At 43.5% G+C, this 144,179-nt stretch overlaps 1 protein-coding gene across 5 annotated transcripts; it reads left to right on the plus strand.

Moving 5' to 3' along the window:
• The first annotated feature begins 6,006 nt into the window (after nucleotides 1–6,006).
• GLCE (glucuronic acid epimerase) lies at nucleotides 6,007–105,498 on the plus strand. 5 transcript variants are annotated; one of them, XM_050967569.1, is made up of 8 exons: nucleotides 6,007–6,092; nucleotides 38,713–38,831; nucleotides 39,766–39,904; nucleotides 41,170–41,270; nucleotides 84,456–84,633; nucleotides 86,824–87,419; nucleotides 93,669–93,914; nucleotides 101,096–105,498. In XM_050967569.1, exons 6-8 carry the CDS (start codon nucleotides 86,837–86,839, stop codon nucleotides 102,118–102,120), a joined length of 1,854 nt encoding a protein of 617 aa, XP_050823526.1. In that variant the 5' UTR covers nucleotides 6,007–6,092; nucleotides 38,713–38,831; nucleotides 39,766–39,904; nucleotides 41,170–41,270; nucleotides 84,456–84,633; nucleotides 86,824–86,836; the 3' UTR covers nucleotides 102,121–105,498. The 5 variants fall into 5 exon arrangements, with proteins under 5 accessions (XP_050823526.1, XP_050823525.1, XP_050823522.1 ...); XM_050967566.1 differs by lacking the exons at nucleotides 6,007–6,092; nucleotides 84,456–84,633 and adding exons at nucleotides 38,432–38,553; nucleotides 64,032–64,100; XM_050967568.1 differs by lacking the exon at nucleotides 84,456–84,633.
• The last annotated feature ends 38,681 nt before the right edge of the window (nucleotides 105,499–144,179 follow it).

Consider the following 144,179-nt stretch of genomic DNA (forward strand, 5'->3'; position numbering starts at 1 on the left):
TGGCATTAAGTACTCCAATGTGCCAAAAGGTAAAAGAATGGGGCCTTTACATCTGAAGTTTTCTTTTTTATTGTTGTATTTTAATGTGGGGAAACTGACAATTTATATTGAACTATATTCTCTGTACACCACTTTGAGAAGGTCTAATACAAAAGGTGCTAAATATAAAAAATGTATTGTATATGACCTATTACTTCTGGCATAAGAATGTAAAAGCATCCTTAGGGTTTTGAATTCATTTGCAATTGTGAATTTCTGAAAGTGACTTGCTGTGATGACTAAGGTTATAAGTACCTATTGTGTTCTTTAAAAAAAAAAAAGTAAAGAAAAAGCAATAACCTTTCAGAATCCTCACATCTCTTTGCATTTTACTTTACAATTCTGTCTTTCCAATGTAACTTAAAAAATGAATAATTTAGACGAGGGAGTGTTGTGTGTATGCGATGATGGAAGCAATCTTTGGGAGCAACTTTAAAAATAATTCCATTCACATTTTGAAAAGTAATCCGAATCACAATTTAATTTTAAGATTCTTCAGTTGCATGTGACCTTCGACATCATTTTAAGTTACATAACACTGAAGCACCATAAGATACTTTCCCCTCTTCTACAATTTGTCCAATGGTGATTAATTAAGATAATGCTTTAATTAAGGCCCTTACTGAGTGCTTTTTCACTTGGTTAATTTAAAATCAGTGAAAGGTCAATTTACCATTAGTCTCCTGAGTTCATGAAGTGCTAGACACACAAAGGGATTTAGGTGCCTCAATCCAAAATTTAGATCCTCAAATCCCACTCCTTATCTGCTGCCTAACCCTGAGGGCACCTTCATTTCTGTTGCTAAAGTCTCTCAGGTGCTTTCACTTCTGCTGCTGTATATGCACACAGCCACCTAAGAGTATGTCTGCAACACAGCTGAAAGGAGTAACTTCCAGCTTGGGTAGACATACGGCACTAGCTTTGATTGTGCTAGACAGTTAAAAATAGCAGCACAGTTGTTTGCTGAACAGACAGCAGGATGGGATGGGGCCCTGAGTACGATCCTGTCCAAGACTCTCAGTGTATATGGGTGGAAGTGGATATGCTTCTGTCTTTAGTGCACTAGCATGATCAGCACAAGCATGGGTATGTCTACTTGAGCTAGGAATCGTATTGTCCAGCTGCAGTGTAGACATATCCTATGTCCCAGGTCCCTAATCCCTCCTGGAATCCTTACACTAGCTGTTGCCCACCTGTCTTGCCTATGGGACTGTATCCAACAAGTGTGCTTAGATCACAGGCAATGAGTAGAAAGCACTGCATCACCTTTGTAACCATTAGCCCAGGTGTTAGAGCACTTGTCACCACTCTACCAGCTATGCAATAGGAATTTGAACCCAGCTCTCTCTTCTCCCATGTAATTGGGTAGGGCTGTTGTGGGGTAAGTCTCCCCCTGTTGAAGATGTTCCACTGTGTCTGAAATACCTACGTAGCCAGCGAGAGTACAAGAATGGCTTTCTAGGCAGTGGTTAGGGCGCGCACTGTGAATTAGGGAGAGTCAAGTCTCTGTTCCAATTACTATTTAATTATTTATACAAAGTGGAACAGCTTCAGTGGGAGACACTGAGAGACCCAGGCCAGAATCCCCCTCACCCAGTGGTTAGGGTGCTCACATAGGCTAGCGCCACCTCGGGGGATGTCTACACTGCAGTCCTAAGTCAATCTAGGTTAGGTCAACTTAAAGCCAGCACAATAATTACTGGGATGGCTGATGTCCACCCTGCCCCTCTTCTGTCGATGGTGTGCATCCCCACCAGGAGCGCTTCCACAGACTGAAAAGGGGCTGAAAGCCAGGGCAGGAGCAGGGGGCAGCTGCCTGGGCTTCTTGGCTCCTTAAGTGGAGAATGGGGAGCCTCTGGGCAGCAGCCCAGCTGGAAGTGGAGAGCCAGGGGCAGCTGGGCTCTAGCTGACCAGCTTTCTTGCCAATGTCACAGCTCCAGTATGACAAGACAGCCCACAGCCAATGGAAGTAACGCAATGTCTAAGAGGACACTCCGTCACCCTAACTACACTGACGTAAGCCCTCTACCTCCTGTGGAGTTCTGATGTCAGTGTAGCAGGGCATTTACATTGGCGGGACAAGGCTTCAATGTAGGTACTGACATAATTAAGTCAATGTAAACTACCTTACATTGACTTAACTGTAGTGTAGACCAGGCCTCAGCTTGCTGGCTTTTCCAGTTCCCCTTCTTAGGTGCCGAACTCTTCCCTTGGTGTAGGGAGCTTGGGCAGGTGCATTGGTGCTGTGGATTCCAGTAGGTGGTAGGATGCCTAAAGTTAGGCATCGCAAAGCTGAGCCTAAGTCCCCATTGTGGATCTAGCCCTAAGTGACTCAGACAACACTTGTAATTTTGAAGTGGACGTTTATACGAAAACTGAAAGAATCCTGGACCTGAAATATCTAAGTAAGGCTGGATTAAAGGTTGAGGGCATAATTTTCCCCTTATCCCATCAGTGTAAATCCTGAGTTACCACTGGTGTAACTCTAGCAGAAAAATGGTATGAGAAGAAAATCAAGCCCAGGGTTTGGTTTTGGAACTGACTGGCAGAGAAGGCCTGACCAAACAATAAGGCAGTGAGAATGTAAAGGCCATGTGGTCAGATTTCCTCCCTTCTGACTACTTTGCACTGGTCAGAAAGCTGTCCTAATTGGGCAGGTGGGTGTTCCCCTTGCATAGGGAGATCCCCAGATAGTGTAAAGCTGGCTCTCCTCTACCTTCTCCCAGCACCCAGTAGCATGGAAGAACATACCAGGGCATGGCTGGAGCCTGCTGCACTCTATCCTGGGCAGTGGATTGGCCTCTATTAGGACATTGTCCTTGGCCAGAGCCAGTGGTCTGACCCTAAGAATTTATCCATGGATTGGGACAAAGAAACCAATCCTGCAAATGCCTTACTATCTAACAGATGAACTGCTTGCTGCTACAGATAACCCTATTCCTTTATGTAGGACCTTTCTCAGTAGTGAGCACTGTTAGCCAGGTAGTAAAGATTTGCAGAAGGGCAGCTGTAGAAGTGTGGTGGAACTGTGCATGTTTCAATGCAACAAGTGTGTGAAAACCTAAAGTTGTGAGCCATGAAGCAGCAGAACTAAATTGAGATTTGTGCTGAGAAAATTTGCCAAGATTTTTTTGCAGTTTTCACACAGCACTAGCCAAGAATATCTCTATACTAATCAAATTGAGAGGAACATGAATTAAACTTATTGAAAGTATCTCCAATTTTGTTTCAATTTATTTTTCTTCTCTCTTTTTTTGTAAGGCTATTAAGAGAGGGAAGAAAAATGTGGCTGTTAAATCCCAGCATATGTAGTTATGAATCTCTTTATTTTTCCTATAATTCCTCTTGACAAAATAATTAGCACATGTACAAAGTAAATGGAAGCATAGAGTGCTGATGTTTCAGTAGACTGAAGGTTCCTATGGCTGTGAGCAGAAGCCCTGCTGCAGCTCTAATGAATTGAAAAGATACCTGCTTTCTGAAAGCGGTGTTAGGCTTTACTTCAAAACAGCAATACTGCTGAAGATTACATGGGGCCAGATCCTTACAGGGTGTTGACTGGGTGGATAACTTCAATACAGCTACACAGAATATACCAATTAAGGAGCTGGCCCACAGTGTTTTCAAAGCACTACATTGTAGGAGAATCATATAGTATCTTTAACTCTTAGCATTTTAAATTTGTGGAGTGGACTGAGTAGGTTTTCCAAAAAAATCTGTATTCTTCCTAAAACCATGGGGCAGAGAAATCGGGAGTACCAAGAATATAGCTATACAAATATTTCTTTAAAAAGATAAATTGGTTTAATTTTTGTACTTACAAAATTTGAGATTCAGTGTGAAATATTCATTCATTAACTGTTAGATGAGACAAATTTAGCACAGTGCCTACTCACTCAGCTGAGGGTGGCTCTCTGAGAGTCCTGTTGGCAGGAGTATTTAGGCAAAATGCATGACTCAAGACATGAAGATAGGAAACTACATCAATTTGTTGTTGGCTGTAGTGGTTACCCACCAATGCCTAGCTACCTGAGTCCCAAATTCATTGGCGGATGCAGCGGGGAGAAATATCAGCTACATGTTTTGAACTCCCATGCCTCGTGTCGCTGCTAAAAGAAGCATTCAAGCCAGCCTGTAATGGTGGAGTCACCACAGGAGTGTGTGGTCCCCAAGCAGTTACTTGGTGTTTACACAAGCACATCCACAATATTAGTCTTTATGCTGATTTTAAAAGAGAAAAGGCAAGTGTTCAATGGAGATCACACTCAACCTGTTTGTGTTAATGGCGCAGAGGTTCAGATTTTCCCTTCCATGATATCTGAATTTTAAAACAGACACATTCTGAATGTGCCCATATACTGTGGTTTAGAAAGGGGATCAGTGACTCTCTAAGGCTGTATTATGAATGCAGGAGTAGATGCTCTTAGGATAGTTTTCATCCCTTATGTATTAGCCACCCTAAGGGCCCTTACCCTAACAATTTTCATGAAGCTGCACCAGGATGTGGTCATCCCATCATGACTAGGTTCTATGGGGCAGTTAGATTGGCGTATAGTGAGGCTGCAACCGAGGCTGGAGGATTCTGTAACCTCTTCGATGTCCTCGCTGATGAACAGAGGCTAAAGCCCAGGCTTCATGCTGTTGGGGGGCTTGGCTGGGGACTCCATAACATGGGTAGCCCTTCCCCACTTCTAGTGACGTGGGTGCAGGGGCTGGGTGGGAGCAGCAACACAGGGTCTTGGAAATAGGAGGTGGATACCAGTATCTGAGTCCTCCGCTAAGAGACTCTTGGGTACAGCAGGTGTTCAAGGGTTGCTGGTAGAAAGCAGAACACAAGGGCCATGGAGGACACCAGGTCTATGGCAGCTCAAAGGGGACTTCCTTAAAGACAGGAGCCCCAGAGCTCCCTCCTCTGAAGCTCATTTCCCCCTTCTCACTCCCTGCGGCATCTCCAGGCTGTGAATACAGTACAGACTGGGCGGCTGTACGGTCTCCTATGTAGCTGCTTTATGTATAATTAACCCACTCCCCTAGAGCGGGGTAGCTATGTCAGTGGGCACGTGTCTCTGGCAGACATGGCTCCGTCCACACCAGCACTTTCGTCTGTCAAACCTATGTCGGTCGGGGCACGTGTGTGTTTTTTCACACCCCTGAGCGAGCAGCGTTTTACTGACAAAAGGGCTGGTGCCGCCACAGCCCCGCCGAGCCCTTGGGGGCCAGTCCCAAGCCCTGTGGCGGGAGGCTGATGAACGCTGAGGCTGCCACAGCTGCCAGCGCAGGGCGGAGCAAGGGCCTGTCTGCGGACCGGGGGCCGTGCCGGGCGCCCCGGGGAATGAACAGAGCAGGGGACCCCGCGTGGCGGGTGAACCCCCGTGGCTGTCCCTTCCCCCGCGTGCACGGACCCCGGGCAGGCGGGGGTTGGGTCCCCGTGAGCTCCAGCGAGGGGGCGGCCAGGCTGCCCCGGAGACACCCGGGCTGGGGGCTGCAGGACCGCTCCGCCCTGCAGGGGGCTCCGGCCCCGGCCGAGCGCGGCCCCTCCCCCGCCGGGCGCGGCGGCGCGCTGCGATTGGACGCCGGGTCCCAACCTGGCCCGCCCCCATCGCGGGCGGAGCGCGGTGTCCCCGCCCCCGCCGGGTTCTCGCGGGAAGTGGGGGCGGGTCCCCCCGGCGCTGTGGTTCCGCCGCCCCCGCCCAGGTAGGCGCTTCCGGGGGGACGGGGGGCCGCGCTGCTAGGCGGGGGCAGCCGGCTCCGGGGTTACCCCGCCCGCGGGCCTGAGGCGAAGGGGCTGCGGGCGGCCGTTGCCGGCTCCTGCCTCAGCGCGGCTTTCTAGCCCCGCGCCGCGGAGCCCGGCGGCGCGCGGTGATTGGACGGCGGTGCGGGGCGGAGCGCTGGGATTGGGCCGCGCGTGTCCCCGCCCCGCTGGAGCGGGGGCCGCGTGGGCGGGGTTCGGCGCGGCCCCACGTCGCCGCCTCCCGGAGCCCCGCGCACTGTGGTTCCGCCCGGGCCGGGGACAGGCAGGAGCCGCCGCGCCGAGGGAGGCCCGCCCTGCACAGGTGGGAGCTGCCGGGGCCGCCTGACAGCCAGGACCCGGCTCCGGGGCCATCTCCCGCCTGCGCTGCGCTCTCCGGCGTGCGGGGTGGCCGGGGCCGGCTGCGGGGCTCGGCTGCCCCCTCTCGGGGCTGCGGGCCCGGCTGCCGCCTGACAGGTGGGGCGGGGCGGGGTGCCTGTGGCGTCCATAGGTGCGGGGGGAGCGGCTGCAGCCCCCCCGCAGGCTCGAAGCGATTCCCTCACACACCCGGGTTACAGTTGGGTCTATGGCGGTTAACCCCCCACCCCCCGGTGGCGGGATCACGCTTCCCTGGCGGGGGGCTCTGGCTTGACCCCTGCCTTGCCTTGGGGCCACGTGGGTTCCTGGCAGATCGCTGCTGGGTGGGGGGCAGCGCCAGGTCTGTGCAGCCTCCTGGTCTCTTTCCTCCGCCCTGTTCCTCTGGCTCCGTCTAGCAATTGTCAGGCTGCCCCGCTAGTACCGAGACCGGTGGGTTCGGGTCTGGCAGCAGCAAGCGCTTGCCCTGCTACACGGAGTAAACACTGAGGGTGATGGTACCTGGGAGCGGTGGGTTATAGGCAGGACCGTGTCCAAACTCTCTTGAGAGACAACGGAAGAAACAGCCAACTGGGAAGTCAGACACTCCGGGACTGGTTAGAAAGGAGACATATTTGCTTTACGCTGACAGCCGTGGTTGTAGCTGTTTCAATCAAACCCTGCCTCCACTTCTTCAGCTCCATGCTCTTCTGTGTCTGCAGCAGAGACAGTTTTACACTCTTGCTTTCATGTTCACTTTGGCTTCTGTGCAAAGCAAATAAAACTGCTTCTTTCCATTCTCCTTCTCAAGTTGCTTAGTAGAAGGGACTTCACATTTCAGGATGGAGATTTTGAAATTTCGGGTCCAGGAGGAGAAGGAGGAGCAATGCATTTCTTTCTGGAGGAAGGGCTAAAGGCACTGATGGCAGGTTGATATTTGTTTTATTCATCAGAGTGGGTAAAGTACTGGGTTTTGCTGCCAGAGCATTCTATGAGTAATCCAATCTTGAACAAACTCTGATAAAAAGTTGCCACCCTTAGGATGATCCTGTAAAGTAACGGATAATTTTGATGGATGAGTAAATTTACTTTGGGAATTTTTATGCTAGCTGTTTTTCACATACTTGGTCAAGAGCAGCCTTTTCTTTGTATGCTTCATTACTGCAGGTGCAGTCTGGCATAGATGAGAGCTTGTGAATAGCTCTTTGTATTATGCCAGCACCTGTTCATGTGGAACTGAGGTTGTTTTACTACCTCCTTAAAGGTGTGATGTGAACTGATTACAGCACAAATATTTAAAGCTCAGGCTATGCTTCTGACCCTGGTTTAGCCCCTGTTACCTGGCTATTGTCAGTGTCTTGTTATCAGCTACTCATGCTGTCAAAAGACAACATGAATTAAACATAGAGACACAAAGTTGAATATTCTAACCCTTTTGTTAAGGAGCATATCTTCCTCTGTTCTGTAACAGTGGATCTTGACTCATTATTCTGGCCTCCCAAAAGGCATGGATTTCCCTCTTGACAGTGGTGTTGGTTCCATAGAAATGGGGCAGAGTATTACCTGCTTATGTGGGACAGAAATAATTTTGATTTGTTAGACTTACAGTATGTTAGGAAATATAAAATTTAGGAGTACTTCATCTTTGATATTATAGCTGTTACAATATTAGTTGCATCAGTTCTGTGATTCTAACAACCATTTCAGTGGGGAGTGCCGTTTCCTTAAATGTACCTGTATCCTCTGGCTTCATCCAGGGAACCACTCCAATTTGATCTGATGGATGTAGAAACTTCCAGTCTCCTCCCAGTGAATTTCATTGTGGATTATGTCCTGCATCCAGGAGTGCTACACCTTGGCAGGGGGTACCTGTCCCTCTGCTCACAGTATACTCCACCAAGGCACAGGGTCCAACCCAGGAACATGCAGAGCAGCGCCCTGGTCCTCCATACATACTTTCACGGCACATTATGCAATTACCCAGTGGGTCAGAGTTAATGCAGCCTTTGGCAGAGCAGAGCTCCAGTCAGTGGACATCTGAACTCTGACCCCACCTCCAAAATTTAGGCTTGGGAGTCACCTGATTGGAATCGACATGAACAAGCACTGAAAGAATAAAAAACAGTTACTCAGTTTTTCGTAACTGTTGTTTTTCGTGAAGTGTAGTTCATGTCTATTACCCACCCACCTACCCCTTTGTCGGAGTAGCTGGCAAGAAGGAACTGAGGGGTTGGTGGGTCGACAGGGCTCTGTATTCAGCACCATGAAGGTGCGGCTCCAGGGGGCGACCAGGCCAACCCAATGAATGCTGCTAGGGGGAAAATCTTCTGGCTGCCATGCACGTGCACACACCTGATTGGAATGGACATGAACATCACATCTCAAAAAACAGCAGTCACAAGAAGGTGAGTGACTGTTTTTTTAGTCAAACTATTTTCAAAGGTCATTTAAAAAAAAAAAGTAAAATAAATTAATCTGTGTTCTACTAGCAATAAGCCAGGCCTGACTTTCTGTTGACATATGTCTTGTGCAACTGAAGACCAAAGCAGGGTACTCAAGATGTGCATCAGCAAGCTATTAATGCACACCCCTTTTTTGTTGTGCTAGTATATCTTAAGAATGTAAACTTGTCATCTAACAGATGCTGGAGTTGTAACACTGTCCTTGTCTTTAATCTATACCCAGTTTTGAGGTTGAGGCAATAACGAGGGCTGTGGAGTATTTAAGTCGCATTTAGAATTCTCATGTCTTCTCACATTGCTCAATTATGGATATTCCCTATTTGTCAGTGGTGAAAATAGGGTCTTAGGGTGTCTGGAAACAAAGATTGAGAATGGAAGCCTCTATCTTTGAGTTAGGTGTGTCTTCCTTTTGATACTGTTGCTCAGCAGTACAGTATTTAGATCATCCTTTATTTTGTTTGATAATCTCCCTCAATATTTTTTGCCTGATATTACTGGTTTTGTATTTGATTTTCACATGCAGAGAGGCAGCCAAGGTTGCTTTTCTACTCTGATTGTTAGCAATTCATCTGACTAGATGTTGATTCCATGATCAGTTTCTTGAAAGTCTTTGTTCATCAGTTATCACTGATCTCCCCCCCTTCCCCTATTAATGTCAATAATGTAATTTCAGTATTGTAGATACTTATTTACTCTGTACTTTATCATATAAGAACTAATTGAGAATTGAGTGCTCAGCACCTTGTTGAATCAGCCCCTGAGGCCATATGAAAAAAAAGACTTCATCGCCTACATATGTGAAAGTACATTAAGCTATTGAACAGGTCTACTTCTATCTGATGTTTATGTAAAGTATTGTCAGTACCCTATTAGCATGTAGTAGATCTCATAAACTGAAGCTTTGGGATGTTATGGATGCATTAATAATCAGTAGCTAAGCATTTTTGTGCTAGAGATGTTACTGCTAGAATATCTAGCCTCTTTAAGTTTGAATTTCTTTCAATTGGTCGAAGTCTGCATTGGCACTTTATTGTGCATTCAGATAGTGACTGTTGAACAGTGTGGAAAGGATATAGCAAAAAGTAATGAATATATGATCAAAACATAGTTTTCTGTGGGAGGGCAAATTAAAACAATTCAAGCCTCTGGTTCAGCACCCTAGCAATTGGAAGGTCTTGTTTAGGCAAATTTAAGGTTAGATAATCAGAACAACAATGCCTTCCTGTGTAATATGAATGGACCTCAGTCATGCGGGACTGAACCTGGGACCTTCTGGAACTAGATGTATGCGTCTCTACTGCATGAGCCAAAAGCTGTTTGGCTCTTAGCCACGGCTGTAGTAGACTCATCAAGCTCTAGATGGGTCTAGGTGCCACTAGAGAGAGACAACACCACACCAAGCAGGCATGGGGGTTACACATACATTTTTTTTTTCTGCATAGCATGTACCCCTTCAAAAATGCAATATGAAAATAACCCTTTGCATGAGGATTTTGCATGAAATTTATTTATGGAAAAATGCATTTGTGTATACAATTACCAGTAAGAATCTAGTAAGGGGAAGGTCTGTTAATAACAGTTGTGTGTGTATATATATATATACAAATAAGATTGTTTTTTCCCTTGGTAGCATCATGCATGAATATAAATAATACTGCAAAATCTTAATGTTGGCTCAGGCAAACACTCCATGCCCTGCAAATAGCTTGAAGAATTATGTATAGGTGAACCCAATCTTGCAGCCCTCTTAAACAACACTTGTTGACTTGATGGAAGTTTTGCAAACCAAGGCCAGCAGAATCAGATTTGGGAGTAACCTTTTTAAAGATAGTATGAACTTAAACAATACAGCCGATAGATGTAGGGATTGCCAGTTATATTAATAAATCTTCAGTCAGCGCTAGCTAAACAGGAAAGACTGTAAGGACGCTATGCACTTCTAAATTTGGCAAGTCATAACAAGTGAAATGACACTATCAAAGCACTTTCTGTGAAAGTATCTTGCCCTGCAAATATATTCTTTGGCACTATTAACAAACTTTTTCTGGGTCAGATATTTCAGTTGATGTCTGTCTAGCGTCCTTGTTTTCACTTCAGTGAATTTTGTAAAGTTATCAGATGCCACAGTGATGGTAATACATAAATGTCCGTATTAAGTTGAAGTGTAATTCTACAACAATTGCTCCTTATGTAGGTAACTGAATCCTGTTTAGTTGTGGGGATGCGGGAAGGAGCAACTTGACAAGTTGCAACTTAAACTGTTTCAAATATGCAAACAGTATTGTTAAAACTTGCACACTGTACTGTGGTTCTGAAGATGCTTCTGAAGACATGTATTGGCTGTTAAACTTGTTGGCTCAAGACAACGATTCTAATGACATGCCAGACTAGTTCAGTGAATTTAACCAGCATGATACTTACTAACATTTTTTAAATGCCATTTTTTGTACCCAGGATGTGATGGTTTCTGCCATCATGTTCTCAGATATGAGAAGCAACTTAAAAGTAAAGTGAAAACATTCATATTGGGAAAGGAAATATGGGCATTCACTTTTGAAGTGATGCTCTTGTGAACCCCCATATCTCCTTTCTCCTAGTAGTAGTATTACCTTCAGTATGGAAACAATAGTAAAATGTTAAAGCATGAGATAAAGTTCAGTAAAGCATCCTCAAATAGTCGTGGGAAGGCTGTGTTGGTGGTATTATGCAATATATTATACTGCTAAAAATTAGCAGGTGTCTAAAATATTAGTGTCTGGCCAGTGGGCCAGACAGAAGAAAAGCTGGATCTGGCAGCATTTGGCAGTAATTTTCTGCAAAGCAAGTGTCCTGAGCTCTTTTTATTGTCTGACAGATTCTTTGACGATATAATGCTGGTTTTTTTTTACAGTGCTACCTCAACTGGAAAAGGAATTATTTTGGAGATCTAGTCACTGGCATTTCCTGTTTTTTTAATAGAATTACACTAACTAGTTTGCGGTACTGATTTTAGACTTGAAAAATAAAATAAGGGACATTATTCCAAATTTATACAGCCCTCCACATAATGGGGCACTTATCTTGACTGACGTGTCAGGGTACTGCTGTAATATAAATAGGTGGTGGTAATAATCAGAGCACTGTCTTTATCCTACATACATATAATTATTTTGTGGCTTTCTTTGCCTAATAGCATCTCGCTGTTTTGGGAGACTTTGTTCCCTCACTGGTAACAGTGACATGAAAAGCTGAGCTTCAGTAAGGTTAATTTAAGTGGGTCTTTCTCCAAACGATTGAGCCATAAGATTAAAAGGTAGATTTCTTATGCAACTACTATGGGATTTCTCAAAATGGTTACTTTACCATTTGGGTCTTTTTTGTTTTCTTTTTAAAGCTTGATGAATGACATAAAATAATGTAAAAAGAATGAGGAGTACTTGTAGCACCACAAGTACGCCTCATTCTTTTTGTTGATACGGCCTAACACGGCTACCACTCTGAAACATGAAATAATGTGGTATTCAAGTCTTAATGGCATTCTAAAGCATTTAATATTTTTACTGCCAAAGGCCTTCAGAACAGATTGACCATTTCAGCAGACTCTCAAGTGAGGGAAATCTGATATTTTGCTTGGGCTGCAGAGTGAATGTGTACAGAGATGTTCTGTACTGTTTTGACTTATATTTCACTATAACAAATCAGCAAAATTATTACACTAAAGATTTTATGCACCTAAACAAAGTTTAGAGGATAAATACAGGGATGGCAGGGTGGTTTTTACTGCTATGGGGAAAGCTAGCTAGGCCCAGTTTAAGGCATTTTCTATTTGAAAAACTGTTTCATAGAACCATAGGGCTAGAAGGGTCAGCAAGTGTCCTCTAATCTAACCCCTGCCAAAATGCAGGATTTAGAACACCAGGATTGGAAGGGACCTTAGGAGGTCATCTAGTCCAACCCCCTGCTCAAAGCAGGACCAATCCCCAGACAGATTTTTTTGCCCTAGATCCTTAAATGGCCCCCTCAAGGATTGAACTCACCCAACCTCTTTCTGAAAACCTCCAATGAAGGCGCTTCTGTGTCTTCCTTAGGCAGTCTGTTCCACTGTCCTGCTGTTCTTACAGTTAGGAAGTTTTTCCTGAGATTTAATTTAAATCTGCTGTGCTGTAGTTTGAACCCATTGCCTCTTGTCCTGCCCACTGTAGCAAAAGAGAACAACTTTTCTCCATCTCTTTATGGCAGCCTTTCAAGTATTTGAAGATCTCTATCATGTCCCCCCCCCATCTCCTATTTTCCAAACTAAACATACCCATTCTTTCAGTCTTTGCTCATGAAGCTTGCATTTCATCCCTTTGATAGTCTTTGTTGCTTGCCTCTGGATCCTTTCCAGTTTCTCTACATCCTTTCTATAAACTAGTGACCAAAATTGAACACACTACTCCAGCTGATGACTAACCAACATAGAGTAAAGCGGTAGTATTACTTCCCATGACCGGCATGCTATGCCTCTGTTAATGCATCCCAAAATTGCATTTGCTTTTTGCGTGAGCATCATGTTGTTGACTCGTGTTGAGGTTGTGATCTACCACATTTCCCAGATACTTCTCAGCAGTGATGCTGTCAAGCCAGTTCTCCCATTCTGTATTTGTAAATTTGGTTTTTCTTCCCTAAGTGTAGCACCTTACATCTTTGAATTTCATTTTGTTTTCTATAGCCCAGTTCTCCAATTTATCAAGATACCTCTGAATTTTAGCTCTATCCTCTAAGTGTTAACAACTCCCCCTGGCTTTGTCATCTCCACATTTGATCAGTATGCTCTCTATTCCTACATCCAGGTAATTAATAAAGATGTTTAATAAGACTGGACTCATAATAGATTCCTGTGGAACCTCACTTGAGACCTTCTTCCAACCTGACATCATTCCATTAATAGTTACTCTTTGTTTATGGCTGTTTAACCAATTATGTAGCCACTTAACAGTAGTTCCACTAAGCTTGCATTTCTCCACCTTACTTATGAGAATGTCATATGGGACTGTGTCAAGAGCCTTGCTAAAGTTCAGGTATGTTATGTCCACTGCATTCCCCCATCTACCAAACTAGTTACCTTGTCAAGGAGTCAGAGGGGTAGCTGTGTTAGTCTGTATCCACAAAAACAGCAAGGAGTCTGGTGGCACCTTAAAGACTAACAGATTTATTTGGGCAAATCTGAAGAAGTGGGTTTTTTACCCATGAAAGCTTATCCCCAATAAATCTGTTAATCTTTAAGGTGCTACCGGACTCCTCGTTCTTGTCAAAGAAGGAAATCAAGTTGATTTGGCATGATTTGTTCTTAGTAAATCCATGCTGGCTGCTAGCAATAACTCCTTCATCTTCCAGGTAGTCACAGTTTGAATGTTTTATACGTTGCTCTAGTAGTGTCCCAGGTATCGAGGTCAGGCTGACTGGTCTATAGTTCCCCAGCTCCTCCTTTTCCCCCTTTTTAAAGATGGGCACTACCTTAGCCCATCTCCAGTCATCCATGAGTTTGTAAATATTATTGTCGGGGCTCTGAGATTTCTTCAGCTAATTCCGTCAGCACCCTGGGTGAATAGCATCAGGCCCTGCTGACTTGAATTCATTCAGATTAGTCAGAAGATTTTACTTATACTGATGTCTCACTTCTCCTTTATTGTCTATGATAACTTTGCTAGTCATCTGGTCATATGTTTTTTGTGGGAAGACTGAAGCGAAGTTGACATTGAGCAGCTCTGCCTTCTTAGCATCTTCTGTTACTTAGCTCACCTTCTCCACTGAGCAGTGGACCCACCATCCTCGATCTCTCTTTTTAGTCTGACATATTTGTAGAACCCCTTCTTGTTGTCTCTAACATTTTTTGCCAGCTGTAACTCAAACCTTAACTTTCCTGATTTTTGTCCCTGCATACTTGCGCTATTCCATTGTATACATCCTTAGTGACATGCCCCACCTTCCATTTCCTATATGTATCCTTTTTGGTATTTAGATAGCTAAAAAGCTCTGTGTGTGACCACATTGGCCTCCTATGACTCTCTTACTTTTCTTCTGCATCGGAATAACTTGATGTTGAGCATCAGGTATTACATCATTTTAGGAACGGCCAGCCCCTTCCACTCCTTTTCTTCCTAATTGGTCTTTCCATGGGAATTTACCTACTATTTCTGGGTTGGTTGAAATCTGCCTTTCTGAAGTCCGGTGTCCTTGTTTTGCTGTTCTCATGTCTTCCTTTCCTAGGATCTTGAATTCATCCATCTCATGATCACTTCCTCCCAAGTTCCTGACCACCTTTGCATTTATAATTAATTCCATTCCTGTTGGTCAACACCAGATCCAAAATGGATGGATCCCCAATTGTTTCCTCAGTTTTCTAAATCAGAAAGTTGTCCACTATACATGCTAAGAACTTGAAGGACATATTATATTTTGCTGTATTAGTCTTTCAGCAGATATCAGAGAAGTTAAAATGCCCCATTAATACCAGCTCACATCACATTACTTAGTTTTAGTTGCATATTCAAAGTGTGGTTACATAAGACAGTGGATCTGTAGATTAGTTAAAGTTTGTGCAAATAAAGTAAAACTGCAGTTGGCATAATACTAATATGTGATAAAACTGAATATTGGAATGTCTGTATACATTTTGGTTCAGTATTTTCTCAAGGAAGTTATACATGTTATGACAACTTCAGTTTTTAATAGTGTAAACAAGATGAAATGAAAACATTCAGTTATATGAAAACACCAGTAATGCAGGGTTGTTGGCTTGCAGCATTAAGCAGCCAGAAGCATGCAGAGCTGGGGTCTGATGCAGATGGGATAAGAGGGCCAAGGCTAGGGCAGGAGCCACAGCTGGGCTGTGGTGGGGGCCAGCCATTGGGCCCGGGGCCAGGTTCGGCTCCACTCTCAGTCTTTCCCCCAGTTGTGGCCCCGGGCCAGGAACAGAGCCATGGCCAGCAGCCGAGGCTGGGGGCTGGTGTGGGGCCGTGCTGAGGCTGGGGACAGGGCCACACATGGGGCCAGGAGCTGGGGATGCGGCTGGGGGAGGTGGGACCTGAGCAGAGATGAGGTTAGGGAGGGCTGGCCTGGGTCCTACCCCTGCCGTACCCACCCCAGAATGTTCCTCCATGCCCCCCTAGAGGGGTATGCCCCACACTTTGGGGACCTCTGGTTAAAGCAAATATTTACCAGTGCCCTGTCCTAAACTGTTTTTTTCTGGGAAATTGACAGCACTTAATAGATACAGTTGTGTAAACAACAACAAGTCTAGAGTAACTCCATTTACTTCTGTGAAGTCACACAATAGATCTAGTTTCTGAATCCAGCAGAATTTGGCTTCATCTTAATGTCATCCCCCTTTTTCAACTCACTTGATTGGTTCCTGGTCTCTTTCCACCAACAGTTCAAATGTCCCATGCTCATTTTAGACATTGCGTAACTTCTGCTTACATGGAATCTCATTCCATGCTCCATCTCTCTCTCTTGCACGCTACTCACTCTCACTTTGTGGCTCCATTACTTTTCTCCTCTTGTCTTTGCCTATTTGCAAACTGCTTTCTGTACTTGGAATGATGTCTGTTTTCCCATCCACCGAGCGTCGTCCTTTCTCCAAAATCTGCTTTCTTTAGTCTTTGTTTTCACTCCGATGTCCCCTCCTGTACTGTTTACTTCTCTCACCTTGCACTCTTTGTCTAAAAATATTAAAATATATAACTGGTACTTTACATAATGGCTCACTCTTTACTTTAAGCCTTGTCCTTTTTTTCCCGATCACATTGACTTCTCTGTTTTCATGTTCTATATTTAAATGTGATTTTTGGGAGGAGGAGGGTGTTGGGTATATGTTAATCTGTGTAAAATGCTATGCAAAGTTATAGCGTGATATATCTTTTGTAATAGATCATTCGTTCACTATAAAATATTTCTTCAGAATTAACTTTGCATAATTTTTAGGCTAGATTTTTAATACCTGTTGAATGCCAGTTGAAATATTGGAAGTGTCATGGAGACGAAAACCATGGTAACTAGATTCTCGAAAAGAATGCTTATTGTTAATTTCAGAAGAAATGAAAAAATGAGTTTTTAATTACTGTCCTTATCTTGAGTACACCACCTTATGCACAGATCTTCTGAATTGTGCCGGCACTGCTAGCGCCATTAGAGTTAAAAATGAGCTGGTATTTCTTGATTTGCGAGTTTACAACTTGGCTGGTGTCACTGGTGATTAAAATCTGACTTATAGGCTGCCTGATTAAATATAATTTGTTGGTTACAAATTTAATTTACTCAGCTATATTTTTTGGGGGGTTAGAATTTAGTGTAATCTAAAATCAGGCAGTCTAGTCATAATTAAGATTTATAGTGGAGGCCATATGGGGAGTACTTGGATTGTCACTACACTTCTGTGTACCTGTTCTGGCACCTTTTAAGAGCAGTATAGTCACTCAATTAAAAAAAGCTTCAGCCCATAAACTACTATATTAAAATAAAAATTGAACGTAAATACCAATAAATTGAGTGCTATAGTAGATAGCTATTCTCTCTCTCAACACACTTGATAAAATAAATGGAATACCTTGGTTCTATACCTCACTAGGAATAATGTAGGACACTTCGTGTTAGTTGCCATTCAAATGAAGCTTCCATAACCATTTTCTACTACATACAATTCTCAGATTTAATTTTTGAGAATTAGCCATGAAATCTGAAATTGTATGCAGATTTGGTTTAATTAGACCTTGGTACAGATGTACACACATGCCTTCTTGTATTAGAAACAGAGAAAAGTAGCACAGAATCCTGCAGACTTAGTTGCTTAGTGCTGAAAACTTGTCTGTACCTCACAGGTTTGTCTAAAGATAGTTTTTCATAATCTAATAAACCCCCAACCTCGGAAGGAAATAACTTTTTCTGTAAGAACCTATTGAGGGAGAGAATTTGTCAGGTCATTTTCACGGCATTATGAAAGCTGGCAGTTTCTGTGACATCTTGAAATTCATTTGTGTTATGGGTAAATTTGGCTTAGAAGTGAAATATTAGCACAACAATTGTTAAAATGTCAAGTCACATACCCTGAAGAGAATCTTTCTTTTGTATTACTAACATGCATTCCATAACGAGGCATAACGTAAGGCTAACTGCAACGGATGCTCTTTGAACCCAAGTGGACAATGAAATCCCAGGGAAATGACAGCTGTAAGTGGCTGCGGTGGGGGTAGGGGTGAGTGGTGGGGACAAGCAGCCCAGATGTGCCTACCTTTAAGATGCAATACAGGTGCTGTACAGTATTTGCTTTTTTGGTCTCTGCTGCTGCCTAATTGGTTACTTCTGGTTGTACTAGGTGTCTGGTTGACCAGTTAGTCCATAACTCTGTTGTTTGTATCTTTGAGGTTCCATCGTACCGTCAGTCAGGTGTTTCTTCTGGCTTTTCTGGATCAAATGTTACCTTTTCCCCGCTAGTTTCATAAAATTAAGAGTTCTTTTGTTTTGAGACAGAAGTGTTTAGGTTAATGTATGATTGCCCAAAGGCTAAAGACTATTTCCACTGAGCGTGGACTACTACTTTATGAGAAAATACTTAAAAATAAACTAGCAATGTATACCAGCAATCCCACCCTTATTGTCACAATAGAAAAGTTTACATACCAATCCTATCACTTATTTTAGTTGATTCAATTCAAAACTTTCTAGACTAATCCTCATTCCATTGAGGTCAATGCCGAAACTCTCATTAAGTTCAGTGGAAGTGCAAATTGGCTTGCAGTGGGGAAACTGCAAAATGCAGATAGATAGGTAGGTTGAGTCCTGTCTGCACAGTAGGGAAAGGGCGTATCCCCTGCAGTCAGGAGATGAGACCCTGCAGACATCACTGCTATTTTTAGCGAGTTGGCTCAAGTGAACTACACATGCTGCAGTCAGACCTCCTGAGAGATACCCTGGGGCTTTTGGCAAACTTTCTTCTAATACCTGATTGGCATTGTGACCTTGTCACCAGTGGCCTCTCCTAAAAAAGTTGCCATTCACTGCTTCACCTTCTTGTATCTTGTTAATGCGGTTTGAAAACTGGTGAAATGGGAAGGCTTGAGAAAGTTCTGGAATTGACTGTGGATTATAGGGGTGCATTCCATGTAGGGAGTGGAAAGGTACAAACCTGAGACCTGCACACTGGCATTTACTAAACTGTAGTACATTTATATACTTTGACATTTCTGAATATGTAAAACCTAATTTCCCCATTGCCCTGCACTGCCCAAGGTGAAGTGAGTGCAAAGATATGGAGAACAATATTAATCAAAATATAGTGCTGATGAATTGAGTGCACAGCCTCTGTTCAGCTCCCTGAAGCTCAAATAAACTTGATTTGCTCATGTATAAGAACAGTAAGTATTGTATGAGGGAGTGTGTAAGCATCTTAATTTACATGTTATAAAACTGCAGGGAGAGTCAGTCTGAAGGTCTGTTTAATTTCTATGTTGGCTTTAAAAACTTAATTTTATATCTGACTTTAAAACTCAGGTGTCACATTTAGCCTGCCTTTTGCTCATAAAATTAACATACAGTACAGGCTATTGAATCTTTCCCTAAGACCCCATTTTATATTCTCGTAAGGTGCTGTTAGGTTTAAGTAGTAGAATGTGTTGGGTATTTGAGTTTAGACAATGTTCTTTCAGTGAATTTTGTAGGAAAGTCATTAGTCTTATTTCTTTATCCAATTTTCTGTTAAACTATGGTGATTTAGAGAATATGCTTTTTACTGAGTTAGAGGTTTCTCTGCACGTCTTAAATGGCTGCGTACGCTGAAATGCAGAACCATCTTGTCAGAAAATATCAAGGTTCCTCTCATGAGAATCTACTGCTGCATGGAGCATGCTTTTTAAAGGCTTGGAGGCAAGCAAAAGGTACTTTCCCACCTTTCACGTGGTCTCCTATAGGTACCCTCTACAGGCACAGCTGGTGAACATGCAGAGACCCCACTTCCCAGGCTTCTGTCTCTGGGCTCAACGCCAGGTGCTTTCTCAGCAGCTTTCTAGAAGTCTGTTTCCTCCCCTCTCTCTCTCTCTCTCTCTCTCTCTCTCTCTCTCTCTCTCTCTCCTTCTGGCAAGGATGGGGTCTTTATGGGCAGGGCTTTGGGGCAGAGCGTGGAGCAGCTCCAGAGCAGTGGAGCTGCAGGATTTTGTGTGGAGCGTAGCTGGAGCACAGCTCCAAAAAGCCCTGTATTATGGGAACATTTCAAAGGAGTCCCCAGCATTGTTTGACTTAACAGTAGACCCTCAGCCTAACCCAATGCTTCAGCAGTTGAGCAAGGCCAGTTCAGGGATCCTGTCTACTCTCTGATAGCTTCTCTGAGTATTAAAGAAATCTCTCAACTCAAGGCCAGAAGCACAGGCTTAAAAAAAGCTACTATCCAAGTGACGGTTGCTTTTTTTTGTTTGATAGGCTTTATTTGCAAGTTCTTTTCTCAGCTGAATGGCAGTGCCAGTATAACATCAACTGGTACAATTTCTGTGCTAGAATATCCAAAGGGGGATGTGTGAGTGGAAGTAAAGTGCAACGGAGGAATCACTTGCTGTTCAGGTTCCAGCGTCTTTTGTCAATCTAAAAGAACCTTTATAAGACACTATAATGTAACAGTTATATTTGAAAACTGAATTTCATGTTAAGAATCTGTAGGCAGATTAGAAGTTCAGTTGTTGAGTACAGCAAAGGGTTTTGCCAGGACAATGAATTTTAGATTGAGCTTTGCAAAAGCTTGTAAAGAAGTGAATAAAGTAAAGGAAAATATATCAATCTAAACATAGATTCATGTAAAATGAACTTTACGCACCCTCAGAATGGTGAGAACTAATTTCTGTAACATTGTGGCTGCTTTAAAAGATAATTGGGACAAAGTGGTGATTTTAAAAATCAGGTAAGTTATAACACCAGTTCTTGCAGGTCATTTAAGTGATATACTTCTAAAATTTAACTAAGAGTTGTGACCAGAAAACTCGGGAATTGGAATTGCGTGTGCTTTATACCAATTCTACAAGTTAAATTAAATTCCAGGCAGAATTTGGGACAGCTTTAATCTTTCTCTTTATTTCACCTCTGAAATTGTGAAAAGTACAAGAATAGGATAATGGTCTGCTTTAGAATTCGTATGCAGCATAGGTACTGTACACGCTGGCGTGAAGTCAGGCACTTACTCTAAAAGACTTCAGTCAGATCTATACTAAATCTTTTTTGCTGGCCTAACAGTGTGTGTTAGAGGTGTGTGGTTTTGGACTTTCTATGCTGGCAAAAGCACTAGTGTAGATGCAGTATACTGGCTTAAAAGTACTTTTGTCTGTAAAGCTTATTTTGCTTGGGAACCAGTATAAGCTGTTCCAGCAAAAACACTTCCTTGTCTGAATAGCTATAGCAGCGAATTTTAAGTGTAGACTAGGCAAAATAGTCTGTGGATACAGGGGATGGGATATAGCAAAATCAAATTAAGGGGGTCTCTATAGTAAACATTACTTTGAGGGGAGAACAAGGCTTGAAGGCCTCTGATGCCAGGGTGGGTAGAAGTGTGTTTTTTGTCTTGTTAGGAGACAGTATGGTGTTGTGCAGCTCCCCCACACTTTGGGTCAGACTTTTCAAAAAGCTCTGTTTCATTTGGGTGCCTAAATGGGAGCAGTCAGATTGTCATGTGCTCAGCACAAAGCAGTTCCCATTGAGAAGCAGGGTGCCGGTCACTTCTTTTGAGTGCCAAAATGGCAGCTGAGCTCTCTTGAAAAATTGGGCTTTAGGCACTGAACTACCATTAACGAAAAGATTTCCTTTGACTTCAGTGCATCTTGGATTAGACCGTTGGTCATGGTTTTACAGGTGCTCTAATTGGTTGTATAAATAGGTATGCATTCCAGTGTTACAAATATATATTAAACCAATTCAACATGGGCTTGAAGCAGCCGTTCTGCAGATAATTTAAATGTAGCTTTCAGACTTTTCTCACAAACACCAAATGCTCCTGTTCCAAAATGTTAGTGTTTCTACCTTGTTTTCATTGTGTGTTCTTACTTTGCCACAAAGGGTGCATTAATTTTGAGGTGGAGGTTCAGATACACTAGATGCATTGAAATTTCAATGCTGCAAACCCAGGAAAAAAACTGAATTGGAGAATTTTGATCAGAGTTTATAAATTTAAATGGAACTTGTATCACATCATCTTGCTATTTCTGCAAATATTCTAGCCTCTGCTTACTCAAAGCATCATGAGATTTATTAGAAAATGTGGACAGTTGTGTAATTGTCTGCAGAAGTTGAAAAGATATTATTAATAGATGTGGAAAAGAGCTTCCCCGAAAGCTAAAGAATTTCATGGTGCATCTGTTCTTGTATTGTGTATGTAGCAAATGAATACATTTATTTTTAAAAAGCATGTCTAACCTAGTGTAGTCAAAAGAAAAATGTAGCTAACATTTGAGTTACTAACTTATTACAGGTTTCAGAGTAGCAGCTGTGTTAGTCTGTATCTGCAAAAAGAACAGGAGTACTTGTGGCTCCTTAGAGACTAACACATTTATTTCAGCATAAACTTTTGTGGGCTACAGCCCACTTCTTCAGATGCATAGAATGTGAGCTGTAGCCCATGAAAGCTTATGCTGAAATAACTTATTACAGTCTAACTCTCATTCTGTACTTGGTAAATAAATATTTGAGGACAGTTTGTTAGCAGTGCTGAAGGTCACTCAATACATCATCTTAGCTTAATTATTTCAGAACTTTGTGTTTCACTGTAATGTCTCAATCTGTAGGACTAATCCATTCTTGCCATCCCTGCTGGTTAATGTAGGCTTTTCTAAATCCTAAGAAGCTTTATTCCTTTGTAAGGCTTTCAGAAGTCTCTCTCCTTAATGATAAATGTCAACAAATTACATCAGGGTATCTTTGACGAGCAAGGGAAAAGTATAGTTTTCAGTCTTTCGTAAGTTCTGCTTTACAGATAGCAACAAAGTAAACTGCGTCGCACAACTTTTACAGTAATGAAGGTAATGGTTTCTGTGAGATCCCTTAGTCTGCTGTAAGGGGCAGAACAAGGCTGCAGTTTAAAAAAATATAAAGAGTGTATTTCTCTGTTTGCATACAGTGCTAACTAAGTTTGGAGATATGTTCTTCACAGTCTCCCCACGTACTTTTCTACTGGGATTTGCCATGGTGCCAGTGGCTGCTAGCAAGTACCGAAAGTTACATGGTATACAGTCTGGCACTTTTCTGTTCCTTGCATTTCTTCTAGTTCTGTTGTTCCTTTCTTTCATGGGTCTTGGAGACTTACAAACCTCTAAACCTTTTGAGGTAGGTTAATAGTGTAACACTTGTTTTAACAATGGTGGACATGGAGAACCAGGAAGTTAGTGGAAGAGCAGGGAATAAGCCTTGTCTACACGGGGGGTTTTGCCCGGCTTCCAACCTCTGATGTACTGCACTCACCCAAATGGCCAATGACGGTGAGTACTACTTGCTTGTAACTGTGGAGCTTAGTGGCTTTGCCTGTTTGTGTTGATGTTGCTATCTCATGGATAGATGGCTTTGGGGTAAGCTTCCAGTATAGACCAAACCTAGACTGTAGGAGTCATAAACTTCAATCTTGTGCCGTTTAACATTTTTTTCATGTGAATCTTATTGTGTGCATGAAAGGATTGAAAAATCCACTAGCCCCTGGTGAGTGCAAGCCTTAATATAAGGTTCTGTGGATTGAAGCCTTAATTTAAAAGAAAAATTGCTGGCCCTCTGAATGTGAGCGGAAAGTAAACTGACGGTGTTCCTTTTGACTCCATAGCCCTCTCCAGTGCTACTGCTCACAGCCTTATTAAGCATCAAACTGAAAACTGTCAAGGCTCTGGTGAGTCTCATTGCGGCAGTTCAGAACTCATTTGCCAGCTTTGCCACAGCCCTAGATGTCAGTTTTACTCTGTTTGGAAAATCTCAGATTTTCTAGGAAGTGAGATTGGACCCCAAAAATGGAGGTTTGGGGAAAACTACAGGAGCAGAGGTCAGCCCACCAGTCAAGAGGGGATCTCTTTCAGCAACTTGCCAAAGGAGCTTCTAACTTATCAAATGCTTATTAGCCACAAGCTGATTCCAGAAATATTCTCAGGATTAGGTCTGGAAACAGCACTCTGGTGAGAATTCAGTCATCTTCTACAGCAGCTGGAGGTCTCGGTGAGAGGCTGGACTACTTTCATTACCACTTCACTTTCCTGGTCAAACCCACCTCTTGATTGCCCTCTGATAGATGTAGGTTGCTGGTTAGTAGGTGTCTAATACACCTGTAAACATGGATTTTGTGTTAGATGGAGCCGTATCTCAGGTGGTCATGTTTTTAGTGTGTCTCATCTAACTTGTGGGAAAGCTTTAAAACCTATTAAGGTTTAAATTTAGAAAATTCTTCACAGGTCTGGGAAATTAATTTATATTTCAGTACTCTGTAAAGGTGTGAGAACATATATTGTGTAAACACTTAGTTCTTGTTTCTAGGTTAATTTAAATGTAGTGCTTGTTCTTGAGAATTTGAACATCTGGTTTTTGAAATGTGAGCTCCAATTACTGCATAACTGAACACTATGCTTAATGGATTAAGTAGTGTACGTGTCCATAGTGGATTGCCAGGATGGCTCCTAGCTTTTGTTGGAGTTTTGGTGCTGCTTTTATAACTAGCAGCGAAATTCCAGCTTGACATGGAGCACTTCCTGTTGGCATAATGATTAATACACAATCTAATGCCTCCACGTACCTGAATCCTACATGGTCATGTAAAGTAGGTCACATTTTTATAACCGAAAATTGGTGCATCAAAATGAAAAAAAACCTGCTAACCACATTGCACTTTTGTGAGGAAGATCTAGAATAAGTAGAAAGGACTTACTATCCAAAAGCTTAGAGATTTAAGTACCTAAATATTTTTCTTTAATGTGTTCTAGAGCAGAAAATCTTTCCTGCTGTGTAATGCTTCCAAAACCTTTGGCAGCTGCAGAATTTTATATCTGAATATGGAATGCTTTAGCTGTTTCATGGCATAGAATTTTTAAAGTATTTACATCATTTTCAGTGTGTTCATAGCATGTCTGCTCCAGAACTAGATTTTTTTTAAGAAAAAGGATTTCCACAGATCAATAACTAAAGGGAATTCATTTTGTAATACTCCTGAAGAACTTCAGTTATTGCTCCCCTTGTTATAGGAATGGGGCCAGTTTAGAATGGCCCTCATCAGGAAATGAACAAATTTGATAGTCTCAGTGTAGGATTAAGCTTGGATTTGTAAATCACTTTTTAAACACTTGTGTTTACAAACCTTTCTGCTTTTTTAAATCAATTATTTGCCTCTTATTGGACTACAAGTTCTTGAATCCAAATTGCAGGAACTGGTACCTTTTTTTTTAAAGGTTACTTTTAGTTCTGGAACACTGACATTTAAGTGCTATACTCAACAAATCTGACATGGGATTTAACAGGTGTTTATATGGAACTTCATGGTGGCTGCAAGAGTAGAATAAGACTTTTCTGTTCCAACACCCCATCCCTTACATGAGTGAACATTATAGGGCCTCTGACACAGATGAGCTATTATATTTTTAAACAACAGAGGAGTGAAATATAGCTAAGAGTGTGGGGAAAATTGTTTCTTCCCAGGCTGGTACCAGCGCTCACAAGTGGTTTTAATTCCTCCCATTAGCAGGCTGAGAAAAGGGAAAAAAATGTGAAGAGCTTTGTTATACTAGCTCACACTGAGGTTCCCCTGTCTCTGGCAGGTGGGGGGAGGGGGGCTTAAGTCTTGTTGTCTAACATCTTTGTTTTTTCTGTGGAGGTTACTTAGGTAAGACAACAGACTTTTTCTCGCATGGCTTTTGAGATGGTTCTCTGAGAATACTGTGGTTCAATTCATGAGAATTCATTTCAGGAATTTCTTGCAGCATATTTGGGAATTGCAGTACACTTTTATCCCGATATGACGTGACCCGATATAACACGAATTCAGATATAACGTGGTAAAGCAGCACTCCAGGGTGTGTGTGTGGGGGTGGGGGGGACTGCGCACTCCGGCAGATCAAAGCAAGTTTGATATGATGCAGTTTCACCTATAATGTGGTAAGATTTTTGGCTCCCGAGGACAGCGTTATATCGGGGTAGAGGTGTAGTTCACTGACTTGTTTGGGTGTTTCTTTTTATTAGGTGGCCTGTCTATTCACTGAAAGTGAGGAAGGCACCCTTTGAACTCTGAGTGAATTGTGCTTGTTCATGAGTCGTGAGAGACTCTTTACAACAGTGAACAGCCTCCTTCCCTAGTTCTATCTTCAATCTTCAAATGTGTTTTGGAACAGTCTGCTGTGCAAGTGGTCCATATTGTTATGTCTGTTGTAGAGAGCAATTGTAGATCAGTAATTAACTTCAGGTGGCTGTAGTCTTAAGCATCAATTATGGTGCTTTTAAAAGCAGGAGGGTGAAATTGATTTCCTCCATTCTAGCCATGTGGATTTTCGTACATAGCTGCAGTATGTATCCAGTATGAATATACCGCACCATTAAACTGTCCTTCTCCATTTCTCAGATAGAAGGCAGTGGAAGGCAATTATACTAACAGGCTAACTTAGCGCTTGCTTGCTGTCTCTTCACATGCTTTCTAAAGGACATACACTTTTCCGGAAAAGTGTAAATATTCAAGTCTCAAACTAACTTCAATTAAAGTCTGAAATTTAATGGATGTTGACTTGAGCCCCTAAGAAGTGTGTGGCTGTTCAATAGTAACATGTATTAACTATATTTCTCAGGTGACTTCCCTACATGTTAAAAAATGCAGTAATTTGCAGCACTGTGGAAACTAAGACTAACTTATTTTAGTACAGTCACTTCAGCTGACTCAACTACAAACTAACATTTTAAATGCATTATTAGTCTTCGTGATGAATAAAACAATTCAGCAGTAGCTCATCCATTCTTTAAAGACAACTGAATTTGTACTGTGTGAGCCAATAGACAGAGTTCATAAGGTATAATGCATTTTTTACCACAAAAAACTGCAAAAGACATTTCTAGGTGCTGAAATGCTAATTTAATAAGTGCCATCTTGCTCAGATGTGAGGTCATTTGACTCTGTGGGAATGCAGTCCACTAAACAACAGTTAACTAGTTTTCCCACATGCTTGACTCGCTAATAGAAGCCTTATCTGACATTTAAAATTGTCTGTTAAACCAAACTTCAAATTTCAATCTGTTCTTGAAGGCTTGAGCTTTCAGTTCTGCTCTCACAAAACCTTGTTGGGTGGAGTGCCTCCAGCATGGGCCTTAAACTGATATTTATAAGGACATATCTGCGCTACAGGGACTATACTGTTGTAGCTGTGTTGGTGTACCTATGCCGGCATAGCCCTGTAGATGTGGCCTACACTGACAGAAGGCTGTCTTCTGTTGGTGTAGGAACACCAACTCCCTGAATGATGGAAGCCCTCTTTGGAGAGCACCTGAAGGTGTGAATACCCTATTCATTTCAGTGGGTGATATCATGAACGCCAGTAATGCTTTAAATGTCAAAGTTGATGTGCAGCAGTAGATTGGACAAGGTATGTAAGAGCATATTTGAAGTTCAGTGCAGGCTTTTCCTGAAGTGAGTGTGGTTGGGGGGCAGGGGAAGGTTGGGCATGGGTTATTTTGAGTGGGCATGAAGGATATGCTTGAGGAAAGGAAGCATGGTGGAGGCCTATACCTATTAATGGATACATTTTCCAATATGTGTGTGCAGTTGGTTTTGTTTCCCTAAAAGGGGCTTCGCTTTGAACAGTTTAAGAAACACTGCTTTGAGGTCAGTAACTTCTTAGATGTCAGTCCTGTCCTGTCCAAATGCAACACCTGGTTGAGGAATTGTAAAGTTGGATACCAGAGTTCCATGTCACTAGGGTTTTAAACGTATTGAAACGTTTTTTACACTACTCATTCATGCTACAGCACTTCATGCCAGTGTTGTCCCTGTAATATACAAAACTCTTTCTGCTGTGTATAGACCATGTAAAGATGCTAACTTATTGCTAAACGCTAGATTAAAAGAATGTCTTTAAGTTTTTTCCTCAGTAGCCTGCATTTAGCTTCTTAAAACTGTCTTTTAGACCATTTACTAGTCAAGTTGGCTCTTAACACACTTGAGTGTATTTTTTGTCTTTCTCCAACACAAGGTGTGATGATTTTTTTCTTCAGTTAAAGCAAAATTTATGTAATCTACTCTGTCCTCTCATTATGTACTAGTGCCCTCTACTGGAATGAATGTCAAAGCTGCTCAAGTGTGATCATTTCCCTTTCTAGTGACTGCAGCCAGCGGATAAAACATAAACTATCGCAGTGAAACAATTGACATTGCTTTTACATTGTCTTCATGTATCATGAAGGAATATCCAAGCATATATGAGTGCAGTTTGATCTGTCTCTCTACTCTTAATCATGTATTCTCAATTTTATTTTAAAATGATGCATTCCAGTTCTAATATTTTTAACATCTTTATTTGCGTGCAAATTAAAAACACACTCCAAATAGCATCTCCTGACAGCCCATAGAGGCAAAATGGGTGGTCATTCTGCCTTTTTCATAAATTTTGATCTGTACACCGTAAAAGCCCTTCTGAATTCGAAGAGAACCTGATAACTAGATGCCAATAAAAACTAGCCCAGTTGCAAAGTCCAGAAACTGTACAGTGCTGCCCTTGTTGGAAGAAAGCCCTATCTCCGCCTCTAAAGCCGAAGGAGCCTGACTAATGATGTTATGGAACGCTTGGGTTAGAGTCAACCAGTTTCAGGTTGGTTTTGTCTGGAAACTGACTGAAACAGTCTCTGGAATATTCTTCCTTGTGATCTTGTTCCTCATAGGATATGAATATGCAGCTTGAAGGAAAGGAGGCTTGGCATATGACAGGCATTTCTGCTTTCTAATCTAATATTTAAAGCCATGCAGTACACTCCAGTTTAAGAGTAAACACACAAAGATTAATGTTAATTCACTGCATGAAGCTCAAATCCCCAAAAGCAAGGAAGACTGGAAAGTATAACTCAATATCTCTAATATGTTTGGGTATCACAGAGTCCCATAACGCTTATTTCCTCTTCAAGTGCTGGTCGCTATGAGTGTTCCACACATCGGTGTGCATGTGCCATACTCCCAAGTCTGGAAATTCTAACAGTGTCCATTGGACTGCATATGTGTAGTGAATCTCTTCGTGCTCCAGATGCAATGCAAGGGAGAAGTGGTGGATGTGATATACCTAGACTTTAGTAAGGCATTTGATACAGTCTCGCATGATATTCTTATAGATAAACTAGGAAAGTACAATTTAGATGGGGCTACTATAAGGTGGGTGCATAACTGGCTGGATAACCGTACTCAGAGAGTAGTTATTAATGGCTCCCAATCCTGCTGGAAAGGTATAACAAGTGGGGTTCCGCAGGGGTCTGTTTTGGGGCCGGCTCTGTTCAATATCTTCATCAACGATTTAGATGTTGGCATAGAAAGTACGCTTATTAAGTTTGCGGATGATACCAAACTGGGAGGGATTGCAACTGCTTTGGAGGACAGGGTCAAAATTCAAAACGATCTGAACAAATTGGAGAAATGGTCTGAGGTAAACAGGATGAAGTTCAATAAAGATAAATGCAAAGTGCTCCACTTAGGAAGGAACAATCAGTTTCACACATACAGAATGGGAAGAGACTGTCTAGGAAGGAGTATGGCAGAAAGAGATCTAGGGGTCATAGTGGACCACAAGCTTAATATGAGTCAACAGTGTGATACTGTTGCAAAAAAAGCAAACGTGATTCTGGGATGCATTAACAGATGTGTTGTAAACAAGACACGAGAAGTCATTCTTCCGCTTTACTCTGCGCTGGTTAGGCCTCAACTGGAGTATTGTGTCCAGTTCTGGGCACCGCATTTCAAGAAAGATGTGGAGAAATTGGAGAGGGTCCAGAGAAGAGCAGCAAGAATGATTAAAGGTCTTGAGAACATGACCTATGAAGGAAGGCTGAAGGAATTGGGTTTGTTTAGTTTGGAAAAGAGAAGACTGAGAGGGGACATGATAGCAGTTTTCAGGTATCTAAAAGGGTATCATCAGGAGGAGGGAGAAAACTTGTTCACCTTAGCCTCCAATGATAGAACAAGAAGCAATGGGCTTAAACTGCAGCAAGGGAGATTTAGGTTGGACATTAGGAAAAAGTTCCTAACTGTCAGGGTAGTTAAACGCTGGAATAGATTGCCTAGGGAAGTTGTGGAATCTCCATCTCTGGAGATATTTAAGAGTAGGTTAGATAAATGTCTATTTGGGATGGTCTAGACAGTATTTGGTCCTGCCATGAGGGCTGGGGACTGGACTCAATGACCTCTCGAGGTCCCTTCCAGTCCTAGAGTCTGAGTCTCTCCTGTTCCTTCTTACTACCACGTGATCTGAGTTGGAATCCTGTGTTCTCAGTTTTCTCCAGCTTTTTTGATAAAACCTATAAATAGTTTTGCAAATGGCTTTTATGCTACTTAGCTTGTTAGTATAGCAGAGTTTTATAGCATAGTTAATGTAGCTTGTTGTCACCAGCTGGGGACTCCCTCCTCCAGGGGTCCTCAAACAATTTTTACATTGACCCATTGAACCAAATTGTAAGCCATGTATATAATGGAGTCCACTTCAAGCCAGGGGGTGTGGTAGCACCCCTAGTTCCAGAACCTGTGCTGTCCCCAGGGTCTGGGACTATGCCCAGTGTCCAGGGGTTCAAGAACTGCATCTCTTGCCCTTTCTTCTTCTCCATCAGCACCAGTCAACAGTGGTGTCTCTACTTCTTGGGTGAGAGACATATTTCTGCAAGGCATAATGTCTGTCATTCATTTCCACCAAGAAATCGTGAAACTCATGAGCTTCACCTAAGGAAATACCTGATGGAGAAGGCTCTGAGGCTGCTCTGATCCAGGCAGGGGAGACTTGCCCTCTCAGTTCATAAGCCTCAACAGACATGCCGCACCCCTCCAAGCATGTACTTAAAAGAGAAGTCGTCAATACCTAAACCCAAGGACTTTTCCTCCAGGGCTTCCCATGAGAATGAGGGCACTCTCATGGTTGCAAGGACAGATCCCTGTCAAGGACTGTCCGCAGGAGATGTAATCCGTCCTCAAGCCTGTCAAGGTGGGTGAGCTTTTGCACATGGACCCTAAGGGACTGGCACCACTGAAAACCCCCAGACTGGAGGGTAAAGTGTGTAGGAAGAAGCATCTATTGGTGACTCCAGCACTGAAGCATAAGGACAGTCATCCATCGGTTTAATCCATGAGCATGGATCGGGATTTGCAGTCAGTGCTGACTTCACCTCACTTGCAGGGCTTTCCTCCCGCTTATACAGTCATTCCATATCCAAGTGATGTCAGTGTCACTATGGTCTTTTACATAAACAGGGTGGAACAAGATCTCTTCCCCTTTGCCTAGAAACAGTCAGGCTTTGGAACTGGTGCATCAGAAACTGCATCGTACCTCCCAGGTATTCAGAACTCCTGAGCAGGCATTTCTCTGCAGACCACGAGTGGGAGATTCACCACTCTCTCCTGAGTGGAATAGTCACACAGTGGGGAACACCTCAGTGCGACCTCTTTGCATCCAAAACAAACAGAAATTCCGTAGTAGTACTCCAGAGGAGCCATGGGCCAGAACCTCCCAGGGCGATGCACTCCTGTTGTCATGGAAAACTATCTCAGATATGCCTTTTCTCTCATTCTCCAGCTTTCACATGTGCTACAAAAGATACACCAGGACAGGGACAACATCATTCTTCTCTCATCCAGTTGGCCCAGGCAGTGTTGATTCCCAGAGCTCCTGACAATGTCAGCCTGCCTCTAATCAAGATTCACCCCTTTCCAGATCTCTGAACTCTAGAAGGGGGTGGGGGACAGAATCAGACACCCCAATCTGAGTTCACTCCACCTCAATGTCTGGTGTTGAGATGGGTGTCTGAAATAGAATGCTCCTGCTCAGCACCTGTTAAAGGCTATCCTTTCTCAAAGTTGGAAAGATTCACTTAGGACCTGCTATCTAGCTAAATAGAAACATTTCTCTGCCTGGGGTGCAGCACTGTCAACATTCTCCAGTAACTGCAGATACTCCAGTCATTTTAGATTATCTCTTATCTCTAAAAAAAAATAAAATAAAATAAAAAACAAAACAAAACTCAGGACTTTCTACTAGTTCATTATGAGATCCCCTTACAGTGATTAGTGCCTTCCTCCCACCAGTAGATGAACATTCTGTTTTCACCAACTCAGTTACAGTATTATTCCTGGGGGGCCTGATCAGGACCTTCCAGCCAGTGATCAGATCTACACCTCAGTGGTCCCTCAGTCTTGACACCAAGGGTTCAGGTGATGATCTTGTGTTAACAAGATTTGTGCCATGCCCCCACCTGAAAATTCCTCTTTCTTTTTTTTGTAAAAAGTGACTGCTATTTTGGCCGGGATGGTCAGCGAGTTGGGAGCCATTATGGCAGACCCTCCTTATGGTTTTTCACAAGGAAAAGGAATTCCTTTGCCTTCATCTTAAATTCCCCCCCCCAAGGTGTCTTCTGAATTCAACATCAACCAAAGCACTTTTGCTGAAGAGGAGAGACTTCACTCCATCATCATCATCATCTGATATGCCGTGGCATTCTACCTGTAAAGAACCAGCGTTGCCATAGCAGAAAGATTGTGAGGTGAAGCTGTAGCCTTTCAGAGCATCTAAGTGAGCTTCTGGGTGCGTTGTTGAGTGCTACAGATTAGCAAACATCCCTCACCCTGACAGTGGCACAGTTCACTCCATGAGAGTACAGGCCACCTCTACAGCATCTCTGCAGGAAGTCGTTATACAGGACTGGCTCCTGGAACTCCATTCACATGTTCACTAGACATTACCTGCTAGTTCAGGCCTCTACAGATGCAGTAGTGGGATCTGCAGTACACAAAGCATCTTTGCAGCTGGGTTCTGTGCGCCCCCCTCCAGAAGGGAAGAGTGCGACTCAGCTCAAATCACTGAGCATTTAAAATGACTGACTGAAAGTCAGAATGGAAACTAAGTCGGCTAAAACAGATGCTTAATTTCTTTTTGGATGGGATGCCATTACTTCAGCTTTGCTACATGTGGCTTCAGACAATTAAGAAATCCCTTTCTTCTTTGATATTTTTCATTAATATTAATGTAATCTTGATACTGAGCAGTGAATTGGGTGTCATCCCTACTTTAAATACCATATTTAAACTGAAAAGTGCTTTTAATAAATGACAAATGTCAATATAAAATTCCATGTGTTCTCAATGTAACTCTAAAGGCATTAGCCTTCCAGCTTCATCCGCCCCACTATTCATTACCTGATAAGTACTCTTTAACCTTTAAGTCTTTTGTGCTATTTGGATAGCCTTTTGGATGAAATGTTTTTCATTACAACATTGCTGCCTTCACACTGATAACGCAGGGGACCAAAATACCATCTTGTTAATCTGGGAACCAGTAGAGTTTTGAAGTTATTAAGAAGTAATGTGTGTGCTCTGTTTCAGTGGTTGGGCAAAAATGGAGCTGGAGGAGGAGAGAATAATACAGAAATTGGGGGATAACAGGGAGAAATTTGGGAGGAATAAACGTAAGTGTTGGTTTTGATTGTTATATAACTGAAAAGAGAGTCACTATTTCGATACGACACTAGAAGCGGGCCATTCTTTAGCACTGAAAATGGATAGACCATAAAATCCATATGATGGAGCAATGAATGCTGAACCTTGCTTATGCTAGCACTATAGAGATGTTGGGAGGAAAAAAAGGAATACTGATTTTCCTAATTCTAGGCAAGGCCCAGTGCTGTCAGTCAGATGCTGTTGGAATATTGCTAAAATCAACAAGAAGGCACCACAGGAAGCCACATTAACTTTTGCTCCATTTAAAAACAGGTGATAAAGTTTCAAGTATGAGGATGAATACAGCCAAGGAAAAGCTTGGTTTGCAGACTTGAATGAGGGTGCAGCAAACAATTGCAGGTGTGTGGGTGTTTTGTTTTTTTTGTTGTTTTTTTTTTGGTTAAAGTATGTGTTGGTGTCCCTTTAAACTGAACCTTTCTGCCCTTTTTTTCTCTTGAGCTTATGAAGGACTATTCCAGATTTTTTTGTTTTATATATAAATCAGATGTCTGTAGGTTGTGTCAGTTCTAGGGAGCAGCATAAAAATTCTTCCTTGACTTAGTTAACCCTTTGACATAAGGTATTAGAGCTGGGCAAATTGCTGACACCTTACTGGCCACATTGAATTGCTCTGACTCTTATGTAGTTCTTCAGTCTAGGAGAGAGAGGTAGAACATGATCCAGTGGCTGGAAGTTGAAGCTAGACGAATTCAGGCTGAACATGAGGCGTTCATTTTTAAGTGAGTAATTCACCATTGGATCAATTTACCAAGGATCATGATGGATTCTCCATCACTGACCACTTTTTAAATCAAGATTTGATGTTTTTCTAAAAGATCTGCTCTAGGAATTATTTTGGGGAAGTTCTGTGATCTGTGTTATGTAGGAGGTCAGTGTAGACTATCACAATGGTCCCTTTTGACCTTGGAATCTGTGAATCCGTATGTTGTTTTTCAGTGTTTTTTTATTATTAAAAAGAGAAGCTTCATGAGTAATCAGACAGCTTGTCTTTCCCTTACTAAACTCTGCCTAGTGTCCAAAATCGTGTCTTTATCCTGGTATAAGTCTGTACGAGGAAAAAATTGTCTCTTGAGTGAGCATCTTCAACTTCTTTCTGTAAGAATGTGGAGCTGATTGGATGAGATACAGTCTTACTCTGGGTAAAGCTGCATGTCATGGGGCAGACTGTCTGGAATTTGGGATGTGCCAGAATTGGGTGTTTAGTTGCAGTGAGCATAAATGCTGGCAGTGTTGAGGGGGAAAAATCATATCCAATATTCTGTTTCCATAGTATTCTAGCAAGGCTTATTCTGTGCTAAAATTCTGGTTTTTTCATGTTTAACACAGACTTCAGTACAAAGACATTGAGGCTGACTGTCTAAAACTTTCATATTTGGATATTCAGTTATAATTCGGAAACTAGCATAATGTTCTGTTGTTGCAATAACTATATAAGATACAGTAGAAATAGAGTATAACTTGGTAATCTGTTAATACTGCTTTGGAAATACTGAAATGTAAGGCTGCAAGTCCTCTAACCACGGAAGGCATGTAGTAATGGCTTACTAATACATGCCCCTTAGTGTCCTAATACTATAGTGCAATAACTGTATAAGCTAGCTTCAGAACTGTAGACAAATACCAAAGTTTAACTTCACAGCTGTGCATTGCCTTTTTCTGTAGAATGCTTTGAAATGAGAAATGCAGAAGGCTGTCTCCAATTTTAGCTCCCATATCTTGTCTAAATTTGTCTTTGAATACGAGTGGAGCTCTTGTCCATCTTGACACGAGTTCAGTTGGCTATAGTATCATTTCAACTATACTTTTGTTGAATGAAGTAATACTATCATTAGACGCACTTTTCTCCCTCTCACAGCTGTCAGTGACACACAAGGCAGTTAGTGAACAGGATTATCTGATCAAGTACGTTAGAGGAACTTGTATATGCAGTGATGTCAGTTATTTCTGAGTAGCCAGGTTAGTCCCAGTTATAAAACATTTTATCTCGTGCCATACCTCTGCATATTGTTGAGATTAGCCATGGTTCATGGCCTGAAGAGTTCACAATCTAAATTAGAAAAATGAAGGGGTGGGGGAAAGGGGCGAGGACGGACACACACACACACACACACACTTCACACTAGATAGCAGAAGAATCATAATTTTTTTTTTAATTCTTGACAGTAAGAGCTTGTTCACATGTAGGTATTGAGATGCTTTACAAATGGGTTAAGAATAAAAATGCTACAGCTATCTTTACATTTGTCCTCCCAACCTACTTGTTAAACTTAACAGTCTTCTTACTGAGAAGGCAGATATGTTGGGCTGCTGCACCTAAAATGGATTCAGGAATTGTGTGGGCCAGGAAATCCCCTACTTCCCCACATTCAGAAATAGATAAAAACCATTCTCAGATACCAAATGACTGGATTTTTGAAGTGCCTATAAATTCTTTTTGTAACTGTTGTCCCTTTGTCTGCCAGCTTTGTTACCAGAGCCCTTGTGGAATTGTCTGAATTTGATTTTTTGTTGCATAAAGGCCCAATCTCTCCTCTTAAGTTATTCGTAATACCTCTATCTAGCTCCAGGTCAGAGCCATTCGCATAGCTATTTCTACCTCTTGCCTAACTTCCAGTATCATCTTCCTGCTACTAATGAAGTAGCAAGGACATTTCCAGCACTTACAAGGTGAGAGTTCAGCCTGCAGGAGCCATGAAGTGCAGACTCCACAGAGAATTATTCATCCTTAATCTTCCATCACTCTTATTTCTTAGCAACAGGGAGCTGCCTTCTAGACAGCCTCATTGCCTTAGGATGCTGGGTCAGATCCACTGTTATGGTGGATTCCCACCGTCCAGCCCCACCATGCAGATTGTCCTCTTCTGTCATGCAGAGAAGAGGGTAGAGTTCATCCATCATCTCACTGATATAAAAGCAGTGGGTGAAGTTACCCCCATGTGAGCCATCCTTTGTGTCCTATTTGCTCTAAAACTTAAACAAAGCATTCTGGAGATCAGTTGTCCACACACACCTGTTTAAATATTTAATCGCCTTAGATGGTCTGGTCAGTTTTATTTCATTTACTGCCATAGATGTCTGCACCAACAATACCTGTGAATCTGCATGGTCAAATGCACTTCCCAGGACAGTTCCTCACCTTTGGTCTCTCGTTGGCTCCCAGCCACGTGGTGGTGGTACTAGCAGCTCACCTCAGAAAGTAGGGAGTTACAGTAAATTCCTTCCAGGAAATGCAGTTGGCAGTGTGCTGAATTTCTGGTCCTCTTTTGTCATCCGTGTCTCATTAATTGATGCAAAAGCTCCATAGCCCCCTCCTGGATCTCATCCGCCTCGGGATCCACTTCAACATGAAGACTTCCCTGCCTGCAGTAAGGATAATGAGAAAAGTCAGGGAATGCCTGTGCATGCTTTCCTGTATCCAGCCTTGAGGCAGTCCCCTGGGCTTAGTTTCAAGTCCTGTAGCTGTTTTCTACAAGTCAGGACAAGATAGAAACAGAAGTTGATCATTCTTATTGCTAGACCTCCCCACATAAATCTTGCTCACGTATGGACCCCAGATTGCTACACAGGTCCTCCTGTCCAGTCTCCACTGGTCCCTTGTAATGAATAGACACAACTCTGCCTAAGTGGAGTCAGGATGGCACATGGGAAATATCCTTTATTATCAATGGTCCTGTTTTAATGTAGAGCTTGTGACCGGTTTTTAAATCAATATTCTGAAGGAATTCGACTTACTGAATCATTGGTCAGCTTCACTTCATTACTTTCTGTTGTCTTATTGGGGCAGGGGGAAAAGCAGTGAGCATTTTAAATAAAAGGTACTTTTGTTAATGGGTCTTACATGTTCTAGGTAAAAATTATTACCAAATTCTCAAACAAATTGATGATAGTATTAGAGTTCTGTACTAAAGAACTGAAATGAGCTACATGTTGAGATTGCTTTTATGGTATGCTATAGGAAATTTTAAGTAAAAGTAGGCTGAGGTTTTTTTGTGTGTGGTAGAATGGTGACTTTCTTAAGCTTTTGTCTTTTTTAAAACTCAAAGCTATTTTCTAAGTGAAATATAAAAACAGTTCCCTTTTTGTATTTGATTTTTTTCTTCATATTTTGTAGATAGCAAGTTACATAACAGTCACTTGCTAAGTCCTTCGATTAGTGTTTTAATGCCACACACTGCTGACTGAGGGCAGAACCATGTCATGAAGTTTCTTGAAAAGAAATAAATGATACCTTTTGAAATCATGCCAGAGCATGGTCCTGTTCAAGAAAGAGCATGGTACCTCTCATGGGTGAAACTTTAGTTCCGGAATCTGAAATCCAGTCCTTGCCCCTCTCCCTCATTTTTGTTCACTGATTGAAGTATTATTTTATCCCCTTGAAGAGGGAAATAGCGTCCCCACACAACTCCACTGAATGCTCCTTGTTAGTTCAGTCCTCATTTGTACACTTCTGAAGCGCAAAGTCTGTAATGCAGGGACTTACTGCCATTTTAACTGAGTTCTTGTAAAAATCCATATACTTCCATGAGTGTTTATGTTAAGAATAAAGAGAAGATCTAAAATCATCATGTTTAAGTGCCTGACCTATTGGTATTACTAGGGAAAGGTCTGGTACCCCAAATGTTAGGCTTCAGTGGGGCATATCTTGACAGGCAAAAGGGTTGTTTTTTAAGTTGAGTCAGCAAGAAGTGGCCTTGGTGGCAACTTTCTACTGCTGGACAAATATTTCCTCTAGTTTGCTGTCCCTGCAGAAGGTTACAGGGATATCTGGGATTCACTGGCTTTGTCTGCACTATAGGGGAAGTTCAGTCTAATCTACACAATTTGTGTTACATGAATAGTGTAACTCAAATTGACGTAGCTTAGATCTACTTACTACGGAGTCCACACTGGCAGTTGTTGCCTGGAGATGCTCTCCTGTCGACTCCCCCTACTCTTCTCTATCCGATGGAGTACAGGAGTTGACAGAAGAGCAATCTGCGGTCGATTCAGCGGGTCTTCACTAGACCTGCTAAATCGATTGCCTATGCATCGATTGCCACTTGTCGATCTCCTGGTAAGGGAAGACACGCCCACTGACTGTTGCTATAAGGAACTACTGTATAAAGCTCACTTATTAAAGTGGTTGCTGTTGCCATCTTGAAGCTGAACAGTACTAATAGTAATTCCTCCATTCTGATAGGGAATTGGTGTGGCATCATTGGCAGTTCTCTCTTGGCTTGTGTTTTTTGTCAGTGGAATTATCAGTGTGGTGAGCGTGCAAATTGCAGTAGCAACCAGTTGTCAGGAATATGAAGAAGGTAGTGAGTAGCCCACTTGTGCATTTCAGATTGCCCATCTGAAGACAGTGACAGAATTAGATTAATGGAATTGTGATAGTGCGGCTGTTAAAATAGCTGATTACTTGTTAGTCTCGTTCACAATGAACAGTGATCAGTTGCTTTTGTTTCCATTCACAGCATGAGATGTGGTGGTACCCAGTTCAGCCTCTTGATACTGGGTTTTATACCTTCTGAGTGTGTTCCCAAAGAACCCGTTCTCCATATTTGCTAAGTTCTTCAAGATCCTAAAGATCCATGTAAGCATAATGCTCCACAATACTGTGTTTTAGTTTGGATGCTTGCTTGTTGGATTTGAGTGTTTTATGTGTCTCCGGGGAGATGTAAGTTAGTGTTCTGAAACAATTTTATATTATTTGGTTGTGAGACCTAATACAGTGCACAGGTCTCAAAATGCTTTACAAAGGAGATCAGGTTCATTTTTCCCCATTTTACTGATGAGGAAACTGAGGCACAGGGGTATGTATGTGACTCTTTCGAAGTCACCCAGCAAAGCAGTGGTAGAGCTGAGAATTGAACCTAGGTCTCCTGAATCCCAATCTAGCAGACGACTGCCTGGTTTAAGCTATTGCTATAAAGTATCTCCAGTTTCACATAACTTTTAGACAAACATTAAAGACCAGACCATTTCTGCTATAAAACTGGTTTCTAGTTTTAGTAGTCAGTCTCCTGAATGGTCACTCAAAGCCTTTGCTGAACCTGGGAACTTTGGCCATTGAAACTTGAAGGTGGTAGTGGAAGGCAGTAAAAATTATTCCTGGAAAGTAAAGCAAGGCTGTTATTAAAAACTAAATACAGATGCTTTTTAGACTCTGTGGGGCTTGTGAGGAGATGTTACCCTAGTGTGCTATAATCTTTAAAAGTCCACATTCCACTATATAAGTAACTAACTAGAGTTTGATTATTTTTTTTAAACTGTTCTTCCCAGCCTTTAACTTTTGATGGTTGTAAGAAAACATGAAGTGCTTTGTAAGCTGGTTTTTGGTTTTGTTGCTTCAATTTATAAATAAGAAATGCTGGAAAATGAGCATTTTGTTGTAAAGATTGTTTTGAAGGCTACATTTAAAAAAAAAAAAAAAGAAAAAAAAAGACTCCTAGAAGAAAAACTGACAATTTAATGGTGCATGATGCAGTAGTAAAAATGCCTGTGTGGTTATGTTTAATCCTTTAAAGGAGAGAAAAGAAACACTGTAGTTATCAGCATTCAAAAGGCATGACACAGGCTTAAATATATGCAAAGCCTTGGAGAGACTGAAGAAATTTACAGACTATATTGCGGAAAGCTTCTGACAGGCACATCGCATCTTTGAAAGTAAGATTTGAATTATTAAAGCTGTCTTTGTTTATTAAATTGGGCCTCCAGTGAGAGGATTGTATGAAGAAATGTCATGCAGACTTGAGTTGAATTGGACATAATTTCTAACGGGTATTAAAAGTAAATTTACCTTGTTGGACTAAAACAGTGAGTACATTCAAGTGCTTTAGAAAATGAAAATTATAGTTTCAGGTGTAAAGTAGACTGTGTCTTTTAAGTCTGTTCCTGGAGCAGATAAACACACCTCTGTTTAAGGAGACCAGTTTGTTAGTGAAGGATAATCCTTTTAAAACCAAGCAGTTCAACAGAGGAGTCTTTGTTAATTTTAAATCAGGAATGCAAGAGAAAGAGATGAGAGCCAGGGTGTGTTTGGGGACCGGATGATTAAAATGCTACTTTTTGGAAAAATTAACTACACGGGGTTTAAAGTGAATAAAAAAATTAAATTAGATCATTTTAAATATTTTAGTTGTGGAAAAATGTTTTTACACCTATTTGATTCAAGTATAGCATATATTTGTAACTTTATGCACATAGCAATTTATCTTCGGTTTTCAGGAAAGTGGGACCACTGCATTGTGAAATACTTTTTCTTATTCCTGTTCTCAGTTAGACTGTGTAAGAAATATGCAAAACTAACAAAGTAGATGGAAAATCATCACAAATATTGTGGGATCAGCACAGACACTGTAAACAAAGCACTTCATAAGAATGTTTAATTTAGGATTTTTTTTCTAAAACTTACTTTGTAATTTCAGAGGTTTGATTACCTCTGCAGTCCAAGTGCAGACAGCATTATTTGGTCAAGGTTGCAAACTGGGCTTCAGTTTTTGTTAGCTTTTTCATTTTTTATCTATTCCTTTTATGCAGTTTCTCAGGTGGAACACCATGATGGCTTATTTAAAAATGGAATTCTTTAAATGTGGGATTTAAATCTGAATTCTTCAGAAATGTTTAATGAAAGCCATGCATTTTATGACAACACGAGGCAGATGTCAGGATTTACTCTTCAATTAGGTAGGATTGTGGTGGGAATAGCAGATTAGCCTCCTTTGGAGCTGATGCACTGTCTAGAGGAAGTGACATTTATGCTCTTGATCCTTCAGTGATTCTGCATGTTGAGAACTGAGCCTTGAAATTCGTCAGCAGTGCTGTTTTAACAGCAGACAGAGCTGAGTAAGAAGATTTTTACAGACAGAAAATTTAAGTACAAACGGCAAAACAGCAGGTGCTTAAATACATTTTTTTTCTTTTTTTCCTAGGAGATTGGAAAGAAAATTGTAGGTGATTAGTTGAAACGAATGTATTTTAGACATTTGAAATCTGAGATGCACTAGAGTTTAGAGACCTTCGTTTGATTAAGGTAAGAATATTTTAAGAAAAGTGTACCTTCTTCTTTCATCTTTCTGGTTACTGTGTGTTCTTTTTCTTTAACTTTTCTGTCTAATCTGAGATTCTGTAGTGTAATGCATTCAAAATATACATTGCACCCTTGGCATTTAAATGGTTAATGTTCATTCAGTTTAATAACTTTCAGCTGCAAAGGGCATGTGGGTCTCTATTTACAGAAGGTGTTGTGTTGATAACTGAGTTCTGTTTGGCCAGAGGGATTAAAGCAGGCTATTTATCATGAGGGATAAAACAGTGTAATTATAGTGCATTTACTCAGAGGAGGAGCTGGTTGGTTGGTTTTTATTTTATAGTAGATCTGTCATTGCAAATTAGGCTTCATGAAATTTTTTTCATTAGTTTTGTAAGCAAACTCAGTAACTACGAGGAGGTTACAGGGCATGGGAAGTGTTTAAAATTTTTTACCTTAGAGATGTTGTAGTTCTATACAATAAGCCAATGAAAGCAGAGATCAGGTAAGCAGCTGTTATGGGTATCATGGCAACATAAAATTACTCAAGTGCTAAGTGCATATTTATCTCTAACCATTTAAATTTTTTTTGCCAAACAGCCTTTTTTTATATAAATGTATGTAAATTACTATTGTCATGTTAGATAAAAATGAGTAGTGATATACTACCTTTTTTCTTAAGAATGAGAATGGAACATTGCATATTTGTACTAACAACTTAGTTTTGAAAAAATGCTCTCTCTATATATATATCTATATCTATATATCTATTTAAAAAAAAAAAAAAGCCTCCTGGTGTTCTTTTTGGTTGAGTTGTATTTAAGCTGTTTCCTTACTTGTGTGTGGTATAGTTAGCCACACATAATTTTAGAAAACCAAATTACAAAGGAGGAAAACCAAAATTAGAGACCAGCAAAACGTGTCTTGAACTTCTGGTGTTCTTCTGACATGCTCTGGCTTACAGGTGAAAGCAGAGATTGAACTGCTATACCAAAAACATTTCAGTGTTTTTTATATTAAAGGAATACTTTAATTCTGTGTCTTAAAAACTAATATACAGAACCGTTTTTATGTCTAAGAAAATAGCAGATTATTTGTTAGTGTGTTTTTCTTTAAAAATTTAACTCCGTGTGATGAGTTTATTCAGCTTATGTAAGGTACTTCTTGTGAATCTCAAACTAACCTGACCATAATTTCCCATGTTTGTAACCTATATTGGTGTTCGTGATCTGTTATGAGATGTAGGACTATCAGATGAGAGGGGGTTTAAAATGTCTTATTTCTTAAATTTGTAAATGGTAGCAGGAAGTAGGAGTTGAACTGCTAACATGGATCCTCGGTTCAGGTGGTAGCAGAATGTTACATAACCAGAGAAACAAATTTCTTCCAGAGTTACACTAGTGCTGTGTGTACAAAGCATCCATTTTGTGTTATGAGTATTGTGAATTGATCCTTCTGTGCAGTTACTAAATGTAAAAGAATGCAGCAGATCCATTTGAGTTTTGTATCAATCACTTCAAATGGACAACATCCCATCACTTTAGTGTATTCTCTACTAAGTCAGTCTCTGACTTTGAGAAAAATTAATTTGATTTGTCAAAGTAATCATTCTCCTCAAACCTTACCATACTTAACTGACTGTAGAATATGCTTTTTTTTTTTTAAATTAACTTGTAGGCAATAGAATTTGACTATTTTGGGAGTAAATAAAGTTTTGCTGTTGGGTTTTAAATATATATCCTCTTAAACATGCTTTGCAATCTGCTTATGCAGGCATCATGAGTTTTATATTTAAATTGGAATGATTTTTTTTAGGATGAAAGTGCTTGCAGATCTGAATTGTGAGGGATAGAAGAAATGAAGCTGTGGAAGTACTGATGGCAATCTACAAAGCTTTAATGTGTTAATGTAGTCTAGGCATTTATCCATATTTAGAAGCATTTTAGATTGAATCCTGGAGAAATTCAGACTCCTGTCTTAAGCATGTTTCTGAAGTGATGGATGGTGTAGAACAGTAATATGAAGGAGCTCCTAATGATTATTTTGTTGTTGCTATAACTATGTCAGCATTGCTAATTCCCTCAAGTTCTGTTTAAAAAAAAAAAAAAAAAAAAAAAAAAAAACTTAGAGGGGATGGGGGAGCGACTGGTGTTTGTAAATGTCTGTTTTGTGTAGAGACCTCTTTTTCTCTTCATGAATTATTCAGTTTTTTGAGTCTGCTATATTGCAGTATTTAATATACTTTAAATGACACTGAATCAGTTAATATGATAAAGGGAAAAGATCTAGGTTTATTGAGAAATTCTCTGTCAGTTGTGCAGCAACAGTGAAGAATGGCTTGCTGACTTGAAGTGAAAAGTATATTTTATGACCAAAACATACCAATATACCTTTGCACTTGGTGTTATCCTATCTTTAAGACGAGTGGGCAGATCAGAACTGGGAGATTACAGTTAAGCTCTTTGGGACAAGGGACCACTATGCTTTTAGTACAGTGCCCAGCAGAATGGTTCTCTAACCCTGATTGGAGGTTTTGGGTTCATTCCACTCTAAGAGGAGACTGGACATTAATTAGTAATCTAATTTCTTATTATCTGGCATTAAAGTGGTTTTAAAATTATTTGAATAACTGACCTGCTGCCCAAAAGGATCAGTCAAAAGAGTTAAAAAGGGGATGCTGTCCTTTGCAGGGAAGTAAGTCTGTCCTTGTCTTGTACAACATTTAAAAAACAGTTTACAAATATACATGATGGAGTGGAGGGGCTCCACTTCCATGACATGGTGGACCCATGTCATTCCGTCTGGTCCTATGTCAGAATTTTAAAGCACGACTATGTGGTGTGCTCTGATAGATCAGTGCACGCAGCATAGAGATGTCGGTCTTAAAACGTAATTTGTGTGTGTACAAGCAAATGCTTTAAAGTAGCTTTATTTTTTTCAGAGTGATATTGGAGCCTGATTCTGACAGCTTGATCCTCTTTATATTGCTAACTTGGCTAGAAATGAGAGTATGCCAGTAATACCTACAGCGTAGCACACAGCTTGGGAAAGGCGACTGTAGTGTGAACCCTCATAACTGTGTCACTTCCGCCAGGCTGGAGCAGAGGTTCTTAGTTGGGCCATATCACATCTCAGGTTCTGTGGATTGGTCCTTTTATTGTTTTCTGAGGCCCCAGTCCACTCCTAGTGGAATATCCTTATCACCAACTACCCAAATGTGCTTGAGGGCAACTCATGTTCCTCAATATGTATAAACAATGAGCCCTCTCTCCCTTTGATAACCTCTATGGGAACTTTCAGAACTAGCTAAGAGCACTTCCATAAACATTTTGGGCTGTTCTACTTAATGATGCCTGATACATCTCTGTTGTAGCAGTCTGTGTTAACCAGGCCACAATCTAAGCAGTTTTACCCAGTCTCGCGCCCCCCCCCCCATAGTACATATCGGAACTTGTATGTATCACACACAATCAAACTAGGGGCCTGAAATATGTGTTGGACACTCATTGTATTGCAAATGGGTAGCCATTAGACAACATCCAATAGTCTTTAGAATTGTGGGTTTCTTTCTATTTTTGTCCCTTTAGTTCCTATGATGGAGTCACAAGTCCGATGCTCTGGAACTGCTCTGTATGAAGCCAGACAGGACTCTGGGCACACTATCCAGGGAAAAAAGCCTCTTCGGCTATGGCGTTCCTGGTCTGACCTCAGAGCATTCAGCACTGCTGTTCACACCCTACACTTCTCCTTGGTGGGTCCACCTGGATGGGACTTCTGGAGAAGCCAGAGTGTCCTGCTCCCCAACTCCACAGTCAGCCGTGACTCTCAGCCAATGTTGTAAAACAGTACAGCATAGAACAGAGCTTGTTAGCACAGAAATCCAGTGACTTTCAGCAAAGTCAGTTTTGAGGGGGACCTTGGGCTGATGCCCTAGATTCCCCTCTCTGAGTCCCAAACTGGAGACTGCCCAGCTTCCAGCAGCCTGACCCCTGATACGCCTGTTACTCCTTCTCCTGGTCTTTGTCTTGCTTCCTGCGTGAAGTGTCACGTGGTCGCATCCCCCTCCTGGGTCTCAGATTACGAAGGGCATTGGCTATCACTTACATGCAGGCAGCTGGAGCCTCTGCATCTGGCTGCAAGAGTCTCGGCAGAAGTCTCACACCCTTATTCCCACCACCTAGGCATTGGTGCAGTACACAGGGAAACTGAGGCACACAGTGTTCATGCAAAACAGTAAGACTCACAAAGGCTCACATACAACATAACAAGAGAAAACACCCACTTTGTTAGAGCTCCCAAGTCTCACTTTAATTGGCAACCTGTGAAACTTAAGTTTTCAGGAAAGTCTTGCCCACTTAAATGGGGAAATGCGCCTCACCACTCTTGTGAATGGCATGATACTGGGCCCTTTGTGCAGCCCAGTTGCCAACTCTTGATTATGTGAAGTCCACTATCGCTCAGCTGGGCAGGATGAGAACAGATCAGGAAATCCAGTATTTGGTTCCCATGTGGCCTGGTTCTTCATCTGAGACAGACAGATACTGAGGTTCAAACTCACTTGACTCCACGCTACCATTTTTGAGCTGAGACTTCCGCCCACAAACCAGTGGTAACTGCTACTATCTTCCTTTCTTATCCTTCATGAAATCTCACTGGTCTCCTTCACCCTGTAAGTTAGGATTTTGTTGGGACATCCCAAGTAGGCTTTTCTTCACCCTTCCTCCCCTTATGTTGTAGTTGTGTCCATGAGCAGTCTTGAATAAACCAATCAAAGTTGCTTTAACTGAGCAGGACTACAGCAGGGTGTATTCAGAAGGGGCAACTTCTGTTTGGAAATTTCCACAAAAACAAATTCATTTTATTTTGTGTATTATTCTACTGTTCACTTGTGGAGATGAGCCCGGCTGAATTCCAGGGGCAGTGTCCGAGTATGTGTTCTTACAGTTATGGTGAAAGTGCCACATCACCATGTTCAGTACTTTAATGTGGTAGTGAGATGTTCTCAAAATAGGCAGCGCACAAGCAATTTTAAAGAATGTGGTATGGCTAATGTGTACTTACTTTACTTCAAGTAGCTAAATGTTTTATACTCGCACATATATATATAAAAAAAATCTGGGCCTAATAAACTCAAGTATTTGTGACAGTAGGACATTATTGTTGGGATTTAAACCTACGACAGCACAGGCACTAGTAGGATATCTGGAATTGAAACCAAAAGGAGTAATGTGTAAACTTTCCTTGGGCTTTTACAGCAGTCAAAGGATATTGGCAGGTTTTTGAATGTTAAAGATAGAAGGTAAAAAATAAAGTAAAATAAACATGTAGATCCAAGGAAGAGATCACTACTTACCTTGTAATAAAGTTGGTTTGTGAGGCAGTAGCTTTATCTAGTAAACATTAACATTTCTTCTTTAAAATCCCCTGATAAGACAGAGTAGGGACCATATGTGCAAAAGGTGTATGAATTTTTAGTGTCTTTCTGGTGTGTTAACCTAAGGTGCGTGCTCAGATTGGGGTGTATGAATACATTGCAGGTGTGCATGCACATGCCCTGATGTGTGCCTTACAGAATTTGTATGCCTGCCATCAGATTTGTGGGATTATCTGCACCCTCCACTCGCTTTTGTATGCACAAGTTAGAAAATTTGGTCTTCAAATTCTTTCAGCTCTTCTGCGTAAAGAAACGCACCTGTCTGTTTGGCCTTGTGTACACTGGCAGCAGTGTGTAGGGGATATGTATGTACATGCCACAGTGAAAAGCAGGCTGCATCCACACTGCAATATGGCAGTGAAAGCCAATGCCAGGCAGAGGCAATGGGGCAAGGCTCCTGCATGACACAACACTGCTAAAAATACCGTGTGGGAGTAAATGTGGGAGACGTTGCTTGGGCATGTAGGGTACTTACCCTAAGGTTCTATCATGTCTTTACTCACCTGAGTCGTGCCTCACTGTCTACACAATTTTTACCTGTGCTGGGTGATGTGCAGTGTATGTACTGTACATGCCATAAGTGTAGTACATAGCCTGAGAAGGGGGTAAAAGCAGTAACGGCTACTTCAGCTTCCCAGCTGATAATTACATGGAAATATATACCAAATAAAGGTCAGTCTGCACAGCAGCTCAAGTTTCTGAAAATTGCTAAAGCACAAACATTGCCTTGTTTATTTCAAGCTAGTTGCTCCTCTAATGTTAAGAACAAACAGAGGCATGGTATATGTATCGTTAAAGCTGGAGCTCCAGTAAGACGGTACTTGCTATCAATTGCAGATCTTCCAATAAATCTTTCCAATAAATCCTCAGTTCTGCAGACTTTCTGGGGAAGTATCAGAGCTGTCCAAATCAATGAGTAAAAACACAAGTCAAATGAAGGCAGAATAACAAAGCAGTTTGTCCTCTCTTGCCTTCAGCTGTAGGCTCTACTAACAGCTTTTTCAATGTCAAGTCTTATGAATATCTTATGAAACAAAACAAAAGAACACCTGAGATGAAAATAGTGTAGTGGAGACATAAAGAAGGAAAAATTACTTCCTATTTTTGGTTAATGATGTGTATATGTAAAGGTGTAGAAGGCTATTTTTTCGTGATTGTATCAAGTGTTCTTTTCTCTGTTTTAACTCAGGAACTGGAATGGGAGTTTTCTCTGATACCAGTTGATGGAATGGCATGTATGAGTCTTTAACAAAGTTTTTTTTTTCTCCTAAGTGTTCATCAAGAGATTGTGACTCAGGTATCAACAAAAGTGGACAATTTTAAACACTGATAAAAAGTCTTTCCTCTTGTGCACTTATCTTATAGCTTAGATCCTTTCAGGCAAGGGCAGTCTCTTCTGTACCCTACATGAAGTGCCTAGCATGTTGGTTTTTAATAGCACCCAAAAATTTCCTGTGATGTTAGTAACTTACTGTAGTTGTGTACCCTGTTGTTGCTGGACGACACTGTTGACAAGACCTGATATTTTTAATATAAGAACAGGCTTGGGAAAAATTCTTTTTTTTTTTTTTTTTTTTTTAAAGGAGATATCCTATCTCCTAGAACTGGAAGGGACCGTGAAAGGTCATCAAGTCCTGCCCCCTGCCTTCACTAGCAGGACCAACTACTGATTTTGCCCCAGATCCCAAAGTGGTCCCCTCAGGGATTGAACTCACAAGCCTGGGTTTAGCAGGCCAATGCTCAAACCACTGAGCTATCCCTCCCCAAAGAACCAAACAAAAAAGCAAAAAATTTTCTTGCTGCTTTAGAAGTATTAGGCCTATATTCAACTCAAAACACTGTTGCAATGTTGAGATACAGTACAAAGTCAGAGCTAACATTGCTGCAGCATCTGTGTTTTTATTGCTACTAGTTCTATCCCCATTTATCCCATGAGTTAATATTCTGTTACACCTTGTAAGAAAACTATTGTCTGGAAGGGTGTACAGTTTATAAATACACTCCAGCTGAGGAAGGAGGCAAGATTCAGTGGAAATTTATAATGGAGCAATCTGGTTCCCGCTGCATGCTTTCATATGACATTATGGGATCAGAGTCTGCCTCTGAAGCAGCCTGTGGATGAAGCTTCCTTTTAAACTACAGCTCAGCCCTAGAGCAATAATTTTTCCTCCTCTTTTGCCTATTTGTTAAGTTCAGAGTGATGTATTGGATATGTCCCTTCACTGCTTCTAGTATCAGAGGGGTAGCCGTGTTAGTCTGGATCTGTAAAAACAGCAAAGAATCCTGTGGCACCTTATAGACTAACAGACATTTTGGAGCATGAGCTTTCGTGGGTGAATACCCACTTCGTCGGATGCATATCATAAGTATTCACCCACGAAAGTTCATGCTCCAAAAAGTCTGTTAGTCTGTAAGGTGCCACAGGATTCTTTGCTGCTTTCACTGCTTCTAGAGGTTTGTCTGAGATTTTTAAACTAGTGTTGTGCCCAGCAGTACACAAATATTTTGAGATTTCTTGTAACCTGCAGTGTGTCTAATCCTTTCAGTCTTTCACATAAAATTAGTGCTTAGTTTTAATGCTCTAATGTCTGAGTGGATTTTGTTTACATCAACATCTAGGTCTTTGGAGCACAGTGGGTTTAAGTCTTAGTTTTATCTGAAGATACGTAACAATCATCTTGAGAACGTAATAAATAATAAATTAAATAAATAATGGAGATATACCAGTCTCCTAGAACTGGAAGGGACCTTGAAAAGGTCATCGAGTCCAGCCCCCTGCCTTCACTAGCAGGACCAATTTTTGCCCCAGATCCTTAAGTGGCCCCCTCAAGCACTGAACTCACAACCCTGGGTTTAGCAGGCCAGTGCTCAAACCACTGAGGGTATGTCCAGACTACCCGCCGTATCGGCGGGTTAAAATCGATTGCTTGGGGATCGATATATCGCGTCTAATCTAGACGGAGTTCTGGAATCGACACGGAGAGCCGCGAACATCGATCCCGCGCCGTCTGGACGGGTGAGTAATCCGATCTTAGATATTCGACTTCAGCTACGTTATTCACGTAGCTGAAGTTGCGTATCTAAGATCGATTTTCCCCCCCCCCCCCTAGTGTGGACCAGCCCTGAGCTATCCGTCCCCCCAGGTAGTACTCTTGGAAGCAGTCTTGTCTGAATACATCCAGAATATATTCCCTTCCGTGATCTGTTATCAGGGAGGAGTAGCCTTCCTGAGATGGAAGGCTAGAGATTTTTTAAAAATGGACTCAATTCAAAACAAAATCCAGCATTTCTTATTAAACAAGCATTTTGATTCTGATGTATTTTTCTTGTTGAATATATTTCTTCAGTGAGTTGCTTTAATTATAATGTGAAATCCTTATCACTTGCTCTTGCAGATCAAGCTAGTGCTGAAAAACAAAACATAATTTAGACGAAACCAGTGGTTCTTAAACTTTTTTACTGGTGACCCCTTTCACATAGCAAGCCTCTGAGTGCAATTCCCGTAATAAATTAAAAACACTTTTAATATATTTAACACCATTATAAATGCTGGAGACAAGGCAGGGTTTGTGGTGGAGGGTGACAGCTCATGACTTCCCCAGTTAATAACCTCGTGACCCCCTGAGGGGTCCCAGCCCCCAGTTTGAGAACCCCTGGACTAAACTGAATTTTTGTATAAGCTTAGTAACTAATAGTGGAGTCAGTAATATAACTACTTAGATCTTATTGCTTGAATTTCCTTTATTTTTTTAAAAAGATCTTTTTATTTGGTTTTTCTTTCCTGCTAAAGAGCCCTGTGAAGTCACATACCACAATGTATGTATTTCTTGCACAGGATTGCTAGTCTGTTTATTTAGAGATGAAAAATACCTAAATTAAGTCATACGTGAATTTGAAACCTTGTGTTCATGTTAGGAAAACAAAGTTGATCCATTTTCTTTTTGGCCAAATGTATCCTTAAATGAATCAAGAGAATAACTGTACTCAAGTATTGTGAGAAAGTATTTGATGCAATTTATTTGTTGCACTTTAAATATCTTCATACTCCCTAATTGTATGGATAGCTTTTGGTTTGGAATGCAATTATTTTGTGTGATAAAATGTACCAAGTCTAGTACAATATGTCACATCTAGAGGAGACTTAATTGCTGAGAGGTGTCTGAAAATGTTGTGGTTCTTTATAATTGGTTTTCCCCTTCTATAAATGAAAATCTGTGAAGTTAAATGTTAGTGTAAATAGGAAGATGCAGCCCCTGACATCTTCCTTAGAAGATGAATATGGTATATGCATCCTTTCTGGCAGGTTTGCTAATTGCATTTTTTTTGTATAGACCAATACTTGACATTGTCTAACAATATTAAATGGATGCTGAACCTTTAAAACACATTTCTTATTTGCTAACTTCAGCTAAAATTGAAATTGAAATTCTTTCAGATCAAATTAATCTGTCTGCTTGGTTTTTTATATATAAACTTTTATGCTAACGAAGACACTTGACCTACCCATCCTGATAGTTGTGGTTAATGGTCCTGATGATCAGCTGGGCCTTTACCTAGCATCTAGATTTGTGGGCGCTACTATGCTTGCCATAATCATGGCCCCCAGAAATGGAGGCTGTTACCAGAAATTAAGCCCCTCACCTCACGTACTAATATGATACTGCTAATTCAAGTGATTGCTGCACTTATACTCTCGTTGACACAGGGAGTAGCCAGTGTCTATTCAGAGGTTTCAGTAAATACTTAGATCTTGTTGAGAAGGTGGTGGAGTGGTGGGATAGGTGCGTTCTAAACCATTCTGAAGAAATGAGTAAACAGCAGTGGCATCAGCAGAGTCTGCCTACTTCATACTTTTGTATTCTTATAAATTATTTACACCCAGCCCAATTGCTTGGTGGTTTCTACTGCTGCACTCTCTAAGTCTCCACTCCCATCAAGCTTGGGGATCCTTTCAGCCCCTGATACCAGCCCTCCCACTGACTTGGGAGGGTTTGCCTGCTGGTCCTGGGGCCATGTGCTTGAGTGTGCTGAGATGGGATGGGCAAAATTATTGGAATTGGGTTCTACTAGTGAATAAACTCCCAGGGACCTAAGGACCATCACAAACCTCTCCACCTTCTGCTCTAAATACAAGGTGTATTTCTTCTTTGAATATGCATCAGTGTGATTCCCCACTGTGGGTATATATATGCGTTGTGCACATAAAAGTGGAATGTTTTGAATAGCTGTGTCCAGTGGGGCTGACCTTGTACCCTGTGCTCCTGTGTGAAGCGTAAAGGGTGGAGTGGCCCTGACTCTCGCTTAGTTTCCTTTTAGCATCCATGGCGGCAGGATGGAACCCTCACTGCCCAACCCACTTCGGCATTTGTTCTTAATTATTCTGTGAGCAATTATTCACTCTTTTTCTGGTTAGTTTACCCATTTATTTTTATTTGGACATTAGTGCACCTAAGGAGAAAGGGTGGTTTTTGGTGTCTGTTGTTACCTAGAGATTTGGCTGAGCGGGGATAGCTCTTGAAAAGAAACCATGGCAAGTCTAGACTCTGTACTAGCCCTTTTCACCCACATGAAGAACAGTGGAGAAACAATGGCATTGTCTTTTATGCTGCGCTACGAGGGAACTGCACGAAGAGTCTTGAGTGTAAAGCAGGACCAGGGAGCAGTCTGTATAGATCCAGCAAAGAGATTCACTTGCAGATTTTTTTAAAGTAACTCTCTTATTGTTGAATCTGAAGTTCCTGAAAATGGTAGTGGGCATAGTACATGCTAAATAAACGGTTATAAAATTTCACAGAATGCTGTAAACTGTTTTGCCAATAAACTAATTTTATAGTAGATCAATAGGTTCCATTTGTAGAGTGGTTTAACAGTCTTTAGCTTAATAGCTCTTTTGCCTGAAGTAATGTTATATGGTCAAGATTAATGTGTAGGTATAGTATCCTTGTCAGTTTCAACACATTTTTCTTTATATACTCTCATTAGATTAATGATGCTATTGTAGGATGGACGTAAATTTGTCTATGGAGCAATCATTATGAATTTGTTTCCAATGTATTTATATTCTGTTAGAAGCTTGCAAATCAGTAAATATTGATACAAAAAGTACACTTCACTTACAATGAAAACTGAGATTCAAGTGATCAGGTTTTTTAATTCAATTAAACTGTAAGAGACCCAAATTTCAGCCTTTTGTCTGAATGAAATCTCATTATCCTGACAGAGGCCCTACTCTCTACCATGTATGTTTAGAAGTAAGTTATCCATAGACACAGAGACAGCCATTTTAATGGTCTGCAGCCATTGGTGCTAACTTCCTAATGTGCAGAGGATTGTTCTATCCCAGGCCCCACCCCCACTCCACACCTTCCCCCAAGGCCACACCTCCATCCTGCCTTTTCCTGCCCCCATTTCACCACCTCCCCTGAGCATGCCCTGCCCTCACTCTTCTGCCCTCTTCCCACTGCCTCCTGCATGCCACGGAGCAGCTGATCCATGGCGGTCGGGAGACGCTGCGAGCAAGGGGGAGGCACTGATTGGTGGGGTTGCCAGTGGATGGGAAGCGTGGATGGGAGGGAGAGGCACTGATTGGGGGACTGCTGGTGGGTGCTCAGCACCCACCTTTCCTCCCCCCCCGCTGTGGGTGATCCAGCTGTTTTTTGTTTTGTGGTTGAAATTTGGATTTCTGCTACAATAAGGACACCTCTCCAGAGCTCTAGATTCTTCTGAAGCACTTTTTTTTTAAGCAACTCTATCAACAACTATAATGACTGTACCTCATCTAATCTACCTGTAGCGACAACCCAATATACTTCCCTGTATTATGCTTACAGATATGAGAACCATCCTGTTTACGCCATCTTCCGGTTCACAGTGAACATCTAATATATTATCTATAGGCAGTACAGAAATTGCACGGGATTGAGTATATTCATCCCTAGAGAAACCAATGTACTTCATCCACTCTGTCACATATCGGCTAGAAGACACACATTGTAGCTACGTAATAATCCATCTTCCCCATAAAAAGTGGCAAAGAGTTCCGTGGCACCTTATAGACTAAAAAACTTATTGGAACATGAGCTTTCCTGGGTGAATACCCACTTCATCGGATGCACATCTTCCCCATGTGGCTAAAAGACTCCTTCAGAAACGGGTATCATAAGTACCCTTTGGGCTGTCCATTTCCCAGGCCATTAAAGTATATCACAGATAGCAGTGACCACAGTAGCTGATAAACACCTTAGGCATGTAGCTAGAATGTAATTATTTTCATGTTGTTGGTGATGCCGTATAAGCCCTTTTATACATTTGGGGAGGGAGGTGTGTGTTTGTCAGAGTTGATCTCATTTCAGGAAACTTAAATCTAAACTTCCGAACTTAACTATGCTGCACAAATAAAGCTGTTGACAAATAAGTGTATTCAACCCTAACTTAAATAGTCCGGGCACAGTTGTTTTTCCTGGAGAATAACATAATAAAAACAAAACTGCACCATAACTTATGTATCCAGTAGTGAACTTTGGTTGGAATGTGTTTAGTATGTCTTCAGAACTTAAACAATCCCATTGAGAGAGAGAGAGTAAGTACAGTTTACAGATGTGCAACAACTGCAACTCTATCTGATCTTCAGCGTATGTTTGCTCCCTTAAAAAATGGGCTGTTTTTCAGTTTTTTGACATAGTATAGTGCAAGGTTTGTCTTTACTCAGCTCAGTGAAAATCTTGATGCTGAATATATTTTAGCTGAGGATAATGCATTTTCTCTTGCAATAGTTTCTTGGTAAAAACTCATCTGTTGTGGTAAACGTCTCTTTGGATGAAGAAAAACAATCAAACTCTAAGACATTTAAACTAATGTACTATTTTTAAAGTTCTGCAGAATATCTCCTGGAAGAGAGATCTGGGATCTCAGCCGTGCTAGTCGAGGCATGTTTAATCACTGTACTGTGAATATTGTAACCTTTTATTAAAACGAAGCTTCCAGTCATGAAAAAGTAAGCATTCTGTTGTCGGTTTATAATTGGGAATGCTTTTAATTATTCCCGAAACCTACACAATTACTGCAAAAGCAAATCTTTATCCTAATGTAAAATCAATTAAAAAAAATGCAATTTGTATCTAGTCAAGTGCTTTAGGAATTGTTAATACAAAAACTGTTCTTTCTTGATTTAGCAGCAACAGGTTTTCTAATGAATCCAAATCAAAGACTTCAGATTAAAAAGAAGTAATTTTAATTGATTCATTTTTCCAAAGAGACTATCGCCAGGATGACTCTACTTAGGAATGCAAATTGTGTAGAGGAGAAATGATACTGAAACAATTGTAAATAAGGCTAAAAAAATTACATAAAGTTTACTAAAGCTATTTTTTCCTGTATCCCGATAAAGAGAGATTAATTTTTTCTTAAAAGCGGAGAGGAAAAATAGGAAACAAGCCCTTTTTTTCTCTTTCCTTATTTTTTTGGTATGATGTAGTGGAATGATACAGCATATTAAAAAGCACTGGAAGCTTCAAAATTGGGTAAAGCTGAGTTCTGCAGTTCTTTGAGCACCAGATGTTAGGGTTGTGATAAGCCTAAGCAAAATCCTGGTGGGCTTTAGGTGCAAGTTTGTCAAAAAATTCATGAGTTTAGCTGATCTTGTCTGTTCAGAAACCTTTTGGTAGGGGAGTAAATTCAGAGACTTTATTGATAGCAGCAGCTTGAGTAGCAAAATAGTGTAAAGATTCCATTGTTGTATTCAGACTACAGCATCCTCTGAGCTGTGCAGACCTGTGTTTGTTGACTGTAGCTGAGGAATGTTTATCTAGACTGTTACTAGGACTGAAGAAAGCTACTAAAATCCCGGATTCTAACTGAACACAAGCTCACAAAACCCAATCCTGCAGTCCCTCAGACAAAAATCCCGTTGTGAGTCTTGTTGGAATTTGCACCTTAAAGACTGCAGGATGGGAGCTAATCATTTCATGCAGGAAATAGAAACAGTGTTGCAAACCCAGACAAATCAGACTGCTCATGCCAGTACAAAGATTGTTCTGTTGCAATTTCTTCCTCATGAAACTGAGTAAAAGGTTGCTGCTGTTCCTTTGCTCTAGTTAATTTATTGATGGACAAACAAGATTTCTCTATCTGACTTTTTATCAGAGATTGATGCCATGCAGAAAAGCAGAGCGGGAGCTATTCCCTGAATGATACTAAAAAGACCTGGGTCAGAGTTTTCTTCTTTGTGGGCTATATGACATATAGGGGATGAAGCTTAATTATCACTTTGGAGGGAGGGGGGAGGATGCCACATATAATTCTTTATAGTGGGCTTTAAAATATTTCCTTGTATAATTCAGCAATAAGAACAATTAATCTAGTTTCGAGAAGCTAAACCAAAAATTTTTAGAGGGAGCCTCTGGATTAAGGTAGATGGTGAACCTTGTCTGCTAATTCTTATCCGTCTCTTGTATACAAGAGATCTGTATCTTCCTGACTTCCCTAAATATTTGGAGCCTTTAGTCATAGAGGCTTCTGGATAGAAAGAAAAAATAACAGGAACATCATAAGACCTTTTATGTATCTATTTAGATAGATTTGAGAGAGAGATTCTGGAAGGTGTCCCTGTAACCCTTTTAATCCCAAAAAATAAAAATATTTTTGCTAATCACGAGTACTGAACTAATAGTGAAGCATTTCCTTCCTTCACGTTTTGTTCCTTCCATTACTTCTGCTGTTCTATAACTTTAGCTCAGTCCTTTTTCTTGGAGCAGAGTGTAAAATAATTTGCAACATGCTTAGAATGGCTATGTTGTCTTCCCCTGTTTAAAAGATACGCGATCACAACAGATTTCTCTCTAGTCTGCTTTTGTCTATCTATTTTTAGTCTCCAGATTTATAAATATTGTCCTGGTTTTCTCAAAACACCAAATGGCTACAGGATCCTGGAGTTGGAGGCAACTCTATGGCTCAGACCCTGAGCTTCATGTGAGGATTAGAGGATACTAACGTACACATACTAATGGTGCATTGAGCTAGGTTTGTGCTCCCCTAGTCTGAGGCTGGCTGTGAGCTAGTCAGATCTCCTGAGTTAAGCTGGAGCAGGCTAAAGGCACTAAGATGCTATTATGTCATCCGGGCCAATGCTGAGGCACAAGCAATGCCCCCTATGCTGCTGACCAGGAGTGGAGAGGCATACGGCTGCGCTGCCCAAGGATTCCCCTACACAGGGATGATTCTCCAGGAGCCGACTAAACTAGATTTTAGGACCTGTTTGCATTGGGAGAATAGCAAAGAGTGTTTTGAACAGAGCCATGGTTTAGGCTTTGCATGTTTTCCTTGAGGATCCAAAGAGATTGAGGCAGTTTCACCGTGCATTTTAATTTGATTGTGTGAGACTCAAGTTAGTACAGCTGTCCGCCACGCTCACCACGGAGAGATCTAAATCCTGTGTTGGCATGGAGGATGTGGTTCCTATTCTCTGCACTTAAGAAGTTCCCCTGTAGGAGGATCCTGTTGGTCTGCTGCTTCTCTCTTTAGTGTTTCCCTCTCAACCGAGTAAAATGGACGTGATCCTGATCAAGGCAGTTATGTGCAGCAAAAGCCCTATTTTACTTCCACGTTAGCAGAAGATCATGTCTGCTATACTAAAGCACTTTACTAATATGGCCCCACTGAAGCGGATAATAAGGACCTTGCATCTAATGGAGGATTGAAACAAAGGAGGGGAATACAGAAACCTACAGGAAAAATCAGGGCAAGAGATGAGCAAAAACAAAGGGGGGTGGGGAAAAATGAGAGATGGACCTCAAAAGGGTTTGGGGAGCAAACTAAGGCTATCCTTCTCTTGAGTGAGTGTGTGCCTTTTTGCAAAGGAAGCTGTTTAATCTGAGTATATTGAGAAAGAAAGTCAGTTCCTCCCCCTCTTTTTTGAGTGAGTGGGGTGTCACATGTAAGGGATCAAGACCCCATCACCATTTTAAAGACAGAACTACTCTGTTAAAGGTGATCTGGAGAAGAGAATGTAGAATTTTCATGGAAGTGACTACTTTACAGCCATGCTTTATTTTATTGTCTGCTCTGTGTGGCAACAACGTTTGAGACTGGGTAATTAACACTTGCCCCTGTAAAGTTTCACAATCTGGAGCTGACTGCAGTAGGATGAGGTCTGTGTAAGAGAAACAGTTGCATTAAGAATTCAGTGCAACATAATAGCTTTCGGAATTCACTCCCTGATCTGTCCTCCTTACCCTTCTGGTTGTAACAGTCTCTACAGTGTTTATACTTTGAACTGGGCCATTCGTGGATGGGAGCGTTTCAGCCATTGCTAGAGAGAGTCTGGCTATTGGTTATAATTTAATAGAGGATAATGCAGGGTACAGGATGGCTTTTTATTGCACTGCCAGTCCTAAATAACCAGTGATTGCAGCTAGGTTTTCTCATATGACATTACAGCTGTGTCAGATCCCTCTAGTGCACTTCCCTTCTGTAAAGGCCGAAAATAATTCAGCTGTGCAACAGTGCTGGCTATGAAAATCTTACTTAGTCTAATTTCCTCAAATCATCTCTGCTCCTGAGTAGATTCCACCTAGAAAACATCTCCCCTTTAACTATGGTCTAATCACTATTTCCTAATCACAGGAACACTTTGTAATAATTTGAAAAGTCTAAAGCAGATAAGCTTAGCTCCACCAGTGAGGCAGCTCACTTTTAAGTCTTTATTTTTTTCTTTAGTGCATCATTATGAAGCGCACAGATATAATCCATCATTCATACCTTTTTCCTGAGTCAAGAAATAGGCAATCCTAAACCTTAACAGTGCAGGCTATGAAAAGACATGGCTATATGTCTGTGTGTAAAATACCTTCTGTTTGAGAGTCATAAGAGCAGAGCCTTCCAGGCTACTGCATTATAGCTATTAGTCCAACACCTTATAGGTCTCTCCTCCCACACACTCCATAATTCCATCCATAGAAGGACCCATAAGGCAGAGATAATGGAGAGCATCCAATAAAATAGCCTTCTGGTCTTTCTGGTGGATGACACATTAGACTGGAATGTCAGTCTTGTACTAGGGTGTGCCTTACCATGCAGTCCGTAATGCCATTATTTTAGGTTTCCTAAGGACAAACGGTTTAAACATGCTAATCTCCTAATAGCTGACCAAGGAATGACATTGGGCATTTAAGTAATTGCTAAGGCCGCAGGGATATGAGACTAATAAAACTTTGTCTGAGGGAGTATTTGGTGATAGCAGTTAATCTTGGATATTAAGCTCTGCATGGCTGGGATTGTCTGCCTGCCTGCCTGTCTGTCCGTACAGACCTTTGCTGGAAGGGTCCCTAATCCTGTCTGGGGGCTGCTGGGCATTACCACAATGCAAATATTAATAATTAGCAACCTGACAGACTAGGTACTTGCCTGTAGTTCCCTTTAGAATATCATATTTGAATATGTGTTCTCGAGAATCAACATAGCTGGTGTTTGTTGAGCCCAGTGTTCTGTGGGGAAGGACTGGATGGGCATGAGGCTGTACAATTTTTTTTTTTTAAGTTCTTCCACTTGCCTGTGCTCTCATTCCAAATTCCTTGGCGTGTTTGTTGCTGGTACAATTCAAGACCACTCTTCCTGAATGAATGACTTGTATACAACTAATGCAAGTACGGGCTTAGATCTAGATTTGGTGGGAGGTTGTCCATTTTTCCATAAATTATGGGTTGTGTTCGGTAGAAAGTGTATACAGTAAAGCAGTGGTTCTCAGCCAGGGGTACATGTATCCACCCCAGGGGTACATAGAGGTCTTCCGGGGTACATCAACTCCTCTAGACATTTGCCTAGTTTTACAACAGGCTACATAAAAAGCACTAGTGAAGTCAGTACAAACTAAAATGTCATACAGACAAAATGAGAATGTAAGCAGTTTTTCGGTACTAGTGTGCTGTGACACTTTTGTATTTTTGTCTGATTTTGTAAGCAATCAGTTTTTAAGTGAGGTGAAACTTGGGGTACACAAGACAAATCCGACTCCTGAAAGCGGGTTCAGTAGTCTGGAAAGGTTGAGAACCACTGCAGTAAAGCATAGGTGAAAACAGTGCAGCCCACAAATATTTGCTTAACTAAGACAATTTTAGTCCTCTCATAGGGTCATAATATAAGGTTTGCAAAATATGAAATATTTGGCTGTGCCTGACAGAGCTGCAAATGGATATGGCAAAGACTCAAATTAGAAAAATGTAAAACTACTGTACAAAGAGTTTAATAGCAAAACCAGTGTAGCAGAAAGTCTCGAAGGTCAGGGAAGACTACTGGTTGGTCTAATTAGCAAATTATTAAAGCCTGAATCTGGACACGAAAGAAAATGTCCTTCCAGACAGAGAGCTCATGGGTGATGTGTAACCCAATGTATATCCTACATAGGACCTGCCTCTTATTTTGAGCTAACATCCTTGACCCTCAAGCAGACAGCCTTCTCAGAATGGTTTGGCATAATGTAAAAGTTTTATGTTAGCCAATCAACTCAAATTCCTAGCAGCCAAAATGAATTTAAAAACTAGCGTCCTTGTAATATGTTCCACATTCAAATGCCTGTTACATCCCAACCCAACAATTCTAAACTCAGATCAACTGGCTGAAAGTAATCTTGCAAATAACAAGAATGTAACATTAACAGTGGTCAGAATACTTACCTCACAAAATTCCTTTCATTGTTAATTTTGCTCCTCCTCCCGAAATCAAAAAGCTTTACTGCAAAAGTCTTAAGACTTAGGATACAATGAGCTCAAAGCACATATAATGGGGGAATTGTCTTTATTCCACAGCTCCTATTGTCATAAAGAACGGAGGTTGAAATCCTTTTGATCTTTCTTTGGACCTCTTCTTAAAGTCATAATTTTCTTCTCTGTCTATTGGACATTAAGTAGCTGCTTCCTTTATAACCAATTCATTGTAAGGAAGCTAGTTTTGTCCCTCTGTGTCTGAAACTGTTTTGCCATCAACTGACTTTCAGCAGATTTTTATATAATCTATAATTTGTTCTCTCTTCTAGCTTTTCATTAGTTTTTTCTGAAGAACAAAAGCAGTAATTCTAAGAGGATACTGTGCAATCTTGTACCTTATTACATACGCACTTTCATGGGGCATATTGTGAAATATGGTGTATAAACTGTTTCTGTTCTGTTTTTGTGTAAAAGATAGATCTGCCTTTGTGGTGAGTTTTCAATAGAAAAGAGGATTTGAATATTATCTTAGGCCATGTCTACATCTAAAGTTTTGCAGCGCTGGTTGTTACAGCTGTATTAGTACAGCTGTATAGGGCCAGCGCTGCAGAGTGGCCACACTTACAGCAACCAGCGCTGCAAGTGGTGTTAGATGTGGCCACACTGCAGCGCTGTTGGGCGGCTTCAAGGGGGGTTCCGGGAACGCGAGAGCAAACCGGGAAAGGAGACCCGCTTCGCCGCGGTTTGCTCTCTCGTTCCCGGAGCCACCCAGCAAACCGCAGGGAAGGAGACCTGCTTGCTCGGGGCTCCGGGAACGAGAGAGCAAACCGGGAAAGGAGACCCGCTTCGCCGCGGTTTGCTCTCTCGTTCCCGGAGCCACCCAGCAAACCGCAGGGAAGGAGACCTGCTTGCTCGGGGCTCCGGGAACGAGAGAGCAAACCGGGAAAGGAGACCCGCTTCGCCGCGGTTTGCTCTCTCGTTCCCGGAGCCACCCAGCAAACCGCAGGGAAGGAGACCTGCTTGCTCGGGGCTCCGGGAACGCGAGAGCAAACCGGGAAAGGAGACCCGCTTCGCTGCGGTTTGCTCTCCCGTTCCCGGAGCCACCCAGCAAACCGCAGGGAAGGAGACCTGCTTGCTCTGGGCTCCGGGAACGAGAGAGCAAACCGGGAAAGGAGACCCGCTTCGCCGCGGTTTGCTCTCTCGTTCCCGGAGCCACCCAGCAAACCGCAGGGAAGGAGATCTGCTTGCTCTGGGCTCCGGGAACGAGAGAGCAAACCGGGAAAGGAGACCCGCTTCGCCGCGGTTTGCTCTCTCGTTCCCGGAGCCACCCAGCAAACCGCAGGGAAGGAGACCTGCTTGCTCGGGGCTCCGGGAACGAGAGAGCAAACCGGGAAAGGAGACCCGCTTCGCCGCGGTTTGCTCTCTCGTTCCCGGAGCCACCCAGCAAACCGCAGGGAAGGAGACCTGCTTGCTCTGGGCTCCGGGAACGAGAGAGCAAACCGGGAAAGGAGACCAGCTTGATTACCAGAGGCTTCCTCCTTCCACGGAGGTCAAGAAAAGCGCTGGTAAGTGTCTACATTGGATTACCAGCGCTGGATCACCAGCGCTGGATCCTCTACACCCGAGACAAAACGGGAGTACGGCCAGCGCTGCAAACAGGGAGTTGCAGCGCTGGTGGTGCCCTGCAGATGTGTACACCTTCAAAGTTGCAGCGCTGTAACTCCCTCACCAGCGCTGCAACTTTCTGATGTAGACAAGCCCTTAGTCTGTTTCCTACCCAATGCTTGGTGCTCCTCTGGCTTGCAGGATATGAAAAACTCTAAAAAGAGAATGTGTCCTAAACGCATCTGTCAGTGAAGTTAAACCGAGTATGGAGTAACAGACAGAGTTTGTTTTCAGGAATTAGAGGGAGAAAATGCAGCATCCCTTCCAAAAATAGACCGATACAACATAGGTGGGAGATTCCATTGTTAAATGCTTATCATTCGAGCTCTTGGACTTTGTTTCTGTTCAACTATCTAGACCTTGGCCACTGTTTACTGGTGTGTAAACTTTTTTACATACCAGTCTAGGCTTTAGTAAGCAAGATTTCACAAAGTGACGCACACCTTTCACTTTGAGCTGACTGTTAACTCAGTAAAATACTTGTGTCCCTGTAGGACGCTGAAAAATTGTAGTTACATGTGTTCAGTGTGAATATTAAAGCCAAGAAAAAGGAATCTGTACCCTTTGCTGAGCATGCCACCAAGTCAAAGTGGGAGGTGAATAAAGTCTGCTGCTGAGCTCAAATTAATTTGGTTTTGTAACCTTCCTGTTTGCTTTTGAAAATAGTCCTACTGGGAAATCATAGGTTCATGCTTAATTCACATTTATCAATGATAAGGTTCACAGTCACTGCCCACATCTTGTATTATGTACTCTGAGAAGAGAAGGATTATTTACAATTATTGATTTATCTCATAATTGAGAGCTATGGGGAAAAATACATACATTGGGGTAAGTAGCAGCAATCAAAGCAGCAAATCCTTCAGTGGAAAATAGTTTTTATAAACTTTTCCTATTTTATATTTTTCAGTGTTCTGCAGACCATTCTCTTTTGAAGATATGTAATTGGAAGCAGCAAAAATTCACTGAAATGTTTAATAATTCTGCTGCTGATTAAGTGTCAGCCGTAGGTCTTTCATGCAGCACCATCTGTACAGAACTCCCAAAATTTGCTAAGCAATAAAAAGCATAGTCAATCAGTTATTTTAGATATTTTAAATTGACTTAAGACAAACTTTCCAGTATTTCTTTGACTTATTTTATGTATTGTATGAGAGAATAAAAGAAAGAAAACTATATTTTCAAATTATACAAGTATATGGTCTCAAATTACTTAGGCTGCAAATAAGGTAACTTTCAGTGGAAGTTTAACACAGCCATGTGCAATGTTGCACTCTGTGTGTATACTGCAAGATCTGTATTCATCAACACACATCTTGGCATTTTTTGTATTATCTTGGGGAAATGAGAAGCCTGAGCCCAGAGATAAATGGATACAGAATAAGGAAAATGGAAACTTCTTTTCCACCATGAATTCTGATTGATAAAAATCTGGTGTGTGTGTGTGGGTGGTGTGGTCGTTTTTTTTGGGGGGGGGGAGGGGTTGGTTTATTTTTTTGTGATATTGTAGCCCATGGTATCTCTGTATCCTGGATTTACTGCAAGAAATAGCAAGCTAAATTAATAATCCAGAAATGGTGAAAGTGAAATTGAGGATTACCTCCAACAAATAGACTAAACTGACAATACATTGAAGCATGTGTATAAAAACTGCCCCTGTGTTTCAAAGATATCATGTATCTCATATTTTTACTGTGTGAGACCCTTGTGTCTAATGGGCGTTGGCCAAAGCAATTTCCCTTTTGTACCAGCATTGTCCCGTTTATGCCTTCTTCAGTAGAGTGATCAAAATTAAGTTTATCCCTGGTGTATTGGACACACTTCTTGCATCAGATGAATTTAGCCCCCTGATGCTGGTGAAGTGGCAGCAGGACTTGTTGGATCAGTGCTTGGGGGGTACCCACATTGCAAAACTTTTGATCTCCAGCAAAAAGTTCAGGCTAAGATAGCAAGTTTCCATTCTATCAATAGCTTTGCTAAAAGAACCTGGACATTGCCAAGACAAAGTTGAATGCTCCAGTCTACTCTGGTCACATCTGCGTGTGTATTATGACATCAGTGTGCTGTTTAACTACATGACTGCGTATTATTTCTCCAGTATACCAGAATGTATATAATCTTGCCCATAATTTGATAGCATGATATCTTATAACATTTTTCCATTTTTATATGCGTGCACTATATACTTGTCCTAATTGTCCAGTATATCTTTGACTTTGGCTTAACCAGTATCTTCTCTCTAAGCTGTGTATATTTTAGTAATTTAAGGGGCAGCCACATATGATACACTTGCTTTTCAGTCACCAGCACAGCCTTTTAGATCCAAATCTGTGGCTGAGTCATTCAGCTGCAAAGGTAACATAGCTGAAAATGTTGGTGGCCTATGTATGCCAACACCTTGTCACCATTACTGTATTATGTTTAATACACAGTATGTTGTGTAAGGATGTTTTATGATATACTTGTCACATAAATATTTGAGCTCAGTGTGCAGAGCTCTGGGCAGCACTAGATGTTACATGTCTATGGTTGTAGAATAAATAGTATTGTATGAGAAATGGCAGGTGACTTGGTTATTACTGTATTATAGAGCTCCCAAATGGATGATTGCTCAAACTTAAAAAAAATAAAATAAAATAAAATGTGGACATAGATCACTCTTGAAACATTGAGCTCAAAAAGCTAAAATTAGGGGATGTTATGGGCAACCAGAAATGAAAGTAGAATGGAAACCATAGTGCCCTGCTGAACTGTCAATTACTAGCACTCTTACCATAGTATACATGTAGGAATTAATTCAGGAATGACTCCATCCTTCCTCTACAAGGGGGAAGATAGGGAGTTGTGCCAATTTCAGATTTCTCTAGCCTCTACCCACACTGTTAAAGGGAGTTCACAAATAGGGCTTGACATAATCTGTAACAGTTGCCAGCATGCATGATTAAATGTGACCTGTGCAAAGACTGTATAATAAGTGGCAGAATCATAGGGTACAGCGTAGACACAATGAAGACCCAGCGTTTGCAAGGATAAAAGGTGAGACCACTCAAACTAACAAATATTGTGAGCCATTTTTACCGAAGTAAAAGCTTTTTGCTTCCTAAAGTAATTAACCATTCATGTGATTTTGATTCTTTCTGAAGTTTAATTTCAAGCTAATCAGCAGTATTCTCAGCAGACCATTAAAATCCTTTGGAATGGCTGAAGGAGGTGGTTTAGACGCTTGATCTTCGTATCTAATGATAATTCAAACATCTGAAATCTCCTGGTAACTAGCCTTGAAAGACTTTGCTGTTTTCAGTGTGGTTGTAATCATGTTTGTTCCATGATATTAGAGAGACAAGATGGGTGAGGTAATACCTGCTATCAAACCAACTTCTGTTGTTGAGACAAGCTTTCAAGCTTATTCAGTGCTTTTCTTCAGTTGCTGTTGTTAATTTCCTGTAGAATTACTTGGGATGTGAGCTGACAACCAATTTGACCACCGGTACGCAACTGTTGTGCTGTCTTAATGTAAAGAATGCATCTGCCAGTTCATTTGATTTCCATGGATTTTCATCTGAAAGGAGCAAGAATGAATAACTACAGGGCTTGGGCCAGGGTACATGTCACTGGAGGAGGATATGCTTACTGGATTTGACCTAAGGCAAGACCCCTGACTCTCCTGCACGTACTTATGAGTCCATGGATCAGGTGCTCATCTATCTTTAGTAACTTCCTAACATAACGAGAGACGATTGAGAGACTGGTCATTGTTTACAATCAGCTTCCTGTCTTGTTTTGAGGAATGCAGAGTGGCTGCTACCTGTAGATGTACAAATAAGCTATTTCTCCTTTCTTGCATCTCTGAAACTTCCAGTAGTCTTATGTGGTTGTGTATCTTGTCTTGTCTTAGCTACCAAAGGAGATGGTGCAATTTGTTTCACCCAGGGTGGATTGATTTAAATCAAGGCAATTTTAAATAAACTATTTTAATCTTTTCCATTTGTACATTCATATTTTTTTTTAAAGAAAGATGCATTCTCATTGGTTGGTATAACCATTAAAGCATTTTGGTTTAAAATTAAATAGAGCCTTTACACCAAATGTAGTGATCTCTTTGCTACCTAAGAGGGTACATTGTAACTATAAACATTTATTTAAGCAATTACATAGCTTAATATTTTCAGATTCTTATTAATTGTACATGTTTAGTATGTTAACAAGTGGTGAATGATATAGTGTTTATTTACTAGATAAACTTTTTTTGCTCATGATTTGTATCAAGCTGCGTTAGGATGGTAGCTGGAATTTAGACAAAGCAGCATATACAATTTATTTTTATTAAACAAAACCTTAAATGTTTTGGATACATAAAATTATCAAGACATAAACACATTTGCAAATGATTTATTAGAGGAACAAAGGGATTAACTGTAGTCAGTGAATTAAACTGATGTCAGGTCAGCCTGGAAAAATTTTCAATATGCCTTAGGGAAAGTGACTGGAGTTTAAGTTCCTGCCTGCCTACATCTCTTGAAAATGACAGTCTCCTCAGTTACTAAAGCTGTCCTTCAAACTTTTAAAACTATTCGATCTTATCCTCTCCTCCTTATTTGTATTCATTATTGCCTGTTTTTTTCAACTCCCAATCAATTCTTTTACTTTGAATGAATTAGTCCAAATAAAGGAAATATTCTTTATTGTGCCTGCAGAAGAGGTTACTGCTGTCAAAAGGTGGGTTAGCTCTTCAACAAACTTTAGTTCCAGGTGCTTCACTAGTGTGGCATTGAGTTCTCACAGGTTGACTGTGTGTTGTACAAAGTATTTTGTTATGTTTGAAACCTGCTGCCTATTGATTTCAATGGGTGATCCCTGGGTCACAACAGCAAATTTAACATTTAGCTTAAATTCTTTTTTTTTTTTTTTTTTTTTTTTTTTTTTTTTTTTTTTTTTTTTTTTTTTTTTAAATTCGTTCTCATCCATGCTTGTCTCACCTTGGGGAAGCTAGGAAGCCATATGTTCTTATGAAACAGTAGCACAGAGGAGACAGTGCAAATATGGGGCTCCTGTCTTAACTTTTCTTGAAATGGAAAATATATCAATCTCGAACTTGCTATGCTGTTGAAAAGCAGAAAGCAGCAAACCCACTCCTCTGCCTTGAGTTAGTGGGCTGGGTGCTGGGGAATGGTGTCTGTTGGAAGAAGTTGCTCTGGAGAGGCTACTGCATTCTCATGTCTCCTGTAGACTCAGGGCTGTTCTCCTTCTCCTGGAATGGGACAGGATGATCCAGTGTGATGGATCCCTTGATATCTATACCTCCCTCTTCTCTGTGCTGTCCTGCAAGAGGCTCATGCAAAGCAGGTCCCTGTGCCATGCTGGGGTCCATACTCTGCATGGACCCCCACATCACACCCTGCCTTCTTGCTTAATGGCATTGCACCAGTTCTGCTACAAAGCAGATTTTAAATTAACAAGTAATTGATGAAGTAGTAAACTAGAAAAGAATTTTAAATCCTTCCTAGATCCTGAAAACTAGTCAGTAATTCAGTTGCTAGTAGAGAGAGAATGTTAGAACGTACCATTTGATTTCCTTAACATATTGTAGGAATGCTTGGACATAGTACTGTAAAACCTGCTTTTTCCAAGTTTGCATCTGGAAGTTTTGGCACTATACATCTAGTCAGTCTGTTTTGAGAACTGTCTTCTGGGTCCCCATCGACCGGCATTTCCTCATGGGGCTAGAATAAGTGTCCAGAGGGGTGCTGCTGAGAAGGTAGAAGTATCTGCTTGAGTTATTTAAAAAGTGACTTCTGAGCTGAATGCACAAGCAGATGAGTGTAGCAGAGCTGTGTAGTAGCCAGAGAAGTCCAGAGCAGGTAGCTACTGTACAGTGACAAAGATGACGTGCTAGCCAACACCAAAAGAAATTAAAACCCTTCTTAAAAACAAGAATGTGAATTTGTTTGCAATTTTACCTGTCTAATGAAAGGACCCTGACACCTGAAATAGTACCTTACAAGATATGGTGGACGATTTTGTTTCCCTGAGAGGCTAGTTACAGTGATTAGACATTGCTAGCTTAAGACTTTTGGCATTTAGTGTGTTACAGTTTTAAAGCATAAAAATGAGAGGGTGATGAAACTGTTTCATCTTTGCTTAGGCTTCTGCTTTGTCTATTTGTGTGGTAACAAAGGTACGTTGACTAGAGTGAAATCCCTGCAAGCTGCCTGGACGCTTTTCAAAGACACCAGAATAGAGGCCCAACTTAAATGTATATCCCCAAATTAAAAAAAACACAGTAAAAGAACTAAAAAATAGTCACCGTGGCTTGGCTTAACCATGTAAAAGAAGCAGTGTGAGATAAAGACAACTTTTAAAAAGTGGAAGTCAAATCCTGGTGAGGTAAATAGAAAGGAGCATGAACACTGCCAAATTAAGTGTAAAAATGTAATAAGAAAAGCCAAAAAGGAGTTTGAAGAACAGCTAGCCAAAAACGCCGGAGGTGGTAGTAAAATGTTTTTTTCAGTGCATCAGAAGCAGGAAGCCTGCTAAACAACCAGTGGGGCCCCTGGATGATCAAGATACAAAAGGAGTGCTTAAAGGTGATAGTCATTGTGGAGAAGCTAAATTAATTCTTTGCTTCAGTCTTCACGGCTGAGGATATTGGGGAGATTCCCAAACCTGAGCTGTCCTTTGTAGGTGACACATCTGAGGAATTGTCACAGATTGAAGTGTCACTAGAGGAGGTTTTGGAATTAATTGATAAACGTAACAGCAGCAAGTCACTGGGACCAGATGGCATTCACCCAAGAGTTCTGAAAGAACTCAAATGTGAAATTGCGGAACTATTAACTATGGTTTGTAACCTGTCCTTTAAATCAGCTTCTGCCTGGAAGATAGCTAATGTAATGCCAATATTTAAAAAGGGCTCTAGAGATTATCCTGGCAATTACGGACCAGTAAGTCTAACGTCAGTACTGGGCAAATTAGTTGAAACAATAGTAAAGAATAAAATTGTCAGACACATAGAAGAACATAACTTGGTGGGCAAAAGTCAACATGGTTTCTGTAAAGGGAAATCATGTTTTACTAATCTAATAGAGTTCTTTGAAGGGGTCAACAAACATGTGGACAAGGTGGATCCAGTGGACATGGTGGTGTTAGATTTCCAGAAAGCCTTTGACAAGGTCCCTCACCAAAGGCTCTTCTGTAAATTAAGTTGTCATGGGATAAGAGGGGAGATCCTTTTATGGATTGAGAACTGGTTAAAAGACAGGGAACAAAGGGTAGGAATAAATGGTAAATTTTCAGAATGGAGAGGGGTAACTGGTAGTGTTCCCCAAGGATCAGTCCTGGGACCAATCCTATTCAACATATTCATAAATGATCTGGAGAATGGGGTAAACAATCAGATAGCAAAGTTTTCGGATGATACTAAGCTGCACAAGATAGTTAAGACCAAAGCAGACTGTGAAGAACTTTAAAAAGATCTCCCAAAACCAGGTGATTGGGCAACAAAATGACAAATGAAGTTTAATGTGGATAAATGTAAAGTAATGCACTTTGGAAAAATTAATCCCCACTATACATACAATATGATGGGGGCTAATTTAGCTACAACTAATCAGGAAAGAGATCTTGGAGTCATCGTGGATCGTTCTCTGGAGATGTCCATGCAGTGTGCAGTGGCAGTCAAAAAAGCAAACAAGGTGCTAGGAATCATTAAAAAAGGGATAGAGAATAAGACAGGGAATATTTTATTGCCCTTATATAAATCCATGGTACGCCCACATTTTGAATACTGCATACAGATGGGGTCTCATCTCAAAAGAGAGATACTGGCATTAGAAAAAGTTTGGAGAAGGGCAACTAATGATTAGGGGTTTGGAATGGGTCCCATATGCGGAGAGATTAAAGTGGCTAGGACTTTTCAGCTTGGAAAAGAGGAGAATAAGGGGGGGATATGATAGAGGTATATAAAATCATGAGTGATGTGGAGAAAGTGGATAAGGATAAGTTATTTACTTGTTCCCATAATATAAGAACTACGGGCCACCAAATGAAATAAAATGGGCAGCAGGTTTAAAACAAAAGGAAGTTGTTCTTCACACAGTGCACGGTCAACCTGTAGATTGCCTTGCCTGAGGAGGTTTTGAAGGCTAGTACTATAACAGAGTTTAAAAGAGAACTAGATAAATTCATGGAGGTTAAGTCCATTAATGGCTATTAGCCAGGATGGGTAAGGAATGGTGTCCCTAGCTTCTGTTTGTCAGAGGGTGGAGATGGATGGCAGGAGAGAGATCACTTGATCATTACCTGTTAGTTTCACTCCCTCTGGGGCACCTGCCATTGGCCACTGTCAGAAGACAGGATACTGGGCTGGATGGACCTTTGGTTTGACCCAGTATGGCCATTCTTACGTTAACAATGAATACTTAGTAGCTTAAAAAGCATAGTAATACGTTTGTAAGAAGTTGCTAGATTTTGAAGTGTGTGCCGTTAACAAGTGTTTTAATAGCCTAATCCATCTGGAGAGCAAGTAGATTTATTACTGTATGCTAAATGAGCTCATAATCATGACAGCAATTTTTACTAACTTTGTTTCCCAGTATGGCATATAAATATGGTACAAAATTTTTAAAAAATTTAAATGAGATGTGACAAAGCTTTGTTAAATTCTAATTCAGTAGAGTGACTAAGGCATTGGAGAGACGGGGTGGGTGAGGTAATATCTTTTATTGGATCAAATACTGTTGGTGAGAGACAATCTTTCGATCTTACGCAGAACTCTTTTCCAGGTCTGGGAAACAGTGTGTCGCTGCTATATACAAGTTGGAACTGGTTATTTAGCATAAGTAGCTAACAACAAGGTGGGTAAGCTTTCTAGACATGAGGAAGAGCACTGTGTAGCTCAGAAGCTTGTCGCTCACCGACAGAAGTTGGTCCAATAAAAGAGATCACCTCACCCATCTTGTTTGTCTAATATCCTGGGACCATCACAGCTACTTTGCTGCAAACAACAAAGACATCTTATGCATTCTTACTTTGATAACTGAAGGCCTGACTTTTAAAAATAGGCATGTAACTGGGTGTCTGATTTGCACATCCATTTAGCACAAATGCACCCACAAGTGGGGTAATTGTGCACATAAGCTGAATTCTGGCTGTTGGCCGTGGAATTCCTGTAGGTGTCTCAGGCTCTGTCATCTAACCTAAAATGTTTCAGTGGCAATGTAGATTTAGGAGGACACCACTGAACTTTGACCTAGAGCAGTTTTTTTAAAGGACTATAATCTGAGGAATGCTTTCAAGAGTCTGTACAACGTGAGTGGGGTTGAGAAAGGAGAGAGGGAGGCAAACGCCCTACAACTTTTAAAACCCTTCCTGAGGTTGTGTATCTTGCTGATGAAATTACTGCTGCACAGATAAATTGGCTTCTGCTGCATGAGAAACCCAGTAATATTATCATTTGTCAAGTAAAAACAGTCTAGCAAAGACTATGGTTTAGATGTCTAAAATTCTATTACAAAAGGGTTTAAAATAATATACAGAATTACCTGTGATATTAAATCTGGATAGGTTTTATGAAATTCTATAATGTAAAACTAATACTTTCTTGCAGTTATAAAGGCAGGTTATCTACCATGAAACTTCAGTGATTTGAATAATAATCTGATGTGAAAGGAAAAATGCAAAAAATCCAAACAAAAGGACACCCCTACCCTCATTTGACAAAATTGTTACTTTGTCCATTCCCCTGCATCAAGGCAGAATCAACTTTATTATTGATAAACCATTCCTGATTACCTTTACAGACTAAGGATAGACAGATATCTGTAGTGTGTGCTGCTCTTTATTTGTAGTATATATGTATATGCATAGTGCACAAATGTTGCAATTTGACTTGGAAGGTAGTTTGCATATATTGCCTTTTTGATAGCCCAGCCTGTGTTAGCTGTCTGTGCTTATGTGCACACAGATGTGCTTTTTGTCAAAACTGAAAAAAACACAAGGGAGCTTGGCCCTGAAGGGGGACAGGGTCACAAGGGAATGAGTGAATGTTTTCTCTAAGGTGATCTAACCTTCAGTTCTCACCAAATCTGTGTCTAGCCAGGAGCTAAGTGTAGATGAAAATGGTATCAATTGTGCAGTTTTACACCAAAGGAATGGTGCTCTAAATCTTATAAAAATATGAATATACTGAGTGTGGCTGGCATTGAAACTAAATAAGGAAGCCGCTGTTTTAATTAGGGTAATGATTACAAATACAGTGATATAAAATTAGAGTATGCTTTTTTAAAACAACTCCTCATCGTAACAATGTAATATAAATAGACTTCTGTTCTAAATCTAAGCAGTAGATGGAATTTGTTGAACAATAAAGGAAATTTATATTAGGCTGTAGTCACGTTAGAGAATGATAGGGTATATTACTGGACGCTGTCATTTTATTTTACAATTTAGATCTTCCTTTCACATAGTATACAGATGGAATATTGCTAACTGCCATAATTAAATAGTAAATCTATCTTGGAGTCAGCCAGTGTAGAATAGTGATCTAGATTCAATTATGTTAGGCCTATTCATTTGTATTTGTACAATATTATAATTTCTCAGTAGAAAAGGAAACCATGTATATTGTTCAAATTCTCTTCTGATTTTATATAGTCAAAACATATTAAAATGCTAACTGCTTATAGATTAAATGCAGATTAATTATAATTAATGTATTAAAGTAGGCGCTTGTACTCTAACTAGTTTTTACAGATTAACGTTCAACTAATACCTACTTCCTACTAGATATTTTAATGCCCCTGCCAATGTGTATACTTACTAAAATGCAGTCATAGTCTCATCTACTTCTCAGTTCTGCCTATTTCAGAATTGTAGTTCTAGTTTTGTTGCATCATCTGCTGCTGTGGGAATAAATATGTTGTGAAGCAGAATTTGGCAAACACTCATGAAGCCAATTCTAGTAACAAATTATCTTTATTTAGCTTACGAAGGGCAGACTTAGTGTTTGAGAGCATTGCAGAATTTCTGTCAGTGAGGCTTTGTAAATACTGAAAAAAATCTGGCTTTCAAGGCTTAAGTAAACATCAGTGATACAGAAGTACAATGGAGTTTTTATTAAATTATTTTCCTATGAAGGAAAATGACCACAATTGAGACAAACTGATCTGTTTCTATAGAATTGAGAATGACAGCTTAAATATACACTTTCGGCTTCAAACTTTTTTCTTCACTCTTATGTACCTATAGCAATATTTATTTTTTCCATTATTGTGATCAGGATATCTATTGGAATTCTAGTCTGTCAGATTTATTTGGTTGCTAAATTGTTGTTGGAATGTGGCTTTTATTTTTCTTTGTATCATATTTAACATATCTAAGATTGGCTGTTACTATTCAGTTTTTTTTTTTCCCTCCCCTTAACTAAATAGTTTAGCCTGGTATAGAAGCTTCAAAGTAAATAGGTAGCTTATCACTACTCAGCAGAAATCCCCGGTCTTAAGTTAAAATAGTCTTTCTTCATACATAGTAAAACAGAAGGTCAGTGTACTGAACTATTCTGAGAAATTTAAAATCTCGGTGGGCAACTTATTTATGACTGTTTTAAACACATTACTATTTAAACTGAATACTGTAATGCATTACCAACTGAGACAGCCTGTTTGGAAAATGTAGTTTGTGCTTCATGCTTGCTAATGTTTCTCTGCTTTCTATACAGAAAGACCGCTAGAATTTAATAATTTGAAAAAGCTTTGTCAGGGGTGGCCAACCCACACCTGAGAAGGAGCCAGAATTTACCGTTGTCCATTGCCAAAGAGCTACAGTATTATGTCAGCAGCTCCCGCGCCCCACCAGCCAGCCGCCCCACCAATCAGCACGTCCCCTCCGTCCCTGTGCCTCACGCAGAATGCAGGAGGCTCGTGGGGGGTGAAGAGAAGAGCAAGGGTGTGGTAGGCTCGGGGAAGGGGATGGGAAGGGACAGAGCCTTGGGGGAAGGGACGAAGTGGGGGCAGAGCCTGTGGCAGAGGCAGGGATTGAACAGTGAGCGTTGGAAAGTTGGCACCTGTAGCTCCAGCCCCCGAGTCGGTGCCGTACAAGGAGCCGCATATTAACTGCTGAAAAGCCGCATGCGGCTCCAGAGCCACAGTTTGGCCATCCCTGCTGTATGTAATCGTGGAATTTAGTCCATTCAAGACTGATCTATACAATGTTAGGAAGAAGAACTGTAGCACTACAAAGCCCATTGACTGGAGTTAGCAGATTGCCTGGGAGTGCAATACATGTCCATGCTAAACAGGGGCAAATGAAGTGATTGTAAAATGCTGGAAGCTGCCATCACCTTATCTACACTATGGCTCCTGCTCTTGCAGGTGAATTTGTGGCAGCACTGGTGGGATTTTTTCCGATAAACTTCTTAGCCTGGATATAGCCAAAAAAACCTTTGAGGGATGAGGCAGGAGGTGATTTTTAAATCAAGCAGGCAATGCAATCATTGCAGATGTGATGGACGCCAGATCTGGGAGAAGGTTTCATATTTGTTCAGACTACAGTGGTACAAAATAGTGCCTCTTGGTGACATCTGCCATAACAAGGCTACACGTCTTCTAAGAGCTATTTCTTGGCATACAAACAAGTTTTTATTCTTGGTGGAAATGCTTATGTAATCATTAGTTTGGTTATGCAAGGATCCTTTGAGAGAAGATACGGTGAGTGGGGGAGCTTGTGCTCTTCCTCGGTCTTAGTGCAGAGTTGCTTCCTGAGAAACCAGGCTTTGTTGTGTGGGCAGAGATTTCTGGAAGAAGGGTTTGCCTGGACACTGTTGTGACTGCCTCTGTTCCCGAACTATTGTGTACTTGTAAGAGTGTGCGTGCTTTATTTACTGTATACCCAGACTCCCTGTCACTGGTCTTTCCTCCACTGGAAAGCTGACCTCCATAGCCCCAGACATCTGTTGCCTCTTAGCAGAGATGAGACACATTGGGTTCAGAATGGGACACTAGTATTGGAAGAAGGGGCAACAGTATTAATATTTCCATTTATTTAGAACATTAGGAGAAAATCCTAGCTTCTGAAATGAGATGGTGGGGAATTGGGATCAAAAAGCCAAATGAAGGGATTACTGGAAATCAAATCTCCTACTCAGCATGCTATCATGAGTTTCTTCTTCCACAAATCTTCTGGCTATGACTGAGCAAGCAAGAATGAGCCTGTATTTGGATGCTCGTGGCATTCGGCTCTTGGAAAATAGGCGATTTATAGCTGGGATCCTGTGTGCATTGCTTTTCTGTGGCTGGGGAGTTGGGTGCTCCAGAGCCTGAGTTTTCATTTAAAAAAAGAAAATCTAGCCTGTATCATTGAAGAAAACTTTCAAAAATGCTCTCTGCATGCCAAGGAATGACATATTGTCTGTAGTAATGATAGCTATAAGAGAGATGTAAACTGCCATGTTCATCTCAGTGGGGTGCTGACTGGGAAACCACCGGTGATGATTTAAAGATTAACATTGTTGACCATTTCATTGCTGAGTGTTTCTCTTAAAACATTCAGTTAATGTGCTTTACCCCACAATGGCACACTGCCTCCCATCCTTTCCCAGGCATTCAAAGCCACAGCTGTCTTCTCCCCAGCTCCCGGCTTACCCCTGCTTTCTATAGTGCCACTGTGCATTTTCAGCTGACAGGTCTGCATCTCATTAAAAACGTAAGGTCAGTATACAATTAAATAAATTATTGTGTTCAGTAGCACATGGAACTATGTACTGACTGTATTCATTTTCATATTTTGTTTTGTTTTTTAATGGAGGTATTTTATCTGAAAGCTGCCCTGGAATCTCCAGTATGCTGCACTGGAATGCTGTGAAATCTGCCCCCCCATTGCTGCCTAATTTAGACCATGCTTGCCCAGGAGTGACCTACAGAAAGTCAATGAACAGTTATGTAGCTGTGTAAACATTATGGTGATGGCTTCCTCAGGGTAACTATACACAGACCTGCTACAGTAGCTCCGTGTAGGAGTGACACATGTTTGGATGAAGAGAGAATCCCCCAGTACAAAATCTTGCAAAGCAGCTATCTAGAAAATGAAAAAGGTATTTGCTAAATAAAAAATAGATATAACTCCTTTGGCCGATTCATTTTCTTGTAGGGTTTAATAAACTTAGTCTCTCTGATTTCCCTTTTCTTATACAATATACCTACTTTCTTAACTGCAGACTGTTCGCTATCGCTACAATCTGTGAAGGAGAGTAGTGCAAGTTCTGACACTGCTCTTTATCCACCCATGAAGCCTTCCCCCTCAATTCTACATCTCTGCATCCTTCTCACAAGTGAGAATTCTTCAGATTGAATAATGAGGAACCCTGCATCTTTAATGGCAAATATGACTGGGAACGGCGTGTAAGGTGAAGTTGTCAGAATTACATTAGCACTTCAAACTAGCTAGTACAGTAGCTTGAGGGGGGAAAAACAACTTGCCCTTCTTAGCATATATCAAGGCACACTGAATTTACAAAATAACCAAGTTCTGTGTTTTGAAGGCATGTCAGAACTGCAAACTAAGGGTTTTGGCCAGCAAATTGCAGGACCTATTTTGCTGCATTTACTGGATAGTGAAGTCTTGTAAGGAGGGAGAAGAAAATTGTCTCTGCGTAGCATTGCAAGGTTTTTCTGTAGACCTGAACTGTGTTTGGTCCTTCTTTTTACCAAATCAATTTGTAAGTTTTATTGTTCTATTTCTCTTTCTAAGACTTATCAGTTTTGTGTGAACTAATGAAACAGAAGTGTGCTGCCCTGCCTGCAAACTGTTTGATAGTGTGTAGGTAGCATAGTGAAGGTTGATAATGGACAGCTTCAATTTTATTTTATTTTTTAGTGCTGAGGGGACCTGGATTCATCATCTTACTCCCCTACCCCCCAGAACTTCTGAAAGGGCCCAAGCAGCCTTTTTGTTCTATTCAACAGTCAAAAGCAACTCATCATCCAGCTTGTTGATATCATGGGTTTAAAACACCTTCTGGAGAAAAGTCATGGCAATAAGTAGTCTAGGTCTAACATGGTAACACAGCCCTTTTCTGGGACGTTTTTCCTGCCATCTAACATTACTTTACGAGAGCTTCTTATGGTTGCATTATAATTTGTCTTTAGTGAATGGGCAATAACTATAGCCCTGACCTTTATCATAAATAGACTGATTTTTTTACCTGAAAGTTCTTTTTCTTCTGCACAATGGGTTAGTCTGTTCTGACTTACTGATCCTCAGGCACATCCTGCTAACACTGTTCATGCAAGTAGCCTGATTTGGAATCAGCTGAGCTGCTTGCTTGCATAAGGTGAGCATGGTTAGGCACTTCTGTGGAATTCCTTGGGACTAACACCTCTCCTCCATCTGAAGGCTCCAGTTTAAGGCCCTGTCTACACTAGGGGGCACTTTACTGGTATAGTGTACCACAAAGAACTCCTTAGACTAGCCTACGCTATAAAATCTTTGCGAGTATAGCTCTGCTGGCAAAACCTCCTTGTGGAGGCACCGCTTACTCTGGCAGAAAGAGGTCTTTGGCCTGTATATGTAAGCCACCTATACTAGCAAACAAACTCTTGCCAGTATAAGCTGTATCTACTTTGGGTTTTTTGCAGGCGTAGCTATGTTGCTTAAGGGTGAGATTTGATTTTTTCACATGCCTGGTGGATATGCCAGTACAATTTTGTAGTGTAGACCTGGCCCTAGTGTGGACACAAATGTATACCAGCAAACTAATACTTTTACTGGTAGAGTTTTTTTTCCTCTCTCTCCTCTGCTTCTCCCCCCCTTCCCCCCCCCCGAAAAAAGCTCTACCTGTAGAAGCACAGTTTTTCAGGTATAACTGTGTCTATATTAGGGACTTTGCCAGCATATCATGTGGGTTAGGGCTTACTCCTGTTCACATCCTGACCGACATAGGTGTGCTATCAGAAGTCTGTCATGTAGACATGGCCTAATTCCTCCATATCAAGCTTTTTCCCAGTTACATCCTATCAGGCCTTGAAACAAAGACACCCTTTGACATAGACTCCTGCTGTCAGGAGCCTGTCTTTAGTCCAGGAGACAGAATGATGAGTAGACAGTCTAATAGGAGGTGAGGGGTTTACATGATGTGTTTAAAAATCCTTGCCAATAATTGGCTTGGGCCTGGCTCCCTGAAAATGGAACCGAAGGTTAGTTTGCAGTTTTCAACTAAATCCATCATTCTGATGACGTTTATACCTTAATTAGTTATCCTGACACCTTTTTTCCCCATCCTAATGCTTCATGAGTATTGAAATTGCCCTTGTAAACTGGAGCTTAAAATATTCACTGTTTTAATTCAGAGCAACAGTAGTTCCCTAAAAAGTCCATCCACAATCTGTTTTTAAATGCTAACAATTTGGGTCAGCCTATTCAAGAGCTGGGTCAGTGTTTTTGTGCACTGCTCATTCTTACATGGGATTGTTAGTTGTGTGCCAAATCAGAACTTGGCTTGCCAAAGCTGTGACAATACCTACCCTCAGGTCATTCCAGACTTCTGAAATTTACAAGCTGCAGTAACCACTTGAAGTCTGAATAGTTTTTCCTCATTACTTCTATCTTGGTGATCCATCATAAATCCCCAAATCACTTGGGTCACTCTTTTGAGTGCCTGTGTTTCCTCCCTGAATCCTGTCTTTAATTCTTTCACCAGTAGTCTGTTTTGTAAAAGATCTCTCCCCTGCTCCCAGAACATAGGATTTCTGTGCCCTTGAAGTCCTGAGAAATACATGCAGATCCACAATTATTTTCCACCTGTCTTCAAGGCCTTTGCTTGGATATACTATATGCCCATCCAAGTTGAGGACTCCTTTCTGAGTCTATCTGCTGCTCCTGCTTATTCATATGGAGGTCTTACCATTTAGCTATAAAAGGTACCCCTCCTTTTCTTTGCAGCTTTGCACATTCCCGCACTCCCAGCCTCTACTGACCTTCAGAGCAAGAGAGGGGGGTGAAATCCTGGCTCTATTGAAATTGATGGGCATTTTGATGCTGACTTCAGCAGAGCCAGGATTTCACTCCAGCATTCAAATATGGGTCACCTGAGAAGCCGTGCTGACAAATAGACCATTGTGGCGGCCCATCCTCTATGGGAAGGTTTGTGATAGCCATACACAGACATCCATTTTCCTTTAGGCCGTTGTCACTGCAAACTAGCACTATTGGCTTTTGTTCTTCCCTAATGTCATTCCTCAGGGAGACCAGCTAGGGCACGTCTTTAAATTGTTCAGAAAAAACTTGCCAAGTACCAAAACGCCCTGGAGGATAGTTATCAGAGGGGTAGCCGTGTTTATCTGGATCTGTAGAAAATGACAGTGTGTCCTGTGGCACCTTATAGACTAACAGAAGTATTGGAGCATGAGATTTTGTGGGTGAATACCCACTTTGTCAGACTGCTCATGCTCCAATACTTCTGTTAGTCTATAAGGTGCCACAGGACTCATTGTTGCTTTTTCCTGGAGGATTGGTAACTTTTTTTATTCTATGCTTGTAGCTACGTGCAAAGGGACTTCCTCACAGATGTCCACTTATTGCTGGACCATTTTCATATTCCCAGGGCTGGTCAGCAAAACATCTTGTGCTTTTTCGCTTGCTAGGATCAATACATTTGGAATACAAATCTCCCTTGTTTGGCTGAGACACGGCTGTACACACGCAAGTAGAGTTGTATAATGCAGGCACCTGCCCTTCCCTACACACATTCTGCAGCAAAATGTTCCCTTTTGGGGTCCTGTCCTAGGTGCCGCTAATCCAGAAGACCATTGTCCGTAGCTTGTGGAGTTGGTTTTGAGCTTTCCCTTTTTGTGTGGATCCTTTCTCCAGGGAACATCTATTCCTGCTTACTCTGCTCTTGCTTGTTTGCTTTCCCTTCCTTTGGATAATGTTTAGTTATTGCTACTCCAATCCAATCCATCTGTACTAGTGCTGCCCACTTCGGAAAAGATCTTCTGCTTCCTTCTGCTACTGTTCCCTAGTTAAGATGCAAACCTGTCCATTTGATTGATCGCTACTCAATAAATTGCTCTGCGAAGGTTGATCTAGAAATATGTTTAGTCCTGCAGTTTCTCAGCTGATTTGAAGAGCAGATAGCTAGACTTACTGGAGGCTCACATGTTTAGCTGCTTCTGATTGTTGCCTGTTTGCTGTTCTGGGGTGTGCCGGTCTGGCCAGGGGTAACCTAGTCAAGAAAAGATTTAGCCAGTAAACATGTCTGTCAGTTCCTGTATGTTAATCTGCAGGTAATGAGATGAAGAGGCTTGAACAAAGGAGCATCTGAAAAACAAACTGTTATAAATATGTGTAGGATTCCTGCTGGAGCCCTTCTCATCCACCAAACTTGCTTTGGATTTGGTTACTGCTGTAGATAAAGTCAGAGGAGTTGATGGTTAGAGTCTGTGAAACAGTTTACATCCTCCTTTGCCATGATCTCTTTATAAATAGGTCTTTTGTGTCCAGTGTGCAGGGAGACCGGACAGCAGCCTGGACCCATGAGCTGCTTCTCTTTAGGGGATTCCAGGGCAAGGTGTCCTTGCATATTAGTTGTTTGCTGTGTTGTAGCCATGCTCATCCCAGGATATTAGAGACAAGGTGGATGAGGTAATGTCTCTTATTGGACCAACTTCTGTTGGGGAAAGACAAGCTTTCAAGCTTACACAGAGCTCTTAAAGAATAAGATATTACCTCACCCACCTTGTCTCTCTAGTTCCAGGGACCAACACGGTTACAATAACACTGCATTAAATTCTAGCCTTCTCAGCTGAAGGTATAAAGTGACTCATTTGTAATTCATAGCACAGAGTACCAAGACTACTTCGCTTGCAGACTTAATTAATATAACAGTAGTAGCAGGAATAGTTGAAGTTTTTAGTTTTTCTTTAGCCTAGTTTTTTATTCTTTGTATTCAAAACAAAGAAAGTTGACACTTCATTTGTGTGGTCAAAATACATTGTTCTGAGTTATATCCATTAACATGTTTGAAATTGACTAGTTATTTTCTCAATAAAATATTGTGTATTTCCTTGCATATTAATTAGGATTCTGTGAAGTCATTTTTACTTCAACAAGAAATATACTGAACTTGCAGAGGTAATTTGGATTCACTATATTTTTAGAAATTTATTCTTTAGAGGTAACTTTGTTCCTCTTGTGATAACACCTAAGGACCTCAAGATGGGGATCAGAGTCCCCATTGTACTGGTTAATCCGAAGACACATGAGGGGGAATTGGTCACAATAACATCAGATGTGTGCATAGATTAGTTGTAGGTCTCAATAGTCACAGATGGTAATGCTTTTAAAAGCTGAGCAGTTGAGTGTTTGTCAGGCTGTTTAGAAATACTTGCATTTTGCTAATACCTAGAACTCTAATACTAATGAAAACTTCGGAGAAAGAGATGCTGAAACTTTATGAAAGAGACCATCTAATCTGTACCTTCAGTTATGGTGTGAGAACTCTCAATACACATCCAGAGATTCTCCTAATATACTCCAGCAAAATCCAGGAAGACCAGACATTATATCCCTGATATTTCCCTGATATACAGAGAGAGCAGACCCTCCCATATCTGCTGTCTTATTTTTAAAAAAAATCCTGAAATAAAATGCATTCCTTTTATATAACATAATGAAGAACAGAAGGCACAATGTCAACTTAAAACAATCCTTTGTGGGTGTGCTTTACATTGAGACTTGTTCAGTTATTGGTCCATCCATTTACATCTTGTGTGTACAATTGCTTTAAAGATTAAGGAATGTCTCAAAGTGTAGCTATCTATTCAAGTTCAGAGAATGTTTGTATTCTTGTGCTTGGTAACTATGGCCGTTTGTCTGACAACTCCATTTCTCCGCCTTTTGCTTGTTCTGTACCCAAAATCCTATCTCTGGTTTCACAGGTGGTTGCTGTGAAGTTGTCATAAACCAGAATTGTGACTTTGGAGGAGGAGCTGATGAGTAGTTCAAAAACTGTTATCTTTACTTGTTAAATATTTTTCATAATAGAGAAAAAGGGTGACATACAGAAAATATACTGACTGCTAGAAAAATGTGTAGACCTATCCATAAGAATTTGCTGGTAGCTCTTTTAAAAACCTGGCCATTTTAAACTTGACTTAGTGAGCAGACCTTACTCTGCTGCACAAGCTGCTGGATAGATTGCACCAAGTGAGAGCTAGCAATATGTGTCAGGATTGAGCATTCAGAAACGCGAAAAGCAAGGGAGGAGAGGGACTTGTTGGTTGCAGATATTTGATCCGTTTCTTAACATGAGTGCTGGATGCCTCTGGTTTTGCAGTGTCTTCAGCTAATGTTCATAAAGATTGCATGTGCTTTTTAAATGCTGTTTTGGCGTCCTATTTAACATGGTGTTTGGGGGGCTAATTACAAATATTTTTGTAGTATTAAACTTAGGCTACAGCAAAACAAAATATGCTTAATTCAACATTAATATTCCATCATTTTCCCATCTTTCTTGAGTGCGTCAGGAATGCTTTTCTCCTTAGTAGGTGTTGCAAAGCCCACTGATATTAATGGAAAGACTTCCATTTTTTTCATTGGGCTTTGGATCAGGCCCTCTTCATTGCACAATGAAATCGAATATGATGGTTCTTCCAAAATGTTTCACTTTTTTTTCTGAATCATTCTGGTTAAAATACATTGCTTATTGTGAAAGTAAAATATACTGGCACCAGGCATCCTTTCCCACAAAGCTTCATGTGCTTTTTAACCCCACATTGCAGCAATGCCTAATCCTCCACTTACAGGCTTTTGTAAGGAGGTGAACAGTTGTCACTGTCATCAAATTATGCTTACAATCCTGGACTGCAAACACCATTCTCTTCCACGTGTGAGCCAAATGCAACTTGGATCTCATCTCCAAGTGGTACGTAGAAGATGTTTATCCATGCCATTGTTGCCAATCTGAGCTGCCAATTAGAAGAAAGGTAGGCATCAATCTGTGTGACCCAAGTCAAGGGAGGCCATATTGCATAGGCAACAACTCAAAGTATTAATGGTATAGGATGACAGGTCTTGCTCATGACACTAATTCTGTCATACACAGAGAATTCTAACCAGAAAGCAGGCTGAAGATGATTTCCTTCTTAATGATAGGTATTTTGAAGTTTGGAGGTTGGCTTTTGTCTGCTCTCATCCCAGAGTTTACTTGCAGCTTGCTGTTCGTCGTCTTACAAAAATGTTGGGTTTAATTAAATGCTTCCCGCTTCTGTTTTTCACTGGAGGATCTCAGTGCTGTCACAATAGTAAGAATCTTCTCCATTAAGCAGAGTGAGGATCCAAGGATCTCAGAGCTTGCCCAGGATTGCACCTCAAGTTGGTGGAAAAAGTTGAGCAGAAATTTGTTGTGCTTAGTCCAAGTCCTCTGCTCCAACCAGCAGACATGCTGCCTCCCAATGCACTGACACACACAGATTAAAACAAATATATTCTGTAACTAGGGGATAGCTGGGCTCTGTTCACTGCCGTAAAATGACATGTAATAGTCTGTTTAAAATCTGCAGTAATAAGCACGTAAAAATGTATTGAGCTGTTCCCCCCTCTCCTCCTCTCCCCAATACAAATGGCTTAACTAAATGTAAAGTGTGCTTTACGGCTAGGGGTGAAGTATAGGAAATACTGTTCTCCATTTAAAAGTGAATTATCTCTCTGTATAAAAGAAGCAAAGCGTACTTGTTGAGGTCATCCTGAAAGCATCATCACTGAAAATTATCTGCTGATGCAGATAATTAGATTTATTCTTATGTTAGCATTTCCATAAAAATACAATTATATACAAATTTATATTCTCTGAAAGCTTGTAGTAAACTAGGCTTTCAGGAAAATAGGACATTTATCTTTTAAAGTCCAGTTTCAAATGGCCAGATGGTGCTTACAATATGGAAGTATAAAATTAGTGAGGTGATTCAAAAGGCAACCTGAGGTAGGAACCTTCCGTGTTGTTCAGTATCTTTCATGCGTATTTGTCTGCCTGCAGAAGCTACAGCCATTGCTGCAACATTTCATGTAGTCATCTGAGGTCGATTCAGAGAGTTGTGTGAATAGTCCTTAGCGGAGTATGTGTGAGGCCATTATTTTAAATGTGAAATTTAACCACTAACTCTGCCTATTCAGTTGTGCCTCAAAGAATATTAAGAGCTAACATACTTGTTTCGCTGGATATTCCTTTTGGTTCTTTCTGTAGTTGCCCAAAGGCAGTACATATAGTGCTGCAACTTTGTACAGTTACAGCATTTGTTAAAATGTTTTGGGCCAAACATTTTCTGAATTCAGAAATAAACTTAAGAACCCACAAGCCATTTTTCATATTCCTCAATTGCAATTAAACCATTAATTTGTTTGTGCCACTAGATACAAGAACTCTTAACGTTGTCATCCTGATGCCTTCTGAAGGCTGATCTCTGGGAGGGAGTGGATACTTCTTTAGAACACCAATCAGCTAAGGGGGAAAAGTCTGTTGCGGATGGTTGCATACAATGAGATGCTTGCAGTGATAACTGTTCTTGGCCTGACTTCTTCATCTTAATCTGTAATACTTCAACCTGTATTATAATAATTTATTACCTTGGGTGGTTTGTGTAAATGCACAGATCAGATCTGCTGTCTTTTTCAGTCCTCACCTCTGCCCTATCACTTCTGACTGCTTCTCAGTTATGGAGTAATGTGTCACTTCCATATTGAATTCTGTGTGCAAGTAGCCCTAAGATTTTTACAAAAGCATTTCTTCCAGGCATCTTGGCAAGATAAGAGCCGCTCCTGAAGCACAGTGCTAAATAAAAGCTCAGCTCTGTGCTTTACAAATCAGATCAGGTAGTTGCATGTTTAACCTTTGGGCACTCTTTCCATCAACTCAGGAGATGTTTCAAAGGGAAAAGATGTTGACCTGAAAGATATATGTGAATTAAGGTATTGATTAAGCTTCTTGGTCAAGAGAAATCCAAGTATCAAAAATTAAAAACATAGTAGTCTGCAACACATTGTGTAATTCAGTGGTTGTTTTTTTTTTTAAATGCTCCTATGTTTTCAGGTTTTTTGCTTCATCCTTGAGTAAAACTCGCTTTTCATGCCAGTATGCTTTATAATTTAAATTTATTATCATTATTCCTATATTTCCCAGTCTAAGTCTTTTGTGTTCTTTCAACATGATCTTTCACCTACTGTAATGTAGGGTGAGGGAGGGGAGGCAGAGGGGATTTTTGGCAAGAAAACTGGTAAGGGGGAGTGGGACCTTTGCTGTGAGAGAAGCCTCTCTAACTTATTTTTTATGTTCTTATTAACCCTGTGGAAACTTTGTGCAAGAAATCTAGCCCCAAAACACTTCTATTTGGAGTTCATAGTCTCCTGGGATGTTTTCGCATTTTCCCAGTTCTGTTCCCACTTTAGGGAGGCCTCTAACTCCCTGGCATCTTTCCCAGCCTGAGATCTGCTTTGAACAGGGCAGTAGTTAGCACTACATAGTCCAGTTGCCTGCGTGCTCCAGTAATAAACTGTAACTTTAAAAAGTGAATTTGAAGAGTTGAAACTTAAAGAATTGATCTAGGTTTGAATGTCAAGGTCCACCACGGACCTATATTTCCAGTTCTTTTAGATCAGCTCACTTTTTTTATCAGTGTCTGAGCACTTAAAGTGCTTTTTTTAAGCATCAGCTGCTAACATCTCAAAAGTGTCGCTGTTTGAAGAGAGTAATGATTGAGATTTCATCTTTGAAATGAGGCAGTTTAAAATGATCAGCAATGACTTTAGATAAATATTTTACTCACTCTTCTCCAAATACAGGTGTGCCAGCCTGTCACAGAACTCCAAAACGCAGAGAGTTCTTTAAAAACACCAATTTTAAAAAAACTCTTTCGGTGGCACCTCAGTTCAACAACAGCAAAGCACATCCAAGTTTAGAGCTCAGTCTTTTCATTTGTCAGAAATTTATGGTTTATAGACAGAGTTTAACCAATTACTGTTTCTGTTGCCCGTCTGAGCTTTCCATCCCGACTCCCTCTTCTTTCTGGAGTTGGAGCAGAAATGATTCATCATGTCACACTGGGTATTGGCTGTACTTGGTTTGACTTGTCTGTGTGTGCTGCGGAGTGGATTACTGTGGTTAGTGCACTTTTGCAGCTCTGGTCCCCTGCTCCTGAGCATTTCATTGCTAGATTTATGACTTTTTACTTGGAAAAAATATACTGTGGCTCTAAAGCTTACTGCCAGTTGTGGTATGTCCTGCTCATGCTGCACAACAAAATTGTGTTGATAAATGCCTTTCTGTTTATAGTCCAAAGTTGGTGATGTGAGCTACTAGTTGGTTTGTTGGGATGGAGGTGACCTAGAGGGATTCTGGGGGATACCCCACTGTATGGTGCTCCTAATTCAGTCATGTCTGCGCACAACCCCGCTGCAGGAAAGCCTTTGGTCACGCTTCCCTTTGTTTGAGCGCTTCTTGCATCTCCCTCCGGATACTGTTGTTAAAGAATCCATGTGTCGGACAGAGAGCTTGCTAGCGAATCACAGAAGGTGTTACTGCCCACCTCCTTGCACCCCTCTCACCAGAGTCAGGGTGAGGTTGAATCCAAACTGACACTCTTCCCCCCTCTCCCCTCCACATGGTGGTGCACTCCCCTGTCACCAGCCCTATCACTGTCGAATGAAGTAAAAGCAAAAGCCATCCGTTCCCCTGTTTTAATCTATTCCACGTTTATACCTCAGAACATATCCTTTTATTTTGTAGGTATGGTGTGAATATGCGTTGCTTGGCAGCTCGGGTCAACTATAAGACTTTGATCATCATCTGCGCTCTCTTCACGCTGGTCACAGTCCTGCTGTGGAATAGATGCTCCAGTGATAAAACGACTCAGTTTCCCCGAAACCTGAACAATGGCTTCCGAGTAGACGGTTTGGAAAAACGAACAGCTGCATCTGAAAGTAACAACTATGTAAACAACCTAGCCAAACAGCAGAGCGAGGAGGCGTCCCCCCAAGAACAACAGAAAGCACCCCCTGTGGTTGGAGGGTTCAATAGCAATGGAAACAAAGTTTTGGGACTTAAATATGAAGAAATTGACTGTTTGATCAATGATGAGCATACAATTAAAGGGAGGAGAGAGAGCAATGAGGTCTTTCTGCCCTTCAGTTGGGTGGAGAAATACTTTGAGGTTTATGGGAAAATTGCGCAGTATGATGGCTATGACAGATTTGAGTTCTCTCATAGCTACTCCAAAGTATATGCACAGAGAGCACCTTACCATCCCGATGGAGTCTTCATGTCCTTTGAGGGCTACAATGTAGAAGTTCGCGATAGAGTGAAGTGCATAAGTGGTGTTGAAGGTAGGTGGGGAAGGTATTTGACAGTTGAATGAAATGCATCTGAAAATTGGCTCTCCTAATTTGATATTCAAGATGTTTGTTTTCATTTTCTCAGCCTCCTTAAGAGAGAATGGGGATGTGAGTCATGAGTGACGTCCAAGTTTATTCTAGTCTATCCCTTACTCTTCCTCCAGTGTCTTCCTGACATCTCTAATTTTGGTTTACAGCAGACACCTGCAGTGCTAGAAAGTACTCTGAGGCTTTACGAGCGCCCATGGAGAGAGATGACAAACTATACAGCAGAGCTCTGCCATGCAATACCGTATGGCTAAACCGTCTATTGTATTTTGTCTTTTTTATGTTGTATTTAACAAGATTATGAATTTCATGTGTTTGGGTTTATAAATTTCTGAGCTAGCACAATAATGTAAGTTTCTGCTTTGGAACATTTTTAGAGCAAAACAATAAATGTGTACAAGCAGAAAACAGTGCAGGATTAGATTCCTCCAGATCTAAGGTTGGCCCAGCACAGGTTGTACGCAACAAGGTAAGAGTCACTGCGATTTCTGAAGACAGGATAAGAGTATTTTTTCAGATTTATACTATGAGAGTTCATGCTTTTCTGTGTAATTACAAGAGAGATTTTGAAGAATGGTATGAGTTGAATGGGAAGGCATTTAAGCCATTAAAGCTTTTATCTCATAAGATTGAATAAATTTACAGTACAGTAGAACTTTTCTAATTTGCTGAGCCACTCAATCGATAATTCGTACACAAACAGCTCTTATTCCACTTCATAGGAAAGATTTAATAGCAGAAAACTCCAGCGAGATCTCATAACTAAGAATGAATTACTTTTTACAAAACGTACTATAGAAAACTTACTGGCATTCTGTCACATACTATAAATAACTAAAACTAAACTGCACTTGTGAAATAAATGAACAAATGCATTAATGTGGTGATGTATTCCTGAGTTTTTCCTAACAATAATTAACTAACTAGTTTGAAAAATTCAGTAATTTGTAATGTCATTTGTGGTGTTTCACTGTATGTTAGTATCCACTCTAACTTCCAGTGTAGGTCACTTCTAAACCGCCGTGCATCAGTATATGCGTTTGTTTTAAAAGATGCACAGGAATGAATGAACCATGTCTGAATTAATCATGATAACGTGTATTATGATCCTTCTAGGTTATATTATCACATTCCCACTAATTTAGGTATCAACCAAGCAAATACTATTGTATCGTTAGGTCAATATATTAAATTATTTTAGTCTCTGGAATATATTTTGAAAAAAATATAAGATGCCCTATCAAAACACATTTCTAAAAACCTATTATTTTTAGTGGACATTGTGTTAAAATATCCCTTCAAGACTATTAAATTCAGTTCTTTAAATTAGTGTTCTTTTCCTGTGTCCCATAACTACCATTTTGGATTCACTATAGCTGCTTTTAAAAAATTCACCTTATCTTAATGATGGGCATTTGCCAGATGACATCTTGGCTCTAATACCTCACAATGCAGTGGTACTCTCGTCCTGTTTTTTAAACTGCCTCCTTGCTTTGGAATGAGATGGAAAGAGAGGGGGGACATCTGGAGCTGTTCTTGTGCCCTACAAGAAAGGTGTTGTATTAATTCTACACATGCCAATTCAGTTGGGTTGCAAGGTGGCCTAGCTCTCAGTGTAGACTTTTCCTTCCTAAGGACTTGTCTATATTTCAAACACTACCGTGGCACAGCTGTTGTGTTGCAGCTGTACTGCTGTGGTGCTTTAGTGTAGACACCACCTATGCTGACAGGAGAGATTCTCCCATTGACATAGGTAATCCACCTCCTCAAGAGGCAGTGGCTAGGTCAATGAAAGAATTCTTCCATCCATCACACACTGTCTACACTGGGGTTAGGCTGGCATATCTCCATGGCATAGTGAACCATTGAGAGATGTAGCTATGCTGATGTAAGTTCTGAGCATAGACCAGCCCTAAGATGCCTGACTCTAATTCGTCTCTGATTGGAGGGAAAATTGAGAGTGCATGTGCTGAGTCTTGACTCTCCCAAAATTAAAAATAAATTAGAGACCCCGTAAGCAGCACATATGTGCAAAGAGGGGACTTTTTAATGAAACATGCTATTGATTAGAAAGTCTGATGTAGAATGTCATTTAGAAAGTCTAGTTATCTACATCAGACTTTCTAGTCGATAGTCTGTTTCATAAAAAAGTCCCCTCTTTGTGCATACGTGGTGCTCAATGTGCTGTCAGTCTTGGATGTTAAATGTAGAATGTATCTGGAAGATCACTGCAGATGGTCACTTTGCAGTACTGCTGACTTTTAGGCTGAAAAACGACGTGAACTGCAATACAAAACTAGGCAAGACAAGTTCTGCGGCATCTCAACTTGCAAAATATGTAGGCTCCACACCGATCTGGAATATGTCTAGCTGCTGTATATTTCAGCCACACATTTCTGTGAATGAATTTAATCAAAGTGTCAAGTGTCATTTACCTATAAATTTGGCTTTCTGCATTATGCCATTTAGAGCTGTTGTTGTGCAATGCGGTGCTGAGATCCCTAATGTGGTTAGGGAAATAAACTTGCTAGCATCTGGCAGACTTGTTTTTGAGGAGAAATAACGACTGTTTGTGGGGGAGAGGATGGATGTCAAAGTAAAACCGTTTGAAAAGGTTTTAGGTTTCAAAGTCAAACTAATAGAATGATGTGAGATGACAGTCTATATCGAGTAGTTCGTATATTGTCACCAGATGGGATGAAGGAGAGTTTGTGTTATATTTTACCTTGTCTCTTTTGTATAAGGTAATATGTTGCCTTGTGTCCTGTGACCTGGAAAATTTAATCATGTCATCTTCTTAAATTAACAGCTACAAGTAAAGCTTTTACAGCAGATTTCATCTTATGATCCCAATACATGCACCCTTAACTGAGAACACTCAATATTAATAAGTGAGCTAGTTTCCAGCAGTTGAGATAATACATAGTACTTAAATATTTCCCTTGATGCTTTTACTCTTCAGGCAGAAGTAGTCCATCAAGTTACTTTCAGGAACATTTATTATTCGAAACATGTATCTTCTTTAATTTAGTTTAATCTTTTCATTACACCAGGTTCCAGGGATTGCTTGCTTCCAAGCTGAACATTTCCAAGGGACAAAAATGGTGCAAATGCCACCATTTTTATTTTCACTTTTAATTTTCTTCACTTTGTGCCATTCAAAGGTTTGTAAGATTCAGCTTTGAGACTAAGTTGGAAGACCAGTAAATCATGTTTGTTAAACTCCAGCAAGTTTTGAATTTTTTTATCTTTGCTTCATGCTCTGTGTGCATTTCCTTTCATATTACCGTTTATCCAGATATTGGCATATAAATTAGAGCCTCTTTCCATATACTAAGGCTCCTCTTGCCTCCCCTGTTCAGTCAGTGATGTGACATGTTGTCTGTCGTCAGTTCTGGCTATGATAATGAGGTTGTCCTCACTGAATGGACATTAATGAGTACGTTGGGCAGAAGGAAGATGACGGGGGTTAGGAGGTGGGGGGCGGCGGCTGTTTTTAAGCATATCATGGAGGCTGGTCATGACCGAAAATGTTAGAAAATGTGTATTGATGAATGAAGTTTCAAGAGCATTACATTACTCAGTGAGCTTCAGTTATACAAATTACCAGGTTGTAGCAGGTCTCTGGGGGTCCAGCTGTTAACAGATATTGGAGCTCTGCGCAGATGTGCCAGTTAATTCTTATTGACTGATTTTGGTAGATGTGACTTTTTAATTCCACTTCAAATGTAAGGGGTGGGGACTGGCTTTCTCCTCAGAGGCAACTAGGGTCTGGGACAAGGATGCCCTTGCAGAGAAACCCTAACTTAGGGGACAAAGGTTTAGGTTGCCATGTTTTTTATTTATATATTGAGCTAAACCTGAAGGAGAGAAGTTTAGACCAGAAAGTATGTGTAAATTCTGTGAAGAGCAGGATGGGGGAAATCTTATTATACAGACATTATTTCAAGATGTATTTATAGACTCATAGACTTAATGGTCCCTTCTGACCTTAATGATTATCTAATCATCGCACAACGCGGGCCACAGAATCTCATCCACCGACTCCTGTAACAAACCCCTAACCTATGTCTTAGTTATTGAAGTCCTCAAATCGTGGTTTAAAGACCTCAAGGTGCAGAGACTCCTTCAGCAAGTGACCCATGCCCCATGCTGCAGAGGAAGGCGAAAAACTTCCAGGGCCTCTGCCAATCTGCCCTGTAGGAAAATTCCTTCCCGACCCCAAATATGGCCTGTGCATGTGAGCAAGACTCACCAGCCAGCACCCAGGAAAGAATTCTCTGTAGTAACTCAGCTCCCACCCCATCTAACATCTCATCACAGACCATTGGGCATATTTACCTGCTAATAAAGATCAGTTAGTTGCCAGAATTAGACTATCCCATCATACCATCCCCTCCATAAACTTATCAAGCTTAGTCTTAAAGCCAGATATGTCTTTTGCCCCCACTACTCCCCTTGGAAGGCTGTTCCAGAACTTCACTCCTCTAATGGTTAGAAACCTTCCTCTAATTTTAAGTCTAAACTTCCTAATGTCCAGTTTATATCCATTTGTTGTAATAGCCTTATAGTTCAGGAGCTGTAACAGTTTAAATTTGCAAGTACACCTCTACCCTGATATAACGTGACCTGATACAACACGAATTCGGATATAACACGGTAAAGCAGTGCTCCGGAGGGGAGGGGCAGGACTGCGCCTGTCATAACATTTTTCCCAGATCTGGACCTTAGCGTCCAAAATATGGGTGTTAGCATGAAAATCTCCAAGCTTAGTTACCAGCCTGGACCTGGTAAAGCTGCCACCAGCCAGGAATCTATACAGTGCCTGACGCACTGTGGTCTCCCCAAAACCTTCCCTGGGGGATCCCCAGACTCAGATTCCTTGAGTCTCACAACAAAGGGGAATAAACCATTTCCCTTCCCCGTCCTCCCCTCCAGGTGTTCCCTCCCTGGGTTCCTGGAGAGAGATACAGAAGCAAGCTCCGTGAATCTAAACAGAGGGACTCCACCCTCCCTGTTTCCAGTCCTGGAAAACAGAAGTACCAAGAGCTAATCTCTCTTCCCCCCTTACCCAGAGGGTATGCAAAGTCAGGCTTAGTAAATCTAACACAAAGAGATTTTCCCCCTGACTTCTTCCTCCCACCAATTCCCTGGTGAGCTGCAGACTTAATTCCCTGGAATCCCCACTAAAGAAAAACTCCAACAGGTCTTAAAAAGAAAGCTTTATATAAAAAGAAAGAGAAGGACATAAAAATGGTCTCTCTGTATTAAGGTGACAAATACAGGGTCATTTGCTTAAAAGAAAAAAATGAATAAACAGCCTTATCCAAAAAGAATACAATTTAACACATTCCAGCAACTACACACATGTAAATACAAAAGAAAACAATATAAACCTTATTGTCTTACTATCTTTGTACTTACAACTTGGAAAAAGAAGATAGAAAAATCACTCTCATAGCTGAGAGGGCACAGACACAAGACAAAAGAACAAAAAACTCACACCCAAAACTTCCCTCCACCCAGATTTGAAAAAGTCTTGTTTCCTGATTGGTCCTCTGGTCAGGTGTTTCAGGTTACTCCTTTCCAGGTGAAAGAGACATTAACCCTTAGCTATCTGTTTAGGACAGCACCCTCCAGCGGATCAAAGTAAGTTTGATATAACATGGTTTCACCTATAACACGGTAAGATTTTTTGGCTCCCGAGGACAGCGTTATATCGGGGTAGAGGTGTATTGAGTAAAATTGCAGGTTCACCATGAAACAATGCTAGTAAAATTCTACTAATGTTATTTTACATTTAATTTGCAGAGATTTATGTGGTATTAGAGGGATTTAATGATCTCCAGAGTGGAAGGAAAAATCCATAAAAATGTTTATGTATTAAAGTATGGTATTGCAATAAGCAAGTAAATGACCAGGTATGGTAGAATGTGGTGAGAACTTCACTTTCCCTTCTGCGTCTGGTCGGTTTTGATATCAGTTTTTAGTATTTGCAGACCTTGGTGAAAAGGAGAGTAATTCACCTTTTTTCAACAGAGTTTCTTTGCTTGTGCCTGAGAACTAATGGTGAAAGTTACTTCTGGTAAATGGTATTTATTTATGTAAAACAGGGGGGAGAGAAGGGGAGACAGAATTCTAAACTGTATTTTAAATGTTATAACAATTATTCATGTTTTTCCTATATTATAGGTGTGCCATTGTCCACACAGTGGGGACCTCAAGGCTATTTCTACCCAATCCAGATTGCACAATATGGGCTAAGTCATTATAGTAAAAATCTGACTGAAAAACCACCTCACATAGAGGTGTATGAAACAGCTGAAGACAAGGACAAAAGCAGCAGACCTGTTGATTGGACTGTACCAAAAGGCTGTTCTGTTTCGACAGTAACTGATAAATCCAGGTTCACTAACGTTAAACAGTTTGTCGCTCCAGGTGTGTTGTATAACTACATCACAGATAAGCCATTTGTGTTAATTTTGTGCAGATGTTATCACGGGAGTCCTTTATTAAATACATATGTATATAACCTTGCTGACTTTTCATCTTTGAAATCTCACCTGAAAACCTGTTTTCACCTTTGTCTTTTATTTTCCTTCTATCTTATCTCTCGACTTTGTAACTAACTATAAAGTGAACAGAAGCTGTATTATAGAAGAGATTTTGCCACTCAGATAAAGAACAGAAAAGCTCCAGATGAAATCCTGCAGCCTTTAGTTGCCATGCCTATCACAGGAATAGGAGGAAGCAAATAACCCTTGGAACCAGTCTGTAGAATAGGAAATGGGAGTAAAATAAATTCCACAATCTTAGTGCTAACGTATTACAGATAGGGTGCTCCTGCAATATCCTCTTTACAGGCTTAACTGCATGGACCCCATCAGTGCTTCCATTATCAATCTCTGTATTCAAAGATTTTTCATTCGAATGTAAATGTTTGTGTTGTGCTGGAACTTGGCATACAAGTGTTACAATATTTGTCAATTCAGGCCTTCCTAAGCCTAAGGAAAGAGGGAAAGTTGGACTACATGTGGCTTCAGGTTTTTTTTAATATTTTATTGCTCTGTAACAGTACTGCAGATTCATGCAGCAAGGGTTAATCTGTAAGATGGGTTTAACATATCCTGTACATTAAAATAACCAACATGTTCACAACCCTCCTGAACTGAAAGATGTAATATTGTTTAATGGAGGAAATCAAGAAAGTCTAATTCTGTAACCTACTCTCTGTTTCATTGTGCATGAGCTTTCGTGCCCAGGATGGCTCTGGAATCAGGCCCAAGGTGTTCAGGTATTCTTACCTTGGCCCAGATCCTAAGGGATCGCACAATTGCTTTATGTGCCATTGGTGGTAGAATCTTACCCTAAAACTCCAAAGTTGCTGAAAATTCGAAGGTCATAGACTCTAGGACTGGAAGGGACCTCGAGAGGTCATCGAGTCCAGTCCCCTGCCTTCATGGCAGGACCAAATACTGTCTAGACCATCCCAAATAGACATTTATCTAACCTACTCTTAAATATCTCCAGAGATGGAGATTCCACAACTTCCCTAGGCAATCTATTCCAGTGTTTAACTACCCTGACAGTTAGGAACTTTTTCCTAATGTCCAACCTAAATCTCCCTTGCTGCAGTTTAAGCCCATTGCTTCTTGTTCTATCATTGGAGGCTAAGGTGAATAAGTTTTCTCCCTCCTCCTGACACCCTTTTAGATACCTGAAAACTGCTATCATGTCCCCTCTCAGTCTTCTCTTTTCCAAACTAAACAAACCCAATTCCTTCAGCCTTCCTTCATAGGTCATGTTCTCAAGACCTTTAATCATTCTTGTTGCTCTTCTCTGGACCCTCTCCAATTTCTCCACATCTTTCTTGAAATGCGGTGCCCAGAACTGGACACAATACTCCAGTTGAGGCCTAACCAGCGCAGAGTAAAGCGGAAGAATGACTTCTCGTGTCTTGTTTACAACACACCTGTTAATGCATCCCAGAATCACGTTTGCTTTTTTTGCAACAGTATCACACTGTTGACTCATATTAAGCTTGTGGTCTACTATGACCCCTAGATCTCTTTCTGCCATACTCCTTCCTAGACAGTCTCTTCCTATTCTGTATGTGTGAAACTGATTGTTCCTTCCTAAGTGGAGCACTTTGCATTTATCTTTATTGAACTTCATCCTGTTTACCTCAGACCATTTCTCCAATTTGTCCAGATCATTTTGAATTTTGACCCTGTCCTCCAAAGCAGTTGCAATCCCTCCCAGTTTGATATCGTCCGCAAACTTAATAAGCGTACTTTCTATGCCAACATCTAAATCGTTGATGAAGATATTGAACAGAACCGGTCCCAAAACAGACCCCTGCGGAACCCCACTTGTTATACCTTTCCAGCAGGATTGGGAGCCATTAACAACTACTCTCTGAGTACGGTTATCCAGCCAGTTATGCACCCACCTTATAGTAGCCCCATCTAAATTGTACTTTCCTAGTTTATCTATAAGAATATCATGCGAGACTGTATCAAATGCCTTACTAAAGTCTAGGTATATCACATCCACCGCTTCTCCCTTATCCACAAGGCTCGTTATCCTATCGAAGAAGGCTATCAGATTAGTTTGACATGATTTGTTCTTTACAAATCCATGCTGGCTATTCCGTATCACCTTACCACCTTCCAAGTGTTTACAGAGGATTTCTTTGATTACCTGCTCCATTATCTTCTCTGGCACAGAAGTTAAACTAACTGGTCTGTAGTTTCCTAGGTTGTTTTTATTTCCCTTTTTATAGATGGGCACTATATTTGCCCCCTTCCAGTCTTCTGGAATCTCCCTCGTCTCCCATGATTTCCCAAAGATAATAGCTAGAGGCTCAGATACCTCTTCTATTAACTCCTTGAGTATTCTAGGATGCATTTCATCAGGTCCTGGTGACTTGCAGGCATCTAACTCTTCTAAGTGATTTTTTACTTGCTCTTTTTTATTTTATCTTCTAAACCTACCCTCTTCCCGTAAGCATTCACTATACTAGACATTCCTTCAGACTTCTCAGTGAAGACTGAAATAAAGAAGTCATTAAGCATCTCTGCCATTTCCAAGTCTCCCGTTACTGTTTCCCCCTCCTCATTGAGCAGTGGGCCTACCCTGTCCTTGGTCTTCCTCTTGCTTCTAATGTATTGATAAAAAGTCTTCTTGTTTCCCTTTATTCCCATAGCTAGTTTGAGTTCATTTTGTGCCTTTGCTTTTCTAATCTTGCCTCTGCATTCCTGTGTTATTTGCCTATATTCATCCTTTGTAATCTGACCTAGTTTCCATTTTTTATATGATGCCTTTTTATGTTGTAGGTCACGCAAGATCTCGTGGTTAAGCCAAGGTGGTCTTTTGCCACATTTTCTATCTTTCCTAACCATCGGAATAACTTGGTTTTGGGCCCTTAATAGTGTCCCTTTGAAAAACTGCCAACTTTCCTCAGTTGTTTTTCCCCTCAGTCTTAATTCCCATGGGACCTTACCTATCAGCTCTCTGAGCTTACCAAAATCCGCCTTCCTGAAATCCATTGTCTCTATTCTACTGTACTCCCTTCTACCCTTCCTTAGAATTGCAAATTCTATGATTTCATGATCACTTTCACCCAAGCTTCCTTCTACTTTCAAATTCTCAACAAGTTCCTCCCTATTTGTTAAAATCAAGTCTAGAACAGCTTCCCCCCTAGTAGCTTTTTCAACTTTCTGAAATAAAGTCCAGGAACTTATTAGGTAGTCTGTGCCCCGCGGTGCCCCGCGGTGTTATTTTCCCAACATATATCTGGATAGCTGAAGTCCCCCATCACCACCAAATCTTGGGCTTTGGATGATTTTGTTAGTTGTTTGAAAAAAGCCTCATCCACCTCTTCCACCTGATTAGGTGGCCTGTAGTAGACTCCCAGCACGACATCACCCGTGTTTTTTACCCCTTTTAGCCTAACCCAGAGACTCTCCACACTTCCGTCTCCTATGTCCATCTCCACCTCAGTCCATCTCAGCATAGGAGGACCCTCCAGTAGTGTAGTGGCTTCCTGCTGCCAATGTAATGGAATATGACAGGGAAAAAGCTAGAATGAGGATTTCCCTGTGCTCTGAGAGCCCTAGCTACATGTCAGTCCCTTTGGGGTCATGGGTGGCTGAGATAACATCAAGTAACCTTCAGGCTGCTCTGAGTGACACAGAGCTACGACTAGCCTCGGTGGGGAGTGAAAGGTTACCTTCCCAGCTGCACTGTTTGCTTGGCAGCTATAGCCTTTGTTCGTACCCAGCCTCTCTGAGTTTTCCCAGTCAGTATGTATCTCCACTCAGTGTTCTAAAATATACCTTCACTTCCTCTTGAGTTGTCATATTCTGTTTCATTCTTAACAAAACAAATCATCGGTACAACAAAATGCATTATTTTATGCAACATTTTCTCCTTGTACTAAGACAGCCTCATTAGTAAGGACTGAATGTATTTTTCTCCCTAATCAATACCCATTAGAATTAATGAGTCCATTACTTAAAAAGACAATGAAGTAATTTTAGTCAGCACCCTAGGCCTGGGTCTCTAAGGAAAAAGTTGTCGGAACACTCTTGTGTCTTTGTAGTAGATAAATATAAGGAGAGGAAAGGTTATAAGATCTTTTATGTATTCTCCCCTCATCCTTTATTGATGGCAGAGTAATCTTCAGACCTTGAAGGCCACAGTATGAATCCAGCAAAGAATCCTGTGGCACCTTATAGACTAACAGACGTTTTGGAGCATGAGCTTTCGTGGGTGAATACCCACTTCTTCAGATGCATGTGGTGGAAATATCCAGGGGCAGGTATATGTATGCTAGCAAGCAAGCTAGAGATAACGAGGTCAGTTCAATCAGGGAGGATGAGGCCCTGTTCTAGTAGTTGAGGTGTGAAAACCAAGAGAGGAGAAACTGTTTCTGTAGTTGGCAAGCCATTCACAGTTTCTCCTCTCTTGGTTTTCACACCTCAACTACTAGAACAGGGCCTCATCCTCCCTGATTGAACTGACCTCGTTATCTCTAGCTTGCTTGCTAGCATATATATACCTGCCCCTGGATATTTCCACCACATGCATCTGAAGAAGTGGGTATTCATCCACGAAAGCTCATGCTCCAAAACGTCTGTTAGTCTATAAGGTGCCACAGGATTCTTTGCTGCTTTTACAGATCCAGACTAACACGGCTACCCCTCTGATACTTGACAGTATGAATCCACTCATCTTAGATGGCCTTAAGTAATACATTTATAGGTGCTTAATGCAGTACAAGTAATGGGCAACCTTTAGTTTTTGGGTTTTTATTTGGTTCTTAACTTTTTGCCTCTCTTCCCATAGTGTTTGGTATGGTAGAAAGCAAAAGGAATAAGTAGAAATGATAGATGGGGACAGTCAACATTTTAACATTTTTTTTAAAGAACTAATTTATTTTACAGAATTTTGTTGGTGGTTGAGTTAGTGATTCACAGAACAACACTAGTGTAACAAGGCACTGCTGTTTCTCTACTCCAAAGGCAGATGCTGAACTTCAGAGCTCAAAGGAAATAAAGCTTTATTTAAAAAAAAACAACAAAAAAACCCCATAAAATTCAATCATAAAGGAGATACGGTAACACTGAGAGATCGTACAGTGCAGCATGTGATACGATAGTCTTGATGCAAAGCATAATGGATTAGTTTGGTAGATGAGGAAAGCCTTGTATTCTTGAGGGAATGTGGCTCATAACTCGGTTGTTGCTCCTAGAAATATTGAAGGGGTATTTCACACATCAAGGAGCACAAGCAAAGAAACAATCATCTTTCACACATGAGAATTTTATTCCATTAAAAACATTAATTTAAAATGACTGTCTTTAAACAGTTATCATACCTCTGTGCTTTCAAAACTACAAGATCTGTACAGTCTTACAAACTATTTAGCTGTTTGATCATCTACTACAGTTTTGGGGGGATTTGGTCTTATACTTAAAAGCTAATGTGTGAAGAAACAAGGTTTCCTTATGGTGTATTGCTTTGGAACCTTATTTAATTGTTGACATATTGTTTTGTTGTCTTTTTTTAAAAAAAGACAGCACTGAGTTTTGCCCTTGTAGAGGTTAATAAATTAAAATGTAAAGTTTCTTTGTGTTCATTTTTTCACTAAATTGATCAGTTCCCTGCTCTTGCAACAGTCAAGCAGGCAAAACCTAGCTAATAGAGATCCATTGGGACTAAAATTAAAATCTAACTACCTGTTTCTTTCTCAGTTCTCCTAGCTGTTTTGCTTAATGTGGGTCTAGTCTGAAGTGTGACTAAAAATGGCATAGCTGGGGCTCCATGTTTTTTTCCTCTCGTTTTCCATTTCAAATATTTTCATTTTGCAGCTAGAAAGAGTTCTTCCCTAATGAGCTCAGTAGAATCTCTGTAAATCAAGCTGGGTGCTTCCTTCTGGTGCATCACCAGTAACAGATATCCTGCAGGCCCAATTAGGGCCTCAGTTATGCTTGCGCAACACCCAAGTACCTTCAGTAGATTTGCACAGGTAGCTGGTGGGCCCTGTGGTGGAACTTGGCAAACATCTAAGTTGATGACAGTAGACTCTGCCATGGGGTGTTTTGCCTTCTACTTTGGTTACACAGGCAGGGGTACTGGAACAGTTTGTATAGTGGGGGGGGCTGAGAGCCATTGAACCAAACTGTAAACCTTGTATAAGATGGAAACCACTTCAAGCCGGGGTGCAGCAGCACCTAGTTCCAGCAACTATGTGTACAATTTTCTGACTGAGGAATTGAAGAGAAGTGGGCAGTTAATCATCTGTTGGCACAAATCATGTCAACTGCTTTATGTGACAAGTCCCAGAATATGTAATGCCAAATTAGTGCCAGCCACCCAATTTGCGCACGCACAATCGGATTTTTATTGAAATATGACATATAATATAAAGTGACTTTTTGTTCTGCTTTTCTTTCTTTGAATCATAACCAGCTGGAACAAATTGCCCATACTGTGTTACTAGAATGCCAGACCTGATTAGGATAAGATTTATTGTAGTTAGAGGGGTTTATATTTTTTGAATTGTGTTGCTTGGTTAGCTCATATTGCTGTCTACTGTGGATAGCTTAATACTACCAAACATATTTCAGGTTCTCAGTGATGCAGCCCATCTACCTCTTTTCAACTCTCCCTCTCTTAGTCTCCTCTTATGCCAGTTGTCCTTTGCCTGAAGAGTCCATTTTGGCATCTGCATGACATCCGGGGTGGTGTTCGGCTAGTACAGGATACTGAAGAAGCAATTTGGCCAATACCTTGGCACTTCTCCTAGACAGAATGCAGTAATGTGTTAATGTAAGCTAAAGGAGGGAAATTTTCACTTATGGTGCAGGGAGTCATCTGTGACCCATTAATTGAAGCTGTGTTCTTAATTCAGTAATAAGCAATAATGAACTGACACACACAATGGAAATACAGATTTTTAGGTTAAGTGCCATTGAATTATTTCAGATTTTATCTGGCAAACCTAATTGTATGGTGTAACTTCCTTTTAAATGTTTTATTAATATACATCCTGGCAGATCATTTCTTACCTCTAACCGCTTTCTTTTGTTTATGTTTTGTGTTTTTTCCAGAAAATACTGAGGGGGCCTCACTGCAGCTTGGGAACTCAAGAGATTTTATTATTTCTTTTGACCTCAAATTCATCACAAATGGGAGCATATCTGTGGTTCTAGAAACAACTGAGAAGAACCAGCTCTTCACCATACACTACGTCTCGAACACTCAGCTGATCACTTTTAAAGACCGAGATATTTACTATGGCCTTGGACCTAGGACCAGTTGGAGCACAGTCACCAGAGATCTGGTAACTGACTTGAGGAAAGGAGTTGGTCTCTCCAACACGAAAGCTGTGAAGCAGACAAAAATAATGCCGAAGAAAGTGATTCGGTTGATCACGAAGGGAAGAGGCTTCATTGACAATGTCACTATATCGACAACTGCCCACATGGCAGCTTTTTTTGCTGCGAGTGATTGGCTAGTGAGGAACCAGGATGAGAGAGGTGGCTGGCCAATTATGGTGACACGGAAGTTAGGGGAAGGGTTTAAATCTTTAGAGCCTGGCTGGTACTCTGCCATGGCACAAGGGCAGGCCATTTCAACGTTAGTCAGGGCTTATCTCTTAACAAAAGACCACACATTTCTCAGCTCAGCTTTACAGGCAACAGCACCTTACAGGCTCCCGTCAGAGCAGCATGGAGTGAAAGCTGTCTTTATGAACAAACATGACTGGTATGAAGAGTACCCAACCTCCCCTAGCTCATTTGTTTTGAACGGTTTCATGTACTCTCTGATTGGACTGTATGACTTAAAAGAAACTGCAGGTGAGAAGCTGGGGAATGAGGCAAAGTCTCTCTATGATCGAGGAATGGAGTCCCTCAAAGCCATGCTGCCTCTCTATGATACCGGCTCAGGAACGATCTACGACCTCCGTCATTTCATGCTAGGCTCTGCTCCCAACTTGGCCCGGTGGGACTATCACACCACCCACATAAACCAACTCCAGCTATTAAGCACGATTGACGAGTCCCCAATTTTCAAAGAATTTGTCAAGCGATGGAAGAGCTACCTTAAAGGTGGCAGGGCAAAGCACAACTAGAGCTCACAACCAAAACCCCGTTTCAGCTGTCTGCTGTTGACAGGAATTATTGGACTCCTTAAAGCTAAACAAAAGTACATTTTAAAAGGTTGCATACTAAGTTTTTTGTGAACTATTTCAAAGTGGTCCTCAAAACTGATCTTCAGAAAGTAATTGCATTCCAGCGTGAGAATACTTCTGTCTGGGAGGTGGAGTTTGAAGCAGTCCAATCAAAGGACTGAATAAAAGCTGGTGCTTTATATTGTTTACCTGCCCATAGTGTTCCATAGCTAAATTATTCACACTGAACAAAATCCATTTGTACTCCTGAGTTGGGGGGGTATTTTTTTTTTCCTTTCTGTAGGAAAGATAATTTACAGAAGCCATATAGGTCTCTAAAGTCCAGCACTTGCCTGAAAAGTTAGTATGTGGCCTCTTTTAAAATGGAATTATCTGTATATATGTTGGAAACAGAATTACAGATCATGTGATGTAATGCAGTAAATGTGTATTTACGTGTAACCTGGATAGTTGACAGTGTATCTCTTTAAAAGCATTTCTCTAATACAAATTTTTTTCTTGGGGGGGGGGGGAGGAATACACAAAATTTGTTTTAAATTCTGTATATCGAGAAATATGTTGAACATATGGTTTCTTTAAAAATGTGTAAATGGAAAACACACACAGCCAGCATTCAGGCTTGTTAAGTTATGTAAGCACAACTCAAAGTGGGATTAGTTGACTGCACAAAAACTGCAAGCATACCATTGAAATTTGAATTTACAATCTTATTTGAGGCTTGCTAATCAACATCCCCCCCCCCCATGTAGCTGGAATCTCTTGTCATGGAATCTGATGTTTTGTACTGTATTTTCACCCACACTTGAGAGGTTTCTGTATCAATATGATTTTTTTCTAGTGATTTAATTTTTAAACTGATTTTTAAAAAGTGGATCAAGCATTTTAAATGTTAAAATTAAGATCTAGGTCTCTACACTTAGTTATACCCACAATATTGGCTTAATTTTTTGTATTCTCAATTGCTCTGACAAGTGAGGAAGAGTACGTGTGCAATAACTGAATGTGTTGAACCCGTGCATTCAGTGACATACGTTATTGTTCAGAATTAACCTGAAATGTCCTTTTTATATCTATAAAGTCTTTTCACTAGCCATTAGTCTTTCATTTCAACATGTGTAGGGCCCTGTCAGATTCACAGCCATGAAAAATGCATCGTGGCCCGTGAAATCTGATCTCCCCCATGAAATATGGCTATTGTAGGGGAAGGGCAGGGCTGGGAGCACCCCAACTGGAGCCTCCTACCATGGGCCAGGCTCCAGCTGCTAGTCCCAGCCCAGGATGCGGCGGGACAGGACTTCCTCTTCCCCTGCAGGGGCCGCTCTCAATCCTGGGTCAGACCCACCTCCGGGATCCTTCCCCACCTGCAGGAAGTGCTGCAGCTGCTGGCTGTGACAGCCCCCTGACCCAAGCAGAGAGGCTGTGGCCCCAGCTGTCAGTGCCCCCAATCCTGGTGGTGAGACTGCTGGAAAAACCTGGACATATGTTAACCCACCTCCCCATACCTTGCAACCTTTGCTTCTGCACTGCTGGTGGCAGTGGTGCTGGCTTTAGAGCTTGGCATCCAGCCAGCAGCAGCACAAAAGTGAGGGTGGCAATCCTGCTGCCCTCTTTTGGGTCAGGACTCCCACACTTACAACACTGTAAAATTTCAGATGTAATCGTATGAAAATGTGAAACTGACTATTTTAAAAATCCTATGATCGTCAAACTGACTAAAATGATCCGTGAATTTGGTAGGCCTCTAAATGTGTTTTGCCTGCTTGTAGTTCGGAGAGAGTAAACGAACCAACTCATGTCATTGGACCAATAGTGTTTTTTATGGTAGTGCATCACTAAAGTCTGCTAATATTTTGGTCAGTACAGATTATGAATCCCAAAACTTTAAGTTATAGACACATTCCAGCATGGTAAAGTACACCTGCAAGTTAACAGATTTTTTTTTTCCTGTTGGTCCTGTTGTACGTTCCTAATGTTTGTGTGGTTTAAAAAAAATACCAAGGAGAGTTTGAGTGGGGAGCGATGTTTGTATTGGGGACAAAATAAATTCAGACCACTGAAAGGAGAGATGTGGCAGATCACAGTAAGACTTTAAAAGCCTTTTCTATTTTGCTCATCAATGTACAAAACCGGTTTGTAGTTCTTTTGATCTTTGCAGACACATAACATGATCGTATTGATTCCAACAAAAAGTAGATGTCACAGCAGAACTATTTTGAACCCTAAAATCTTTATCAATACCAAAGTGTTCAGAGAGGAGATTTTCCTCAAATTACAAGAAAGAAAAAAAAAAACTGCTTCTCCATAGCTGATTACTATCTGAGAGTGAAAGAGACATCTTTCTGGTGTGTTTCCTCAACATTATACTGATTTGGATTTGGAGAATCAAATAAGAAGGTTTGGGTACTGCTTCTGTGACAAATATCAGTGCCTTAACAATATGAACACCTTTTCCTAGTGATTAGGAAAAGTGTGTTTAAAATCAAATAGTGGCATTGATCTTTCCATGTTTCATACCTCACATTGGAGTCCATCTGGCAGCAGACAGATTTGTTAAGAAACATGGGTTAGTCATTTCAGCTGAGAAACTGATGTACCATTCTATTTTTAAAGCAATCTCCATTGCATTTTTGTTGTTGGAGTGCATATGCATGTAAATTAAGCAATCAGCCAGGAGTGTTTATGGAACCTAAAACATGGATTCCTCTTCATTTTAAAAAAGAAGTGGGCTCTGGGAAAGCATTAATTGACACCAGTGCCGGTAACTTCATTTATTTGTTTTCACTGTATAATCCCTTTTGTACCTCTGTTTTTAAACTGACAAAAGATCTTAGATGCTAAGGTCTATTTAACCCATTTGCTAGGATTATTGTACATATATATTTCATCAAAAACACGGTGCACGTGGGTATATGCAAACCAGTGAGACAAGCACAACTATGGAAGTGTGGCAGTGCTGTTTTTCTTGGCCATTGTGTGCGACATTCACTGAAAGCTGCTATTTTCACTCACTTTGTAATTGTACTTTATTCTTTTCTACGTTTTACGTGGGGGGTACACACCATGTGTTAAATATGCAATAGATTGTTTACAGGATGCCCTTCTAAAGGGTAGTCCTTTGTAAAGCTGTATAGACTTTGCAGTTTAAGCACAATGTGCACATGTTAGTTTTATATACAGCAAGACATGATTTTTGCAAAGGGAAAGAGGTACTATTATGTTTATATACAAAGTAAATGGATCAACGTTTGTGCTTAATGTAAAGCTGCTTTATAAAACTGTAAAATAAAATTTTTATCTTAAGACATGGTTTTGGGTGTTACCTTTTAATAGGCATAGGAATCACCTACATGATAAAAATAATCGCTTGATTGCACATAAGTAAAAACAAACCCACTATCTGGTTTGCAGTCTTCCTAATGGTTTGATAAATGTCCCCTTTCAGGATCGTCCTCAAAGCAATGACCCTCTATGGTGAAGGTGGAGCAGGCTCTTCTGCTTCTTCCTAGCTTGCTCGTTGGGGCTTCGTTTAATCTTTGAGGTGACTTCCACTCAGACCTCTGATCCCCAGCCTCCCAAATAAGCTTGATACTGTCAGTTATTTCCACTAAAGGGCCCCAGAACCTAAATTTCTTCTTCGAGTGATTGCTCATATCCATTCCAGTTAGGTGTACGCGCCGCGCGTGCACATTCGTCGGAAAACTTTTACCCTAGCAACTCAGTGGGCCGGCAGGTCGCCCCCTAGAGTGGCGCCACCATGGCGCTCCATATATACTCCTGCCGGCCCACCCGCTCCTCAGTTCCTTCTTACCGCCCGTGTCGGTCGTTGGAACAGTGGAGCGCGGCTTAGCTGACCTCCACTTCCCTAGCTACTCGTTTTCTCGTATATAATTATGCAGTTATAACACTTTTATATATATATTTGTATGGTTATACGTGTTTTCTTTGCTAACATGGTTAGTTTAGTTAGCGGGGTTCAGGAAGTAGCCCCTTCCATGAGCCCAGTGCCGGAGCCATGCATGGCTCACCGGGTTTTAAAAAGGGGCCCGGCTTGCCAGAAGCCGCGGCCGAAGAGAGATCTACATGACTCCTGTTTGAAGTGCCTCAGGGAATCACACTTGACAGATAAGTGCCCCATTTGCAAGGCTTTTAAGCCGAGAACAAAAAGGTGCGGGACTTTCACTTGCCCCTCCACCTTGGGCGCGGAGCGATGTTCAAGCGGCGGGCAGAAGCGCCTCCTCGGCACCGGACCCCGCCGGTACCACCAAGGCCTTTCGGCACCGACCGTCGCCGGCACCGATGTCGACTCGGCACCGCTCCCTTCTTCCGAGGTCGAGAGAGTCTACGATTCCTGCTGGTGCCTGGCGGCTCCCCGGCACGCGCCGTGGTTGAGCCCCCTGCTCCCGCTACTTCCGTGCCACCTGCATCACAGCCAGAGAGCTCGCCTCAGTTGCGTTATCCGGCACCGTCACCTCCAGAGGCACCGATGACTTCGGCTCCGTCGATTCCAGTCCCCCAGGACCAGGGAATCCGCTGCCTGGCAGCTCCCCGGCTCGCGCCGTGGTAGAGCTTACTGCTCCTGCTGCTTCTGTGCCAGCTGCACCACAGCTAGACAGCTCGTCTAAGATGGCTCGCCCGGCACCGACGACGTCGGCACCGTCGATCCCGGTCCCACGAGGGCCGTAGAATCCGGTGCCTGACGGCTCCCCGGCACGCGCCGTGGTTGAGCGTATTGCTCCTGCTGCTTCCGTGCCAGCGGCACCGCAGCCAGAGAGCTCGTCTACTCGGATCGCCCGGCGCTGACACCTGCTACGACACCGATGACGTCGTCACCGTCGATCCCGGTCCCATAAGGGCCGTAGAATCCGGTGCCTGACGGCTCCCCGGCACGCGCCGCGGTTGAGCGTATTGCTCCTGCTGCTTCCGTGCCAGCGGCACCGCAGCCAGAGAGCTCGTCTAGTCGGATCGCCCGGCGCTGACACCTGCTACGGCACCGATGACGTCGTCACCGTCGATCCCGGTCCCACAAGGGCCGTAGAATCCGGTGCCTGACGGCTCCCCGGCACGCGCCGTGGTTGAGCGTATTGCTCCTGCTGCTTCCGTGCCAACGGCACCGCAGCCAGAGAGCTCGTCTACGTCGGATCGCCCGGCACCGACACCTGCTGCGGCACCGATGACGTCGGCACCGTCGATCCCGGTCCCGCAAGGGCCGTAGTATCCGGTGCCTGACGGCTCCCCGGCACGCGCCGTGGTCGAGCTAATGCTCCGGCTGCTTCCGTGCCAACGGCACCGCGGTCAGAGAGCTAGTCTAAGTCGGATCGCCCGGCACCGACACCTGCTGCGGCACCGATGACGTCGGCACCGTCGATCCCGGTCCCGCAAGGGCCGTAGAATCCGGTGCCTGACGGCTCCCAGGCACGCGCCGTGGTTGAGCTCCTGTTCCGGCTGCTTCCATCGGCACCGTCGATTCCAGTCCCACAAGGGCTATCGAATCCGGTGCCCGACGGCTCCCCGGCACGCGCCGTGGTTGAGCGTATTACTCCCGTTGCTTCAGTGCTGACGGCACCGCAGCCAGACAGCTTATCTAACTCGGTTCGCCCGGCACCGGCACCTACCGAAGCTCTGATGACCTCGGTACCGTGGATCCCGGCCCCACGAGGGCCGTCGAATCCGGTGCCTGACAGCTCCCCAGTACGCACTGTGGTTGAGCCTGCTGTTCCCTGCACGCCGGAGACGTTACCAACGGCGAGGGCTCTCAGTGCCATGACAGAGTCAGTGCTGCCTGACCCGGGCACCGCCGGTACGGGTAATACAGTCTCTTCAAGGGACTGTCCCCTGTCAGTACAGCAGAGCGGCACCGTCCATGATCACGGTCCCGCAGACACTCCAAGTCCTGTCGGCACGCCGGACACCACTGGCAGTCCCGGTACTGTTTTCCTCGGTACTGGTCACACTCGCTGCACCGGTCGGTATCCCGTTCGCCGACCCGCTATCGGCACCGTTCCGACATCTGGCACCGGGGCAGGTACCTTGACTCCTGTAGCTCTTCTCCGAGCCTCGAGATCTCGGTCGACCTCCCGACACCGTTCTGGTTGCGGGTCTGGATCTCGTTCCAGGTACCGATACGCCTCCCGATGCCGGTCCCCGGTGCCGAGTTGGGCAAGGTCCGAGTGAGTCAGGGACTCGGCCCGTGCCTTCTTTTAGTACCTCCATGGCCATCCGGACACGCATCCGTGTCATCCCATATGTGCAGATTTTATGCTCAGGACCACGATCCTGATATCATGGCCAGCGGGCGCCAGCCCCGAAGCAGAAAGAGCCTTGGCGAATGCAAGGTGTACTCTGCAGGGGCCCTGCGCCTCTGGGTAGCAAAGCAACAAGCCTTGCTTAGCTGCGATAATTATAGCACCTGGGTGGAGGAGTTTCTCCCTCGAACCTCCCACCTAGAGTTCGCTGCCGTCTTGGAGGACGGGGGAAAGAATTTACCCTTTGTTGGTAAAGGCATCTTCGCGGCAGAAACAGCCCCAGACTGCGAAGCCTGCTGGACAATAGGGTCCTAATGCGTCTCAGCGTGTATACGCTTGCGACCAAACGCAGGCCTTTATGGCCCCAGCCGCCATACTCTGTGCCTAGCCAGAGGCAGAACTCTGGAAAACGGCAAGGCCAAGGTGGTCGCAGACAAACGTCAGGCCCCCTAAAAAGCCAAAGTCGAGGTCCCTCGCAATTACCACTGGGACCAAAGACGGACCTTCCAAGGTTCGCCGGAGGGCGGTGTACCAGTCGCAGGACGGGATCCTGATCCCGCTTTCTCCTGGCATGGCCCCAGTTACTTTTAGATCGCTGGTTCCTGCGCACGATGGAGCATAGGTACCACCTTTAAATTGCTCCAGCCCTGTCCCCCTTCAGCGGACGAAAGGGGCTAGGGGTTTTGCTCCCGTTATGCCCTAGTTCCCCACTCGAACACAGGTCTCAGACCTCCCTGGTCCTGCATGGACTCAACCGGTTTGGGATAAGGTTGAAGTTCTGCATGGTATCCCTGGGAACCATTATTCCATCCTTGCCTCCTGGGGGCTACTATGCCGCCCTGGATAGGAAGGACGCGTACTTTCGCAATGCCATCTTCCCTCCGCACGGGAGATGCCTCCGCTTTATAGCCAGCGGTGAATACTCCCGGTTTACGGCCATAGTCGCCGCCTACCGTAGCTATGTCGGATATGCGTTTTTCCGTATTGGGACGATTCGCTTATCCGAGGAGACTCTGACACACAACCCACTCAGCCGTGGGCATCGTCACGGTCTTATTCACAGATCAAGGCCTGATGATTACTATAGAGCAATCCACTCTGGTTCCCACGCAGAGGTTGGGCTTCCTAGGGGCTATCTTGGTCTCCTACCTAGCCGGAGCCTGCTTATCGCAACTGCGGTTTTAGGCGATGGCATCAATCATCTGAGGTCTGAAGGCTTTCCCAACGACCTCAGCTCGTTCTTGTCTCAGTCTCCTGGGTCCATGGTTGCCCGCAAGTTTGTAACCAAACACACCATGCTCCGCCTCCGTCCTCTCCAAGTCCGGCCCACCTCGGCGTACCGCTTGGACAGGGAGCCAATGGTCATGGTAGTCACCGTTCCCTCGAACGCCTTAGGCTCCCTAGAGTGGTGGCTAACTCCCTCCTTGGTGTGGACAGGATGCGATTTCATCCGCCCCAGCCCTCACTGCCCCTGACGGCGGACGCATCATCTCTCTGCTCGAGTGCTCATGGTCACCTCCGAGCTTAAGGCCTTCGGTCTTCTAGGGAGCTGGCATTCCTCATTAATGCCCCAAAAATCAGAGTAGTCCGCCTGGCATGCCAGGGGTTCCAGCGGCAGCTGCGAGGCCGTTGTATCTCGGTGTTTACAGCCAACACAATGGCCAGGTGCTTCATAAGCATTCAGGGGGGACATAGTCCTCCCCCCTTTTTTGTCAGGAGGCCATCCATTTCCGGGTCTTTTGCATGGCCCGCTCGATGGAGCTGGCGACGTCCTTTCTCCCAGGCGTTCGGAACGTCTTATCTCTTTGACTCAGCAGGTCTTTCCTGTCTTACGAGTCATCACTCTGCCCCATGTGAGGCGTCCCGCTTTCCGGAAGTGGAAATGGTTCCTCACACAGACCTGTTCGCTCACCGCGAGTGCAGGAAATGCCAGGTGTTCTGCTCCTTCCAAGGTCTCGCCTCGGAATCGATCTTGGACGCATTCCTGATACCGTGGAACGGCCAACTGCATTATGCCTTCCCGCTGTTCCCACTGGTTCGTTACGTCCTGCTCAAATTCCGCAGGGGCGGAGCGTGCGTCATCATGATCACTCCAGAGTGGTCCAGGCAGCACTGACATACCACGTTGCTCGGCCTGTCAGCCCAGACCTCATCACTCAGGGCAATGACAGGCTTCGTCACTCGGACCTGCAGCCTCTTCGCCTCACGGTGGCTCCTGCGTACCTGAGTCGGGGTGACAGGCAGCCTTCCACCTGGTCAACGTACCGAGCCAGGTGGAAGCGTTTCCTTTACAGCTGCAGTACGCTCGATCTTGCTCCTGCTGAGGTCTCGATCCCCTCTATTTGGCCTGCCTCTGGCCTTCAGCGGCAGGATCTGGCGGTATCATCGCTGAGGATACTCTCAGCAGCCGTCCCTACCTTCCAGCAGGCTAAGATGGACGTTCAGTGTCCCACGCTCTATGGGTTCGAGGTCCCTCAAGGGCTTGGAGCGCTTGCACCCTCGGGTGCGCCGCCCAGCCCCGCCCTGGGGCCTCAACCTAGTCTTGGCCAGACGGGTCTCTGAGATCAGAGCTCTTACGAAGGTTCCTCAAAGACAAGGTGCAGTTGTGACCGCACCCGGCTTTCCTCCCTAAGGTGTTTTGGCCTTTCATGTTACCCACAGCTCAACGCAATGGGCATAACCGTTGCACTCCTTGGACATCTGTGGAGTGCTCGCATTATGTTGTGCTGACAGAATCATTTCCTAAGGTGCCCCAGCTCTGCCCCGGTAGCGGGCCAAAGGGAGGGCTTGCTTGTTTTCCTCTCAGAGGATCTCATCTTGGGTGATGGCGGACATCCCCACTTGTTATGATTTGGCTCATATTTCCCCAAGCCACATCACCGTGCATTCTACCAGGGCTCAGACTTCATCTGCCGCCTTGCTGGCTCGTGTTTCTACCCACGAGACCTGTCGCGAAGCTCCATTGGTCCTCGGTCCTTACCTTTGCTTCGCAGTATGCCCTGGTTCAGCAGTCAAGAGAGGCTGTAGCCTCTGGCTCGGCAGTTTTATTCTGCCACATTTCACTCCGACCCCACCGCCTTTGTAAGGCTTGGGATTCACCTAACTGGAATGGATATGAGCAATCACTCGAAGAAGAAAAGACGGTTACTCACCTTTGTAACTGTTGTTCTTCGAGATGTGTTGTTCATATCCATTCCGCACCCGCCCTCCTTCCCCACTGTCGGAGTAGCCGGCAAGAAGGAACTGAGGAGCGGGTGGGCCGGCAGGAGTATATATGGAGCGCCATGGTGGCGCCACTCTAGGGGGCGACCTGCCGGCCCACTGAGTTGCTAGGGTAAAAGTTTTCCGACGAATGTGCACGCGCGGCGCGTACACCTAACTGGAATGGATATGAGCAACACATCTCGAAGAACAACAGTTACAAAGGTGAGTAACCGTCTTATATTGAATTCTCATACTGTATGATCATTCTAAATTTGAACTGATAATCATTGGACAATAAACTAATGGAGCAAATGGATGGTCTGCATTTGCAGTAACCTATACAAGAGTGTTACCAGTCTCATTTTTATCTATAGCTTTAGCTAAATACGTCTTGCGTAAATACGTCTGCCTTACTTGTAGGTATAAAAGTTAAACCTGTTTTTTTGTTAAGGCTACTTAAGTTTAACTTACTGCAATTGAAACTGCAGCAAAAAATGAATTGAGAGACCCTTGAATTTTATTCTGCAAGGCGTTTTCTGTTGGGGGGGGGAGGGTAGCTCAGTGGTTTGAACATCGGCCTGCTGAATCCACGGTTGTGACTTCAATCCTTGAGGGGGCTATTTAGGGATCTGGGGCAAAAATCTGTCTGGAGATTGGTCCTCTGCTGTGAGCAGGGGGTTGGAGTAGATAACCTCCTGAGATCCCTTCCAACCCTGATATTCTATGATTCCATGACTGAAGTGAAACTTCCTGCTTAACACACAGGGATAGCAAATTTGGAAATACCTTGCTAGTCACTCCTGTGGCCTCAGTCACTATTAGCACTGTTGGAGGTGAAAAGTTAGATGATTTTTAGCTGCAAAGAACATTCTGACCTACATAAGTGTAAACTGTGAGTTAATGGGTCTTTTTAACAACTTTATACAATTCAAATAGCTAGAACATGCCTCTGCTACAATGATGCAGACTTTCCAGCATCTTCCCTCAACTATTTGGGCGAAAGTATTGATTTTCATTACTTAGCAATTTGTTGAGAATGTCTGAACTGAAAATAGAAGTGAATTTAAATATGTTGTCTTGGTGATGAATTTGAATGTTTGCTGCTCAATTTGTGGTGAAAGGAGATACATTTACCATCTGCCTACAATGATTGATAACTCGCACGTGTGCATTACATTTCCTGAATGTTAAATAGTTCTCTTCTATCACTTACTAATCCTCTTCCAAAAATGGAAGAAGCTATTTAAATGACACAAGTGCTCAGCATTTTAGTGTGTTAAACAAGGTCAGTTTTTGCTGTGGTGAAGTGTTAACAGTGCTACAAATAATGAGTCTTTAGGACAGGACAATGCTTTTTAAATACAGCATTCTTTAAAATTTAATCTGCAGCCAGGGAGATTTAGGTTTGATATTAAGAAACCCTTTCTATCTGTAAGGATAGTTAAGCTCTGGAATACACTACCAAGGGAGGTTGTGGAATTCCCATCCTTGGAGTTTAAGAACAGGTTGAACAAACATCTGTCAGGGCTGGTCTAGGTTAACTTGGTCCTGCCTCTGCTCGAGGGGCTGAACTTGAGGACTTCTTACAGTCTCTTCCAGCCCTGCATTTTCTAGGATTCTGTAACCCTAGAGAGAAGTTATCAGTAAGTAACTCACATTATAATGGTCACCAGAGGTTTAGTAATGTGAAGACCACAGCCTTTCTTTTGGCACACTACAATCTTGCTTTAAAACCATGTGCTAGCAGGAAGGCAGAGTGGTGGTGATATGGGTTGACCTAGAGCAGGGGTGGGCAAACTTTTTGGCCTAAGGGCCACATCTGAGTATGAAAATTGTAGGGCGGGTCATGAATGCTCATGAAATTGGGGGAGGTGTGGGCTCTGGGTAGGTGGTTGGGAGGCAGGAGGGGATGAGGGCTCCAGCTGGAGGTGCGAGTTCTGGGGTGGGGCCAGGGATGGGAGGTTTGGGGTGGAGCAGAGAGGCTCAGAATATGGGAGGTGGCTCTGGGCTGGAACAGGGGGTTGCAGTGTGGGGGGCTGGGGATGAGGGGTTCTAAATCTGGGAGGGGGCTCTAGGGTGAGGCTGGGGATGAGGGATCTGGGGTGCAGGAGGGAACTCCAGGTTGGGACCAAGGGGTTTTGGAGGGCGGAAGGGGAATCAGGGCTGGGGCAGGGGGTTGGGGCACGGGAGGAGGTCAGGTGTTCAGGTTCCGGGTGGCACTTACCTCAAGCAACTCCCAGAAACATCAGCATGTGCCCCTCAGGCTCCTATGTGGAGGCGCAGCGCCAGCCAGGCAGGTCCGCGTGCTGCCCCTGCAGCTTCCATTGGCCATGATTCCAGGCCAATGGGAGCTGCAGAGCCGGTGCTTGGGGTGGGGGCAGCATGTGGAGCCCCCTGGCTGTCCCTACATGTAGGAGCTGGAGTGGGGAGAAAACCCACCTTTGGCTGGCATCTGGGCTTTGCTCCTATTGAGGCAACTCCTGTAATCTTACAAAATTAAATAAGAATTTCCCATGCTGCGGTAAGAATTTCTCTGCTCTAAAGGGAAGCAGAGCAGAGTGGACGGGAGAGGCTTAGTGTGTGTGATGGCCCAGGACTGTGCTCTGTCCAGGGTGACTCCTCTCCTCTCTGCTTGGTTCTTCCATCTAGTCCTGAATCATGGTTCTTAACATCAAAGGCAATTACAGACACTTTGAAAAAATAATTTAAAAAAAGAACTTTTTGCGCATCATAGGGGGCCCGAGAGCGCGCACCAGGCTGTCCTAGAGAAGCAGTCAGAACGTCAGGAGTTGGCAGCACAGGAAGCCTGGGGCCATTGTTTCCAAGCGCCAGAGCCACCCAACTGTAGAGGATTAGCATGGCTGGAAACCAGCTAGAGCAATAAGTGCTTTTGTTTCCAGTAAATTAAAACAGAACTTCTACTCTGTTTCTCCAAACAGCACATGGCTTTGCAGGCCTTGTGGGAACGGGCCGTGCTCTAACCTAGTCAATCTGAGAGACTGCGGACTTCCCTGGGGTAATGCACTGAACCCCGAATGGGCGGTGATGGTGCGTGCTCCCCCTCTTCACCACACAGTCCAGGCCTGAGCTGGAGGCTCGACCTGAACCCGTGGCAGGCTGGTCCTTTCCCTGCCAAAATGATCCTGTCGCCCGCTGTAAAAGGAGGCAGGAAGGTGCTGAAGGCCTTGGGCAGGGACTGGAGAGCTCTGGGATGGAACCAGGGAACTAGAGAGGGTCGTCTCCTCATCCCATGCCTGGCTCCTTGAGCCATCCACGTCCTTGAACTTGTACAGATTGGATCCTCAGCTGCTGTCCCATGGAGTATCGCCATTGACGTCAGTAGGACGGGGCTGCGGCTCCGGCCCGTGCTTGTACGAACCTTCACCAATGCTGCTTCCGAGTCCCTGCGGCTAGTGCAAAAGCCAAGCACTGAGCCCTCTGCAGGAACATACTACCGGGGCGGGGGGCGGGAATAGGTCAATGGTGCCCCCTCTTGCCTACTAAGGATCAGTGATGAATAGTTTGTGGTACGTCCAACAGTGCCCCTGCAGTTCCCCATTGTGCTGTCAGGCACAGTGAGATGTTCACACTCAGCAGCAGCGTCTCCGACCACTGAAATGCTTTTCACTGCCTCCTGCCTCTGAAATCAAAATGACATTTACGTGGTTCCCTGTAATGTACAAAATTAGTCAGGACCTTCGGGGCATTAAGGGAGGTATTTTCAGCAGTTTGTGCCCAATGCACATGAAGCATCTAAAAGGATTTGCTTCCGCAAAGCCCATTAATGCCAACGTTCAAATGGCATCGCTTAGGTGGGGAATATGAATCCATTAATTGGATCATAAAGAGGCCTTATTAAAATCCCCTCTTTATCCCAAGTGCTAGCCTGGGTAGGTCGGATCTTATTAAATATTCATATTCCACTGTTTCGGGTTTTGTTTTTACTGTGGCTTGTTTGAACAATCAAATGTCAGCGGAAACAGCTGGTGGTAAACTGCCTTTTTTGTCCGTGTTTAGGGAGTATGGCTTTGGCTGCTGTGTGCTTAATTGGGAGATGAGCTGCTTAGAGTGAATTAAATATTAATACTGTGTACTGGTCCTTTAATGCACTAAACCTTATTTGTGTCGTTCAAAACACTAACCAGCTGTGGCTCTGCTCCTTACTGGGATTAGTGTATTCCGAGCCTTTATACACTCACATACACTGAAGCTAGAGCTGTGGGGGACAGATGACTTTCATAGGGCTTTGCTATGAAGAGTGCAACAGTGTAAGCAGGACTTTCCAAATGTCCATTCCTCAAGGCAGGGCCAGGGCATTGGCTGTGATGTCGGGGGGTGGGAGGAGAAAAGCCACCAAGATCCTCAGGGATTTTAAGATGTGCAAGGTGCAAGAAATAGGTAATGCTCTGTGCTGGTAATGGCTGTGGCCCTGCTGCTCCAGCTTTTTCTGTCTGCAGCTGACATCGTAAAAGGAAAAAACCCACTAGGCAGCCCGTCTCCAACCCTTCCTCCGTAGCTCATTCAGTGCATAGCAGAGTGTCTCTGCAGAGCCCCCCATGGTGCGTGGTACAGTGTGAGAACCTTGCTTTGCACTGCTGTCCTTGTGGACGAGAGCTTGGGATGGAGGCTGCTGGGCAACCTTGGAAAAGCAACGTAGCCTCCTGGCAGCAGTGGGTTTTCACCCTATTTGCTGGCGGTGGCTGCCCCTCTTAGTGCTGGATTGGCTGGAGTCAGCCAAGGTGCCCCCAGTGAATGTGGGCAGCTGTCGCATGCTGTGGTGAATCTGCCGGCATGGGCATGGCATCCACCCTAAGGCAGCTGGGCCAGCCGGTGCAACGGGCCAACTTCCACTCACAGCTGCGAATGCACCCCAATGGCACTGCTTGTCACGGGCATGCGTTCCTGTATGGCCCCCGAGTGCCAGACCAGCCGCTGGGCCCAAGGCTTCCTTTGCTGCTCAGTGCTCTAGGAGAGAAGTAAAAAGCAGCAGAGTCCTGTGGCACCTTATAGACTAACAGATGTACCAGAGCATGAGCTTTCGTAGGTGAATACCCACTTCGTCAGAGAAGTGCGTTAGTACCAGTCAGAGTCCCACTAGGAGGGAAGTCTCCCATTGGGTGCTGGCCGGCACCCTAGCTAGCTGTCTCCAATGAGCCCAAAGGCTACGCATGATCGCATAGCACCTGAACAATGTGTCCAGTGTTTCCTTATGACTGTCGCTTCAATTGCTAGCGTTTGCCAGCTCAACCGTCTAACCCCCGGAAACTGCTTCCTTCGACCAGCCAAGCCACGTCTCAAAGCCCTGAGCTCCACCCAAAGGTACCTCTGGACTTTGAGCTTGTGTGTTCTTCCCGGCTCCAGGAGCCAGCCCCGCGTGGCCATCATTGAGCCGGCTTCTTAAAACGAGCGTAGCCGTGGCAGCAGGAGGGGCCAGCTGCCCTGAGCGTGTGTGTAGCAGCTCAGCCCCTCCTGCTGCTCTGCTCTGCAGTTAGCATGACAGCTCTGAGCAAGCTAGCGCAGGAATGTGTCCTGCAGATGCGACCTGCACATCCAGCTCGCACTGCAGCGAAGGTCTGAGTCCCATGCAGTCAGCAATCCCACCTTAACCTTACAGGGACTCCGTTTTCTGAAACCAGCGTGTCTGCCTGCCCTAGCTCGCTGCATGGGCAGCTGGATTTCAAAACCAAGAGCCAGAGGGGAACAGGAATCAGCTCAAATCGTACCAGTCCCCTGGCTGCCGTTCCTGCCTGCTGAACATGCCCCTGCTTGGAGGCTCAGGCTAAAGTGACTGCCCAGAAGCAGGCTTCTCTGTGTGACTCCTGGCTCTCTGGGGAAGGTGCCACTGAATCCCAGTGGGGCCGTAGTTTGGGGATTGTTTAAGGGGGGCGAAACCAGTAAAAGGAGGCAAGTTTAAGAACACACAGATCTGCCCTGGGCCTGCACCCAGCTGCCAGAAACGATCATTGGCCTCCCTGGGCCTGAGCCATCTGCCTATGTAACTGACCCCATTCTATGGGCTGCAGGCACAGAGCAGCCTTCCTGCACCAAAGAGGATTTGTCCTTTTCCTAGGACTTCTCTCCTCTCCCTGCCAGAGAATGACCCCTCTCCCACAGAGAAAACCCACCCGGAGCAGGCCAGCTGCTGTTCCACTCAGGTTCCCACCCTGTGCCCCATCGCTGTGCACTCTGAACACCGGGTTGACATCTGCTACCCCGGGTTTGGCATCTAACTTTGTCAGGACTGTGGCCATTGCAATCCCAGCTTCTTGCCCTCGGTGACTGATAGGAAACCTCAATCCTGCGCTTGGCAGCCTGCCCTTTGGTGGTCCTTACAGCATAGCAGTCTGGTTTCCCTTCTCCCTGTGCCTTGCCCCCAGCAGCTCTGCCTTCCAGTCCTTCCACTAGTCTTCAGTGTGTTAAACCTGCGGGATGCTAAATTCACATTTAAAAAACCCCTACGAAGGGCGTCATAATGAGCCAGAAGTGCCTGGAAAGCAGGCCAGCTTATGCAGGCAGCTCCTCTGGCCCCATTGTTCCCCTCCTCCCCTGCAGGCAGCTCCTCTGGCCCCATTGTTCCCCTCCTCCCCGCTGGGCTCTATTTGTTACCAGACTAACTCCGAGGGGAAGTGCCATGGGGGCCTGGTTCCTGTCTGTTGAATGCCCCGGGTGGGGTCCGGTTCCCTGACTGTCAAACGCCCCAGGGGAGAAGCGCTGCGGGGGGGCTGGTTCCTGTCTGTTGAATGCGCTAGGGTGGGGGGAAGCGCCGGGGGGGCCCAGTTCTCGACTGTTGAACACCCTGGGAGGGAAGTGCCGGGGGGGGAGGGGCGGTGTTCCTGTCTGTCGAACACCCCGGCGGGGAAGCGATTCCCATCTGTCAAATGCCCTGTGAGGGGGGGGGTGGTTCCCATCTGTTGAATGCCCCGGGGTGGGGGGGAGCGACACAGACAATAATACAGGAGTGCATGGGGGCAAGGACCACGTGCTGCTGCCGACCCCCGGCTGCCCGACCGGCCTATCCCAGAGCCTGGGCTGCCCTAGCTACATCAGCCAGGGCTGAGAGACGGCATTACGCTGCCCGAAGCCCTGCTATAGACCCCACTGCTGCCTCCGCGGGGGTGGATGGGGAAACCCCTTGCACCCGCGCTGGGCGGCTGTAGCGTGTCTAGTGTAGACGAGCCCTAAAAGCACAAGAGAAGCCGTCCAGGGGCCGTGGCTGATGCAGCAGCATTTCTTGCGCGCAGCCGGGAGCCACACCATCTGCTGGGCTGCCCTTTCTCTTGGCAAGAGCCGGCCTCTGCCTGGGGCTCCCTCTTCTCCTGCCGCCTCCGCCACGTTCCTCTCCACCCAACAGCTGTGCCACGCGGGGAGGAAAAGCATCTCATTACAGAGACTCCCCCTCTGGCAACAAGATCCTCAGAATCTACCCAGGGGCCTGGTCCTCAGCCCTGCTAGTTTGTGTCCCTTGTTCGAGGCCTCTCAGCTGGCCAAGCTGACAGCAGGGTTTTGTTGTAGCACCTTGGCACTGATGCTAAGGGGTTGGTAATGTCTCCTTCTGGGCTCGGTCCATAGCAGGCCTGGGATGCAGCTTCAGCCGGGTGAGTTTCCTCCTCACTTGCCTGCAGCCGGCCTGGGCGCTGGCGGGAGCTCGAATGAGAAGACCAGGAAGGTTTATGAAAGGGTCTGGTTATGCACGGGATTAGTGGCACAGGAAAGCACTGATTGTGTGCAGTCCCGGGAGCCTATGGAAAATGGAGGAAGGCCTGAACCCTAGGGCTGGAAGTGCAAGTAGGGGCTCGAATTTTTGAGTGGCTGAGATTCAACCAGCTTGGGGACACCTCTGTCTTAGTGGCTGGAGCAGGCTGCCCTGGCTGGGGGCAAGGAGCTGCATAGCAGCCATGAGCAAGCGGCCGAGGGAGTAGAAGAAAATCAGTGGGGAAAGGGGAACTAAAGGATGATGCGAATCTGTCAGGCCGCACCCCAGTCACTTCTGTGCCAGCTGCAAGGGCATTTCAATGAGAACACTGCCAGAGAAACACCAGCAGCCCCCACCACCTTCCCGGGGAAGGAAACAGAGACGTTCGATGTCAATTCAGCTGCCTCCTTCCGTGGCAGGAGCTGCAGCAGAATTATAGCTCTCGTCTGCATCTGCAAAACGCTTTGCATGGGCTTTTGAATCCCAAATACGAAGGGCTTTTCCCTCTTTGGAGATTTTTGGTTTTTTGGAATACGGCTCTGAGTCAGCGCCCTATACTAGGTGGGAGGATGTAACGCGTTTTGAGGCTGGTTTAAATACAACTGATGTAATGGACTTTAGGAAACCCCAGCCTGGCAAAAATCCAGATCCCATGATGCTGAAAGGTTGGTTGTTTTTTTTGCTAATTTGTGTTGGTTTTGGTTAAAATAAAAACCAAACATCTTGAAAGTTTTTGTTCCGACAGTTTGGAAATGAAACGTTTTGACTTTTGATTTCACAACTTCCTTTCATTTTAAAAAGTCAAAAATTGCTCAGTGCTGGAAATCAAACACGTGTCATTCTGAGCCAGACGAAACATTTTTGTTCCCCCCGAAACCTTTTTCTTTTCCATTTGCTAAAAAATTCTAAGAAATTTGTTTTCAGTTTGACCTGCAGTGAATTATTTTAATTATTTTTTTAAATTTCAAGTGAACAGAAATCGGTTATTTGCCCAGCTCTCCCCATGGCTGAGATGTGCTCTGGGATTGAAGAGACCTTTGCTCCTGAAAGCCCGAGAGGGAAGTCTTTCGTTTACTGCCCAGCAGCAGCCCAAACCCAGCTCTGGAGGGACCATCTCTGGCTGGAGGGAGTCACTCGGCCTCTGGCCTATATGGGCCTCATCCCTTCCCTCCATGCTGCCAGAATCAAACCCGCTTTCCGCTGGCCACTGAGCAAACCCACTTGGGCGCTTGCCCTGCATTTCAAATCCCTGCTCTCAAGGGAAGCCGGAGCCAGGGCTCTGCCTGACCACGAGCTGTGGCTGCAGCTCTGTTGTGTTCAAACGCTGGGCTTGGGGTGACTTTGGCAGGGGGAAGTTTAGTGGTCTGTAAGGTGCAGGTCAGACGAGATAACCCTTCACCCTTAATGCTGACTCAGAAGCCGGCTGGTCCTGTGTTCCCTCTCTTCTCGCAGCCTGGTTATTCTTCTCCCTTCGTTGGCCTCTGCCGCAGCCCCCGTCCCTCCCCTGCCCCCTCAGGTGCTCAGTGAGCCCCCGGCCCCATTGCCATTCTTTTACATTGTCCTAGTGTTGTCACCCTCTTCTCACCCCCCCCCCCCCATTCCCCTTTCCCCTGGGCAGCAGCAGGAGCCTCTGGGGCCCCTTTCATGCTTTTGCCTGGTCTTGGCTAAGCTAGCTGGGGTCAGGACTGTTCTGATGCACCTAGCATGGGGGGACCCTACTATTAGTACCGCTGCGTCCTACAGTCCCACAATGCTGATTCCTCACTCCTACTCCTATTTTGTTTTGTTCCCCCTGCCCCCCCTCCATCTCACTGTCCATCTGTCCCAACAGCCTTCTGTGCCCGAGCAAATAGGTACAAAGGAAAGTCAGGAACAAGCAGTGGGGAGGGTAACCCACTGCCCATCATTTGGAGGTGGTTCTTGGTTGTAGTACACACAGGCCTTGAATTAATAGCGGCAGTCTGACAGGCCCCCTATGCAGCTCTTGTCAGCACACTAGTTGTGTAATTAAAAATACTAATTAAGACAAATTAGGATTGTAGGCTGGAGCCGGTAGTTGGCTCAACTTCCTCTGCAAAGGGCAAAGTGAAGTAAACTTCCAGGATGGGGTGAGGCTGGAGAATTCTCCGCCTCTGGCCCAATAAGAGCGAGCGGTCCCGTGCTGCTGGCCCCTCCTCATTTCTATCTGCTAAGCTGCATTAAATGGCCAATACAGTGAACGCTTTCCTGACGGTGCTTGTGGGGAGGCAGTTGGCATGGGAGTGTTGTGCAGTCACAAGTGAGAGGCGTCTCTCTGTAAGTGAGTTGTAGGAAAGAGCTCGTTCCTGAGCGCCGCAGACACCAGCTCTGTGCTGTCTCTCTGTTTGGGAACAGCCTGGCTCCAGTGCCTCTCCAGTCCCACAAAACTAGCTCTCTCCTGAAACCTGACTGTCTCCAGCCCCTCTCATCCCACCACCCACAGAGGGAGCAGCGAGCCAATAACAACAGGGGTTTGAAAGGCCCTAGGCTGGTTCGTCCCCCTTTTTGGGGATTTTCCTCTGCAGGCAGCATGTTCCTGCTCTGTTTGAGCAGGGAAGACAGAGCGGTCACCCCTCCCTGGAACAGGCAGGGGGCTGCCCCTGCCAATTCATGGGTGCCCCTAGGTTTAGGCTAAAGCCCAGTTTCTCCTCATTTCTCCATTTCACGGCAACTGGCTCCACACTGCCCTTGCTGATTGTCTCTTCTCAGAGCAAACCCACCAGCATGTCCTACTCCCAACTCGGCCAGAGCTACCCTACACTGATCTCACTCCATGGCCCTGTCTCTCCTTGATCCATGGAGCCAACACCTTCCCCCCTAGGATTTAGAGAGGCTTTCCTAGAAAGTGCGGCTCAGGGATGCTGCTACAGATACTCACCCCAGCCCTGGCCAGTCTGGCTCCAGTGCTCAGGCAGGAAGTGGGGGTGACTGCACCCCTGTGTTCCCTTTCCTGAATTAGTCCCATTAGGGGTGAAATGGGCCCTCCTGTTTCTTCCCACCTTGCTGTTCCCTAGGTGTGCTGCTGTTAATAACCACTGTGGCCCAAAGAGCTGATGCCATCCTTGGAGGTATAAAGAGGGGCACTAGGAGCGGGGAGGCGATTTCGCCTCTGGACACAGCAGCACAAGGACCGGGTCATGGCGTGCTGGGGCCTGTGTGGTCTCCACATTCTTAAAAGGATGTTGAAAGATTGGTGAGAGGGGCAGAAAAATGAGTTGAGGGCTGGAAAACATGCGTTTGGGTGAGAGACCTAACGAGTTGGATCTGGTTAGCTGAGAGGAGAGCTGATGAGTGTTTCAGAACCTTCATGGGGAAAAAAACCACTGGGAACTGATGGGCTTTTCAATCTTGTGGAGAAAGGCAGAACCAGAACCAACATGGATCAGGATGAAGTTCTATTCTTTGTAAAATCCATATAATTTCTCAAACATTACACCAGCAAAAGAGATGTATGGGAGAGAGAAGTTCTATTCTTTGTAAAATCCATATAATTTCTCAAACATTACACCAGCAAAAGAGATGTATGGGAGAGAGAAGTTGGGGAAACCTCGCCAGGTAGAGGATATGCTTTCTCAAAGCACAAAGAATATGGAGAATGGATGAGCCAAAGGACATCTGTCACTTTGAAACATGGTGGCCCAAAAAGTGGCCTGAGAAAGCCTAAAATTCAGCTGCCAGGTTACTGTACCTTTGCCACTTACCTGTTGGGTGGTCAGCTATATGTTTGTATTACTGGTGAACTTGGGCAACAAGTAACTTGGTTTGTAATTATAGGTTTTCTTGCAGTTCATTATTGTCTCTGTGTTGAATAAAGTTCTAGACAGGTTGTCCCTGGTAAACATTGCAGACAAAGAGGGAACTCAAGCTGTGTAGAAAATTGTTTATGTATTGGTGGTTGTAGTTTTGTTTTGTTTTTCCTTTTAATAAATGCCTCCTCTTTAAAGTGGATTGTCCTCCTAAGGGCTGTATTAATAACTTATCAGAAACCAGCACGATGAACCTAAATGTCCAGAAATCAAATGAACACAGCCATGTCACCATCTTTATCATCATTCTGATAGCTGGACTCTCAAAATTAAAGTCCTTTGACTTTAGAATATCCTTGTCTGGGTTTTGACTAGCCATCAGCCTTCAGATAGTGTGAACTATCTAATAACTATATCATTCTCTCTCTGCGCCTCTCCCTCCCCGTTTCAGGTGTGGAATCTCATCTCAATCCGCGATTCACTGGTAAATGTCAAATAGTGATTCTGTCCCCTTCTAGGATCTCCGCCCAAGCCCCAGGTAATACAATAATTGTCTTCTGTTACTGTCTGCTTTCTTGCAGCCAGAGACTTTCCCCTTCCCCAGACCATTTTGTCCCCATTCACCAGTGTTATTTTCAGAAAAACCTTCCGCTGCTCACTGTAAGGCCCTGGGGCCAGGCTCTGGAGTTCCTGAGCAGGACAATCAAAGAGGAGACTGTGCCCAGGGCCAGACCAGAAGAGTCAGTGAGCTCAATGCATGCTGGAATGGGACTTGGGAATGGCACCAGTGCAGAGGAGCTATTGGTACAGCAAACCATGATCCGTGAAGCACTGTTATGTGCCTGACCAAACTCATTCGAGTTAAAGTGTTCCCACGTCATTGGCACGCACAAGACAGGTGCTAATCAGATGCTTCCCAATATGAAGGAAAGTGAATATCTGAGGTCTCTGGTTTCCAGTGTGATCCATACAACACTCATTTACCAAGCTGCTATCCCTGGTCAGTACAACCACTGTGCGAACACCAGTCACTAACCCACAGAGTGCACTTGGTGAGATCTACTAGTGCAGTGTGTGACTAGAAGGTCTGATGGGGAAGTGAAGTCCCTGCTTGTCCCCATAAGGAAGGTTGCCTGGGAACAATAAACTGATAGGCAATGGAATATCCTTCCAGCCCGCAGAAGTAGCAGTGTGTTGTCGAAACAGGTGCAATGGCCAGCGAACAAAACAGCTTGCTTGAGTGTTAGCCCCGTGGAGGCTGTGGACTAGCATGATCTGAACAACAGTGCCATCTGGAGATGGGCAGCAAAGGAAACCAATGTAAAGCTAAGCCCCGAATGGGAACTACAGACACCAGCTGCTAAAAGGAACAAACAATATAATAAAATAGATTAAAAATCTGCCCCAAAGAGAGAGTGAGGACAAAGGGAGGCTGCTCCCACACTCCTGAGCAGTGATCTGCTGGTATGAGTAGGCACAAACACTCAGCACCACACTCCAGCCCCAAAGGCCGGGTGGGTGCATTCGAACAAGTCCGGTTTTGGCACAGGGCTCCTTTAGCACTTATGCCTCGTTGCAGGATGGATGGACCACCCCCCACTCCCACCCCCCCAAACACTCCCGGTCTAGGGGAGCCACTCCTGGGGGGGGAACACCCTAAGCCAGCTTCATCAACCTGCTCCATCCCAGTGATATGAGCGAGGGCAGGAGCCACGTCTGAGATCAGTAGGTGGTGCTGGCCTTGCTCTTACACTGTGCAGAAAAAGCCGCCATCTGGGATCACCGTCTGGCATCTCCCTGCTGCCTAGAGAAAGAAGGAGAATGCGCACTTGTGTTTTGGCCACTGTACAGCAGTGGTGCTTGTTGCTTTTGGAAGGGCCAGCTCTAGGCACCCAGGTTCCAAGCATGTGCTTGGGGCAGCCCTTTTGAAGGGGTGGCACTCCTGTCTTTTTTTTGTTTGTTTGTTTTTTTGCTTGGGGTGGCAAAAAACCTGGAGCTGGCCCTGGCTGTTAGGCAGCTGCAAAGCAGCTATTAGTCTCCCACCCCCGGGAGGTGCTGCATGCCCTCCTGCATGTACCAATATGGAAGCGCTAGTGGACGCATTCAGGCAGCAGACAGTCGAAGGGAAGGAACTGTTTGGAAGTCTGTGTGAAGCCACACGGGTGAAGAAACCACAGTTGCAAGCAGCCACAGTGAAGCTGGAGTTGGTTAATTAACCGTGTGCTAGAGTGAGCTCTTATAAGGCAGATGATCAAGAGACAATGAAGCATATAACATGGTGGCAGTGATAATCGAGCCCTAGTCCGCAGGAGAGACCATTCAGAGCTGCACTGCAGAGAGCAGAATATGTCTGAGAACAGTTTGACAAGACCAAGCTGATAACAGGATATGGAGGGGCTGAAGTCTCTGCAGACTTTAAATCTGCAAACTAAGGGTATGTCTACACTACGAAATAAGGTTTAATAGAAGTCGATTTTTAGAAAGCGATTTGATACAGTCTATTGTGTCCCCACTACGCAGATTAAGTCATGAGTGCATCCACAGTACCGAGGCTAGTGTCGACTTCCGGAGCGTTGCACTGTGGGTAGCTATCCCACAGTTCCCCCAGTCACACAAATGGGGGAGGGGTTAACTGCCAAGGAGGGGTGGGAGAGGATCAAAGCACAGGGGTGGGGTAGTTGTAGGGGCACCCCCCTAGAATGGCATGCAGCTCATCATAGAAGCGGCACGTCTGGGGCTCTGACCCAGAGCGGTCCTTTGCCTCTTTGGTTCTTTGCCTGAGCTCCTGAAGTTTCACACGGCACTGCTGCGGGTCCCTGTTATAACCTCTGTCCTTCATGCCCTTGGAGATTTTTTCAAATATTCCAGCATTTTGTCTTTTGGAACGGAGTTCCGATAGCACGGTTTCATCTCCCCATACAGCAATCAGATGCAGTACCTCCAATTCGGTCCATGCCGGAGTTCTTCTGCGATTCTGGAACTCCATGGTCACCTGTGCTGATAAGCTCTGCATGGTCACCTGTGTTGATCAGCTTGCCATGCTGGCCAAACAGAAAATGAAATTCAAAAGTTCGCGGAGCTTTTCCTGTCTTCCTGGACGGTGCATCTGAGTTGAGAGTGCTGTTCAGAGCAGTCACAATGGAGCACTCTGGGATAGCTCCCGGAGGCTGATATAGTCAAATTGTGTCCACACTACCCCAAATTCGGCCCAGCAGGGTTGATTTCAGTGCTAATCCCCTCGCTGGGGAAGAGTATAGAAATCTATTTTAAGAGTCCTTTAAGTCAACAAAAATGGCTTTGTTGTGTGGACGGCTGCAGGGTCAAATCGATCTAATGCTGCTAAATTCGACCTAAACTCGTAGTGTAGATCAGGGCTAAGAATTAAGCTCAGGTATGGAAGAGCTGGAAAGAGGAATTCAGCCTCTGTGTAGACATTGCTATGGCTGGTAAAGAGGACACTATGAAAATAAGCCTGGCTTGTTACCTGACTGGAGAAAAGGGACGAGAGCTAAGTCAGACTCTGTGTGCAGAAATTCCCCAAGCTCAGCGCACCTTGGAAGCAATGCTGGGCTGTTCTGATGCTCGCTGTAACTCCAGGAAGAATGAAAGAGTGGAAAGATAGAATTTCTTTACTTGGGATCAAGCAGCTGGGGAGGCGATAGCTGAGTAAAGTGCTGGCAGAAAGTTGCAATTTTGGAACTGTTAAAGATTCATTGATAAGAGACTGGATAGTGTTGGGACATGAGATTTGCAAATACAAGAGAGGTTGCTGAGAAAACCTGACTTAACTGTGGGAAAAACTTGGCACTATACTGAGCTGTCCAAAGAGAGGATTAGAACCTGGCAGGGCAGTCGACAGAACCTGTCCATGCAATACGTAAGAAAGAGAAATGGAGACCAGATGCATAATCAATAGACAACAAATATCAGAGGGGTAGCCGTGTTAGTCTGGATCTGTAAAAGCAGCAAAGAATCCTGTGGCACCTTGTAGACTAACAGACGTTTTGGAGCATGAGCTTTTGTGGGTGAATACCCACTTTGTCGGACGCATGTAGACAACAGTACACACACATGCAAATACATAAAAGTCAGAAAGAGAAGTGTCTAGGTTTTGGGGGAAAGTGCTAGATCTGTGGCAAATTTAATCATTTTGCAGCCTAGTGTTTATCCAGAGAGAAGAAAAACAAATCCAAGGTACATACAGTAACTGAAGAGCACAGCAGTGAGTATGAGGCCATAGTGTGAGTGACCAAACAGCTGGTAAACCCAGTGAAAGAAGACCCTAGTAAGCACCAGAAACAGTTGTATGTAGCTGTGTTACTTGGGAAGAAAGTGATATGATTTCAATTAGATCTTGGCACAAGCTGTAACATTATGCCGACCAGTCTGGTGAACCCAGACATACAGCTGGAAGAGGTTAACAACTGTACCACATTAAAGCCCATTGGAAAATATAAAATTTAATTAAGAAATCAAAGGAACAAAAAGAGAGAGAGTCTGGACTTTGTGGTCCTAGATGAGACAGCAGCAAGGCTGTGCAAGGAATGCTCCTGAGAAAAGTACAGTTCCAGAACATGAAGAAAGGGAACAGTGGTGACTGAAGATACCTTGGATGGTTTACCTGGGACCAGGAGATGATATTTCAAGCAGATAGACAGCTAGACAGTGTTTATAAACTAGACATTGACACTTTCTTTAGAGACTGTGAAGCCATTTAAATGCCCAAAAGAAAAGTACCCATTGCACTATTACAGCCCCCGCAAGCCAAACCACAGAGCCCATGGAATTGCTGATTTATACAGCCTGTAGAGAAGAGCACAAACTGGATAAGCGGTCTTATGGTGGTAAGACAGCCATCCAGAAACCTGAGAATATGCACAGACCCAAAGCCTTTAAACAACATTTTGAAATGGAACCATTTCCCTCTGCCTACAGTTGAGGACAGATGACCAGATCTGTCTAAACCAAGACTGTTTCCAGTGTGCAATATAAAAAATAGATTCTGGTTCATCAAACTGGATGAAAAATTCAGTTACTTGACAACCTTAGCAACTTCGTTTGGGAGCCAATGGTTAAGGATGCCAGTGGGAATCAGTACAACAGCGGAAGTATTCCAGAGCAGATTGTCACAAGCATGGAGGGCTTGACAGGATTCTGGGCAATGTGCTACTAGTGGGAAAGAATAGTGATCTAAGAACAAGCACAGAGATCATGACTACAAATTACTACAGTTTTTACAGAAATGCATAGAGAGAAGATTAAATTGAACTTAGACAAGTAACAGAGGTGCCACACTTTGGACATTTGTTGACCTCCGAAGGCCTGAAAGTAGACCCAGAGATAGTGAGGGCAGTTAGAAAAATGCCAAGACCCCCACGATGTTAAAGGAGTCTGTAGATTACTGGGAATCTATCAATTATTTAGCAAAGTTTTATACCCTTCTGTCTGAGCTTAGGTGCTGACTTCCCCTCTTTCCAGTGGGTGTTCAACCCCCGACCCCACTCCATCCCTTCCATGCCACTATTCCAACCCCTTCCCGAAAGTCCCTGCCGCAACTCCTTCCCTAAATCCCGGCCCCGGCCCTGCCTTTTCCCCACCTCTTCCCCTGAGCACGCCACATTCCTGCTCCTTCCCCTCCCTCCCGGAGTGTGCTAATGCTGTCAAACAGCTGTTTGGTGGTGGCCAGGCGGGAAATGCTGGGAGGTAAGTGGAAGAAAGGGAATGCGGGATGCTCAGGGGAGGAGGAGGAGGAGAAGGAGGTGGGGTGGGCAGTGGGGGAAGTTTAGATGCTGGTGGGTACAGAGCACCCACTAATTTTTCCCAGTGGGTGCTTCAGCCCTGGGGCACCCATGGAGTTGGCGCCTATGTGTCTGGGGGATGTGAAATCCTGCAACAGCTGACACATCAAGACACCTTATAGAAGTGGATGAACCAGCACGAGTGAGTTTTTTCTAGAAAGGAAAAGAGATGATTGGGGAGGCTCTCTAGCAGACTAGGTGCTATCTCATGCCAAGGCCTCTAGGACTCTGTTGAACACTGACAAACGCGTAGCTAGAAACCAGTCTGGCTCACCTGTGTGTTAGCCTTGTTAAAATAGGCATTAGATTTATAAAACATGTGTTTAGACTTTATGAAATACTTAAGAGTTTCTACATGCAGCAATCACACTTATAATATCTGTATCCCATGTTATAAGGGAAAATTTAAGTGTTTGGTCCATGACCATAAAAATGTTTGCTCTGAAACTTCATGCATCTGAAGAAGTGGGTATTCACCCACGAAAGCTCATGCTCCAAAACATCTGTTAGTCTATAAGGTGCCACAGGATTCTTTGCTGCTTTTACAGATCCAGACTAACACGGCTACCCCTCTGATGCTCTGAAACTGTAACCACCACTCCCCCTACCCCCTGCTGGACAGTGAGAGCCTTTACCAAGTGTGAAATGCTAGTTTACAGCAAGAGCTGTCATCTCTTGCCCAACAAAAGAAGACCCATAGTCCTTTGTGGAACATCAGTGGACAAAAGACCTTGTTGATCGCTTCCCCCACACACCCATGAAGAACACGCACCCCATCAGTTTGAGCTCTAGGGGAAGGGAGTAATATCCCTGTCAAGGAACAATTGTTATCCCTGTGCTGCTTGGACTTCAGGGAGTAAACAAGACTTCTAGGCATAAGCAAGGGAACCCTGGCTGTTTAGCTTGGGTTAGCCCTGAAGGACATATAGAGCTTGGGTCTTACAACAGCTTCTATCCTCTTTTGGAACTTAAGACTGTAACTCATTTGTGTGTGTATGTTTACCTGCTTTAACCTTGTAAAGAGCTCTCATTACTTTTCCTTAATTAATAAATCTTTAGTTCGTTTATTACAGGATTGGCTACAAGCGTTTGTCTTTGGTGAGAGAGCTGAGGTACAACTGACTTGGGGTAAGTGACTGGTCCTTTGGGACTGGGAATAACCTGAATAGTGCTGTGATTTTTGGAGTAAGGGACCATTTATCACAAAGGCAGGCTTGTCTGGGTAGTAAGATGGACAGGAGTACTCAAGGAGATTGTCTGTGACTCCATGTTACGGCTGTTGTAGTGCCTGAGGAGTTCAGACTTGATACTTGGTTGGTGAAATCTAAGTATAGAGCTCAGAACCAGTTTGGGGTTTGTGCCATGCTTCCTGACGGTCTGCCCTGAGGTTGGCACTCATGGTTGTGAGACAGTTCAGACAGCTTGACAGCTACTATGCTGCAAGTGGGACAACCTGTTGTGTTTGCAAGCAGAGCATTGTCCATGACAGAGAAGGACTATGCTCAGATTGAAAAAATGTTGCTAGCAATACTCTTTGGAACGGAAAATTTTCACCAATGCACTTAGAGTTGCACCATGGACAGACCATCTGACCACAGACCTCTCAAAAGCATCTGGAGAAAGCCATTGCTCAGTGCACCAAAGGGCATACATGAGGTAGGAATGCAGAGATACAACATACAGATCAAGGATTGCCCAGGCAGAGAGTTGGTGTTGATGCACACCTTGGGCTGTGCATACCTGACAGAATCCAGCAAGGAGGGATCCATAGAGGCTGAGGTGGAGACAATAAATATGGTACAGTACATCTCTATCTCCGAAGAAAGCTGAGAGAGATGCTGAAAGGTACAGATCATGACAAAACTAATGATCCTAGAAGGATGGCCAGTGACAAAAGATCTAAAATGAGAACAACATTCTCTCAGATAAGAGCTGATTTGTGTGCGTAGAATGGTGGTATACTTTGGAGAGAAAGAACGGTTATTCCTGCAGCTCTTAGGAATGAGAATATGCACAAAGTTTATTTGTCATATCTGGGAATTGAAAGTTGCTTAAGGCAAGCCAGAAACTATATACTGGCCAGGAATGAATGAGCAGTTATGGAGTTTTATGGAAGTGTGTGATGTATGCAGATCCTGGGAAGACCATCAACTGAAAAAGACTCTGTGACAACATGAAGTTCCAGAAAGCCCAGGGGCAAAGGTGGGAGTGGATTTATTTACCTTTGGAGACAAAGGATACATGATCATTGTAGACTATTTTTCCAATTTCTGGGAGATAGACTATTGACCAGACACAGCATTGAGACTGGTGGTAGGGAAGATAAAGCACACTTTGCAAAGTACGGGATACCAGATAGTGTGTGTTCCGATAACAGACCACTGTTTCTTTTCAGGCGCGTTCTGGAACTTCAGTAAGGACTGGGACGTTGATCACAGAACATCTTCATTAGGGTATCCTCAGAGAAACGACAAAGTGGAATCAGCAGCAAAAACTGCTAAGAAACTGTTGAAAAAAGGAAAAACTGCAGCGGCTGACCCATACTTAGCACTATTAGATCACAGGAATATTCCCTCATAAGGTCTAAATTCTAGTCCAGCCCAAAGATTGCTGAGCCAGAGAATGTTGACACTCTTGATGACAAGCAGAAGATTGTTAGAGCCTGAGTAATAAGGTGCTTCACTTGGTGAACTATGGAGAAATCAAGCAAAATGAGAAGCATTTTACTACAACAGATCTGTGAGAGATCGGCCAGATCTGGAGCCAGGTGACAAAGTGCAGATACAACCATTAACAGATAGGGCAAGTTCTGGCACAGAGCTACAGTGGTGCAACCAGGAAACCAATTAAGGTCATCTCAAGTGCAAATGAACAATAGACAGATAGTGAGGTGAAATCATAGGTGCTCCAGAAAGTTAAAGAAACCTCCAAGGACATTATGGACAACACATCCCGTAAGGTTCTACAGCAGGAAAATCCTGAGCCTGAGTTATGGGAAGAAGACAATGTCGAGGGCACACCACGGGCAAGACAGGTGTAAGAGGGTGTTTTGACAGAGACTCCGGCAACACCAAACCTAGAGACTGTGATTGACCCAGATGGGAGGAAGACAGCACTGTGACTCCATTACTTGAGACTTTTAAAATCGACTGAACCCAATATTGGCCCATGTCCTGCAGGGACAGTGCTGTATTGATGAGGAGTCAGGCTGGCTGACCCGACTTTCCCATCGTTCTGTGATCTTTGTGTCAGACTAACTGTTTGAAAGTGTTTTTTGTTTGGGAATTTTTTTTCATTGAGTCCCTCCCTTTAACTGAGCAAAAACGCTGCCATCTGCAAGTACCTGGCAGTTTATCTGAAAAGCACCTTTTTCATATGTTCTGCAAAGGGAGCAAGCACAGTTTGCAACATGTAAGATGACTCAGGAAAATGTGGTCCCATGTGCACTTCATTTGTTCTGGCTGTGCTGGCTTTTCTAGTTCATATGCCTAGCTACACTTGTGGGGTGTCAGTATCTCACTACACAAAATGTAAGCCAGAATTGCTACATTCCTGACAATATCAGTAGCAGCAACATTTTGTTACTCACCTAGCATCTACACAGTAATTACTTTGCACCTGACTTGATTTAGCAGCATCCCTGTATCAACACAGCAGGGCTAGAAACATACCAGATGGATCAGAAGGTGCTTAGACATTGGTAAACGAGAAGAACTCAGCTGCTTTTTGTTGACAGCCAAGAAAAGACAAAACAACGTGAGTAAAAGGTCTGTTCCGACTCCCATTAAAATCCAAGTTAACACTCTTTGGCCTCAACGGGCATGAGCGCGAGCCACTTACTGCTGTCAGCACAGAGCTCTGGGTCTGTATATAAGGAAATAGTTCATAAGGCACCCCACTACAGCTGCATCCCCGGGGTTTGCAGACTCAATAAATGGTTGCCGTGTGCTGCAAAGGGCTTTCTCTGGGCAGCACCTTACAGCGGCTCTTAGTGATTATTCAGATTGTGGAGCACCTGGAGACCCAAACCAAGATGGGCGCCCTCCCCCCGCCCCCACAAAGTCAGAGCCTGTCCCCTTGCCCTGGAGCACTTACAATCTAAAAAGACAAGACAGGCAAACAGTGCGGTGTGGGGAGGACAGCGGAGAGGTGAGACTTCACCGTGACCCCAAAGCAGGTCAGTGGCAGACAGATCCTTTGTCTCCTGAGTTCCAGTCATGTGCACTAGGCCAAGCTGCTTCTCTGTGTGTTTGAACCCTGTCATTGCAGTGGAGACTTTGTTTAAATCGGGGTCGGCAACCTTTCAGAAGTGCTGTGCCGAGTCTCATTTATTCACTCTGATTTAAGATTTCGCGTGCCAGTAATACATGTTAATGTTTTTAGAAGGTCTCTCTCTCTCTCTCTCTCTCTCTCTCTCTAAGTCTATAAACTATTGTTGTATGTAAAATAAACAAGTTTTTTAAAATGTTTAAGGAGCTTCATTTAAAATTAAATTAAAATGCAGAGCTTATCAGTTTTGTGCAGTGGTTCTTAACCTGGGGCCCAGGCAACCCCTGGGGCAGGGCCGGTGCAAGGATATTTTGTGCCCTAGGCGAAACTTCCACCTTGCACCCCCCCCACCCTCGCACTGCACATCGGTTCATTGAGGGGCAAATCCCAGCCAGCCTTTATAGACCCTAGGGGCCAGCCGTGTCCAGGGGCTGCTCCCCAGACCAGGTGCCCCCCTCCCAGCCCTTTGAACTCCCCTGGAGGGTGCACAGCCCCCACCCCTGTGAGCCCTCCCCACCCCACCCAGGTGGCCCCTGACCCAAGTTCACTCACTGGCTTTGCTGGGCTTAGGCTGCTGCAGAAGCTTGGCAGGGAGGAGTCACCTTCCGGAGGCACCGGAGAGCCAGAGCATCCTGCTTGCGGCAGCAACGAGCCCCAGCCATGGAGGAGCCGGAGTGGTGCAGGGGGGCAGCAGCCCTGCAAAGGTGACGGTGCCGCTAGCAGAGAGCAGCTGAGCCCCCCGCTGCCCCTCCTGCCCAGGCTGTGGCCCGGTGCTCCCCGGGGGCTCCTGCAGGCTGCAGTGGATGTATGCAGGCATCAGCCCCCATGCACCCCCCGGCTCCCCTCTCGCCTAGGGTTACCATATTTCAACAATCAGAAAAGAGAGGAGAGCCCTGCCCTAGCCCCCATCCACTCCCTCCCACTTCCCACTCTGATTGTCCCGGTCAGAACCCCCAACCCCCCCTGCTCCTTGTCCCCTGACTGCCCCCTCCTGGGACCCCTGCCCCTAACTGCCCCCCAGAACCCCACCCCCTACCTGTCCCCTGGCTGTCCTAACCCTTATCCACACCCCCACCCCCAGACAGACCCGTGGGGACTCCCACGGCCCATCCAACCCTCCCCCTGCTCCCTGACTGCCCCGGGACTCCCCTTACCAGGCCCATGCCAGTCAGATGCTGCCTGCGGGTGGGGGGGAGCTGTGGGAGGGACAGTGGCGGCAGCTCACACTCCTAGGAGCCGCAGAACCTGAGCACGGTGAGGGGTAGCCGGTGGGGTGCACCTGCCACCGGCCTGGAGTCCCGGCTGCCAGCTCTGCTCAGCGTCCTGCCGGCCTGGGGTTCTGTTCACTCAGATGGCAGTGGGCTGAGTGGGGCCGGCGGCCGGGACCCCGGTTGGAAGCAGCTTGCCAGGCAAAATCAGCTCGCGTGTCAAAGGTGGCACATGTGCCGTAGGTTGCCAACCCCTGAACTACATTGTTCCTATTGGATACTTGTATTGTGGTGGCACCTACAAGCCTCACTTGTGTCAGGTCTCCATGGGCCAAGGTGCTGCACATGCACATAACGTAAAGTCAGCCCCTATCCAAAAGAGCTTCTAGTCTCCGTAGAGTTTGCAGTGCATTGAGAGTAGCCCCCATTAAGTTTAAGACCCGTAAATGTTCCCATTGAAGTTACACCCATTCATGAGTCTTTTCAGGACCAGGGCCAAAGAGATTGATCCTGCACCACTGAAGTCAATAGGAGTCTTTCCATTGACCTTAATGGGTGCTGGATCAAACCCTAAGTTGTGCTTACGTTGTGCAGCTACAGAATAGGGAATAACTAGCTAGGCGGTGGGTACTGCTGGAAAGGATCGGGGACTTATAGTGAATCACAAGTTGAATATTAGTCAACAGTCTGATGCAGCTGCAAAAAAGGCTAATATTACTCTCGGGAGGTATTAACAGCTGCGTGGTATGTTACATGGGGAGGTGATTGTCCTGCTGTACTCGGCACGGGTGAGGCCTCAGCTGGAGCCCTGTGTCTGGTTCTGGGTGTCACACTTTGGGAAGGATGTGTGTAAACTGGAGAGAGTCCAGAGGAGAGCAACCAAAATGAGAAAGGTTTGGAAAACTTGATATATGAGGAAAGGCTAAAAAAAACCCCTTGGCATGTTTAGTCTTGAGAAAAGAAGACTGAGGCGGCCCTAATAACAGCCGGCATGTACATTAAGGGCTGTTATAAAGAGGACAGTGACAAATTATTTTCCATGTGCTCCAAAGGTAGGACAAGAAGTAATGGGCTTAATATGCAACAAGAAAGATTTATGTTAGCTAGTAGGAAAAACTTTCCAGTTGCAAGGGTAGCTAAGCTCTGGAACAGGCTTCCAAGGGAGGTGGTGGAATCCCCACCATTGGAGGTTTTTAAGAACAGGCTGGACAAATGGATGGTCTAGGTTAACCTGGTCCCGCTCAGCTCAGGCGGCTGGACTTGATTACTCTTCCAGGTCCCTCCCAGCCTGACATTTCTATGATTCTATGAAGCCCAGTAGGTCAGGTTAGACTCTGAATAATAAGGCAAAGAATTAAATGTACATTATTAAAGATACTGGCTTAGGGCTAAATTAAATATTAACCTAGTCATCCTTTCACTTCTCTTTTAGTGACTCCCCTGTGAGGCTAGAATATTTCCATACACAATTTATAACTCAGGAGCTTGTCTGATTTCTGGCTAGTAGGACGTTTGAGTTGCCACCAACAATGAGTCCTCAGAGGAGCGGATGGAAGGAGTGAAATCTAAACTGACATTTTCTTGATGATGTTTCCCTTTAAAGTAGCCCATGTCCACATACAGTTGCATGTTTTTCCTGCCCTTCTTGTTTTGACTTATTCAAGGTGGGGCTGAGGATGGTTTTTAAATAACTGGATAGTTTGCAAAAAATTGCCCAGGCTGCGGTGATATTCGTCTGATACAAAACAGGCATTTGTGGTGAAATCAAACGGGGCCCAAGGCTGTGCAACACTTATTACTGTTCTGTGAATGTGATGATCGATAGTTATATCAGCTGAATGATCCAGCTAGTGAACTCTCCAAAACAGCTGAACTTAGCCTGGGGGTGGAGCAGCGTTAATGAGAGGAGAAAGAAGCACGGAGGTTATGATGTTTCAGTATTAATGAATGAATTTGTATTATGGTAGCATTCAAATGATTCCAATCCCGAGGCAGGGCCCCATTGTGGTAGCTGATGCACTTTTTTACGTTTGTCAAGAAGACCACGATGGTGCATGCCCGTGCTTGGCTGAGGGCAGGATCCATACCCATCCACACTTGCAAATAAAAATCCCAATACAGATGTGCATAAGTTTACTTACATATGCATGTGTTTGTATAGATGTTGGCTGCTTATTCCACTCCCTGCATTAATTCCTTATGCCTAGAATCTCCTGGAATAAAATGGGGAAGAAGGCATGGTCACTCCCATTGAAAGTTTCCCCATTTCTGTGTAAACCCTAACCCAGAACTGGGGGTAGGGGTCAGAACCTAGCATACCAGGCATGTGAGGGCTCCTGGCAATTTGTGCTTACAGACAGGAAGGAAGAGTGAAGGATTGGGAAACAATACAGTAGTTGTGTTCGTTTAGGTGAGGATTAAAATGTAGCTCGCAGAGGTTCTGATCCAAAGCCCACTGAAGTCAATGGACAGATTTCTTCTGACTTCAGTGGGCTCTGGATCCAGCACGTGGCAGTCCAGCGAGCTGAGATGGAGCAGGAGACGACTCCGATGGAGGAAGCTGTGCTGGTGGCATGACAATGACTTCTCCTCACTTTCAGGCTGCTCCTGCAAACCCTGTATGCCCTGGTGGAATTGGGCACTTCCTAGAGGAGAGTTGTTCTCTCAGTAGCTCTGCATGTCAAATGGCAGACGGCCTCCACTTAATGTGGCCCTGTGACCTCGAGGGGTTAGCGTGCCTGGGATGGGGAATCAGGAGGCAGAGGTTCTGGCCATGTCTACATTGGAGGTGTCCCTTCCAGCTTTGGGCTAGCCTGCTGAAGATGAAGAGTTGCCATGGCGGCATGGGCAGCAGGATGGGCTGGCTGATCTGAGTACGCAGCCCGAGTGTCGGGTGGGCTTGCACTCAGAGCAGCTAGCCTGTCCTGCTGCCTGTCTAAGCTGGGGATGTGTGCCTGAGCTGGAAATGACACCTCCCGCCTGGATGCAGTCATTCCCTAAGTCTGAGTCACTGCATGACTGCAGGCAAGTTTCTTCCCCTCTGCAGCACCCTGTCCCCCTCTGGACCCTGGAGCTAACACTCCTCACCTTGTAAAGTGCTGGGAGGTCTCTGAACTGAAATCCCTTACAGAGTCAAAGCACCAGCCGTGATAAGAGCTAATGTGTGGTGTGGTCACAGAAGGCTCTTGGGCTTTTTCAACGAGGAGGGATCAGCTGGTAAATAGGGAAACAAGTTAGTTGTTGTTGTTTTTATTTCACTTCTCTTTAATCGGTTGCCATGAGTTTGCATTGAGGCAAGGTGATCAAAACTGACGTGCACTGAGATTATACTGTATTGAATTCTACTGGAAGCTCCATTCAGAGGTTATTTACTGGATGAAATTAACAAATAGGTTAACTTGAAAGGATACTCTGTGGAAAACAATGGTTTTTTAAGTAGCTGGTAAGGGAAGTAAGTGGTAATATGGAGAAATTGACAGAAGTTAGGTACAGGCCAAGTCAAATGCATTAAAATCTATTTGCAACGTTTTAAAAAACTAGTTTAATTAGAGAAATACATAGCAACACACTCAATTACTATTAATAGCACAGGAGAAATCTAGTGTACTCCTAGTGTATGCAATGGAGGGTTTATGGAGTGTGATGATTCAATTAAAACAAACATAAAATACTTCTAAATCTCACTTAATTTTACTGTGTCCTGTTATCCAGCTATAAAATGGAGGATGATCATAATCCCCTTCTCCCACTTTGTCTGCCTTGTCTATTTATACTGAGAGCCTGCAGGGCAGGATCTGTTTCATATTAAGTGTTGGTATTGTGCCTCATCCAATGGGGCCCTGCGCTCTGTTACATGAAATAATAATTGGCCCGATCCATCTTCCACTGAAGTCAATGGAAGCTTCCTGATGGACAAAGTGCCAGCAGCCTGTGGTATTTGCACCGCCATGTTGTCTAGACCGGATCCAAGCAGGGTTAGATGACGAGGTTTCTTACCACTGTGACATTTTGGGATCCACCCAGAGAGTAAGGGGGCCTGTGTGCTGTGTGGCTATGGTTCAGATCCTCCACACCAGTAGCCAGACCACAACTCTCACCAGCTTAAACAGGCTAACACCAACATCCCTTCTGGGGCCAGGTCTTCCCTAATCTGCCCTCCCCAAGTTCTTAATGACCAGACACTCAGACCAATCCCCTGTGGTTTAGCACTCCTGAAGTTGTGCAACCCCCTCCCCCCCAGTTACCAGCTCTCTCTGGCACACACACTCCACACCATTTGCACACCAGGGACCCGCTGGCAATAAAAATAAACGTATGTTAAAAGCACAGATTCAAAGACTGAATAGTCTGGGAAGAGCAAACACAGAAAATGAACATAAAGAGACAACCTCAGGCTTTACATTTCCATATTAGATAAAATCCCTTTTCTGATCAGAGTTACCTGTTGCCTTTAAAAAGCTTCCCAGTGTAACCCCTAGTGATAGGAGAGATCCGGTGCTTGTGGACAGCCTCCTGCCCCGGGACTGGCCCTCAAGTTCTGTCTGGTCTTCAGTTCAACCCCTTTCATTTAAAAGGGTTTACAGTTGTTTCTTTTCTTTTCTTTTTCTTCTTCTTCATTCACTACAGATATTCAAAGTGGGGAAAACTCCCTCTTCTCTTAGTTTCTGTTTGCTTTCATGATTCCTCTGGCTGGACAATGGTGTTTGACGCCAGTCTCCTGTGGATGGGAATGTAGCCCCTCCTTGCCTGATTGCTTCAGTGTCTTTTTGTGAGGTGGTGCTGAAGTTGTATCACAGTTACAATTTTCTATGTATACACCCCTGTGCCTTCATAGCTAGCATCTGTATGTGGATCTCGTAATGATTTGTAAGTTCTGTGCATTAAAAGCTTGTATAAAAGATCTTACTCTATGAGTTCTTACAGTAAAAGAACATAGTCTGCAATCAGTTGGTTTAACATCTTGCTTTTTTGGGGTTTAAACCTTCTGTTCTCCCCTTGGGGCATCTGGACCCTGATTGTCACAACCACCTTCATCAAACTCACACACCGGTGACTCAGCAATGTTACAGCAGGATAATACATGGAATGCCGGACAGGTGTGCAGATCTGCTGGTATAAGAAGGTCTGAGGCTGCTGCTAAGGGTTTGCATAGATTGAGAGTTCGCTGAAGCTGGGGCACCTATTGCTTTCTGTCGGTGGTGAAACTGAAAGTCTCCTGAAGAAGGGTATGATCAACAGGGCTGTTACAGGCAATGTGAAAGCAGCAAGGAATGCTGGGGACTTTTCCCTTTCAGGGTCTGCGTTGGTGTGGTGTGTCCCACTCCCTGGCTATCAGAAAATTAAGATTTTGTGTGTTTATCGGGTATCTAAAGGGAGATTGTCAAAAGTGCCAAAGGGGGCTAGGAGCACATGTCCGACTGACTTTCACTCCTGAGTCTTAGATGCTTTTGAAAATAACCCTGTGGTCCACACACACATAGAAGAAGCAGCAGTGCCACCTATAGTTAAGACAGTGCAACACTTTTCGTTATTAACTCTGATTTTCATTGCTTATAACTTCAGGCTGAAATTTTCCACACTCGGTCTCTACCTCAGGTTGGATCTTTGACAAAAGTTCACTGTCTCTACATAGCACTGAGGTACAACCGCATCTGCTCTAACCCCTCAGACAGAGACCAACACCTACAAGATCTCCACCAAGCATTCTCAAAACTACAATACCCGCACGAGGAAATAAGGAAACAGATCAACAGAGCCAGACGTGTACCCAGAAGCCTCCTACTGCAAGACAAACCCAAGAGAGAAACCAACAGGACTCCACTGGCCATCACATACAGCCCCCAGCTAAAACCCCTCCAACGCATCATCAAGGATCTACAACCCATCCTGGACAATGATCCCACACTTTCACAGGCCTTGGGTGGCAGGCCAATCCTTGCCCACAGACAACCTGCCAACCTGAAACATATTCTCACCAGTAACTGCACACCACACCATAATAACTCTAGCTCAGGAACCAATCCATGCAACAAACCTCGATGCCAACTCTGCCCACATATCTACATCAGCGACACCATCACAGGACCTAACCAGATCAGCCACACCATCACTGGTTCATTCACCTGCACATCCACCAATGTAATATACGCCATCATATGCCAGCAATGCCCCTCTGCTATGTACATCGGCCAAACTGGACAGTCTCTACGGAAAAGGATAAATGGACACAAATCAGACATTAGGAATGGCAATATACAAAAACCTGTAGGAGAGCACTTCAACCTCCCTGGCCACACTATAGCAGACCTTAAGGTGGCCATCCTGCAGCAAAAAAACTTCAGGACCAGACTTCAAAGAGAAACTGCTGAGCTTCAGTTCATCTGCAAATTTAACACCATCAGCTCAGGATTGAACAAAGACTGTGAATGGCTTGCCAATTACAGAACCAGTTTCTCCTCTCTTGGTTTTCACACCTCAACTGCTAGAACAGGGCCTCATCCTCCCTGATTGAACTGACCTCGTTATCTCTAGCTTGCTTGCTAGCACACATATATATACCTGCCCCTGGATATTTCCATTACATGCATCTGAGGAAGTGGGTATTCACCCACGAAAGCTCATGCTCCAAAACGTCTGTTAGTCTATAAGGTGCCACAGGATTCTTTGCTGCTTTTATAGTGAACACTGTATATTTCATTACTCTCATTCTCAAAATCAGCTGAAGAGTTCTGGCCCAAACTTTTCCTAAAGATCCAACCGGAGGCAGAGATCAAACATGAAAAATTTCAGCCTGAAGTTCTAAGCATCCAAAAATGCATATGAAACCTTACCTCAGCAACAAACCACCCGAAGCACATCTTCTCTGTGTGACATGTATATTAATATACATTTAGGATTTAGCCAAGGCTTGGTGTTAGGAGCTGTAGGAATTTGCTGTGTGCGCTTATAGGTTGGAGATGGAAGGCACTTCCTTGTGGAGGTTTGGAATCTGCCAATGTCTGTGGTTACCAGGATGTGAGGGTGCTGAGAGCTGGGAAGTAGTCAATCTCAACCTGCTATTTCTGTGCTTTATGGGTCTGTGTGGATGGGTTTGGTACTTCAGCAACATCAAATGGTTGTAACCCAAGTGTCTGTTGATATGAATTTATACACAGGCCCACGTGTGCCCTCAGTGCATGTCTTTGCACCACCCACAAGAGTCATTCTGAGGGCAGAAGTTTGTCCGTGGTAAAAGTTTTCCTTTTCTTGGAGATCGTCTGCAGGAACAACTGCCCCTGCCTCTTGCTAGCTGGCTGTGAGTAAAACATGGCCTGGAGAAGTATTAAACACAGACTGACCCCGAGAGGTGAGTACTTGGTGGGTCGGGGGGACTCACTGTGTTCTCAAGTGTTTCTGCCATAGGTTAAGACAATGGGGCTCCCAGATCTCCTCCTTTCAATTACATCATCACCTAAGAGAGATGGGAGCACCAGCTGTGCTGTTCTTTCTTTGGCTCCATCTTGGGGGAGAAAAAAATAGATCACCTTTTGTCAGTGACATTCACTGATGCTTCCCTTCCTACTGCTCTGTTCCCGGACATCCTTGGGATTTCCGACACCGATGACTTGTAGCTACAGTTCTGGTTTTCACTCTGATTTACCTTCTATCCCATCCCGTATCGGCTCTGACACCACACTCATCATTGCAGTGACTGAGCGCTGTCCAGCCCTGTATTACGCAGCGTGGCTGGAGATCTGTTGCTCTGGGCAGTTTTCTCCTCTGCTCAGGCCGTAGCAGCTATAGCAATGCCCTTATGTCCAATGAGTGAAGTGGATGCCTCTCATTTGCAGCCACTTAATGCAAGTGCATATGTACTAGGCGCTGCTGCCTTTTGTTTAGCATAATTTGTGTGGGCTTTTTAAAATCCAACGTGCAGCCTGATGCCCGCAAATGTAAAGTGAGACCCAGATCCCACAGCAGCATGTGCAGACAGAAAGAGATTAGCTGGTGTTGGAACAGTCAGGCACAGGTCACGCTATCACATGTGCTTCTATAAAAATCACAGCAGCTGCTCCCTCTGTATTGAGAGGTTGCAAGTTTGCGCTTAAAAATGTGACTGTGTTGTGGGTTAGAGGCAACTTTCCCTGGGGGCAGGTTACCCCGGAACTGCTCACTGCAGGATCCCTTGTATCTTTCTCTGAAGCAGCTGGTGTTGGCCACCGACAAAGGCAAGATTCTGGTTCAAAAGGATCCTTGTGTTGACAATCTGGTAATTTCTATGTACTTCAGAGTAAAAAGAACAACAACAAAGGAGTTGAACCCCTTCTCCCTTCCCTTCTTTTCCATTAAAAAACTCCAAATCATAATGATAGCATCCAGCCAGACCTTGTTTTCTGGAAGCTGTGCAGATGCTCCAAAAAGGCTTTTCAGGGCAGGTTCTGGCCCCCGAGTGTCTTCTCCCCACAAACAGTCCCACCCAGCCAAGTCCCTGGAGCTCTGGGTGAGGGAGACACCTCTGGAATCAGCCCCTGGGATTTTGGAATGTCCTCCTGTGGCAAAGCTCTATCTAAGAGTTTGGTGTTTTTATCATGAATTCTTCTTCTTCCCAAGTCTTTGGGGGCAGGTGCCATGTTTGTGTCATTGCCTGTCTGAGCCCAGCTCTTCTGTCTCTCTTCCCCCTTTACATGCATCTGAGGAAGTGGGTATTCACCCACGAAAGCTCATGCTCCAAAACGTCTGTTAGTCTATAAGGTGCCACAGGATTCTTTGCTGCTTTTACAGATCCAGACTAACACGGCTACCCTCTGATACTCTTCCCCCTTTGTCTGTGTCTCTTTCCCCATGTCTGTCTGTGAGCATTTGCCCCTGTGTCTGTGCTTCCCCGTTTGGCTCCCAGCCCCTCCCTCCCAGCCCGCAGCTGGGTGTGATCAGTGCCTGCTCCCAAGATCTGTCCCAAGCCCCAGCCCCCAGCACATGGCTACACCAGACTGATCTGTCCCAGCTGGAGCTGCCCCGACCTCGCTGGCTTCACACCCACCATGGGGAGCCTGTGATAGCCAGTGTCTGCCGCTCTGCCACCTCGGGTGGCCAGCTTTGGTCGGGCAAATTCCTGTTGATTTCATCCCATGACATAATCTTTAATTAAAGATTAATCTTTAATTCCTGGTGACTCCAGGACAATCCTGTAGGGTTGGCAACCCTATCCCCACCACAGCACAAACCTGGCCACTGCCCCCGCGATCCCAGAGTGCCCCTGCCAGCAGCTCCCGGGCTGCGCAGCCCCAGCCCTCGCCTGCCCCTCTGCCCGGGGCCTGTTCTGCAGGACTTAGGGAGAGGAATAGTGTAAGGGACCCCCTGCCAGAGCTATACTACTGGAGAGTCATCTCGGCACTGGAGATGACCCCTCCAGGGCTGGGTCAGTTGCCTTTTTAGGAGCAAATTTTGCCAGGAGTGGGGCACAAAAGAAGTTGCACTACATCAAAGAGTCATTAAGTTTAAAGGGGCAGCGTTAATGTGAATGGGTTCATGGAATAAAAGCGTTCGCTCACTTCTGTGTATCAAGCTGACATACTAGACCTAAGCGGAAGGCAAGATTGCCTAGATGATGCTGAGACGCTGTCTGAGCAATCCTGACATACAGATACTGTTTCCTTCCAGTATCAATAAACCAGCCCAGATGCGCCAGGACATGGGTCGAAAGCTATATTTCCCCAAGGCCACTGAATTTGTACTGTGTCTGAAAAGGGCTGTAACCTGAAGGTAATAGCATTGGGAGGTATTTAAAGTGTGGAAATCCAAGGACAGTTTGCAATTTCCCTGGAGGAAATGGCTAATGACCTGAG

Source organism: Gopherus flavomarginatus, chromosome 9 (assembly GCF_025201925.1).
Source record: "Gopherus flavomarginatus isolate rGopFla2 chromosome 9, rGopFla2.mat.asm, whole genome shotgun sequence".
NCBI classification, from domain to species: domain Eukaryota; kingdom Metazoa; phylum Chordata; order Testudines; family Testudinidae; genus Gopherus; species Gopherus flavomarginatus.

Coding starts and splice junctions, on each gene's coding strand:
- GLCE (XM_050967565.1), top strand. CDS start 64,072: ATGCTCCAGTCTACTCTGGTCACATCTGC. Junction 87,420..93,668: donor GTGCATAAGTGGTGTTGAAG/GTAGGTGGGGAA, acceptor CCTATATTATAG/GTGTGCCATTGTCCACACAG. Junction 93,915..101,095: donor TAAACAGTTTGTCGCTCCAG/GTGTGTTGTATA, acceptor TGTTTTTTCCAG/AAAATACTGAGGGGGCCTCA.